This window comes from Adelges cooleyi, unplaced genomic scaffold (genome assembly GCF_023614345.1).
Source record: "Adelges cooleyi isolate 19-005CV unplaced genomic scaffold, UGA_ACOO_1.1 ACOO_flye_CR_arks_rails_tigmint_CR_PRNA_23, whole genome shotgun sequence".
Lineage (NCBI taxonomy): Eukaryota > Metazoa > Arthropoda > Insecta > Hemiptera > Adelgidae > Adelges > Adelges cooleyi.
The window spans coordinates 2,326,249-2,443,667 of record NW_026095893.1 but is presented as its reverse complement, the minus strand read 5'-3'; the positions used below and the strand labels follow the sequence as shown (position 1 = coordinate 2,443,667).

Below are 117,419 nucleotides of genomic sequence, written 5' to 3'. Positions count from 1 at the left end.
ATACTAGTTGACTAGGCACTTTATAGCAAGCAGAACGTACGTAATGGCAAACACCATAGCCAATGTCAGGTCAAGGGTACGCACGGCGGCGGCTTCGTGAAAGAGTGAAAAAGAGTTGGTTGCTGCCATGCGGATCTTTTCTCGTGCGGCCGACCCCCATTCGGCGGTTGTGGGAGAACAGAATATAAATTATAATAGATTTCTTCCTAATGGTAATAATGCGGTCAGGTGTTATTATTATTACATTTTACCTAAGTCGCCACGAGTGGTCGGCATCTACGAAATTCTTTTTTGACGATAATTATTTTGTCAGTACTCACTACACGATTGCATTCAACCAGAACGCTTAGGTGCATTCGCAGTCGGCCGCATACATTATATTGTATATTCGTTATTGTTCATTCAAAACGCTACGAGATATTGTAACTGTTGTTGTTTATAATTAAATATAGATTATAGTTGACAGTAGTCCAGTATATGGCCGTTTTAATAGTTGTCTGGTTTATTTTAGTCATTTTACGTTATTTAGGTATACATTTTTCAAAACGACTTTATAATGTAAGTAATTTGATGGTTTTAAGTGATAAAAGCACAAAAATAAAATATAGATAAGAACTTTGGATTTAATAGAATTTTATAACTACTGTTATTAATATTATAATAATTAATAATATTAATTTTTATAATTATTCAAAATAATAAATATAAATAGTATAAAATCAGTATGTTATGCAAGAGCTATGAGTCAATATTCAACACGGATAAACTAAGTACCGTTAGTTTAAAAATGTGACTAACCTCTTGACAATGTACCGGTTTACCATGGCGTAAAGAAAATGTTTGTTTTTTTAGAACGACGAATCATAGCAATTAGAGTCAAACCGAGAGAGAGTTATATCATGATTCATGTTTACAGTAACACTATATAATATCTATTATAATTATTAAATACTAAATAGTAATGATTTTAATGAATGCTTATGCCTGTCTTTTTTAATTGTTTTTTATTTTGTGTCTAAAAAGCCAACCTTATTATTAATTTTTAGTAAATTTTCCCTTCTAGAGCTTTTAAAAACTGAAAAATGATTATTCCAACTTTTGAAACTAAATTCAAATTTACATTGAAATAATATGCAAATATGTGCAATCAAATACTAATTCTTTTATACTTAATCCACCAGAAATTTTAAGGTCTAATATTATAAGCTATTGTGTAAAAGTGCAAATTTCAAATTTCTAAAAAACTAAAATCCAATTTTGATACTTTGTAAAAATATAGTATACGAGTATTTTGTATAGAAGAATAACGTGGAAAAAAATGTAATTTTAAAAATAACTTCAACGGAATAATTTGGGTTAAAATTGCTTTTTTTAGTTTGAAAATTTAGTTAAAAACACTAAAAATTTAATTTATAAAACTATTGTCTACATTAAGACTATTTATACCGCGAATTTGTAAATCTGTAATCTGTTAATTTAATTTCCCGTGCTAACTACAATAATTAATTTGTATTCATAATTGCACTTATAATTATTGTAAAATGGACGCATGCAATAATTGTAAATTCTAAAATTTGAAATACTTAATTTTTGAAACTGATTATCTTAAAATATGGCATAATTTAAACTAAAAAATCAATTGGAAAAAATGAATAAACAATCACTTGTATTAATTTTACTGGAATCGGCAATACTTACATAAAAATAAGATAATAATTTAAAAGTAATAATTCTTAAATCGAGATTATTTGGAACCAATAATTCTAGAATTGACTTTACTTGGAAACATATAAATCTAGAATTTATGTATTATATAGTTCAAGAGGTCCCGTGAGTGAGCTGTTGTAAGTTAATATTACCATTTAGTATTTACCATGGCCTATTTGTACAAATAACCACGATTGGAAGAAGCTTAAAAGTTATTCAATTTTATTAATTCCAGAAAAAACTTATTTTTTTTAATGTCGATCTAAATTAATTGATTTAAGATTTATCGTTCCAAAGTTTATTGATTCTAGATTAATAGTTTTAAAAAGATGTCGATTCTAGAAATATATTTACAAAATAATTTAGATTCCAAATTTATTGATTCAAGATTTATTGGCTCTAGATAATATATTATGGGTTCCATATAAATAATTTCCAAACAATATTAGTTAAAAGAATGTTTTGAAAAAAAAAATGATTATCTAAAATAATAATTGTTTTAATAATTTATTTAACAATTACTGTTTTTAAAGAATTTACGGCACTACTAAATTGTACTTTTTCGTAATATTAAATCGCATTACGATTTATGTTTTGATAATTACCTATATATTATTATGTATACTTTTGTTAGATATTTGTTTAACATTTTATTTATTACAATATAGTTTAAATGATTTTACTTTGGGGATAGGCTAGATAGTATAATATACATTCGTCAAATTAATAGATAATATTACAGTTTGTAGTATTAATTTATTAACTACCGTTCATATAACCTGTCTACGTTGAATGTCTGTAACTTGGTTAAAAATGTATAGCTTAGACCAATAGGCTATAAGTAAGTGCAAGAGGAAATAATTTCGATTTGTTACAGACTGCAGCCCTTTTTTCACGTTGCAGTCTCACAAAAATCGTTTACGAGCGGTCGTCCTTGGTACTATTATTATGGTCCTCCATTATGTCTCATCTGCCTTGGCCTTGGCTACCCTTCGGCATCTTGATTGATGATAGCCACTGGTCAATTTTTTCTTCTTCGGTTAGCGACTACCTGAAGCATAGTAGCATAGCATTGAGTAACAACCCTCGACAGTCGACATGTGCCATCATTTATGTTTAGTTGTCTGAACAAATTACTCAGCATTGAAAGTTGGTATAAGGTACGTTCACACTATAAGCTACAAAATATGGTCAGGATATAAAGTGGAAACAGTAAAGACAAGAAATATCATAAAGGATAGATTACATATACCATTATTAATTAAATTTCTCAAAATGTTATTAGTGTGTATAAACAACCACTGACAATTACAAAATAATATAGTAGTCATGTACCTAATTTAATTTAATCATTTTTAACGCATAAAATATCATTTATATCTAATGATTTTTTTTTTGTTTATATGTTATTTATAATATACAGTCAATTTAGAAATAACCTGAGCAAATAGACCAGGAATTAGACTATTTTCGGACCTAATTATGTTTTTATTAATTTCATTAAGTCATTTTCACTGTAATCAAACCTTATAATTAGTACATCATACCTTTTTTTAATTCATAATTTTATGAATTTAATTTTATAATTTTGTACATTTATTCATAGTTTTATACTATTCTCCATGTAGCCGTTGCAATACATGGACTGTTAACATGGTCGATTAGGTATATATATATTTTTTAATAAAATATGTACGTATATATAATCAAGAATTATAATTATATATTTTTTTTTACATTTTTAAATGGTGTGCAATTGTTTTAAGTATTGTAATTATTTATAATCAGAATTACATAATATTCTGTGTTGTACTTTTTGTAGTCTTAAATTGTGCATTTTCAATTGGTATTTGACTGTCTTACCAACCAGGTCGTAAATAAGTATTTACGTGTGCTAAATTTATAGTCTTAATTTTTAAATTTACTTGACCTATGTCACAAAACTTCTTGAAAAATAATTGAACCGATTTTAAACGTACTGTCTGCCCCAACCAGTAATAAAATTCAGTTAAGAGGACGATACCTACCCGTAATTTATCCATCCAAAAATGGTTTTGCGGGGGACAAGAATGTGAGGGCGGTATTTAGAGTAGCCGTATACAATTTTTACAATTGATAAAGAAGAACTTTATCTACGGGGTAGCGGTTTTAGTTTTTTTGATAGCTTAAGCACAATCAAAATATTCATTCGTAAGTATTAATTATTTTTTCCTTTTTTAATTTGCATTCAAAAAAATATAAAGTATAGATATCAAAAAAATTAAAACGCCACCCCATGGATAAAGTTCCTCCTTATAACAATTAAGTATCCTCATTACTGTATTAATAAGTATACATTGTAGTTCAAACTCTAATTTAAGATTTTTTGAAAAATTGCCTATACTTTACTCCTTAGAAATGGTCTGGGTAGGGTCCTCTTAAATATTTACAATTTCAAATGCAGAAAGCGTTTTACTCAGCCCAAAGTTGTTTTAGAGCAAAATCACCTATTATAAAATTGAAAGTAAACAAATATTGTTGACATAGCCTTTTTGGGGTACCAACACTAAATATTTATCTTACAATTTAGCATTTTGTCAACTTTTTAATACTTTATTAAACAGTTGTAACCTTTTAATAAAACTCATTTTGCAAAAAGGATATGTAATTTTCTTCAAAATATTGTGTACTTTCGATTTTATTTTAGGTGTTTTTTCTCTAAACCCATCATGGTACGAGTAAAACGCATTTCCGCTAGGAAATTAGGGATATATTGTTCTCTTATCAAGTAATTTATAGAGTAATATTGTTTTCGATAAAATGTACTTATGAACATGAAATAATTCAAACAAATAATTATTTGTTCACATTTAATTCATCACTTTTTTTTTGGCCTAATGATTTTCGACAAAACGGACCGCTTCCACTTGTATTCATATTATCACTAAATAAATAATTATGGTTGAATCAACAATATTTATGGTTAATATAGAGACAAAATAAATGTATAGTTGAAATAACTTCATTAAAAATTACAAATATATATTATGTTATTACATTGCTATAGTAGATATTTAATATATTACATTTTAATGGCTCCTAATTAGTAGACATAAATAAAACCCTAGTAAAATCATGAAAATATGAATAAGATTTATAATCTATACTGGAAAATGACTAAACCAACGCTAAATATGTCAAGTAAAATTAATTTAGATCACAGAAATTTACATCATACGAGAAAGTGCAATAGTATTAATATAAAATACGACGCAAATACATAACGCCTGAATAGAATATAGATAGTGGTACAAAATAAAACGAAGAAATGATTAACGTGTTATGACTCATACATAGGAACTTAAAAAATTAGGCAACTAAGCAACTGGGAGTAGTAATATATTGTCCGTCAGCTATATTTATAAAAAAAAGCAAATAAACAAAAAAACCGTGAGAAATAAACTTTTTAACTTATCTAGAAAGAATCAAGTCCTCATTACCAGAATGAGAATTGGACACACTCGATTGACGCACGACTTCTTAATGTCAAAGTCTGAATCCCCTATCTGCGAAGCATGTGGAGTTCGGCTAACGGTGAAACACATACTTACAGAGTGCACAAAATATCAGACTCGACGAACTGATAACGAAATATCGGAGGATCTGTCAGAAACGACCTCGGACCTCAACCCGGGGCCATCAACAGGCTTGCTAGTTTTATGACCCAGACCAAATTATGCAGTTGTCTATGAGGGTGTACTGTTTGTGCACAATGTAACCCAAATGTAATAATTTAATGTAACCCAATGGCCTTTGCCGCCGAGGGAAATAATAATAAAAAAAAAAAAAACTTCTTAGTTCTTATAAAATAGTTTAAATAGGTACCCGATACCTATTCCGTTACCCTTATAATGTCCAATACTTCGAAAGGATGACATTTTAAGTCTCTCGAGGCTCTCCACTCTTTACCCAAATGAAATAAGATATTAATTTGCTTTTTTTTGTCATCATTTTGTTTTTTAATATTATAATAATGGGGTAATCGAAAACTGAGGGAAATGTGCTTGAGGCCAAGTGAGTTTATATGTAAATTTGCAGGTGACAGTGACATTAAAATCAGTTTGGGGTCAAGTTCAAGGTTGGCAGCGGAATACTTTCATGTAGCAAATACAATTTAAAACGTGAAAACATTATAATGCATCCGCCGGCGGCTAAAGTACCGTTATTCGGTCATGACCACCTGTTGACGAATAAATAACAATTTGCTTTGTGAATATATAGGTAGTTATATAAAAAAATTCTCAAGCCCGGAACCACGAGTGTCTGCGTAATGACGTATTTACTTTCCTTGAGGTCATGAATCAATCACTTGTCTTTTACGCAGCGCAGCAGCTTATATCTAAGCAAAAATCCGTAGCCAAGTAACGGTTAACGGCTTTTAGTTCCGTTGTTGAACTATATATTTTTATCTTACTGGCATTGTATATTTTCATATTACAAGTGTATCAATGTTATTTTTTTTAAGAACTATGAGTGTGTTTACAAGTTCACAGCCTGTATGACGACACATACATTTTTATAAAACATGTTTTTTATTTCGCATTACAAAAGTTCTACAATAATATCATTGCGTGCAAATTGCTCACATAAGTTACATTTAACTTAGTGTTAGTTTCAATGAAAATAAATGATCAACTGCTAAAATATACTTAAAAAAATAAATACATTATACGTATTTTATTTGGCAATAAATAGCTCACTTCTTAGGACTATACAGGTTTCTGAAAACGTTATTATGATGGTCAAGCCGCGGCAGTCAAAAATGCTGTTTTATTTAAACTACTAATAAACTGGAAATAAATTATAGTTGGGTTTTCCATAATGCTTAAGTTATTACAGTGGTGGAATTTTTCATATTGCCAAATGGCCAACCTCAACAGACGTTAGTAATACTAAAAAACTGCTTAATACAAAAAAATGCCTAAAATCTAAATAGGTTATTCGAGGATATATCCCCTCCTTTGACGATTCTACAAAATAATATATATATATATATATATATATATATATAGACTTGGAATCTGCAACGCCGACTACACCCTACACTGCGTCCACTTGTTCTACGGTTAGACATGGAGTTCATAGAAGCTTTTATGATATTAGATCACTCTCAACTAGAATGACCAACTTTATTCAACTTCCAACAATTAGTGAAAGTGCACTTTCTGCATTTCTTTCCACTTACAAAACTACCCATCCCGTAGCCTATGCCCTATATCCCTTACCTTGTTACCTGTCACAACCACACTCTAGATACACTGTCGCGATGATCGATTTGCAAAAAGGCTCCCAGGAGATCCTTAACGTGCCTAATTCACGGATCTACGGCCATTACGAAATACAGACAGAAGTGTATCTGAAGGCAGATTACAGACCTCCTTACGCCTTGTGTTATAATATATAAAGGCATATCTAGTCGTTCTAGGAAAGTGTGTTGAAAAATACAACTAACGTATGCAATATTTTCTACTATTAGCGTACTACTATTTTCTGTTAATAGTGGAATCAAAAAGAGATAAATGTTTTGGGGCTTATAAGTCATTATTTATAATTTCGACATGAGAATTTGATTGGCTTATTTGCATACCCACTGACGCAAGTATATCTTTAGCTAAATTTCCGTATTCAAGTTAAAACTATTATTTTAAAGGGTAGTTTTAAAGATAACCTTTAAATACCAAATAGCAATATACATATTTTATTTTCCTATTGAAATCAGAATGAATAAATTAAAATAATAACTGGTCAATAACTAGTTTCGATTAAATAGTTATTAGCATATTCGGAATTCATAATACTGTTTCTCCATATCATCATATAAAAAAAGTGAAAACGCGAAAGAAAAAAATAAGTAGTAAAATATTGTAATTGATTGAGTTAAAACAACAAGACAAAAAAGTATAGTACAAATTCGAAAGAATTTAAGTATTAAATCTTATAGACATTTACAGCACTATTTAATATTATATAATATAATGTACATATAGTACACGTTGATACTTAGCCATTGAAAAAAATCATGTTGTTAAATTGGTACCTATAAGGATAAAAAATAAAGAAATGTACATTCTTTGGAATTCGAGGGTGTAAACGTGCCCTTAAACGCCATTAAAACTGGGCCACTAGACCGTGGCCTTGGTTTAACCCTTCAGGCATTGTTCACTACCAACAATCAACCATTAATGTTAAATATACAGTGAGATAATATATATTGTTCATTTTTCGAAGAATGTATGCAAAGAGGATACAAGCGAAACAGCCTTTTCAACAATCAAGGGGAAAACAGGTATGCTGAATGCCTTACCGGTTATACAATATCTTAACGAAAAACTCATTACAACAACGATGTGGTTAATTCTTATGTAATATTATACAAGTACAATAGGAAATTTTAAATTATCTCGCAAGCTTATCTTCGCATATACTTATGACAAAGTATAACAAAATGTAGCCTATAGGTATCCTCATTCCTCAACGTGATAAACAGATTCCATGCTTATTAAATGTCATAGTTTTATAGTTTCAAACGTAAAAAAGGTTGACCTACAATTATTGTATTTTGTGTGTGGGCTGTTAACATACAACAAAGGTCATAAATAATCCGTTACTTTTGTTTTTAAAATTGTCTATACTCCATTTCGTAGGTCACCAGTCACAAAATTATTGGAAAGAACATACTTTGTTTCTTATAAAAGTATTTCAAATACAAACGTCCACATTAGCCCCTTCTTATAACATGCGCTCAAACCGTTCACTCCTAAAAAAAAAAAAATAATAATAATAACAAAACAAAATTGTCTAGTCTATGTATTTACAAACTAAACTATATGGCCAACTTATTAAAAATAGAGCTTTCTGCAATCGATGAGTAATCGGATTGTATGGCTAAATCAAAGTGAAGGTCAATAAAATGAGACCAGTCGAGTTTACAAAATATTCTATGTGGATCATCTACAATGTTAATATAATTGAACACGGTTATATTATAACGCTTTTCAATTTTTAAAACCTCACATGTATTCGTACGGAGAAACAATTTTAAAAAAAAACCTCCATCCGGTTGAAGATTGATTTACCTCTAAGCAACATATTTTGTTAACCGTTATTTAAATAATAATAATTTGAAAAAATTAAAAACAATTTCGCGGGATCCGCCAGTTTATTATACATTTCAACGAAACTCACATTCTATGTTTTGTATACGCTTTTCGGTTGTGCAGTTTAAACTAACATAACAGAATACTTGTGTACAAAGGACTCATAATACACAGCTTGCACGGAAAATGTCAATACTTGAATTAATACTCATGCAACAGCCCAAGTCCCAAACACACGTTCACGCTCGACAGAATAATTTCTACGGTAATATTTTATCCTTCATGGCCGTTGTGCCGGTTGAACTTTTATTCTACCTGCTGACAGACGGACGTTAATACCGTCTCGTAGGCTTCGACCCGCAATGCGTGCCGATCGACACGCGATAAAAGCCTATGCACAATAAGAAAGTATAGTATCAACAGAGGAACGGTGAGAAAGTGTAGGCAAGGATTGCGCCTTGTTGCGTTCGATCACACACGTGCCGATCTGACGTCTGTATCTTTCGCACGGCGGAACGCAGTCGTATGTGGATTGTGGATAATGCCGAAATCACCTTTTACGCGACGTCCGTTCTTAGAATATTATGCAAGATGTCTAATAACTGTGCACGTCTGTTAAAAAAAAAAAAAAAAAAAAAAGTAGACCAATACGTCTATATATAGGAACGCGAGCACCGGAAATCGTACGCTTAGGCATACCTGATTTCCTCGCGATAGGTTCTACCTAGGTAGGAAAAAAAACTGCTCACACAGAGCAAAACGATCTGTCTCGAAGAACATGTTGACAAATAACGGTGTCTAAAACACAGAAATGTCAAATTACTATTTGTGTAATATTTGTGATATTATTATTATTTTATTCCCTCTCCGTTTCATATAATATAGCCGACGGTCGATGTGTGTGTGTGTGTGTGTGTGTGTGTGTGTGTGTAACACTATATACGCGGCGGTGGACGGGAGAGTCGAAGGGAATAAGAATACATGACGACGATAAATATAATATTGGAAAATGTAGAACGCGGTCTTGGGTTCGCAGAAGTGATGTCATCGCCGCGATTCGGCGGTGTCTCAGTGCCGTCCAGTCGACTTGAAGACGGTTTTAGATGTGCGCGATTTTCGTCTTAAGTATTTCAAAGGAAAACAAAAGCGACAACAACGAACGTGTTAACGAGGTATTTTACATTTGTCGCCGCCGCCGCGTTATTAATTAATTAATTAATATAAAAATATCGAGTTAAAAAAAAAAAAAAATTAAATAACTATTATTATAATCGGGTGTGTCTTGCGCTGGAAGATTTGCCTTGTTGGTGGTAAAGGTACTCGGTAATATCATATCGTATAATATATTATAGTAATAATTACTGTAAGAGCAGTGCGCGCGCGGTGCCGTAGTTGTTAATGTGTACGCCGTACGTGTTGTTATTGTTGTGGTTGTTGTTGGTGGGGCGGCTCCCGTAGGTGTCTGCTGGGCGTAGTCTCGCTCATATAGGACTGCCGGCGGTTAGAGGCCGACGCAGAGTGGCTATGGACACCGTCACCGGGGTAGCTGTAGCGTTTATGCTGTTGCTCCTGTTGCTGGTGGCGTACGGAAGACGCAGGACTCGTCCGGGCGGCGGAGGCGAAGTCGAAGACGCCGTCGATGGGACCGGGCACGACCGACTATTGGACGGGCCCGCGGTTTTTCCCGTCATCGGCTGTCTGCACGCCATGGACGGCCATCAGGACAGGCCGTTTCGTAGGCTGGCAGAGCTGGCGCGCCAGTATGGACCCGTGTACAGCATGCGCATGGGTGCTATGCCGTGCGTGGTGGTCAATGATTTCGAGTCCATCAAGGAAGTACTGATCACCAAGGGCGCTCAATTTGGCGGCCGGCCTGACTTCATGAGATACAACGTACTGTTTGGCGGCGATAGAAATAATTGTAAGTAACAATTTCATTAGTAGTCGGACATTATTATACTATATTAACGCCAATTTGTAAGCTACCATAACACTTCATGATAATAATAATAATTATCACATATGGACATTCTTATATCAATGTCTAAACGTAAGACGGCAATTTTTTAATTTATCGCTATTTATTTGAATTTTGGACGCCTAAATGTTTATATTCAATTAGATTTTTAAAGTGAAAACATTAAACACGCCAGATTGTGTAATGACTGGTATGAAAAACGTCAACTCATACCCCAACGTGACTAGTGGTATAAACAATAATATCAAGTATGGGAGTATTATATGTCTGGACTGACTGAGAATTCGATAAAGTGCGATTTTTAATACTGCATTACAAATATATATTATAAAGGGATCAATAGAACATAAGACATTAAGTTAGTTGGAAAACAATTGCAGTTTTGTGTTTTTTTTTAGCTTTAAAAAATGTTTGTATTTGTTATTTTACAATATTATATAATGTTTTCAATTATTAACCATTATTTATAAGCTAAAGATATCTGACATCTTTTGAAACTTAAAATAGGGGAGACTTAGGTAAGATGTGGACTAGTGGTAAGACGACACACTGGTACTTATTGACACTATTATTGCCTTAAGAATGTGCTTAATTCAACAACAAAACATACATTTTTAACTTTAGTATTCAAAGTCAATAGTGCTTATATATTTGCTATTATCTTATCTTACTTATAGTTCTCATTTTACTTAAGTATTATCTATAAAATGTGTTAACTTTTTATGAGTAGGATCGTAGGAAGATAAAAATAATACTACCCCTCTCGTTTAAACGTTAAATGCTAATAATATTAAAAATAATTTGTCATGCCTGGTAATCGATTAATCAACATTTAGTAAATTATTCTTAATTTATAAAGTTAATAAAATACGTACATAAAAATTTAAGTTTTAAAAGTCGATAAAGCTTTTAAAAATACTTAAGGAGGTATATTTTAGAAAATTATCTTATATTGAAAAATAACTAAAATGGACAAAAAAAAAATAACTGCGAAATTGTAATTATTTTCAAAGAAAATAAGTATCTTATGCTAAATTGTCCACCCAGTATTAAATACATGTAGTTTGGTATAAAATTATCTATGAAAGTTTATTGAAAGGTCAAAATATAATTTAAACAATTTTTTTACACTACCAGGTATTATAGAAATTATTACCTCCAAATTAGTGGAATTTTCGATTAATTAGACCCTATTATCATTTTTTCTTACTAAATCGAAAACCTACCTTCAGCTTTTAATTTCAGCTTTCAGTTAATTCTTTTAACTCCCAAAAATTAGTTTAAAGACCATTCTACTTTCTCCTCTAAAGAAGGAAGAATTGCACGAACTTTGAGTTTAATCCTAAAGTTTGATAAATAGTTACCAGTCTAAGAGCCAAACTTACTTTTTATCAAATAAGATAAGATTTATAAATAAGATGCAAACAATTTAGTACTTTTTGACAAAACAATAATTTATATAATTAAAGCAAACATTAAATTTTTTTGTTCTATAGACTATTTTGGTGCAGGCGGGTGGCAGAGTGAGATAAGGCGGCAGTGTATCAACGCACAGTCGCCGGTTCAAATCTCGGCCACTGACGGTTTGTTCCTCCGGGTGGGCAACTGTCTGGGGGAAAAAACGGCCACCTGCACCTCTCTCTGGGGCCAACTTGTTTGGTAGCCTTAGGTCGGCAGCCAGCTCTAAGCCCAAAAATACCAAATCTAAACCGTCTAAGCCCCGATTGGCGGGAATAATAGACGTTAAACGTAAGGAGAGAGAGAGAGAGACTATTTTATAGACGTCTATTATAAGAAATTATTACTCTATATTAGTCTTAGTATTACTCTAAACAATTAATATATTATACCAAATAAAATATATCATAGGAACCTATCAAATATAAGTTCTATAACTAGTAAATTTGAGAGCTTTGACCTTTGAATTAGCTCTATGGTCGTATCAAAGACAGTAGGTATTGAATGCCTTTAAACATAAAACCGTACACATATGAAAATTATAATTTTTATAGTTATACCGCGACTAGCTGGTAAATATCCTTAATAAAAATGATCAAATTTCAAATTAATTTCCAACTGTTTGTCCAATTAGAATGGCAGCGTCGAAAACACATCTATAATCAAAATAAATGTATGTGACATCATTTATGAATCTTTCTATATTATCTGAGAACAGATCAGCGTTTTCTTTTTACTACATTCAGGGTATTTTTTTTTTATATATATAAAATTGAATGTACAGTAGGAAACAATAAACAAAACGATCGACGAAAAATAGGCACGAAATCTATATATGACATTACTTCTATTGCTTATAAGCGAAAACAAATTATTATTAAATAGGTTATGGTCTACGGTAGCAATTTGTTCTTTTTAAGCAAATTTGTCAAAATAATGACATCAACAAAAGTCGAAAAAATATTTCATGAACTAATTAGTAATTATGGTAGTATGATTTATAAATCAATAAATAAATATTTTTTCGAAAATGATCTCTTGCATGTTAAAATAATACAATTATATATAGGTAATATTAATTTTACATTTTTTATTAAGTATTAAAATGGAAATTCAAGTATTTACTAATAAAATGCTATATTATATATATATACTAAAAATATGTTCAGATAAATGCGTTTTATTTACATCTCCAAATATCTTAATTGACTACTTAAAATAGGTATCGTTGCATGGTTCGCAATATAATTTATTATCAGATAAGTATTTTTTTATTTAAGGGGTTCTAGTATAGGCAAAAATGATACTCTAGTGTCATAGGAAAAGTAAGATTTAAAACCGTTTTATTCATAAAATGACATAATTAGTACAAATTAATTTGAACAATACTATAAAAAGTATTACAAAATTTAATTATCACTGTAGGTATAATTCATGGGTGCGTCAGTTAAAGAGGTTAAGTCAACTGTCATTATTTTATGTAAAATTAGCTGTAGTCTCCTTAATAGTTTATTCTAAAATCTGAAATAAAAATATGTATACTTACATTATGTATAATTTTTATTTAAATATATGCTGAGCATAATATTGCTATAGTTATGTTTAAATGTACAACACTTTTATTAATTATATGGATCTATAAATTAATAAACAAGTTTATTAACCTAAGCTCTTAAATTGAACTTAATATAGCGTAGTGATCATGACCTTGGACTTTGGTTACTATTCAAGGCTCGAAAACCAAACTGGATTGCTATATTTGATTATTAAACTATTATTTTGAAACAACAGTTGCGTCTGTTGATGTTTATGTATATTCACAAAAAATAATAACAGGTATAACAATTGGTAAGTTTGAAATTTGTATCATGATTAAGACCATTGTCATTTTCGTGAAGTATTCGACCCAACAGTAAACATATTATACACAGTAGAAACTGAAATGTGAATTTAAATAATAATAAATTATAGTGATCCAAACTTTAATTGTTCTCATTTTTTTGAACAGTTTTAAATATATTTGTCATTATGTTAAAGTATGTTTACCTACATTCGATTGTGAGTGCATACGTGATACTGAATGTAAATCATGTTTGTCAATTGTTACTTATCTTATTCTACCAAAAGTTTGAATTAAAAATCATTGTTATGGATAAAACAAATTTAAATTTAATTTTTATACTATACCACTAGGTACTACTACTTGCACTGACAAATTAATTTAATGTTTTTTCCCTAATGGATAATATTAACTAAACTACTAGAATCTAGTTAACATTGTTCTATCTAGTGTAGGCACACAAGTATCTGCACGAAAACATTGCAGCTGCATCGCCTTATAAATTTGGTTGAATAAATTGAATATACTGAATAATAATAATGAATATTTGGTTGATTTGACAATCAAACGTTTTATACTTAACCTCACCGAACATTAAGTTTATTTAAGTTTAATTCGCTGAATTTTCATTTAAAAGTATTATTTAATTAAGTCAACCAAAAATGTTGTAATCATTTTATTTTCAGTGTGTTACAGCCTACAGCCCACAAGTTTATGATTATCATCCCTACGATGTAATAAACTTATAATCCGTTCTAAAATTATAAAAAAAAAAACAATATAAATATCTATATCTTAAACCAGTCATAAACAATTTTGCTTTCGTCCACCATCTAGTAGTTACATTTTTAAAAACAAATAATAGTTTAGGAAGTTTAAAGTATATCATAACAAATACCTATTTACTATCTAATGTTTGTTGAATATTATGATATACTATATTGTTTTATCTACCTGAAACTATAACAGTTGACAATAGTTTAATAACAAACAATAGTTAATTGTAATATAGTTATTACACTGCCTTCTCTAAACTAAAAATATTTTGTAATACAGCGTAATAAGTTTTTTGTAACTTGTAAGAATGTATTCGTAATAATTAGTAAAATTAAGTGTAGGTATACAATATACATGGGAAGTAGATTGATATAGGTACCAGACATTAGCTGAAAGATCTTCTTAACTTTTCACTAAATTATCTTTTAATGATATAAATAAAAGTATAAATTAGCACTTAATTTAACGAGTTCAATTATGTTTCATTTGAAATCAAGCTATTTTGTATATTAATATATAATATAAAATCAAGTGAAATAATATTGTAAACGGTGGTTTTTGCTAAGTTGTACAAGATATGTATAAATATCGTGGAGTATCTACTTATATATTTCTAATCAAGCCCCTAAAATTGTAATTTACATAAAGTATTCACATTGCGTAGTACGTACGATTCTTATTTCTTTTTAAAAAGTTTTCGGACGGTATGTTTTTAAAAATTATTCTGTAAATTTACCTAATTGCTTAATAATAATACTGCTATCAAGATACATTTTAAAATACCACTCTTGTTTTCAATTACCTTTATTCTCCTTCACTTCGTCCATAACAAAGTAAAAATTAGCATACTTTGAATCATAACAATAAAATAGTAATTTATAGTCATAGGCGGAAATCCCAGTGCGATTCATAGCGTCCCCCGTTACACCTTAATAATTTGCTGTACAAATGATTTTTCTACTTGTACAATAATTGTTGATAAAGCTCTTTAAGGCCAAACATTTTACTATAGTGCTCATATGAAGTAACTTATAATTGCTAACTTAAAACATTTAAGATACATTTGAACGAAAAAAGGTTATAGTTATAATAAAAATGTTTTGTTTCCATATTTTTTGGGCCTACGTTCAAACGTATGAATTCATTTTAATGTAATAAATAATAATAAAAATGCTAATAAGAATAAGTTTAATATCGATCATTAAAATTTAAGTACAATATATTTGTTGACACGACAGAAGTTAACAGACACGTTGTTTTCATGTTTACAGCGTTGGCTTTGTGCGACTGGTCGTGGCTTCAAGAAACTAGGCGCAAAATCGCGCGAATGTATTGTTCGCCGAAAGTATGCTCGTCCAATTATCAACTGCTAGACTCTATAGCGTCTGAAGAATTAGACGTGCTTCTCGATTCATTGGCGCATGCTTGTCCCGAACAGGCGTACCAGTACCACACTGTGCAAATGAAACCATTGTTGTTGATGTCGTGCGCCAACATGTTCGTTCGTTTCATGTGCACTAAGCAGTTTGCGTACGAAGACCCCGAGTTCCGGGATATGGTACGGACATTTGACGAGATATTCTGGGATATAAACCAAGGTTATGCGGTGGATTTCATGCCGTGGTTACGGCCGTTTTATTCTAACCACATGAACAAATTGACAAGGTGGTCCACGTCGATAAGACAGTTCATAATGAAGTCTATCATATCGGAAAGGAACTCTTTTGTGGTGACCGGTGACGACGAATCGGACGAAGACAAAGAACCCCGTGATTTTACGGATGCCTTGTTGTTTAGCCTCCGAAAAGAGCCGGGTCTTAGTATGCAACACGTATTATTTGAACTGGAAGATTTCATTGGCGGTCATTCGGCTGTCGGCAATTTGGTCATGCTTGTGCTTTCCATGATCGCCACCAGGCCAGCCGTCATAGAATCCATCCGGGCGGAAGCCGAAGAGGTGACTGGTGGAAGTCGCGCAGTACGATTGTACGACAAACCGGATATGCCATACACCGAAGCGACCATGTTCGAAACGTTAAGAATGTTATCGTCTCCAATAGTTCCGCATGTGGCTACAGAGGACACATCAATTAAAGGTAAAACTAAACACAAATAGTTTATGATCGCCATGATACGAGTAAACGCTTATTCTCTAATTTTGTTTTACTTAATATAAATTATAGTATCGTGTTCATACAGACGTCAACATTGGTGTACAGTGTAAATATACACAGGGCTGTACTTATACCCACAAAAAAATGTTAAGCTTCTCCAAAATTTAGCAATTTAATTGAGCAGCCTCCAAACACAATTTTGTTAATATTATGGGAAGTGGGAACCCTTTTTTAATTTAGTTTATGCTTCTCGAAACATTTAGGCTATTAACTATTTGTACTTGACCAGATCACGTGCATTATTTTATTAAGACGTTTCATTTATTTAGATTTCAAAATTGCCAAAGGCACGTGCATCATCATTAACAACCACGAGCTGAACACCAGTGAATTGTACTGGGAAAATCCGAGTGTGTTCGATCCGAATCGATTCATCCAACGAAAGGCCGGTGCAAAACCGTCCGTACGGAAACCTGAACATTTCTTGCCGTTCAGCACGGGCAAGAGGACGTGCATAGGTCAGCAACTGGTCTCCGGATTCGGATTTGTTTTGCTGGCCGGCATAATCCAGAAGTACGACGTCAAAGGTACCGACCAACTGATACTGCCCGAGGCACGACTCGCTTTGCCTCCGGACACGTATCCTTTATTGCTGAGGCCGATTAAAAAGTCTCAGTAAAACCATAAACGCTGACATTGCCATTCAAAAGACTGTTTTTATGCATTTTCTTCTAAGGTATTCGACGGTTTTCACTTTTGTCTTAAACGTCATTTAATAGCTTAGTTCATAAGCGACATAGAATAATAATGCTATTATATTTGTAAAATAGTAGGCATATACGTTTAAGTCCCTACATTGTTATTGTGACTTGTATTTAAGTTTTTAAGATATTAATTATTATATGTATGTACATGTACTTTTATTATTCAAGAGATTGACCAACTATGACCAGCAAATTGCTTTAGTAACGTCATTACTTTTGATTGTTTGTAGTCATTTTTGTAAAAAGTCATCATAAGTTTCCAATCTTTTTTACAAGTATACATTCACTTTTTTTAATCTAGAATCAGATGACAGATTATATGGTCGAGTTTTTATGGTAATATTATCAATTTAAGAGTGAGATATATTTAATCTATTTATTGGGAAATTAACATGGCTCTATACTAGAAAATGTATAAAAGAAAAAAAGACAAATTTATTGAATTAGATAAATAGGCCGGGTCATGCTTAGCTCCTATCACTATGTACTGTCGAGATCGACGTACGAAATTTATCTTACAGTTCCTAAATAAATACACAAATTCATAGACTGAGTCTCTTAGGCTCTAAAATTGAGATTATTTATTGACTAAATACATTATATAATAGTGTACATTATACAAGCTGATCACGGCCAAGGCCAATTGATTTTTGTTACTCGCATTTAATTTACTATCTTAAAATAAAATGTAAATAAAATACGCCGTATTAACATTTTATAATATCAACCATTTTACGAATAGTCCCATCAATAACTATGTATATTTAAAATTTTAGCTATTGTTAGTGTAATTTTGCACCAGGTCATTCGTCTTAATCAAACTAAGGAGAATTGGATCAACGTGTTATTTTGCAACGTTTACACGAAATATGATTATTTTAGAATAATTATATACATATAAATAAATAATAATAAGTTCTAGGTTAGTAGATAAGACGATAGAGTAAATTATAAGTTTTCATAATTTCATATTAAAAAACGCTATGTTCTATGCTGCGATCATTTTCAAGTTAAGTAATTAAAATTAAGAACATAGCAGTTGCCACTTGTCAGTTAGCAAAATTATTTAGCCTAATGATAAATATTCGAGTATTATAGCTGTATATTCAGTTTTATGAAATTATGCAATGAGTGCATGACGTATGTTTAGTAAAATAATTATAAGATATTTTAATAGGTTTTTGCTTACTACAAAAATTAGTAAGAAATAATATTTGTATGTTTTTTTGTATAGTTAATTTTGTCTGGGTTTATATGTACCTAGTAGTACCATTAATTATAAATATTATTTATAATCAATGGTAGTACCTATTAAATGATCTACTTAGTGACATACTTAATGATCAGCCTACTTTAGAAGAGCTTGTATTATTAATAGTTAATACTATAAATAAATTCAAGATTCCTAAATTTTAAACATATTTCACAATAGTTGTCTAAATCTAAACGTCTCAGGTAAATGAAATTAAAACTGTAAATTCGTTACATACCTAGACATGTATACAGTCTACTAACAATATTTATTTTTAGTGTAAACAATTACACAACTTCACGTATATAACTATTTGTAATTTTAATAGTAATAATTTAATAAATAAATAATTTTTAAAAAATCTTTAAAAGAATAATTTAAGCTTAATTAAAACAATAAGACCATTCCGAGATTGAGATAGAATTAACACCTACTATACATTGCATTGTGAATAGTTAATTTTGTTATAACAGTTGTAGTTAATAGTATGAATTAATAAACATGTTTAACTTAATGTGTTTCTATAATTAAAAATAATTAGTAACTAGGTACCTACCTAATTGATTTGTACTTGACTACCTATTTTTTAATTTTATAATTTGACAAATAGCATTTAAGGTGAATTATTATTGTAAAGTGTTATTTATTTATTCTGTAAATAATATAATTTATATCTACTTGTATTAAATATAATTTGTAATTTTATAATAGTTTGTTTATTTATACTATTACGCATATTGACATTAATTGGTAATGATACTCATAACCGAAATAACCTATGTGAAACATTATTAATTTTTATCAAACAATCATTTAAAGTCTGTATTTTTTTTTAAGTCGGAGGCCGGGTTTAGTGGGGGCAACTCTTGAAACTTCAATGTAAATGTATACGTTTAATTCGTTTTTAAATTAATAATAATTTTCTGAAAATGTTGCTGGTTGATAACCAATTTTGAGTTAGTAATTTTAGTTATTAGAGTTAAAATTTTATGATAGAAGCTGGGAAGAAGAATGGAGTGTAGTATTATTATCTGCGCACATTACTCAACCGCACTTCACCTACCATCCTATATTTTAAACTCTAATTCTTAGAGTCACATTACCATTGAACAGTTATCTCCCCCCTTCTGACTGAAAACAAATTCAAAAACTTTAATCAACTTTGATAAAAATTAAAAATGTTTCACAACATGTCATTTTATCAAAATTTTAGTACATCATCAAAAAATCAGGTGTTACATGCAATTTTGAATACCCTGTATAGTATGTAGTGTCTATCGTGTAACATTAAAGCTGACAGATTTTTTAAACCTCAAAGCAATAACGTACATACAAAACAAGAAATTGATTTATTTTTATTTTTGAATCACCAATAAACTATTTTATCAGTTAAATAAATAAAATAATAAAAATAAGAATATTGTACATTAATTAATATCTTAACATTTAAATAATATTACTATCTATCCACTGGTGTATCACAGGAGGTAGTCTATAATAGTTATTGGATGCTAATCTCACTTTATCCAAACTTACAAAGCATTTATAGAGCCGATATTCCTTCAAAACATTTTTATTTTCAATAACTGCAACAGGCAGTATCAATTGAATTGTCTAGATAAAAAAATGGACAAAATACTTAATTGTGAGTTCTGAATTTGAATGTGGACAAAATAATATAAACTACTTACAGCTATTCTTTCAAAAGCTTTCATTACAACTTGTCGTTTTGTTAAAAGTAAAGTTGAATTTTGCAAGGCAAATTTACAATAGCGAGCATAAATCATCTCAAAATTAAATGGCTCTTTATCATAAATTTCTAAATGATGACAAATTGAAATAATCAAACAAAATTCTAGTACCGAGAGCCCTATTGAAATGAAGAATACATTAAATTATTTAATATTTAACACAAAATAAATACAATTTTACCTGTTAAATTTGTAAGAATAATATCTTTTTTAAATAAAGTGGTATAGCAATCAATCATATTTTTTACTGTTAATACTTTGTCTTCAGTTACATTGGATAGCGCCATAAACTGGAAAAAAATATAGTAAAAATAAATTTATTATAACGTTTTTTACTAAGTACGAATACTTAAAATAATTATTATGCATACAATTAAAGTATTCAGTTTCGTAATACTGTTGCTTAATTTCAATAAATCCTTGGTCATATTTTGGATTCTGCTATCAGTTAGCAATGCATCTATATTATTATTCCAATTATCACAAACATCTTGTTTCAACTTGTATTCTTTGTTTATTTTTAAATTCTTTATACTTTCTAAAAGCTTAGTATAATCAGTCGGAGGTTTAAGCATAATAAGGTTATGAGAAAATCGTGACTTCACACGTTTTTCTAATAATTCTGTGACATCAATATGTGATGTCAGACCAATAATACATAATGGATTCTAAAACAAAAGAAAATTTGTTTTATATATTTAATAAACAGATTAAATTTTTTATTATGTACAAAAAAGATGCTAAAGGATCTTATCTTACTATTAACTAAAAAAAAATATGAATTAGTATTTAAATGTACCCAGATTAAAGAGTAGTCTAAAAACAGTTTCTATATTTTACTCAGGGTATAATTAGTATTAAAGTATTGGTTTCCATGATTATTAACTAAGAAAAAAAAAAGCAATATATTCATTTTGTCCCTTTTAGTTTCAATGAAAAGCCAAGTAAGTATTAGTTTTACAGTGTTTTTTAATAAGCCATTTAAGTATTTGACTAAATAATCACTATTAAGATAACACTTTGATACCATTTAATAAATTATAATTATAACATGGATGTATATTCTCTTCAAAATTTGAAAATATGCTTGTTATATTCTCTAACAATATTAGTAAAATATGCACACAACCATTCTTTTAGGTTCTTGGTACTATGAATTGTGAGCATATCTTACTCCTATAGCTGTTCTGCATACCATAAAAATATGTTTTACATTAAAACCCAGCTCTTCCTAATAATTTATAAAATATTTAATTAAATTTAATAAATTACATGTTGTATAAGCAAAAACTAAAAACTATACATTAGATTAATAAAAAATATGGAGCTTTCTTCTATTGAATTACATTTATTTTCAGACTTTACTATCAAGTTGTAATCAATCTGGAATTTAAAACAACCGTACGCAATAATTATAAAATAAAAAACGCAGCAGTTTAAATGTCCATTAATGTGAATATTTTAAATTACATATTTATAATTAGTGAAATATGCAAAAATTTGCTTTTTTGTAAATATATTCTCATTAAAATATAGACAGAAATTTGTTTAATATTTCAACATAAATTGTATATTTTTTATTATAACTTATTTTTGAATACCCAGATTATAAATATATCATTAAATAATTGGATGTAGAAAAGTTAAGTATAAAGAAGATATCTAAGCTTCATAACTAAGAATAATGACATTTACAGTATGAGGAAATAAATTATATACAGGGTAGGACAGTGAAACGGGCAATTTTAAAATAACAAAAAAAAAAACCAAATCATTTTTTTTTTTTTAATACATTTATTCATACCATCTGAAAGTATATAAAAAAGCCTTTAAAAAGTGTTAATTTTGTATTTAATTTTCATGGACAATATCCGCAAGATGGCGTCCATTTCAAAGCAAACATTCGTCAAGGCGTCTTTTAAAACTGGACATGACATTTCGTAACATTTCCCGAGAGATTTGTGTCACCTCTTCTTGTATTCTTTGTTTGAGATCGTCAATTGTCCTCGGTGTTATTTGGTATACTTTATTCTTAATATACCCCCACAGAAAAAAATCACAAGCTGTCAAATCAGGCGATCGAGGCGGCCAAAGAATATCCCCATTTCGAGAAATTATACGGTTTGGAAACAATTCTCTCAGAATATTCATACTCACTTTAGCTGTATGACTCGTAGCTCCCTCCATCTTGTTGACATCTGTGAATACGGGCCTATGATCCCTAAAGATAAAGCACACCAAACCGTTACTTAAGAGGAATGTAGCTCTCTGAGAAGTTCACGAGGGTTTATGTCACTCCAGTACCTTAAGTTTTGTTTACTTACATATCTGGAGAGGTGAAAATGAGCCTCGTCACTCACCCATAAATTATGGACAATATCTTCATTTTCATTTATAGCAGCCAAAAAATGTTTTTGACTGCCATGACGAATGCTAGCTTCGAAATGGACGCCATCTTGCGGATATCGTCCATAAATATTAAATACAAAATTAACACTTTATAAATTCTTTTTTATATACTTTCAGATGGTATGAATCTCTCTCTTCTCTCTTACGTTTAACGTCCATTATTTCCACCAATCGGGGCTTAGACGGTTTAGATTTGGCATTTTTGGGCTTAGAGCTGACTGCCGACCTAACGCTACCAAACAAGTTGGCCCCAGAGAGAGGTGCAGGTGGCCGTTTTTCCCCCCAGACAGTTGCCCACTCGGAGGAACAAACCATCAGTGACCGAGATTCGAACCGACGACCGTGCGTTGATACACTGCAGCCTTATCTCACTCCGCCACGCGCCTGCGCATTTTCAGATGGTATGAATAAATTTGTTTAAAAATTCTTGTTGGTTTTTTTTCCAGTTTTTTTAAAATTGCCCGTTTCACTGCCTCACCCTGTATATAGGTTAAAGCCAGTGCTATCAATGAAGGATAAGGTTGATGAAATCATATGGAATAGGGATTTTAAGCATTAACAGTTATTGATTTCATATTTTTTTTATAAATTTCAGTTTTGAGTTCTTGAAAACAATTTACCTGTTGTGATTGAACAGCATCAAATAAATTATACAACAAAGTCTGGTTGGTGTGAGAGCAAAATAAGTGAAATTGATCTAAGACCATTATAATAGACTTTGAATCAGATCTGTCTCCTGCTCGGAAACTGTCCAGTAAAAAACTTATGTTATCTTAAACAAAAATGCATTTGTTGATTGCTTTAAAAGTGCATATAATAATCTCAATATATAGAGGGTAGCCAGCGTACTAAAATGTGTTAGTCTGAATTACTTCCAAAGTTATAAGCAAAAACTTTAACTTCAATTTTTTTTTATTATGCAGTTTTTGATATAGTCTTTTATTTATTATTAAAATTTAATGAACTCATACCAGCAAAAGATCCTTCAACATTAGCTCCATCTAAATTATCTATCTGTAGTTGTTGTATTATGCTTTTTAATGCTAAATTATCATCAGTATGAATTAGACCATCTAAATGAATCTCTGTATGAGACTCTGGTAACAATGTTTTTAAAACAGATCGAACTAACTAAAACAGTACAGAGTTGTTAATATAAATGATTAGTAAATAATTATAGTTTAAGTAATAAATATCATTATTACTTAAAACTATATTCTTATTACAAACAAATTTTAAATGTAGGTACCACAGATTTTCCACATCCTTTTGGTCCTAGAATAATAACAGAATCACTCTCTCCAAATTCTGTAGTTTTTTTTATAATTTGTAAAAGCTCTTGTTTTTCTTCATCAAATCCATTTAGTTTATTATTAAAAATTATATTTCTTTTTAATTCTGCTACAAAGTGAACCACATTTGTTCCCATTGTAATCTGAAATAAAAAATCATACTATAACACCAGGAAGTCTAATAAATAAACACCAACACCCTATATACAATTTTGATATTTATTTATAATTCATTTTTAGCTCCGATGTGTAGCTGAGAAGGTATTGTTTTTATAATGATGTGTTTTTATATCATGTGTTTGGACCAACAATATCTTTTAAGCCACTGAATTGATTTCTTCATGTAGCAAGTCAATAGATAAGAAATCATACCTAAAAAATACTTTAATGGGTCAAGAATTTAAAAAGTTTATCCCATCCCCTTCAAAATTAAGAAAAACACCCAACAAATTACATATTTTGCAACAGGACTTTTTTTTAAACTAGTTCCTAATTTCTATGGAATATTCTTTAGACATAGTAGTATAATACTATCGAAAACATTGATAAACCAAATAGTATCATAAGCTCTTTCTACTTAGCTTATAGAAGAGCCCTGTAATAGCTCAAAGACTACATAAAAAATGTACCATATTTTCTATAAACTTCAAAGTTAATTTAAAAAAAATGTTTTATTTTTTTGTGTTTTCTTATGTAAAAAAGTTGATAATTTTATATCATAAATAGTTTTTTGTATAACCAGAAAGAAAGAATAGCGGTTGCTGGTAAGTGTTAATACAATTGACAGTTACCAATCATGACACTGCAATTTAATCTTTCACCTACATGGAAAATCATGAGTGAAAATAATAATAATTGACAAATGACAATCTTGGTTGATCATGTATGGGTTGAATACTGTGCAATCCAAAAGTATTGGGAACAGGATTCTTACTTAATAGACAATTATGGTAGCCAACAACTGTTGTAAGAATTATAAATTAAATTCCAGTGAATATCTATTAAACTACCTTAAAGGGATTGAAGCGGTCAGTTTTTTTGACATTTTGGACCTAATAACCTGACACAATTACGCCTACTTGAGATAATTCAATTAAAATTCTGTAAAAATATTTCAGTTTATCGACCTCTTTTCTAGGTTATTGTAGGAATCAATTTTAGATATTTCAATTAAAATTTTGTTAAAATTCTTTTGAATTTGTAGTATTCCCGTTATTGACTTTTTAAGTAATTAAAACAGTTAATCAAAAATTGACTTCTACAATAACCTGGAAAAAAGGTGGATAAGCTCAAATATTTGTACAGAATTAAAATCTGATCATTATAATTATAAGTAGGTAGGCACAATTTTGTCAGACTTTTATGTCTACATTAGTTCCTTAAAGGAACAAAATAGCTTTTACTACTAGCTCTGATACTTGCCTACACGACAGGGGGGGGGGGGTGCTTAGAAGTATTTTGAAAAAATAAACAGCTGGACTATAGCTCTACCTAGTTACACATACGACATTAATTAATTAAAAGGACATCATTGTCATCTTAATGTTTTTATTGATATTTGTATTTCTACTATCTATGGATTCGCATCAAAGCGTTTTTTTTTAGATGAAGGTAATTTAAACACTTTCATCAGTTATAATAATCCCTGAAGACCTGTGACCTCCCTGATTCCAACAACAAAATATAACTACTATTAATAATCAAATATTATAATATACGAGTTGATGATCAAAAAATTCTCTTTTTTTTTGATACCTACTTGCCGTAAAGATAAAATAATTAAAACGTAATTAAACTACAAAATCTAAACTTTAAAAAATTGAGTTAAAAATTTATTAATGTACCTATGAATTTTTATTGCTCTTGAGAATAATTCAGAGTTCAATAATTAATAAAAAACAAAAGAATTTTAAGGAACACAACAGTTACCAACGGGACACCGTCATAACTCATACAACTAACAACACACTGCACAATGTCTTTAGACAAGAACGTCTACATTCCACAATAGTGAATACTGATTATATAGTAATTACTGAAATACTGATGATTGAATGAAGTTAAACAGACTTTAACTAAACAAATGAAAAAAAAAAAAACAATAATTCGCTTAAGTTATAGAATAGCAATAATATATTCTGTATTCATGACAATCGGTCTTTGGCGGTTATAAATTGATAACTCGATAGCTATCACTTATCAGCCATTTAAGAAATATTTGAGTTGGTGACACTGCATCGTATTTCCATATGGTACTACGCAAAATGGCGTTTCCCGATTCCCAATACATTTTTGGGATGTCTTCACTCTTCACCCCCTTCAGTTGTGTGTCCGCTAGTGTTGTGGTTTTTTGTTTTTGTGCTGTGTGCAGCATATTTTGTTGTCTGAAGGAAAAAAACTAAATCATGTTGAAAATTTCGTATTGAGAATTTTTATCAAGTGCCTGCTGGAACCAATAGAACATGGACGGTGATATTTCGAAAAGGTAGGTAATAATCTTTAATGAAAACGATTTGTGTCGACGTGTGTTATGCATGTAATTGTACATTTGGCCACAACCTTCACTCTCACTGCTGCGAAACAAACGAGTAAACGTTATCATATCTACGCTTGATCTAAATTAAACATTTGTTTTATAATTATATATTTTTTTTGTGAATTAATATTACTATATTACTTAAAGGTATGGTAGGTTTGTGCTAACCATAGTATTGATCTTATAAAAATACGAATATAATATAATATACTAAACACTGTTTCTGCGATATTGATGTTATCAGTGGTATGTTTATTCAATTGTATTTACATCACCCGTCCATAAAAACTGTCTATCTGTGTAAGTCACATATTTCGATGCACAATCTACAACATAATGTAGGTAATACAAAAATATTTAAGTGTTGCCATGTTATTTTAAAATCATTGTATTAATGAAATGATTTAATCAATCACCCATAATGTAGGTGTATGGTATCTATTAATTTTTTTTTATGTACCATATATTTCATAAAATATTCTTATATTATCCAATCCAAAAAATAACATACCGGTTTTGCGCATTACGAATAACGGCAGGCGGCCGCTGAAAGGCAAATTTCTCCTACTCTTGCCAAAATGTGGTGCCAATAGTACCCAACGGTCGCTGTCCAAGCTACAAATCTAACCGAAGCACGTCCCAGTGGGAGGTGCTAGGCGAGAGATGCGCGCCGTCGAACGTATACCGGTCGCCGCCCGGTAGTTCTCTTTTGGAATAAATAAATAGAATTGGAACAAATGTACTTTACCGGACACCCTTTTTTTTTTTAAATGTTTTCTTTGCCATATTATAGTGTTTTTAACGCTGATTACGAATCTGAAGTCAGAATATGGCGGACTCCGTTAGTTCGAAAGTTATAGCTAGTTGAAGTTTGCATATTTCCTCTATGTAACAATACAAGACAGTAGCAGCCGAGCCGTGCAGCGCCGTCAGGAGGCGGCAATAATTGATAAGGATGCAGGTCTCCAAGTGTTTTGGTACTCGGTCGCTTTGCTCTGCTAACTAAAAATATCCTAGGTTTGCAGGCTACAGTCTAGGAGGAGGTCACAGGTTTAAAGTAAAGTTGGTTTAAAACGGCTCTAGAAGCCATGTCATGTGTCCGGCATAAAAAAAAAAGTACCCCGAAGGTCGCGTACTTGTAAATAGGGTAAATATGCAAATTTCAACTAGCTATAACTTTTGAACTAACAAATGTTTTCACAAAATGTGTCTTCTTCTGGAAAGTTCTTGACCGGCAAATCTCCCTCCACTGTCAGTCGTTCCTAGACGTCAGCCAAACTCAAAAAACTCAAAATTTAAATTTAAAACAATATATTCGCCAAAAGGACAAAAACCGTATTAAGAGAATATATATAAACTCGGTAGCCTTAAGCATTCGCATGCACAGATTTTTCGATTGACCCCCAGCCCAATAACATATCCATGTAAAAATCTGTCGGGATACATACAATATATATTATGTTTTATATATACTTATAATGGTTGTATCAATTTTTAGGTTGAAATGAGTCTGATGGCTTTCCTATATTGGTAAATTCATAAATGGCAGACACTTGAAAAGTTCTTTTATTCTATCAGTTGGTCCAATATTGAGTAATATATATATATATATATATATATTATTTTACCTTCAATATTGTCTGCTCAAGTTTATTCAATGGCTGATCAGTTAAGAGAAACAAGTACCACAACTAGTGACCATGGAGATAACTGGCCAAATACAAAGCTTTCTACAGATAATGATGTACCTGATGACGTTTCAAATGGTCAGGAGACTCATAGTTTTGCGGATATCCTAAGTACAGCATTTACCGCTACTGGACCTGTTCCAAGTCCTCCTGCAGAAGTAGATTCAAGCATGCATCTAGGTAAGTTGAAATCTCTGTCATTTTAAAATTAATTTGATAAAATATTCAGTTCTTTTTTACTGTTTTATTTTATGAAATAATTAAATGTTCAATAATATAATAAAAATATAAAATTGTTCAACTGTAAATGATTTCAAAACATATATTTTAAGTACTATTTTTTTTTGTTCCTTGTAAATTATTAAACTATTTTAATTTATATTATACTCCCATTGATTTTTTACTCCCATTTTTACTTTTTTTTATAAAAAATGTTTGTGTGAATATTAGGTAATGATATGGACTATGATCCACTGTTTGCTGATGGAAGTGATTTAGAAACTGAAGATGCACCTCAAGAATTTTCTCCATTGAATTCTGATATTTGGCGATATGGAAATACGCTTATTGAGACTCCTTGGTCTGTGCCACGTACAGATGAAACATCCAGTCGAAATGTCAATCATTCTGCACCTACTGCTCCGACATCATCAGAAATAGGCCGCAAAAGGTAAATTTTGTGATGACAATAACTTTGTGTAGTTTGGGGTGTAAAAAGTTTTGAATAAAATTACGAAATAAGTCTACATAAACAACCATTTTTTTATTACTAAAACTTAAGTATTTGCCTGTTTTCTCTTATAAAAAATATATTTTTTAACTTAAAACATAAAAAAATATATTTTTTTAACTTGAAACATAAAAAAACAACATTTTTTTAACTTAAAACATAAAAAAACAACATTTTTTTTCATTTATTGTAATTTTGTATTACCATGAAGCTTTTATATAATGTATTAAGGTACACTATATTATCTAATAGTATAATTATTTACTTTGTGGTAATTTATCTATATATCTTTTTATTCAAAGTGACAATAACAATTTTTAAACAAAATTCTCTAAACATATTTAGAGTATAGCAAAACATAATGTTAAACATTACCTTTATGACTGCTTAAGTGTATAATTTGTTTGTTTAATGTGTTATAATTGTTAAAAGTATTTAATTACAATGTTTTTTTGAAATACCATAGTAACATACATAATTAAAATATCACTATTTATAAAAAAAAATAAACGTTTATTATACATTGTCGTCATGCAAAAACTGACTAAGTGTATTGTTATATTTTTCGTTATACTTTCGTCTTACAATAATGTAGTTCAAATAATGTATTTTATAATGTTATTTAACTTGGTCACTTCTTGCACATAGTCAGCGTTTGCATGATGAATATGTGCGTGTGTGTATATATATACACCTAAAATATTATAAAATGTATATATATTTATTAAATTTATGGTAGTATCAATATTATATACTAAAAAACTTTAGTCAATTGTTACTTAAACTTTAATACATGTTAATTTCATTAGATCTTTATTGTCTGGCGACAATAATTTACGAATGAAAACTGGAAAACCTGATACCAATCGTTCATTTAGTTATCCTCGTCACCAAATGGCTAATCGAATTTATAGGCCACAACGTTATAGTCAGGATCAGGTGCCTCCTACTACTTATACCTCTGCTGGTAACCATGAAAGATATAAATTTTCTAATAGACCTCTTCATACTACAACGGTTCCTAGTGATCATTTAGTAGCCAGTTCTTCTAATCAATCAAGAATGGTTAATCCACAAACATCAACTAGTAAGCACTTATTTTTATTTTGTTGTAAAATTAATACTCTTAACTGTATTTAATTGCTTAAAATTTGAATTATTACTGGTTTTTAAAATATCAAACGAAATATTTTAAATAACAATCAAAATTGCTCTTAGTGTAAATTTAATGAAATTATTATAATATACAACACTTTATATGAATATATTTAAAAGAGCCATTGTTTTTTTATTATTATTGTTGCTTTATTAGATGATGAATATACAGTTTTTGGTATGAATAATATGGCTGGGCCTCCGGGTCGTTATAATACTGATAATCGAAGTAGAACAGAATGGCCTAACGTGATGGATACTGAAGATGATGAAGATAGTGGTATAGAACTAGTAACAGTTAATAATTATCAATCCAGGAATATAAATCAGCTGGTAAGCTATTTTGATAACCATGTCAATTTTAGTAGAATGTTCTAAATAATAGTCTAAATTATTATAATAGTTGACACCGTCAATTGTCATGCAAAGGAAAACATTTCTCATATTTAGTTGATAGCTTAAATATTATCGTACTAAAATGTCCCAAAAATCTCTTGGTATATGTAACTCAAATTTAGTCAAAGTGTTATTTTTTCTTTTAATAGGTAACGTAATTTTAGAAGTATGGTACCTTTAGATTTGGTTTGTAAGTGTGTTGAATTTGTTTTCAACAATTTATCTTAAGTACTAGGGATATCACAGGACTTATGGGAAAATCTATAGATTAGCAAGTTCTGTACATTAATTGTATTTGCTGTTTTAAAATTATTTAGTAGTAGTTCTGCTATTGCATATTGCTATTGCTATTGAAATCCAGAAATGCAGGTATAATTATATAATACTCTACTTCATAATGATTTTGAAAATATGTTCTTGTACCCTGCAAATAAAGAAATAAAAATATTAATTGTAAAACCACTTCAATATTGTATGTACATTTAATTTGATAATACATATAATAGCTGTTAAAATATAACATTTTGCTAGCGGTTGTTTTAAATAATTTTATTTGATACCAGGAATAGGTGACATAAATTATAATCTATAACTCTGATTTGATTGCTTGAGATCAATTTAATTTTTGCTTAATATTTAATTTTTTTTAGTTTCATCATGCTTAACTTATCTTATGACAAAAATACTTTTATCTCATATAATAACTGAATACTGGTTTGATTAAATTGTTTATACTTAACTACATTTGTTTGAAGTAACTATTCAACTATATTGTTGTGTGTCCATCAAATAAAAGTAGGTATACTATTATTTATTTGTTAATTGTTTCATTCTAGCCAACTGTCCCACCTGTTGTTGATTTAACTCAAGAATCTGAAGAAGTTACAGATCCAATGCTTAACAATCCTGGCAGGACACCACAAGCAGACATACCGTTAGGCCCTGCCATGTTTAGTCGTTATCCAATAATGCAGCAACAACGACAGTATGTTGGTCATTCTGCAATGAGGCCTATGCCGGGTTACAACCAACAGTTTACTCCGAATCCGTCCCCCTTGTATCGTAATGATGTTATTTTCATGGACCAACCTCCTCAAGCTCCTTGTGTCCATACAGCTCATCCGCCACCAGGCACTCCTGGTTGGCCACCACCTTGTAGTCAGTGCCACAATACTTCGAGAGTTGTATTTGGAATGGGTAGTCACATACATCCAGCTCACCATCATCATCATCATCATCATGGGATGATGGCTGCACATCCAATGACTCCTTGTGTATCCAACGTGCCTTTGTATCACCAACGGTTGTGGTACAATCAACATAGAATTCAAGAAATGCAAAGAAGAAGAATGGACATGATTAATGGGTAAGATTAAAAACTAATAATTTAATAGACTATTTTATGTATAGATTAGATAACCTCATTTACAAGCAAATTTACTTTTAATCTTGGAAGAGCTTAAACATCAATGAGTTGTATCTAATTGTAGACCTGGATTTACAATGAACATCTGGAATAATAAAAACCCTAGTTATTTTTTCCGCTCCGAGGAAAAACTTAGAATCATGGATATGTTTTAGCAATACGGTTTTATGCATAGGTCCTTAGTACTTTTTCCTGATAAAATAACATTCTAGTGCGGTGTATTTGAGCAAGTTTGGCATTGTTTTTATTATATTATTCTTAAAAAAAAAATTTGTTCATAATAGGTTAAACTGTTCTGGTGGTATGCGTCTCATATAATTATTATTATCCGCTATAGCTGTTGAGCAATTTATAGAAAAAACTTTACATAGTAACCTGATATTTTGGAAGTGCGACGGCGGCGTTCATATCCATGTTGGATACATTGCTAAAACGCGCTCTGCTGACGTAATTAATCTACCAGGGACCCATATGTAAAGTTTGCTATACATTGTTCATGTGGTGGCGGCGGCAATGTACACGTATGTTTTATAGAGTAGCCTGGTACACATATTTATTATTCAATAAATAAATCTTTCTTTATGACGGTTTTTATGTCTGTGACGCGAAATCGTAACACAAATTTTCCACGCAAATTTTGGAATGACCCCCAGCCCAAAAACATATACATGTTATAATACAAACTTATATTGGGGATACTAATTTTAGAACTGGAGTTGCTAAATATTTTAAGATTAGCCTCTATAGTACCAAGGCTAATATTTTAATAATAATTTATGTACTTGCTTTCTCCAGTGGTTCTGTACGTTCATTGAGAACAATTCCACCAGTATCGTGTATGCAAGGATACCAGCAGCCACCTCAAGCAACACCAGTGCATCATGCGATTCATACCGTATTGCCTTCGCCTCAACAACCAAATGTGTTCAGCCGACCAGAAGTAATTACTTCGCGTCGAATCGGTCCTACTGCCGTTATTGTATGTTAAACATAGAAATTATTAAAAATTATGCTGTTACTGCTTAATAGCATCTTATAATAAAGACTGCCAGTTTTTCCCATACCTGTAATCATGGACTTAGTGGACTCTAAATTAGAAAAGTTAACTTATCTCCTATGTCGATATTTCCCATGAATCATTAAAAGATATCAGTTTGTTTATATGTTATAGTTCCGATGTTGATTGATACCCTAGTGTATAAAGACTTAAGCGTTTTACTATTATGACGTCTTTATTAAATGCAACATTCACATTGATGATCTTGCCATCTGAAATATGGCTAACATATTTTATATAACAATTGATTTTTTCGCTCCTAAATTTTCAATAACCATCTCTATATTTTTAACTTATGTTGCAAAAATGAAGATAGATTAATTGGCAATTTTCAAAATTTACCTATTGTATTTAATTTTTAGACCTTATCACCTCCAACTGATGGAATTGAACAAGTACCTCAATCGACATTGCAGACAGAAATTGTGGTGCAAAGTGGTTCTTCAAGGTTGTTAATAATTCATTTTAATAAATTCTTACACTTTTTTCCTTATTATTTATTTATTTTTAGCGATGGAGGACATCCTCATATTCATCATTATTACAATTTCCATCCTCCTGGACCACCTGGGCGTATGCATCATGTACGAATTAGTATTGGAGCACCATCGGGCACTATTGTTAATGTAAGTTTTTTTTAACTGACAAAATTGACTTAATAACTAAATTATAAATTTAAGTTAGCTTGACTGTCATTGTTTAAATGAAGATACTATGATGATAATGTAATGTTTTATATTACTATTAATTATAAATTATCAATTATTAATTATCATTATTAAGAATGGAGGAATATTTCATCATTCAACCAATCTGTGGATTGAAAAAAAAAACATAATTATACGCTTTTAATATAAAATTGCAAGTATTAAAAAAAAATTTTTTTTTTTTTTCCAGGCTACTCCGGGTCCAACAATACCATCTCAGCCTGGACCTGATATGCCTCAAATTGGACCACTTCCTCAGCTTGGTTCTTTGCCAATGTTAACTCGACATCTCTCATACCGGTTAGAAGATTATTTACGATTGATGGAACAACGTCGTTTACATATGATGAACCGTGGTGCTTCCAAAGACACAATAGAAAAGAATACTTTTCCTCATAAATATAAACGAGTAAGCCTTTTTTTTTAAGGTTGCTACTGTTCATTTTATTTTATAGCTTGAGTTCCTTACTTCTCTTATATCATTATTTTTTCAAAGTCAATTATAAAGTAAATAAATTATTAATCAATTTAATTTGTATGTTAATATTCTCTTACTTTGTTGTTTACTAACCTTTCTGTTAAATGATCAACTGCCTCATTATTGATTATTTATAAATTATAATAAAACAAATTAAGTCATATAAAAACAAATTTGAATAATGGCTGATCAAATATTTTTGAATATAGTCTATTTTTAAAAAAGTATAAAATAAATCAAGTTATACTCCAAATGAGCTTTAAGAAAAGGGAATATGTTTAACTCTTTCAGATCTAATTTATTTGAGTCCAGCGGCTTAAGATATACATTGGTCCAGACATAAAAAAATAAAATTTTAGAACCAAAATCTCCTAGGCTCTGTATCAAAGCTTAAAATTTAGAATCTACTTACAAATAAAAATAAAATAAAATTAGTTTAACTTTATTTTATAGGTTAAGAGATCTTCAGATGAAATGGAAGACAATACAGAAAAATGTACTATATGTCTTTCGGACTTTGAGGATACTGAAGATGTTAGGTAAAGTAAACAAAATTTGTATTTTTTTATCCTATTTTATTATATAATAATTTTCGATTTTATATTTCGTATCAAGACGTTTACCATGCATGCACTTGTTTCACATTGAGTGCATTGACCAATGGCTGTCATCAAATAAACGGTGTCCAATATGCCGCGTCGACATTGAAACCAAAGAAACAAAAGATGCAGCTGGATCACCTTTACCATCCGATTCCCCGTTTTTGGTACCTACCTGACATCATGATTGGGTGGTTTTACCACCCACTGATCGCCCAGTACCACCAACTGAATCATGTTCTGCGTTTTCCCAATAATAATTATGAAAATGAGAACGTTTAGCTGTCAGAGTACTTCACTGTTAAATATTATCCTTTAAGAAAAAAAAATGGTTTTTTACAACCAGATAAATTTGTTACCCTCGCCATACACTTTGGGGTTGTGCGTGATAAATTAAAAAAAAAATCATAACAGCATACGCGAGCTTTTCCATTCATAATGTGATAATAATTTTTTTTTTATTTTTTACTTTTATTTTATTCGTTTTAGCCATTTGCTGCATGTTTATGTTTTACAGGAACTTAACCTTTTTGTGTTTTTTTGTCCGTTGTGCAATATTCTCCTTGCCTACGTTAGTTAGCAAGAAATTTCATGTTTCCGAGTGCTGGAGATTTTAAATGTCTTTCAATTCAATAGTATTACAGATACCATCAAACAATACTCTACATTAATGCATATAAAATATATATATTTATTTCTTATTTTATCAATTCCATTAACATTATATTTGATTTCTGTAGGAGTTTCTTTTTAGTGACTTTTTTTAATGTAACTCAAAAGTAATTTTTTCAAAATTGACAATATTTAACTTTTATAATATAATATATATATATATATATATAAATATGTGTGTGTGTGTATATGTATATATACAGAGAGAGTACATTTAAGTAACAGATAATAAGCCTTTTTACATTGATGACTTATTGGAAAGTTTACTTTTAATTAATTTTTAGTTTGGTTGCTCATCACTAACTTGGATTTATTTGCATTGTACTCATCATATTTATATATATATGTACTAAAGTTTAGTATTAACTATTAATCATTGGGCCCTCCCCCTATTGTTACAACTACACGTATCAATATTAATAATGTGTAGAAAACATATCTGTTAGGCTTGTTTGTTTATTATTACTGTCTTTTTGATAACTATTTTTACTGTCAGAATAATTATGTTGTGGTCGTGAGTAGCTTATATATTGTTCGTAGTGATGTATATTTATATATAGTCAATATTACAATTTTTTTTTTCATAAATAAAAATAATCTTGTCACGTTAATCGAATTTACCCGATACCCCAAGTACCTGCTACAAACAAAATTTAATATATTTAAATGTATCAAGTTTGAACTAATTGTTTAATTAATATCTATAATTTACACTCAGAGATTTGTTATATCAACAAGACTTAAACGAGACTACAAAAAATATAAATTTGTAACAATAATGATTTTTTTAATAGTACTTTATTCAATACATGAGTTTGTGCTCAATATGTAAAGCAAAAACTTACATTTGCCTCGTCTTTATTCATTTTTTATCATATAACGTATTGAATTAGCCTCTTGCATCAAAATTATGTTTTAGTGATGCGCCCCTTATTTTGATCTCTTTAGTTTATAAGCACTCGAATAAAAAATTATTCAAATTTGTATACTTGCAGTGCAAAAACACTTTATTACCGGTTAACTACAATAAAGATCACACTCCCAACTAATTATACGTATTTTTGCTAAGTGTATTGTGATAATTGAAATGTTTTAAACTTAATATTTTTTTCTATATTATACTATGATTATTATCACCTTCTTCCAGTTTCCATATGTATGTTGCTTAATATTACTTTTTATACTAGATATTCTTATGAATTTTTATTTTATATATTAATAACTATATTGTTAAAAAATGTAAAAATAAAATTCAAATCGCATATAAATGTGTATTGTTTTTTACAAAAACTACCATGAATAATAGGTATTAATAGAACAAAACCATACAAAAGAAATGTATTAAAAAATAATTTTGTTTATTAAAAAAAACAACACTTACAGCCATACACCACCATTATAAATAGAATTGAATATAATAATTTTCACTATTGTGAAGTTCTGTAATGTTATGAATATATATTTTTGAATGACTAAATTACGAACAGTTTTTAAAATGATTTGTTCATGATCAAACACTTCTTACAATTGTTTTTCAATTACATTTTGAAATCGATCATTGGTGTTATTTAGTTATACATATAAATATATTTAAAAAAATGTTTTCTAAGTAATTATTTGGATTGGTCGTGGGCTGACAATATTGTGTTCTTACTTATGATTTTCATACTTTAAGGCTCTTGGTGCTTATATTTTGTTTAATCTTCATCTTCTCCAGATTCAGATTCTAAAACAATAAATTAAAATTGTTATACATTTATGTTACAAATAATGTTTGATTAAAATACAATAACTATATATACACACACACACACACATATATATATATATATATATATAAACCTCTTATTATCTATTAATATTATTCCCACAAAATCAATTAATTTTATCACAATGACTATTGTGAATTTTTAAATAAAGGATTTGTGAATAAAGGATTGAAATATTATGTGGATACACCTGAAAATCTTCTACATAATATTTTAGTATAACTCAATTCACTTAATCCATACATCTAAAATTAAATTATACCCTTTTTTATCAAAGGTGAAAAATTTGTTATAGGACTGTATTGAAACAAATTTAAAAGATCAACAAAATATAGTGGAAATTAGACAAATTATTTGAGTTCCGACGGCATATATTGATTTGCCTGTACTACATATTTTAAATTTTTTACAATTGGTAGTAATCAATTTAAAACAAATGGTTGTATGAACACTAGAGGGTGGAACTCAGACTAAATTGTGTGAGCACCGAAGGCAACTGTTCAAATATATCACTGTTCCTCTGTTAAGCATTTGATTCTTTACAAAATTAATAAAGACTTCACCAAGACAGAGAGTAAATGAATTGCTAGAATTTTACTGACTTTTAGGAAAATAATAAAAATTAAATTTGTATGAACACTAGAGGGTGGAACTCAGACTGTAATGTGTGAGCACCGAAGGCAACTGTTCAAATATATCACTGTTTCTCTGTAAAGCATTTGATTCTTTACAAAATTAATAAAGACATCACCAAGACAGAGAATAATTAAATAGTCTAGAATTTGACTTACTATTAATAAATTATACAATTATATTTGTATGAACACTAGAGGGTGGAACTCAGACTGAATTGTGTGAGCACCGAAGGCAACTGTTCAACTATATCACTGTTCCTCTATTAAGCATTAGATTCTTTACGAAAGAAATAAAGACATCACCAAGACAGAGGGTAAAGAAATAGTCTAGGATTTGATTACTATTAATATATTAAAAAAATTATATTTGTATGAACAATAGAGGGTGGAACTCAGACTGTAATGTGTGAGCACCGAAGGCAACTGTTCAAATATATCACTGTTTCTCTGTTAAGCATTTGATTCTTTACAAAATTAATAAAGACATCACCAAGACAGAGTGTAAAATACCATATAATAAAAAAAAACTTTACGTAAAAATTATAAATACCTTCTTCAGCATTCTGAAGCCACTCAATAAACTTCTTCATTTGCTCCAAAAATGTTGTTTTACCCTTCGAGTGTCCTTCCTTATACCATTTCAAAATTACTTCTTCAGTCAACACATCGGCTACAATAATTAACAGAATTAAAATTATATAAGTAAATATGTGGTCATAGCATAAAAATTAATAATTTACTCACTCTTATAGAAAAGTAAAATTATCTTTTGAAAGACTCTCATGAAATTCATATTTTCATAACAGTATTCTTGAACCTTGAGCATAAGAGCTAATTCAGAACGAGCTGTAGTTGAAAAGGCTGAAAATAATGGAGAATATTGTTTGAGATGTTTTAAAGCCTGGTCAGCTAGTAGTTCCTCCTTTTTATTCCACTCCACTTGTCTCATTACAACACTCCATACCTAGAGTATAGTGAAAAAACAATTTGTTTTTATTTGGTACATGGATATTCATCATAATATTTACTATACTTTACTTATCCATCATATTATTTTTACCCATACATACTAAATAGTACACCAACATTTTTAATAATGAAAAGGGAAGATGGCTTTTAAAAATCTTCTCTAGCACATTAAATAAAAAATTGATTATAGGATAAAACTTATTTTTATAAGATTTAAAACTTATTATATGTCTAGAAACATTCTTGGTCCACGAAACTAGAAATGTGATTGTCGTGCGCCTGGTGACATATTTGTCAGGGTTTCTATATCTAGTTTCACAGGTAAAATAATTTAAAAAACGTACGATTAATTTTAAGGATTTATTTCTTATATATTATTGGTGTTTATAATTAATAATTATGTTTTATTAATATTTCAGTTTTTTTATTTATTTATTATTATTTTTATAAGGGCCTTGATTTCTGGAGTCATTAGCCATAAATTTTACAATAATTCTTTATACCTGATTAAATAAGCTCTTGTATACATCATAGACAAAAAAGATTAAGTTTTGTCATAGTTATTATTTTGAAAAATTTTATTTTTTTTGATACATTGTGGGGTTGGTTTCCTAGTGCTTCTTGTAAGCTTATGAGCATTTTGAGTCAAATATTACAGTTTACCATACACATAATTTAATAATACTACAAAAAATACATATTATCACAATTATTTATATAATGTATGGAGAAAATGTATTTCAAACTATATGACATTTAGTTATTAGGTAGGCGAAAACCATTAAATATCTACTTCTAATTAATGATACAAAAATGTGTATGGTAATAAGCAATGTAACCTACGGGCTACGATGTACATGTAATAAAATAAATAAATTAAAATTCCACCCGTACGTATACGTATAAATAGAATGTTTACTGTTTTTTTTATAGTAGATCATATTATTATACACATTTATTATATCAAAAATGTGCGCTAACAGTAAAAAATAACAACAAATAAACAATAGATTTTAAACCCCTAGTGAAAATCTATCACCAAGCGCATGACGATCAAACTTCTAGCTAGCTTCGTGGACCGTACTGTAGTATTATTTTATGCAGACATAAAATCACTGCCACTTTTTAAAAATAGCTTAATAATAGATATTTGAAACAACTTAAAGATTTAAAATGAGTTTAAATTGTTAACATTGGATAATGGGTATACAATTGATCTGTGCCATATTAGATAATAATCTGTTAATAATTTTTTTTTTATAAATACCAAAACTATAATTTCATGTTCTGGAATGTCATGCTTTGAAGAAAGCTCTTTGATGTTTGCAATCATCTCTTTCATATGTTTGCCATCATTAAGATCATCGTGAAGTTGCACTTCTAAGTTACGTTTGGCCTCTTGACTTGCTTGAGCCAAATGCAACTTAACAACATCAGACAACCCTTTTTCTTCAAATTGTGCACGAAAATGTTCTTCAGTTCGTTTGTTTGGAGGTAGAAAATCCATCAACCGACCTTCAAGTCCACCTTTTTTCAATACGGTCAATAGGTGAGCTATACCAACTTCTTGTTTGTAAGTCACAAATAGTTCAATAAGGAACTCCAATGCCAACCCATCTTTAATTAAATGCTCCTATTAAAACGGAAATAATTAAATTTTAATAATATGCAATCAACTTCAAGTTTAATTATCCATAACACAGTATCACACTGAAATTACAAAAAAAGTAATATGTCAAACAAATTATTAAGCAACTTAAAAACAGAGCGATTCCCCATAAAAGTTACTTTAACATTGCCTTCCGTAAAAAAATTGTTTTTTTATTTAATTACTAAAACCAATTATTTAACACATTGACCGCCATATGGCCGCACTCTTGTTTTTTTTATAATTATGCTGATAAATCTAGTTGACCTTTAGGAAACATGTAAAGTATTATCTCTTTATAACGATAATGTTATCTCTTGACACATTGTCAATTGTCACTTTAAGGTACATAATATATTATAAATAGTTATTTTTTCCTTTATATTACGATAGAATTGTAACATTACTATGTAGTGCCATTAAATTTATTTCAGATTACAATAACATAAGATAAAAAGCTGCTCGCAGCTGGATGGCGTTCCAAAAGTAATTTATTGTGGTTGCAAATTCAGTACGGCACAGTCAATATCTTAAATAATTGAGTGTTTCAATATTTATTTATTTATAAATTAATACAATACTAAATATAGACAATCAAAAATATTATCTCTGTAGTTTAGGTCAATTGTATGTCAAACCCCAAAATTATACTATATTTATTCTAATTTTACTTTAAAATAAACTAATATTAGGTATTTTATTTGTATCACTTTAACAGTAATATTTACAAATTAAGTGATACAAGGTTTTGATTATATATATATACATTACATTTGTGAGCACTTGAAGAACAGTCGGTGGAATTGAACCATTTGAAATCCATAATGTTGTCATACGTGCTAATTTAACTCGTTCAATGTCACTAAAGCCTTTAATGAACAGCAAGATTTTTTTCATTTCCTCCTCAAACATTTTTTCTAGATATTTATATCGGCGCATGAGCTTGATAAACACCTGTTCATAGTTACGCATGGATACCATATCTTCAGGTGCTTCAAAAACACAGGCGTTAGTTTTCCACAGTTTGTCCCCATCTTGAGATATTGATCCTCCCGGTACTAAAAAATATAAATTATTACTAAATTAAACAAATTAATTCAATTTTTCTGTATACCTAAGAGGCCTCCAGCAATCAGTATGTCAAAGAGGACTTCCCCGTAGCGTCGATAATCGACTTTAGAACCGGCTTGATCAAGGAATTTCCAAATAGCTTCTAGGTCGGTGCCGGCACCATTGAGGCCCCCAAGGATGTAGTCCCGGAAGCCAAAAGGGTCGTACTTTTCTTTTTCATCTATGAATATATATTAAAAATGAAAGAACAAATCCATGAAAGCTCAATTTAACAATTAAATTGTACAAACCTCTTTTTCTGGTCTTGATGCGTTGACCTGACAGTACCGGTTTTTCTGTTTTTTGACTCATACAACAACTCGCTAAACAAATTATTGGTACATTTTTTTTACATTAATTGGTTAACTTAATATATAATATGTAATAAATTAATATGAAAATGTAATTAAACAAACTACAAACTAATAAATACATACTCAGTAGGAAAATTTATTTTTAATATTGAACACAAGAAAGTAATTTTAAAATAATGAACATTTATTTACGTTTTGTTTAGTTTAGTTCTTTAATTACTAAGGAAGTTTAGGTAGGTAATTTATAAATTTCCTTTGTCCAAAGACGTTAAAAAATAATCTATAAAAACAATACAATACCTATAAATAGTATTATGCATGTAAAATAAAGTCATACTATTCTATTATAATTTATCTTTGGTTACCTACATATTTTGTATACTACCAAGTATAATATGTAAATATTATCAGGGATAAATATGTTTAACCAATAACTGTAAGGTGTCACATTATCAGTGTGTGTAACGCTCACTGTCACCACTTGCGACACTCAGTCGAGAATTTGTCTAGTGAAAAGGAGTGATTTCCTCCTCTGCAGATGACAACCTTTTCCAAATAGTGAATTCGTCAATAAACCCTTGCGTGATGATCATTATAGCTTCAAGCCCAATTAATGAATATGATAAGTTAATCTAGGATAAAACTAATTGGAAATTAAATTGATTTATTACAATTACCCTTTGAAGGAAGCTGAGAACTTTAAGTAATGTAAATGCAGATTTTTATAATAAAAAATGTACTCTGATAATTAATTGTCATATAAAGACAGTACAGCTACCATAAAATAGTACCTAAGCAACAATATTTATTCTAAATTCAAATAATAAAACATCATTAATATCCAAAATCGTAATTTAAATCGTAACAAAAAATACTACTTCAAACATTTTAAAAATTGTTAGTTTTTAACACTTAAACAAATAAGCCATTAGTTACATAAATTTGTAACTACAATTACTACGCAAGTCCAAACAACAATTTTGTTGTGCTCTTGAAATCCAATTTTAGATAGGATTTAAGCCCAAAATTACCAAAGTAGTGCTAACAAAATTATTTATACCAATGTAAAAGAAACTTTTTAATAAATAGAATTTGGGACTAAACGCATTTAAAATCATCAAAATAATCACTTACAAAACATTAAAATAAGCAAAAAAGAGCAATCGCAAAAATGGTAACCCTACCCCATAATCATTTTTTTTTTTTTAAATACTATGCAGAGTATATTTTTTTTGACTACAAAAACCATTAACACCCAATTATGTTTAATTAAATGAAGTGTTTAATAATTAAAAATTGTTTGTCTATGATTATTTCTTATCATTGTTACACATATAATTAGCAATGTAATAAAAAATGTTTTCAAACACTTGTTGATTGTCGATTTATTTTCGCATAGGAAAATAGAAATTTATTATGGTTAAAGTGCTATTTTCCCCCTTTTTTGGTTCTTATTTAAGAAAAAAAATGACAACTACAGATTTTTGAGATAATTGTATGTGACAACAAAAAATACATCTTCATAAAACAAAAAAACTTCTGATCTTAACTTTTAGTTACTGAATACGTTATTAGGATTATCAGGCCGCTGTGGTCAAAAATGGTGTTTTTAAACCACCAATATACCTGGAATAAATTATAGTTGGGTTTTCCATAATGTATAAATTATTACAGTGGTGGTATTTTTTGTATTGCCAAATAACCAGCGATGACAGAAATGGTAAAAAATTTGTCATTTTGACTTCATAATTATAATAGAAAAACTGCTTAATACCAAAAATTGCTCTCCTGAAAACATTTAATTATTTGCTAACGTCTAGGTATACCTGACATCTAAATAGGTTATTCGTAAATACCTTTGACAATTTTACAGATTAACAATATATATATGATGAGTACAGGGTAAAAACCAGCAGTCACTTTTTAAAAATGGCAAATTTTTGTTACAAAATTTGTTTTGATACAATACGAATCGGTTCTTTACTTTCAAGCATGATTATAAACAAAAATATACAATATTTTTAAAAGTTTTAAGTATTTCTTTAACATTTTAAAACACATTTTAGCATTACTTAAACATGTTATCTTAGATTAGAAAAAAGTGACTGCTGGTTTTATACCTGTACCCTTCATATATTTAATATAATAAAATAAATTATTAATAACATACCGTTATTAATCATTTTTTTTTTTGTTACAACATTAATATTTTTTTAGTGAAAAGCCTGTTGATTCCTGTACAAATAATATATTATCAAGAGAGGAGGGGGCAGGATACATTATTAGTAATGAATTGGCAAATACCTATAGGTATATTTACAAAATATGAGGAGATTTTACCAAAGGACAGCACACAAGTTTTTACTCTAGCTTATTTAGTTTTAAACAACCGAGTTCATTGGATAGATTTGAATGGTACACTATATACGACTTCTTGTCTAACATAAGTTTAGAAATAAATTATTGTTCGCTTTAAACACCAAATGTTGAAGACCAAAAAATTCTGCTTTAAGATTAATATAAATACGTCTCGATATCGAACGTGAAAATCCAAAATCTGATTGGTCATCTGCATGGTCAACAGACCATGTGGATTTTTACAAACATTATTTTAACCCCGTAAAAATATTGCAACCGGCACGGGCTTATTTAAGCAAAGTAGTAACAAAAATCTAAAATCCAAATTATCTAATGAGTTAAGTAAAAACCAAAAATAAACGTGTCAAGGACATGATGTTTATAAGTGTTAGTTGAAACGTAAAAGCTGTGGTGGCCAAGGCATTTCCGCTCAACAAAACGACTGTCTTAGGTATCGACTAACTTATACTTAGTAGCGTCAATGTTAGACAACTCCATTACTATTGACGCTTAATTATGTTTCAAGTTATTTAAAAATTGCTTACTTACAGAAAAACCTGTTAACGACGCACAGATATTCAAATCACACACTATAAAAACTACGAAACGAAAAGAACGACCGGACTAATGATCGTGTAATTGTGTGCGTTGTTAGTACTTAGTTGTAACTTGTACAGTGTACTACTCTTTCTCGTTTTTGGTTGGCTACACATGACAAGTCATGGTCTCACGAGTTACGCTAGGTTGGCTACCATGTTATAACAATGAGGCCTATCATTTTTCTCATTAGTGAAATCCGCTTGAAAGAAATTGAATACTATTTTTATTTTTTTTAAATTAAATTTATATTATATTGAGTAACAACATTCATACCTATTAAGGAGAATTGGATCATCCACCTTGATACCTTTTAAATAACTATAATTTTGTTAAAATATTTTTCGTTATTTCAAACAAAATGGCCACAGTGTTACCACTTCTAACACTCGCGGTAAATTTGAAAATACAATTATTTTACTGTGAAGTTAAAGTAAATCGCTCGATTTTTATTTGTATACATTATAACTTATAAGTAGTATAATGTATAAACTATACTCTTAGTGTCGTTATAATAATTACAAATTCCCAACTAATATTTCGAAGATTTTCAGACTTTAGTTAGTTTTAATTATGAATCTATATTTTTTGTTAGATGACAGATGCTTATATTTTATTGTTACAAATTGTTAAAACTTAAAAATTAGAAATTATGTTGTCTACTATCACCATTAAAAATATATAAATTTGTCTAAATATTTTGAAAATAAAAATTGTGATATAAAAACTAAAATAAACAACTCGACAAATTAACAATTAAACAAGTATAACAAGAACTTAAAAATTATTTCTAATAACTATAATGTCTTACTTTTAAAAATGTATATTAAGTAAAAATATGGAAAAATAAGTTTATTAAACTACTAAAATAAACTAGCCTACTTAATTTAATAATAATCTAACTGTTAGAATATGTGTGTATCTATTATGACTTATAATATTGATAAATACGTAAAATAGTACATAAAAAGTACTACAATTTATGTACCTACCTACCTATTGTAATAAAATCTTACACAAAAATCAGTAGGTATAGTATAGTAATATAATTTATAACAGCATTGGATCACGAATCCAGTCTATTCACTTGTTATAAATTACAATAACTAAAATAAGAAAATACTAACAAATTTGTATAGGTACCCTAGGTTACTATTTTCCAAACACGTAATTAATAAAAAAAAACGATTAACTAAAGAAAGTATAAATTTAAATGATTGTGATTGCATAATAATTTATTTTGAAATTCATTCCAAAAGTATAAGCAGTTATCATACAATTTTGATGGTTTACAACTTACATTTATTTATTAAACCACGACTCACAAGACATTTAAACTTATGCCAGGCTGTACAAACAATTGATCAACATTTAATGGTTCAATAACATTGAATTTTGGACCTAATTGATAGAGCTTTTAAAAATCATTAAATATGTAACGATTCATTAAAAATGAACATGCAATCTAGTGTCAGTGTTTTTCCTGGACTGTCTCCAGAAACATAACAATTAAATTTATCGTGTCACATTGAGTGTTACTCCTAAATGTAATAAATCTAAAAAATTAGGTTATTTTTCCATCATGAGATACATAATATAAATATAATAGTTATATCATATCTTTCAAAATTTAATATTCTAATTTTATAAACTATTTAAATTTTCTATAAAAATCTATTAAAGATTTATAAGTCTATTATAAGTGATTTTACTCAAATTCATTTTTTATACTTAACAATTTTTCTATATTAAATAAGTATAATTATGTTTAATTTAATACATTTTTCTTAGGTTCATACAAAATATTTATTTACACATAAAAACATACATAAATATTTAATTATTTTTTTTATACATTTACAATAAATGAAATAACAAATTTATATTTTATTAACAAATAAACAATTTTAAAATTGTAAGAAAATTTCTGTTAAAAAAAAAAACAAATTATACATGTCAAAACAGCTGAATTAATCAATTTTAAAGGCTTTTTCGACAATAAAATAAAATGTACGACTCAGATGAACAAACCATTGACGAACTGATATCATAAACTCTTACATCATCAAATTTATACCACCTATATAGAACAAAAATTTAGAAAAAAAATGTATATTATATTAGCAGAAAAAACATTTAAAATATTTTTTTATTATCGTTAGTACTTGTTTATTGATGTTTTTAGACAGTATGCTGTGTAATGACCTCCATCTAATGATCCTGAATGGTTTGATACACCATATAAATAATACTTCCAATTACGATGTTCTGTACCATTGATAAAATCAGTCATATCCAAGTCAGTTTTGGGAAATTCTACATATGTATTTTTCTTATATCCACTACTTGAAAATCTAATAATAAACATTTTATGTATGTATACAATAATTATGTAAATAAAAAATTAATACCTTTTTAAATGTATTATTAAGTATGGTGGTAATCTCATAATATCTAATTTTTTTGTAGCATCTCTACTGCGTTTACATTTTGGACAATGCCAACCACTTATTGATTCGCCATTTAAATATAGTTTTAGGCAGTCCTAGAGAAAACAGAACAGTTTGCAAAGTTTTTAAAATAATTGAATTAAAAATAAAAAACATAAAAGTCTAAAAACAATATAATAAATTAGTAAGATACCAATAGTTATTAGCTATTACACATTACAAACACAACTATTGGGCTATTTTATTTTTTACTTAAAAACTGAATAACTTTAACAGTAGACTTTACAGCTTTATTTTTAGCTAATGCTTACTGAAAGTGTGCATTTGTTGCCTTCAGATGGTAAAGGTAAGCTGAGACTAGAAAACGGTTCAAAAGTTGTAGACTTTTCAGAACAAGTGTCACAAGATACTGATGATTTTTGCTGTCCATAGAAGAGGCTTTGGATTATTGAATTATTGATGTTAGTCCATTGTCCCCAATCTTCTTCACCAGTTTCTTTTGAAGCACCCAAAATTATTGTATTATTCTTTGGCTGAAATAAAATAATAATAATTAAATAAGTTGTTATACATTACTAGTTTTATAAAAATATATTACTTTTTATACTTAACCTTATTTAAATCATCATGAAGCCAGTCTAAAAGAATAGTTAAAAACTCATGTGAATCTTGTTGATCGTAATGTTTGAACATATCCTTGTACTGCCCGATTGTATTCTAGCGAAATAACAGTAGTGTTGTATTTACTTTTTAAACAAAATATAGAATATAAAAAGTGCACAATCAATTTTGTGATTAAAAACTTACCTTAAAAGTTTGACATTGAAAACTTCTACTAGATTGTGACCACAAATTTACAATAACATTTCTAAATTCTTTGGCTACAAAACCTTGTGTTCTACTTTTATGGTTGATAAATTTATCAAAATGATTAATAAAATATTTCGCTAGATCTTCGGTACTACTTAAGCATTGTAGTATAGAATTCATATAACAAGTGTTACCTAAATTTTGTAATCCTCTTAATCCATCTCCTCCCTGTTAAAAAAAATAGATTAAAAACAAGCTTGTGAGTTCATAAAAACGTTATAATAAGATTTTTAACTATAAAACTATTACACCAGATGGACAAATTAATTTGGTGGGGGGGTTTGGAATCCAACATAAAGGCAAAACAATTTTTTTTATAAAAGTATTAAAAAAATATATAGGTAAGGCTTATAATTTTTCATGTTTTTTTATTACTTTTCATATTAAATACATTTCTTTATCATGCCACAAACTAAAATTACAATAATAATATCAATAATAAGGACTGAATGGGAAAACTTCGCTTTAGGTTGGAGGATTGTGTTAGATGTAGGAGGGATAGAAACTGGAATACAATAGAGGGAAGCAGCCGAGGAATATATACTGGAGGGCTTAAAACCCCGTAACTCCTTAAAAAAAAAACAAAAAATATTTATAATACTTACTATAATTTTAGAGTTAGAAATAGTTTGTAATTCATCTAATGGTTTAGTAGATCGATCTACATGTGGAATTATACATGGATTATTTTCCTAGAAAAAATAATTATAAAGTTTAACTTTTAAATGTATATATTTTACTACTAATAATATTTTAAACAATTTACTAGGTTTTGGTAACCCAACTCATCTAACAATGATTCAGAATTGTCCATATTGTTATGATTGAGTGACAATTGTCTGTTCTCTAGTTGCTCAATGTTATACGGTATCTAAAAAATAATATTATTAACACTTAAAAACTTGTACAAAGATAATAGAACCTTTTTTTAAAATTGACTGTAATAAGGCCAAAAAGACGAAATGTCAATTTTTGTAGTTTTCAGAAGAGCCAAGAAAGGGATTTTTTTTTATTAATTTCAATATTTTAGGCACAATTTTTGTGTTAATCTTTATCTGCTTTTCATGTATATTTGCCGTTTTTTTTTTTTTTTTTTATCAATAATTTAAGTTGGGTGTTTTACTTAAAAGTTAAACAATATAATCTATTTAGTCATTTGTATAAGAATATTAAACACTTTTTGTAAAATAAAAAAATAGAAATAATAATAATAGAAATGGCACAATTATAGACAGGTAGAAGACAGGTTAAAGGGTAGCCATAAAGACAAATGCCTAGGGGTCATTTCAAGTTTTAATATTATACTTAATTTTTGATCTCATACACGTAAGCAACAATAAACAAGCAATGACATTAAAAACATGGTCTATTCCACATAATAAATATAAAGTTAAAAAATTGAATTAACTACCATTCTGATAAAGGATTTTAAAATACTTTGAAATTAGCTAAATTAATGGTGAATGTACACAGAATTGAAGATTAATTTTCATTAATAAATTACAGTTGAATTAGACAAACTACTAAACAATTAAACTTCAAGTCTCCCGATGATTCTATTAATAATCAAAGAAAAAATTCAAAGTTAACTTTTTTGTGCAATTTTAGATCAATTGAAAACTATCCACCACAGCGCAGGCATCTTACCGTGAATAATAGTACATTATTGTGCAATTTAAAATTGTATATCTTATGTGTATATGAACACGGAACTAAAAAAAATTAATAATTAGAAAAAAAAGAATAATTTTTCAAATATTTTAAAAATCGGAGCAAATGGTTTGACAACTACTGTCCCAAAAAATCTGTTTGGTGCGCGACGGTCACCCGCCAGTTTTTGTGGCATTCACTATAAAAGAATCGTTTTAAGAAATCTTAATGGCTACCAAAGCCAAAAGAAGTTTTTCAAAATTGAAAATTATTCAAATATAATATAGTCTTTGAATCTGGAAGAAGTAAATACTTAATATCAATTTTTTTACATGTATTGTTTATATTACAAATTTTTTAAAATTGTGTGTTAAACATATACTAGTGTACAAAAGTATTTATCGATACTAAATATCTAACCAATTAAAAACTATGTATCACTAAATAAAATTTACATAGAATTAGTTTTTGCTTTGTTTGTAATAACAAATTTTTAATAAAACAAAACAAAAATTGTATTTCTAAACATGTGAGTAGGTAGCAACACTTGTTTGCCTTAATGTATTACAATGCTTTAGTCAGGCCTAAATATAGAAACATTTTTTATCTCTTCTCATTACTTGAAAACAACCAAATAAAAATTGCATTATTGATGTATCAGAATATCATATCATTGCTCCTAAGAAGTATTATTTAAAATTAAAAAAATAATCATACTTTGTCCTTATTATCATCATCAACATCTAGTTCATCATCATTATTATTATTATTATTGTAATATAAAGATTTAATTTCTGGATTAGAAAATGTATGTTTATTTAGTGGCTGAAAAATAGTGTTTAAATATTAAATAAATAATAAAATTAAAAAACAAATAATTTCAACATACCTTGGTTGATCTGTCAAATGTGGGTGGCTCTATTAAGCCTTCACTCGGTTCATAAGGCTCAATAATTTCTTCACTATTATTACTGTCAATAAACTGCATTGTTAGATTTCTATTATCTTTTAATTTATTATCATCTGAATCATTAAGGTGAATCTGATTTAAATTACTTTGGACAATTTCCAATGATGGATAAGATACAATTGTACCTAGATGGAAATGATTAATAATATATAGTAAACATACCCTTATTTTTACAAAAAAGAAATTATTTACTTCCATCTTCTTGGTATGTAGAAAAAGATTCTTGTTTAGTATCTGAGTATTGCTCAGTGTTACTAGAATTGATTATTTCTTTTTCGGTAGTTTTCCAAGGACATAAATGACAAAAATCTTCAAAACCACCTTTAAGAAATTTTAGTTTTTTGCTATTGTCATGGGTTGGATCCCATTTAAGTAATGCAACCTTAAGATCCATCAATTTGGGGTCATCTTCAATGTCTTCAGTACCTTTATCAAGAATAACTATATAGTTGTAAAAATGTCTGTTTATCCATTTTGTTTTGTATTTATCCAGTAATTTGTTTTTCAAAGTATCAGCTGTTAAACTGAAAAATAAATTAACAATATTAGTAATGACTGATGTACACATTTTTGAAAATTAATATTTTATTGGCAAGATTAATAAACTTATTTGAGGCTCGTAGGTCTAAATCCCTTAACCCGCAAAATTAAAAATTACACCTAATTGCAATACAGTTTTTAATTTTAAATATTTTTCATGTCATTATAACCTCACTGACACAACTATTGTTGTTGCTTATAGATAGATACACACAATAACTTCTGAATAATATTAAACCAATTTATTTCAAAGAGGAATATGTAGCTTGGAAATGCTCCTTTTTAAAATCAATAAATGTAGAACTGAAAAGTATACTTTCATTGTAGAACAAGAATGAAAACCTAAGTTGTTGAAAAAAAAATTGTTATCAATAATAGTTTTATTTTTCCATAGTCATTGATATATGTACAGTTTTAAGGAAGTAATGACTTTACTGATACTAATGATTTTTGATAGCACTTTTTTAATTTGGGAATTATAACCTAAAATGTATTTTGTTGCTTTTCTATGAGGCAATAAACATTGGGCGGGAGGTCATTAGGGAGGTTTTACAAATTTTTGTTTTCTCACCATGGAACCACTTAAAGGTGGTTAAGTTGTACATAATTTGAAGACTACCCATTGAGATTAACCGGTGCTTCTTTACTGTTTAAGTTTTATCTTTTATGATACACTAACAACTAAAATTCTGCATGTTTATAGTGAAATGGTATAGAAATATAGTAGTATAGTACTTTCATGATATATACATTTTCATTATATAAACGTTAAAAAAAAGGTGTAATAATCAAAACATAGTCCAGCCACCATGTGCCACCATCTAAGTAAATAATATTTTACAAGTACAATGTATATCAGCAATCAGCAATAGGGATTGAGCAACCAACACCAGTTATGTTAGGGTTTTACTAGACTAAAACCATTTTTAAACTGATAAAATTGTATGTTTTTTTGTGGGGGAGGGAGGTATTTTTATTATACTCTCCTTCCGAACAACCACAAGCTATGCTAGAACATGTTGGAACCATAGGTTAGGTATAATTGTAAAAACATAAACCAGGAAATCATAACCAGCATGTTGTCCAAAATTAGATTTTATCTGTTTTATACCGAGGAAAAAAACAAGAAACAGGAAAGAAATAAGGATGGAGAGCTGATAACAACAAAGATGGAAATAGCGGAAAGATGGGCAGAATATTTTGAACAGTTGCTTAATGGAGAAGACCCTGAAGAAACCTTTGACTATACACAAGAACAACCCAATAATTGCGCAGATGTGAAATGCCTATGTTACAAGAAATTATGTCACAAATTAAGAGATTAAGAAATCATAAATCACCTGACAAAGATGGTATTCAAGGCGAAATTCTAAAATGTATTGATGAAACAATGATTGAGATGATTCATAAGCTATTTGAAAAAATATGGAGTACTGAAGAGATCCCTAGAGATTGCATTAATATGCCCTATACACAAAAAGTATGATAAAAAAGAATGTAACAACTATAGAGGTATTGCCTTAGTGAATGTGACTTATAAAATTCTATCGTATTGCATTCTAGATAGAATCAAGCCTTTGGCGGAAAATATTATAGGAGACTATCAAAGTGGTTTCAGAGGAAATAAATCCACAATAGACCAAATATTTATTATAAGACAACTATTTCAGAAAACTTGGGAATTTGATCAAGAACTGCATACACTCTTTGTAGATTTCAAAAAGGCGTATGATAGTATTAATAGGGAAAGTATTTACAACATTTTAGAACATTTCCGCATCCCACAAAAACTTATAGGACTAATTAAGGCCAGTTTAAAAAAGACCATAGTAAAAGTCAAAATTGGTAACGTACTATCGAGAGAGGTTCTGGTGAACACAGGCCTACGGCAAGGTGATGCACTATCCTCAATTATTTTTAATCTGATTCCTGATTCTGGAAAAAGTAGTTAGAATGGTGAACATATCACCAGATGTAGGGGCGAAACTGGATAGAACATCAATAAGTCTTTTAGCATATGCAGACGACATAGTGCTTCTAGGGAATAACATAAATACAGTGAAAAGTCTATGCGAAAGACTTATAACAGCGGAAAAAGAGTGGGCTTGCAAATTAATGAGAAGAAAACAGAATATATGGAAGTCAGAAGACGACAGGATGGAAGACAAGCAGAAGAGTTCTTAAAGGTAGGGTCTTACAGTTTCAAAAAAGTATCAAAATTAAAATATCTGGGTACAATGATCACCCAATCAAACAATATGGAGTATGAGATACTTAAAAGGATTCAAATGGGCAACAAGTGTTATTACGCCTTGGGAAACTTATTTTAGTCAAGAACACTCTCAAAGAAACTAAAAGTCCAGCTATACATCACGCTAATAAGATCTAAAGTACTGTATGGAGCGCAATGTTGGACTATAAGGAAAAGTGATAAGTCAAAACTGAGGGTTTTTGAAAGAAAAATATTAAGAAGGATTTATGGACCCTGTCTTGACCCGCAAACAGGGGAATGGCGTAAAAGACACAATGATGAGTTATGTGACCTGTACAACAGGCCGGATATAGTAAATGAGATAAAAAGAAAAAGATTGGAATGGGCAGGTTACAAAAAGAGGAAACCTGATGCTATGATAATCTTTATCATAACCATCTTGGTTCTACAAGAGAATCCAAGAGGGAAAAGACCCCTAGGAAAACCCCGAATGCGATGGGAGGCTTGTGTCAAAAAGGATGTAGCAGACTTCTACTCAAATAAAGATTGGCATATGTTGGCGCAAAATCGTGATGGATGGAGGCAGTTATGTTTGGATGTGTGATCTAAAAGGACGTAAAAAAAAAAAAAAAAATACCGAGTAAGTAAAATCTGATATAACTCAGTTGATACCCTAATTTTACTAAAATTAAGTTTTAATGGGTTGAACCGCCCACTGAAGGGATACTTTTGTTCACTGTTATCAGTTACATTAATCTTGTGTAAAACTTGTATGTTATTCACTATTCTACCATATAAAGTTAACTGTATTGTAGAGACTATAGAAAGATGTTATTAATAATTATTATGATTAGTATTTAAAAACGGATATGTTCTAAAATTTCAAACCCTTAACTAAGTGACATGCAGTACAGATTCTGAAGTTTTTAATTAAAATCATTTTTTGCATCGAGAAAAAATAAAAATATATATGTGATACCAGACATCACTATATAGTTAACAGTTAAAGAAACAAATTATATTTTTTTTAGGAGCTAGGATCTAAAGCAAGTTTATTTAAAAATAAAGAACAATTCCCTAATTTTAGAAATGAATGAGTCCTATTAAAAAAGAGCTCTCCCCTCAAATGATTTTGATTAATATACAGCTTTGCAATAATTTCCAAAAATGTTATTAGGACACTTGCTTATAAAACGATTCTACATACCCAGAACATAAAATGTCTTTTGGTACATTAATAACATCACACACATCACATTCAGTAATTTGAAACTGTTGAAACAGTTCGGGCGGTCTTGTATCCAATATTAAAATTAGCTTTTTATCAGTATTGTTCAATAAGTATAATAAATCTTTGTTACTAATAGTACTTTCAGATTTAATTTTTTCAATTGTTTTAATGTTTATTTCTTGTCCAATTTGTGATATTTTATCATTTTGTTCATCAGCAATTGCCTTCTCACTGTATCTATAATCATAACAAATATAGTTTATAATATGAAAAACTGACAGTTTACTATTTTGTTACTAGGTGTGAAAAGCATTATGTTTATTATGTGCCTATTTTTAAACTAAATAATTTGTGTTTTTTAATTAAACTATATGCCAATTGATTTGGTTTGTTACTGAATATTATTTAGTCACATTATTAACAATATCATTACACATATGATATTGCCTATAATAACTTACACAAACTTTTTGATTTATGGAAAACATTTTTTATTTTTAGCAAGTATATTTGTTTTCAAATTAGGAAAGATAAATTATCTTTCATGATATGATTGAAAGTTTTTCACACCGTAAAGCAATATTTTTAATTAAGCAATAGTTTTTACCGTTTTTCTAAACTAGATTTTACATGTTTCAATAGATTAACTGCCTTTTTTAAATTTGAACAATACATAAGATTGAAATACTTTGGATCGTTTTCATAGTCTTTATGATTTTTAATCAGTGTCATCAATTCACAGTACTTCATAAGATAAATATATACTCTTTCTTCATCGTTTATTTCATTATATTTCATTGCCTCCTCGAATAAAAGTTTAGCTTTATCAGATAACCTGTATCAATATGTAAGAAAAATTACAAACGTATTAATGAAGAAGTAGAATACATTTTTAAAATGATTTTATCATTACGAAGTTGTATTTAATTTTGTAAATTTTTTAGATATTTGGATCTTGTTTGTTAAATCTTCTATACTTGACGCAATACTCAAATCAACTTTGTTCCTCATGGCGAATTCCTACAAAATTGAATAATTTTAAATGAAAATAGAAACTAATTAATTTAGATTATTAAGTAGTTCGAAATATATTGGAGGATATTATTACTTACCTTTGATGAAATCAGCGTGTATGCAATTTTCGCCAAGTGTAAATAGCTAATACTAAAAAAAAAAGTAATATAATAAATAAATTTCTAGCGGATAAAACTAATCGTTAGCCACACAAGGAATCAGATTGTAAATATAAATATAAAACAAGTAAGTATTGACTTCCTATCTTAGAACTTGAAATGAAATAACAAACATTGTTGTTTACCATAGCGATGGTCGATAAGGAACTGGACAGTGGACGCCAAGGGCCAGAGTCAAGACGGAAAAATAATTTTTATTTTAACAAAATTCGTATTTGATATTTCGTAACCCTTCAGCAAGGTGTGGTGTGTCAGCAACGGAGAGTGACTGACAAGTGACAACAGGATTACTACAGTAGAGGTGCACTCTGTAGGTTAAAATGTCAACTGTGGACTAATGAGTAATGTATACACAACAAGAATCAAGGTATATAATCTAAACATTATACGACATACCAATACACATAGATTGGTATACAAAGATTGAAGACTAGAAGTCTAGTCTTATATAATGTTAAATACATGTAATCTATAACATACACTATATTAGGTTTTTTGGAATGAAAAGTGGACTGTGGAAAAAGGAAATTTCTGTTGTCATGTCAACCTCAAACAGCAGCTGCTGTTGTTGGACAAGACGTGTTATCAATGTAACCAAAGTGTAACGCACAGGGATGTGTAGTTTATGAGCTATAAAATAAATAAAATAATATATATATATATACATTAATCAAAAACCAAGATACTAATAAGTAATGTATGTATATTATATTATAATATTATAATTTAACTACTTATATTATTGGTTCGCGATATATATATATTTTTTATTTTTATAGTCTGCTACATAGACCTTTTGTCTACTCATAGACCGGCGCTTTTCGGTTATTGAGTTACTCATATACGGTACAACTAATATCATATACGGTTAATCTGATACGGTAATTTACTTTATATATTTTTTTTAATAATTTCAAATGTTTAATATTTGTTTGTAAATAAATAATTATTAATAATATTAAATAGACTGCGTTTATTTTATAAGTATAAATATTATAATTCAAATATTAAATTGTCAGTGCACAATATTTTTCAATATATTGAACAAACAGGTTTATGGTAGCACTGTTCCATAGACGGCCAGCATCACTGCGCTCTGTCGGATCGCGGCTATCTATGTATTTGGTATAGGATGGGCCGGTCTATGGTCTCCTATAATCCGAAAACTCTTTAAAGTGAGCTGTACGAGTCGAGTCAAGACTCAACTCAGGTCTCAGTTTAACCAACCAAATATTTAAACGAGCTGTGATCGTGTACACAGACTAAAATCACGATTATAGATGAATAATCGTGACAGGGCAGAACATTGTGAAGTATGTGGGGAACGTGGTTACTGATCGGTGGGAGAGTGCGGTTAGTGTTTGTCACTAATCGCCTTTTACCGATTCTGGCGCTATCTCATGATAAAATCATGTACTAAGCACGGACTATAATACAGGACTGGAAACGACACTCGTTTCAGTGGAACCAAAGTACAACGCTTGCTAGTACAAAGACGCTCTTAACGCCATGGACAGGTCAATCAGTAATTGCACACAAAAATACTAAACAAAACAAGTTTAATACAATATTCTATTTATTATTTAAAGTAACTAATTTTGCTAAATTTTTTCGAATTAATTTTGTTTAGGTTTTTATTTTGTATGTTTGTAAACTGTCTCATCCTTGTAGTAATATAATATTTAGGAATGAACATCAGTACTTCATTATTATGTTCATCACAAGGAAATGTAAGTACACTGGCGTTATTGTCTAACACATGATCAAATGTGTCTTGAAAGACACTAGCCTCCGTACAATGTTTTAAAAAAGAGTTTTCTATTGTAGTTATTAATTTATGAAAATGTTCATTTATAAATTGCCCCTGGATTTTAAATTGGTAAACGCAGCTTTGGATTTGCTTGAATAAGTCTTTCCTAAAAATATTAATTTACACTAAATCGCCAGGTAAAAAATGATTTTGACACACAAAATTTGCCACTGAACTTTTGCCATTCGCCTTTGAAATGGCTTGATTCAATGCTATGGAAATATTTTTTCCTTGGGGCATTTAAATAGAGTGCATTTTATTGTTTTGTTTAAAACACATATGAGTGCACGCTACATTTGCGAAAATGTATAAAAATATTTATTACTAATTTTTCTCATTTTTGTCGGCCCTATTCTCACCAATTCCGTATTAGGTTAGGTTAATCCACGGATCTTAATATTCTATTAAATTAATACCACTGATTATAATAGTTTATTTATAAACTATTGAAAACTTTTTATTTAAATTATGCGTCAATAGATTGCGCACAAGGCGCGATTGAACCGGGAAGCGTTGTACAATCGGGCCAAGGTTTATAAATTATAATCTATAAACCTTGCAATCGGGCCACACCCCGCACTCCGCCGGCCCGTCTGTATTATAGTCTGTGATTCATGGATATAAACAGTGATAACAGTTATAAACATGTGATAAGGACTAAGGTTCTATTTCCCACGAAGACAGCAGAAAATGGTATTTGGTAACTTCAATTAACTCTATTAGCGTGAACACGTCTTCGCAATCTAGTTTATTATATATTTATATCGGTAGCCTATGCCGATCTAGTCGACTCCGGAGGCGTCAGCACTCAGTTTTCTTAATTCTATTTTAAGTCCCTCTAATTATATTATACAAAACTAAACGGTAAAAGTTAAGATACTGATACTTTATAGTTCCATGGATATGCTATGAAAAAGAACCTAAAAACTTTTGAAGTCGTAAAGTCGGGTCCACAGTCCACACTACCCCGCAAAACGACGTTTGTCAATGACATGGATTTTTGTTTTCGTGAATGTGTACATTTTCCCGAACATTACATTAGTGTTTGATGTTTCCTATAAAGTATCAAACATTACGGCGTACATGTTCGCTAACGTTTAGCGCGGCTCTAAATGTCATATTACAATTTTCAATGGAATGCCAGATCAAAGAATTATAATTATATTTTTCAGTGTTATTTTTTTAACTCTTCATTAAAAAAATAGTATTTTTGCAATAATAACTCAAATAAATTTAACTTTTATAATAACATTAAAAAAAAAATTCATCAATTGAAGGGTCCAGAGCAAGAACCAGGTATTCTCCACAATTTATGAAAAAAATTTTTTTATGGGAAGATGTTCATGGAAAAATGGTTTACCTTTTCGTGCATCAAACAATAAAATCGGACAATTATCTACAAAGTTATTACAAAACCCATTTTTTTCCGCCAATGGTGGTAAATGGGACAATGGATTTTTTTTTGGCTGTCCTGAACAATTTCAAAATAAGGAGATACCTGGTTCCTTGGTAAGGGACCATTCAATTAGTAAACACTTAATATGGTTTAAAAAATAAAATGAATATCAATGTGTCGTTTCAACTGAGTTATGTCATAAGAGTAAAATAATGCAGTGAATAATTGTTTTATAATAGTTATTTAGCAATTTTTTCTTTCCTGTTATAACAATAGATTCTACAACTTTTACAATTTTAATAAATATTAATTTAGTTATTTTTTACGATTTTGAAGTGGAAGGGGGTAATTAACATTTTGGCCTACTAAAGTACCTTTCAGGTAAAAATTCTATCTATAAACTTGCTACATAAAGAAATCTGCTTTGTGGCTTAGAATATTATATTGTGGGTTTGGAAACAAAAAATAAAAACAAACCTTGTCGGCTCAGCATTGAAGCTAAAAATTATATTTAAATCTAAACCTTATACTTATGGAAGTATAATGTCTATGATGTAAACACTAAATACCATTTGGCAATTATATAAAAAAATTATACTTCAATACAAGTTAATAACCACATACTTTAGTTATATATAAATTACCACAGATAAGATTCATTTATTATCTAGGTATACGACAAACTACCTATAATACCTAACTTATAAGAAACTAAGTTTGTATTTAAAGAAAAATTTAAGTTTCATAAAATAATGACATTAAATACCTAGTTAAAGTTCTACTCTTCTAAATTGTATTAAACATTTTTTTCTACGGCCATTTCATTTTAATGCTTTACTGTGTTTCTATAATTATTTTTAAATGGTAGTTATTAATTTTTTTTTTTCAAATTTCAACAATGTATCATACATAATATATTGTTTGATCTTTAATAACCGGGTATTATATAGTAATGTTACAATGTATAAATGTTGTATTTTTCAAAAATAAAATTTGAAGAAAAAGCAATCTAGTATGTTAAAACGATATTTTCATGAAAATGGGTGGTCATGAGTGGCCACAATAACAATTTTTTCCCACACTGTAAATAATCTATGTTTGTGAAATCAGGTTCATTAATTAAACTGATATTCATCCAAATATTAAAAATTAATTTCTATTATACTATCAAACAGCAAGAATCTGAATAAAGTAGTAGGCAAAACTTCTAAAAATAAAAAAAAATTCAATAGGTAACATTGCTTAATATTGTTAGTTTTATATTAAAAGTTATAGTAACAAAGTTTAATGATTTTTTATTAAATTATCATTGTACTATTTTAACCAAGACATCTCCGAATCAAATCCTCTCTATTGACATTAAAATTATTTTCCAAAAAGTCCAAACAGCGTGTTTGTAAGTGTAGCATCCTCAGTTCAAAAGCTCCAGTTAAAATGTTCTAAAATGATCACCAAATAATTATTATTCTTGAAAGCAAAAAAAATTAATAAGTCATTAATTTACATTAACATTATCACGAGTTAAGTGTAATTCACCAGTGTACATGGAATTAACTATCTGTTCCAGTGTTTCAGCACTTATATTTCTTAAAAGCAATCTTCTTTCAATGCTACCACTCTCCGCCAATTCTAAAATTGCAGGACACGATGAAGCCATTACGATCAGATGACCCCATACTTGGTCACCATTATCATTAAACAACACAAAATCCACAAGCTCATTTCTCCTAAAATAATAATAAATATAATATTAATATTACACATTACAAAGTAAAACTTTGAAGGGTTAGCTGGACCATAATTCATATATCTTTATGAGAAGTGACTCCAACTTTTAACTAAGGAATATATAGTTTATTATACTGACCCTGCTATGAAGGTCTAATAAAATATTAGAGAATAATAACCTTAACCCAATATAAGCATTTCAGTTTTGGTTACTTGCCAAGAAGACCATTGAGGCTCCAATATTTTTTTTTCTATTTAGAATACCTTTTTAAGTCCTTATAAATTATGCCACCTATATATTGTCGTACAATCCTAAGTCCCCCAGAGTTATAAAGATGTATCAAATATATTGATAAAAATTAAAATACTGCTATCGTTTATTTTACTTACACCAACTCTTCAATTTGTATAATTTAAGAACATCAATTATAATTCTATATTTTATAATATTTATAAGTAAAAAAAAAAAATAGTAAATTTTTAAAATTAAACGAAGCGTAAGCAATGAAAAAGTATTAATCATACACAAAATAAAAACGTTTATAAACACAAGCTAGGTTTGGTACTGCATAGTGCATACTTGCGCATTTCGTTCATACGAATGGATCTTTGTATAAAAGCATCTTCTCTATTAAGTGAACTTCTGTTATTCATAGCGAAGGTAGGTTATTTGCAAAAAAACAACAATCATCAATAGATTATGAAAATTAATTTCATAAATATCTCTTAAAAGTCGTTGTTAGTACTTAGTGGCCACCTACCACCGTGATATTGTTACAATAACTAACACATTTGTTTTTATGGTTTGTGCACGTTTACGTTATAACTTATAACATACAACAAGTAAGGACGCCGAACTGCGCTATCAGTAAAAAAACCAACATATTTTGTTGCATCTCGCATCCGCCAGTTGCGCTACGGACACTCACGATTTTATCTACTTTCTATGCTAACGATAATAATCTATTCTGTGATACCTAATACTTTTACAATTTACACTAAAAACATGGACCAACCTTCGGGAGACGCACACAATTTTTATTTTTTATAGAAAAAAAAAAACAAGAAGGTATATTCAGATTGTTGAAATGTAAAAAATGTAACGACAAAATAAAATAAACCAGAATAGTATCGTACCAAAAACTGGAAATATAAAAAAACAAATTTAACGAAAAAATGTAATACAGAAATATAAGAAAAATAGAATTATATATTCAATCGGTCTTCTAAACTATTACATAGAGTATTGTCATCAATTATACAAACGTTTCCCGTTCAATTCCCTACACATAAAATGTTTAGAAATTATGACATTTTCGAACCTTAAAAACAGGGTTTCGAAATAACTGTGTACTCTAACTTATACTTTTTTTAAGGAACTTTTTGAAACTGTTAATGCAAGAACTTTTTTGTTCGACTTTTATTATAAAGTTCTTTTGAGAACTTTTATAATAAAAGTTCTTCCAAAAACTTTTTGTCTAGGACTTTTATTTAAAATTTCTTTTTTATAAAGTTCTCTACGGAACTCTTAAGTTTTTTATAAGAAAAGTTCTTATCATTGAAGTTGTTAATTAATCTATAATCATTATAAAATATTTAAAACAATATATTTTTATTCAGATAATGTTACGCTTACAGTATTTATTATTTACAATGAAATAATGTATCAACAATAATACAATATTTTGTCGAGACTGACGATGTTCTGCAAGAATAAAATTTAAAAAAAAGACGTCTTGATTATATAATTTAATTTAATTTTGTTATAAAAAAAAGCCAGTACAGTGGGGTGGGGGCATAGTGGGGACGGAGAGGTCACAGGTCTACAGATTTTATTATAACTGAAAGTGATAAAATCACTTTTAAATAAACGCTTCGATGCGAATCTGTGGATAGTATGTTCAAACCAATTATAGTTCCAATTGGGTACCCTTCAAAATTTTGTTCAAAACACGTCACTGGCGATACTGATCAGCTTGCATGTAAAAACTTTATGTGAGAACTTATACTTAAAATGTTCTAGTATGAACTGTGAATGTTCTATTATCATAACTCTTATGAAACAGTTTTGGCAAGGACTTGTATAACAAAACTTTTATCAAAAAGTTATTTTGATAAAAGTTCTTGTTGGACTTTTATCAAAAAGTTTTTTTAAAATTAAAGTTCTTATGAAACAGTTAAACTAGAACTCTTTGAAAAAGTTTAGTAACTGTTTCGTACCCTGCTTAAAAATATAAAAAAGTTTTGGAATTATGTAAACTCGTTAAAAAATTATGAAGGTGATGCAATGTATTATGTACCCATTAATAAATTGGTGAAATTTATACTCACTCTAGCGCACAAAAGTGCAGTGCTTGTGTGGAAAGAATTTTTAGTTCATTCAATTTGAACAAAACCAAATTTTGTTAGCGACTTTCCTTTTCAAAAACTATTGTATGGTGTATTGAGATCAAATAGTTTACTTAATGATACACGTTTCTGTTATAATTTTTATTTCCCAGATAAAATTATTTCAAAACATACGTCAGATATATTGTATGCATAATCTTTACTTACTTATGAATAATAAAACAGTACAAAGTTATGAAGATTAATATCCTATTGATATCAAATATGCTAACCTGTAATATTATGTATAATTTAGGTGAAATAAAAAAATATTGTAATTATTATAAATATGTGCTTCCTTGTTCCAAAGTACCTATGCATCTGACAGTCAATTTAGTGATAAATAATAACAATTATTTTAATGTTGATTTGATTGTTATGATTTGTTTAACTTGAGTTGCACTATTGTATTTGTTATTATAATTATGTACTAAAATTATTCCTTGTTCTTATCCTATGAATAATTTTGTGATAAATAATAACGTTTTTTTAATATTAAGTTTTTTTTTAGTTTGTTTAATTTGGAAGTTTTTTTATAAAAAGAGTACATATTTTAATTGTATTAATTTAATTATTTTTTGAACGGATGAAATGACCCATGTACATAAATACAAGGACATAAATGACAGTGTTACAAGTAAAAGAGTGTTACATAGTGAAAATGCATATATTTATATATATACAGGGTGATTATTTTACCATGGGCCATTCAATATCTCACTTGAGTTTAATTATTAATAATTCAATTTTTTTTTTCATAGTGTTTTTATATAATGTGATCTCAATTTTCCACAAATTATTATGTTTTTACCCCTCTCCCAAACTAGTTTTTTTGATAGCAACTTTCGAAACTTAAATGGTAACGCATTTTTGGATAACTATTTTTAAAGTTATAAGAGTTTAAATGTTAGGACGGGAAGGGAAGAACGGTTAGGAAGTGCGCGCAGATAAAAATAATACCACCCTGCACCTTTCCTCCTGCCCTAAATTTGAAACTTCAATAACTTCGAAAATACTAAATAGTTATTTAAAACTGGTTATCGACCAGTCAACATTTTAAGTAGAATATTCTTAATTTAAAAAGTTAAAAAAATATATACAGTACCATTTAAGTTTCAAAAGTTGCTATAAAAAAATGAAAAAACTAGTTTAGGAGGGGGGGGGGGGTAAAAACATAATAGTTTGTGGTAAATTGAGATTACATTATATAAAAACACTATGAAAATAAAAATACAATTTTTCAGCCGAGTCTGCAACCACGAAAGAGCATTTTCATGTAACTAAGGTGGCTAGTAAACATATTAAGTTTTTGGCTAATATTTTAATGTTTTCATAATATCTGACCTAAAACAATCCATGACTTCTTAAATTATTGAATTTATTTTTCAGTTCTAGTTTGAACGTTGTGAATACAACATATCTCTTATCTCTAATCTCTTATCAGATAACAGCGTAACGCTTCTTATGTACCCAACGCCTTTTTTCGGTAATGTGCCAGAGCAAAGACATAAAAATGCCTCCAACTCCATTCCCAACCATTTCGTTAAAAATAATTTGTATGCGAATTTTTTTTAAAGTTTTTTAATGATTTTTACAATAACATTAAAAACGAAAATAAACAATTTACGTCAATCGATACGTCAAGCAATTAATTCAAAATCTGTATCTGTTTTCAAAACTATCTATTATCGGATAACGCGATTCAGAATCAAGGGTCTGAATATTGTTCCTAAAAAGTTTCTATCCAATATTTGTTCCGGAACAAATTGACTTATTTGTTTCTATCGGACATCTGCTCCAGAATAAATGAATCTATTTGTTCCAAAGAAAATAAACTTTGTTTTCTGGGATAAACAAACCTAATTGTTCTGGAACAAATATCGAATGTATATACTTACGTAGATATTTTTGAGAGATCGAATAAGTTTTCTAAGGCTCACAGCTAGTTATGCATTTGTACAAGTCTGAATAATCTTAAATATCGAAAAAATTAACATTAAAGCAGTTAGCTGAAAAACATAACCTTTTTTATTTTAATAAACATAATAATATAACGTATATATTTTTGACATTGGTTACAAGAAAGTACTAAAAGTAAAAACTAAATGTAATAATATTATGAAATTTATAATTACATATTTATTGTACAAATTATTATATTTTAAATCTATCACACGAGACTAGGAATAGCGATTTTATGTTTAAATTAACAAAAATAAAAACGAACATAACATTACTTTAATAACTTGATTGAAGTTAAGTAATTATAATTATTTTTTTTTAACAAACTAACTTTTGATCATTCGGCATAGATGATTATTGAAAAAAATATTACAGTAGTTCATACAAAATTAAAAGTATGGCTAGATTAGTTTGTAATGAAAACAAATGATATTGTTCAATTTTTATTTATTTTTAATTATATTAGGTATTCAACAAGCCAAATTAATCTAAAATGTTGCATGATTTCTAATAAAAAATTAAAATTTCGAATAAAAGTTATTTTTAATTTTGCTAGAAATTGTATAAATATTTTATATTTATATTTAATGGTACATAATAAAATAAAATAAAAATACTAAATTCTTGTTATTACTATTAATGTGGCTTGTTTCATTTTTTTTTATATTTTACACATTTAAATCTGCCATAACTTTTCGGAAGTCAGCAAGTGTATTATAATCTGGATCGGCGTCTATATCTGCAAAATCTTGATTTGAATCTGATTTAACGAATGTTGGATTGTATCTACTCAGAGATAAGGGGCAAGGCAATAGCTCTGGCATAACAGAATGATGAGTAATCAGTGCGGTTAACGTAGTGAATTCTTTCGTAAATCCCTTAATTTTAAACCCTTTATTTGTCCTGATTATTAGGTAGTGTGCTATTCCCAAATGGTGAAATTCATGTGGTACCCTCAGAGACAATGCAAAACACCCTGGTTTGGTAGTGCTTTCTCGAACCATGAAAGCACCAACTGGTTCTTGACTTAAAACTTCTAATGTGATTTCTCTGTAAAAGAGGTGTATATATATTATATATAACATTTTAAATTTCGCATTATAATAGACCTGTTGGATACAACTGTTTTATTAAATTGTACCTTGGAATACCGGCTTGGAACCAAGGTGCTTTTTTGAGTTCACACTCTTCAGGTTTTTCTAGAAGACTGTCTGAACGTTCTGGTAGAGGCGGTGGCGTAGGAGTTTTATCTGTACCATTGGATATCATGTTGTGTTTAAGCTTAATGCTGTTAGGTAAAACAGGTGAAGTCATATTACATTGAGTGACCCTGTAATTATATTTGAATAAGAGTTAATAAATGAAAAACAAGTATGTAAAATGATATATTATTCATATTATACATTGCTGACCTGTTGTCTTTTAGTTTGTCTTGAGGAGATTCCGGTGTGCTGCAATCGTCGCTATTAGTAGACGGTGAACTAGATACAGAGGAACTGCACACTAATGGATACCAGTCTTCGTTAGAGCTATTGGTGTGTACAGATAAACCCATGGCTAGACGTTTTATTAAAGGTGGTTTGTCTAGCATACGTTTATAGGTATTAAGATCAGGACTATCGTCACTGCTAGTTGGTGTAGATAATTGACCGGGCGTAATGTCTAAGCCCTTTCCGTGATCAAAGGGGCGTACACCGGGTAGAGTTTTAGGAGGAATAGGTTTTGTTTTGTCGGCAAGTTTTTTCGATAATGGTGATCCGTTTTGAATTCTCTGTACATTTAATTTGTCAGGTGTTTTGATCTGGAAGAAAAAAAACACGAATATTTAATTAATAATTAAGCTACAAATATATTAGCTTTACCATAGTAATAAATAATAATTGCCACAAAAGTTGAAATAAATACCCTAAATTACTTATAAATTTCCAATTTTTTGTTTCACTTTGAATACGTCGCCATTTGAATGACTTAGGTATTTGTCATGTCATACACATTCAAATAAATAATTAAGAGGATGTCAGCGCAGCCCATTTTAAAGAGTAATGTATAGGCAATTTTTTCACAAATTCTTAACTTAAAGATTAAACTGTGCTGTGTAATTATTAATTCACTAATTAAGACTCTTTTTTGGTATTTCAATTATTTTTCGGACTATCACAGCATCCGCGACAGCGATTTAAAAACATTTTTCAATAAAAACTTAGTTTTTTACATCCAAAATTACTGATTGATTTTAGAGCAAAAAACAGCATTATTGAGGGCACCTTGAAGCCCTTTTTTTGTTATTTCAAATAGGACATTCATTAATTTATTTAAAAAAAGACACATTTTTTGTTAATTTTAAACCCTATAAATTCTAAAAAATTAGTTTTTCGAAAAAATGGCTTCGAGATGCCTTTCAAAATATTGTTTTCTTTAAATAATCTAAAATGTATTTTTGCATTAATATCAATTAAGAGCCATTAATTTTCAATTAAAGTAAACATGTTTTAGTACCGGTAAATCGCTGCGCTGACATCCTCTTAAGACATCATTTTTTCTTACCCAAGAAGAGTTATTCAGTTTTATATTGGGCGAGTTGGACAGTGATCTTCTTTCAAGCTCCAATTGGGCAGCATACGCCATTCTAAACGCATTTCCCACAATGGAGTTCAATCCCTCGGCCTGTAAACAAAATATTTTTATCAGGTATTGCTATTTTTAATTTCTTAAATTAACCAGAGGTAGTATAGATAGGTCTCAGTTTAATTAGTCTTAAATAGTTTTATTGTGTTTTATTATTATATTCGTATAATATATATTCAGTTTTAGTATATACATATCATCACTATAATTTTCTATAATTTTTAGTACGGTACGGAATAAACTAAAAATGAACATAATTTCTATTCTGACGTGGCTGGCAGACATTGTCTATTATCGAATATCAAACTAATATCGAATTGTATCATTCATTCATTGAATCTAGCTCATTCTTATGACATTTTTTTATATTCCGTTTATCATTAGAAAATTATTTTTACTGAGTACGTTTGTGTGTGTGGTCCACCATGTACAAGTTAAAGGGGCGTAAATTACTAGTCTACAGGCTTTAAATTATGAGAATACACTCAATGCAACAAAGGGCAAATGAAATCAAACATTTTCCGGTAGAGCGCACAAAATTAAAGAAATTGTGACAAGACCCCTCCGACTCATCGGCTTAATGTAACGAAGGAACAACAAAGTATAACAAAAAAGGATTACTGATAGACGGAGGGTTAAAACTTAAAACTGGTTTAGTCATGGAAAATATATATTTCACGGTTTTTGACTCTTTAGTTAAGTGTTGGAGTGACTATGTGAGAGAAGGAAGAAGGACTATACTACATGCTCGACAGAATTGTTTGAATTCTTAACTGCTAATTTTTATATGAAACTCATTTTGTAGACGTGTATTTGGTTGCTTATATTCTTCTTCTCAGTGCACTTCTTCTGTGCCAGCGATTTCGATATAAATGTGTTATGTGGTCTATCATTTATTCATTTGGTTGCTAAGTTAAGTTGAATATTGTTTAAGAGAAATGTATTATGTATGATATTATATTTATCTGGTATACAAACAAAATATATAGTTACAATAGGGACGCAATACAATTTATAGTTAATGCAACAATATATTTTTTTTTAGTGTACCTAAACGACAAGACTTTATATCTATGGTAGTATTTATAATAGAAATTGTAAAAATATACACAAAGTATAAGCTTCGGTCGGTGTACCTAATATTCGGCTTATAATTTTAATATTCCCCCAAAAGGATATAGGAGAAATTCGATCTGTATCATAGTACATGCCGAACAGTATGTGCTCATTTTATAGTTTTATTTTTATTTCTAAATATGATTTGACAAATGAGCAAATAGCTTGTGTATAATAGAAGCGGACAACCTCTATTACCGTAGAATACGGTAATCGAACCTCTAGTATTAAATTTGGCGCTTCATCTATGATATGATTGGCATATATTGGATTATACATGGTCGGTACAACTAAAATGCTTTATCTTGATTAATGTTTCAGCATTTTAATTTGGAAACATTTTTACAAAAGTTTGGGAAAATGCTTGTAAATATTTTTGGCATATTATATATTTATACGACTTGTGAGAGTTGGGTACGTGTATTTAAAACGAGACGGAACTTAGGTTATCATGGTCGGTAAATGAATGTGTGATGCGGAAAAACGCCAAGACGTAACCGTCCAGAAGCAGCGCCAATGTATTTGTTGAGTCGCGAAGATACTGTTTTGACGTTTCAACAGTTGACGAACACGCCAGGGAAACGACGAGTTCGGCATACGAACAAAAATCATCGGTTCCCACGGACGTTTCGCCCATGGTTCTTCGACTGTGGGGCGTTTGTAAACTTGATTTTTGTTAGCAAGAAACCGCACGGAGTCGTACGGAACGCTGCGTATATATTATTATTGTTATTATTTGCATAATATGTAACGTGGGAGACACAAAAATGCATCGGCGTCACGGACACGCACAAGATCGGACCTGAAGTCAAGCACCGATTGTGTGCGCTCGTATACGGATTTGTTCCTTGTGCCTCTCCCCCACGCCGACTCGAACCTCCGTAACGAGTAACGACCGCCGCCGACGCTCACATTTTTTCCACTTCATCTCGGTACCGGAATACCTCGCGGGGCCACCGTCGCCGCCGCCGCCGCCGCCATCGGTCGTCACCGACTGCATTCCACGAATATTTCTCCGGAGAACAGGCGGCACCGGTGACCGGCCGCCGAAGACGCGTGGACCGCCGGATGCACAACCACCGCGGCCGCTACCGGTACACGCACGCGGACCACGGTTTTTTCGTTATTGTACCGCCGGCACAGTCGTTCGTCAAAGTCACCCGGCCGTAACCCATTACCCGCCCTAACACGGTGTTTTTATTCCTATGCATATACTATGTTATTATTGTGTTTACCGTGCAACATAATATCATATAATTATTATCGGTATAATACAGCGGATCCTACAACACTCGGGTTGTTATAACTACTGTATCTAGACGATTTGGGACGCCGCCGCCACCTTCCGCATGTGATCGCATCAAGTGTGGCAAAGTGAGCCGCCGCCGCCGCCGCCGCCGCCGCCAACCATCTCTCGTCCAGTCCATCATTATCATCGCACAATAATTAATTTGTTATTAGTATTAGTGTTATCATTCTGTTGGCGCGTATTACCCGGTGGCCATCCTCTCCCACAGATCACTCCTCCCCCTCCTTTTCGGAATTTAAGAGAAGATTTTTAGGTTTTTCTTAATGACATAATGTAAGTCGAAACGCGTAACGTGTAACAATCGTACATTGACACGTCTAGTTTATTATGTCGACCAACGGCGTTTTACAATTTTACCTAATGCATCGGTCTTTACTTATTTTTGAGCAATGAAAAAAATAATCAAAATTTATTCAGGCCATTAAATCCGTTTAAGGCGACCGAACGTTCAAGTAGGTAACACTGAAAAACAAGTCATTCGACATTCCTAATCAAACATTATTTTATTTTCAATTCTGCCAAATCATATGAAATACAGTTACCCATTGCCCACTAAGAATCTGCAGCCGAGTTAAAATAGTTATATATGTATGTTACAGAATATTTTAATATTATACTATATTATTATACTTTTGCCAGGATCTTAAAGTAAAATATTTTTCGCCTTCTTTGAAAATGTAAAATAGTTAATATAGATCTATCATGCAACAAATATAAAGCATACTGTGATAATACAATTAATATTTCACAGCCAAAATTGTGTATAATTAACCAACGAGAATAAAATGGTAACTGAAAGTACAAAAAAAGTGATTTAATGATTAAATAAATCGAGAAAAAAAAAGGTATATATATATATATCTAACAGTGACGACAGCATGTAAAGAACAATAAGGAACTGACTTAAAAAGAGACTAATAATAGGTTATTAGTCTGATCGCAATAAGTTTGACGAATGACTGTTGATAGGACGTGATAGGTTGAGTATCATAAAACTTGTACTGAATTGCATTCGAATGGGGCTGGATGATCGTAGATAATAAGAAAAATTATTAATTCCATAAAGCCAAATAAAAAACTGTAAAATCTCATAATCCAATTTTTGAACAGTAAAACGAATTGAAATCACTTATTAACACACATGATTTGTTATAAAACAATATGATTCGTAGTATTAAGATTATTTGATTATTATTGTTAATAAACGTTTTGATCTCCGGGAATGGCGAATGAAGTGATTTTAACTTAAATATTTTTAATTATTTTGGGAGTATCGAATTTCAAATCAGATTTTTGAGTGGTTATAATCATTGATCGCACAGCTTGTTCAAAATGTAAGACATTTATTTAAATTGACTAAAAACTGGAAAATATTGTGGAATGTTGTTATAGAGTTAAATATGATAATTCACCATTAATAAAAATTATTATCATTACAAATATTTAAACTTGAAAATGTCGTATGTTAAAATGTAAATCATATTATTATTACTTATACAGAAAAATATACTTATTATGCATTACATTTTTTGCCTTATCTACCTTGGCTGTACAATAATACAATTTTTATTAATGTTCTATTAAGATAACATTTTTAAATGGAATAAAAGATTTACTTTTCCTGGATTCTATACAAATATTATTATTTCGCAATAGGTTAAAAGAGCTGGAAAAGAAGGAAGAGTTTATGATTTTTTGTAATCTTTAAAATTTTATTTTATTTTTGGTTTTTGTGACCGGATTGAAATTAATTACTAATTAATAAATATTTCACTTATTTAAGTTGTTTTATACCATGTTTTATATAAATATTTTATACAATTATTTTGTACGTATTGACTATGCTTTTAAATATGATTTCGTTTTTAGAATAAGAACAGACTTTAGTTATAATAATTAGAGTTTAGGTGTGCATATAAATTTATTTATATTCTTGTTATTCAAAAGTAATGTAGACACTACGTACTGAGTGATTGGTTAACTATGACCCAGTCAATATCTCATAATATCCGTATAGGGTTTTTAGAAAATGTACTAACACTTTAACGCACACAGTTATAACTATAACCAGGCACGTTTAATAAAAATACACATTTATACACTATAGTATGTCTCCGTTGTTAAAACCACTACATACATATAATCAACCCATTTTACAACTCTTTGCGTTGATTCTCGATAAGTAGGCATTTCGAAATGTCATAATGTCAAAACTCAGAGCTAACATTGTTACAATCCCGACAGTGTATCGTCGTTGCCACGAAAAACCTCCTATGTGCCAATTTTACGATTTTGAGGTTTTGGTATCCCTGGATACGGAAAAAAACAAGCTATCATATGATAAAATCTCCAACATGCTATCTCCATTGTAGAATATATAAAAATAAAAAAACCGCCTATGGGTTATCTACTATAAATCGTTTTACACGTTTTAGTGTCTCCTGAACAATTAGGTTTTAGCACATGGGAGTTTTTTTTTTGCGGCAACGACGGTATGTTGTTATCCGTCTAAGGTGGGTTTACACGCTTAGGTAAACTGTGCAAACAAATTTATGGTATTTTTATGTAGTCAGAATTTGGAAATGAACTGAGTAAATTATTTAGGTTTTTACCTAATTTTTTTTTTGTTCAGTTCCAATTCTAAATCCACGATATCCGTTTACACACTCTAAAAACTGGGGCGATTTCACAGTTTTTTAAGCCACCGACTAACCGACTGAACGTATTTAAAAGAAATTTGTTAAATTTGCAATTTTACGATTCTTATTTACACGCGCAGTTAATTTGTGCAAACCAACGTACGTACATTTGGTTTGCACAGTTTAACTGAACGTATACCCATCTTTACATTGAAAAAAAGATCTATAGATCAGTCAGAATTTTACCTTCGATGAGAAGATGAAACGATTTTATTTTACAATTAAGTATTTTTTTAAAAATTTCTTTTGTAAATTGTATGTAATTAATATAAATGTACCTAATATATAATGTGGCTATATTTTAATGGCTGTAGGTGAGTTGCGGCCCGAGGTGTTGCTTACGATGTCGGAGACCGGTGAGTTGCGGCCCGTACAACCTTTTTTATCTTGAAACTTTTATCGCCAATTTAGTTATACAGGACGATTTTTTTAAAGAGATCCACTCAATATCTTATAGCCTATAGGATTTAATTAATTTTTTAATTTTCATTTTCGCTTTGTTTTTATATTATGTGATCTCGTTACTTTTGAAGTTATTAGAGTGTCAAAGTTAGGACAGATGAATTTTTGTCAACTCAATAATATATAATATAACTAAAATGACAACGACGGAACCGCTCATCGGCAAATAACATGACGAAACTTGACCTTAACTTGACCAAAAAACACATTTTTGGGAGATAACTCAGCCAACCTCCCCGTGGTGTCTCCTGAGTAACGCTAATAGGCTAATATAAAGTGGTAATTATTATGTGGCCGCAACTCATACGTCCCTCTCATAAACCTGGGCCGCAACTCGTACTTGATTTAGGGATTGGGCCGCAACTCACCAACACCTATTTTAATTATTGGCAAAATATAAAATTACATATATATATAATTACATATTATATATTTACAAATTTGGAATATTGGACATACATTTTTTTTAACTTGCAGTTGTCCCCCTCTGTTGTAAAAAATGACAATGTCTAAAGTGATTGGATTTTGATAATACTTTAATTTATTCTTGGAGGAGGACTTCTTACAGGCCTATTAATTTTTAATATATTAATATAACTACAAAAAAAAAACAGAAATCTAATATTAAAAAAATAAAAAAATGTATATTAAAACTCTTTGCAAGACGGTTAGAAATCAAATTGTTGAAAAAGTTATCTTAATCCAAACTCTCTAAGAGGCGTTACTTTTCTCGCAGGCAGTTTTTAACCAAAAAAACGGGTGGCGTGTGAGTTTTTTAAATTATTACTATTATTTATTTTTAAATAAACATTATATATGGTTGTTAACATGGGTCGACCAAGGTACCGAGTACGATAGTATACCCTTAAATTAAAAAAAAACGCTCTTTTTTTACTTCGTTATGTGATCGTAGCTATGTAATATGGATCTTGTTTCTCGGTCAGTATTATAATAGGTGTGTATAAATTATTATTTTATAGTATATTATTATGCCGTCAATGAAATAAGCCACCGGTTTCTATAAATCACTATATCTACTCTTTTATACGTCTTTGGGTATGTAAGGTTTTCTTGTAGCACACGTGTACGGTGTACATAAGAAAACAAACTAGTATAAGGTCCTTTGAGTAAACTATTTGTTAACAAATATGAGCTTTCACGTCTGATTCAAATAATTTCTTTGCTGCATTATTCAGTAGTGTTTTTTAACTATTTAATTTTTTTAATTTGTTGGTTAACACATTTGATTTATTCCGTACAAAACGCGTGATTATGAAACTGTGTTTGAGGATGACAAACTATAGTGCATTTCAAAAGCCCAGACGTTTAATTCACACACAAGTTACACGGTATTGCACTCTAACGCTTCTTGCCAACCGACTGCTGTTTGGAATTTCATTAATATTCGGACTTGATGTCGAATATTGTTACTTTTTTATTTTCAGTGACCTTTGTTGACCTTTATTTTGAGTATACTTTAGTCTCTAGTATGGGTTATACACGACACCAATATTGATCAACCAGGGAAAAGGACGGACAAGTATTATCATTAATTTCAAATTTGACAGAATATTAAAGAAAATATAAAACTGATTTTCAAATACTCACTGTGGTTTCAAACTAGTCACTATTTCGATGAAATTAATTTGTTCACTTCGTGTACGCATACTTATATAAAACTATTCAAAACGGTATGTTATTCACTATCTCATTGCATTATTTTAAGTTAATTATTAACTATAAGTATGATTTTTTGTAATTTTGTTTTAAGGCATATTTACAATTTAATATTGACATATTAAATTGATTAAGCTAATTCTAATTTCTAATTACGTGAAATAATTTTGTAAGTTAGTATAAATTATATGTGACATCTGATTTAGTATCAGACTAGATATAATTATTTATTTACTTTTGGGGTCTTTGCGTGCTAATGGTGGTTGTAAAAACGATTCTAGTATTTATTTAACTAAAGAATAAAGCTCAACTACTTTTGACATTGCGGTCGGTTTCAAAAGATTATACAACATTGTTGCATTCCAAGGAAAAAGGTGATCTTATTTTAAAAGTGTTTTGAAAAATCTAGGGAAAAGATACATTAAACGAAAAAATAGAAGGGGAAAATAGTATTTAATATATTTTTATCGAAATAAAAATAAATAGGTTGATTTTCAAAGTGATATATATATATATATTTGCGGGCTTTCCAGGAAACAAAAAAAATTGTTTTATACTAATGTAGCTGGAGCTTCAAGTATTAACTGAAGTCTATAAATCAGAAATCGCACCTGAAAGGCATTTACTTAATTGGACCATAGGTTAAAAAAACTCAACCCTTCCCTTTAAAATCTAGAAAAACACCCAAATATTGTCATATTTTTTAACTTGCAATTACAGCGCACTTTAACTTTTTAAAAAGCCAAATCATTTTCGATTTGTATGGAATATTTTTTAAATAACCTAGGTAAGCTGTGTTCCGTCCCCAATACGCATTGTCCCTGCTATGCTCCGACCCCACTGTTCTACCAACTATAAAAACTGAAGCTATTTCCTAAAATTTATATTTTAATTTCATTACCATTGCGCTAGTTTATTGATACGAAAGAAAAAGTAGAACTACTGTACTCTAAGAACAAACAGACACTGATAAATACATAATACATGACTTTTAGCTTTCTCCGAGGGTTATTCAAAAAGCATACGTCAATGCAAACATATTCAGTATAAATAAACAAATTAATATTTTAATAATTATAAGTATGTTAAAAATCAGTTCGGTTAAGTTTGTACGAGTTTTTTTTTTTTTTTAAATGTATTTTACTATTGTATTACTTGGTACATCATATTTTATACAGAACTAGAAATGTGAAACGTGAGGTACATTTTTAATCGGCCGCAGGCCAAGCGGCTATGGAGGGGATTGGGTTACCTGTAACATTTGCACGCTGCCGCAACCAGAACAAGAGAATGACCAACATCCGGCTGTGGGTTTTTGGTGTTTGAGCTTTTGGTATCGTACACCTGTACATGCCGGAGAGCAATCTGTGGCGCCAACCATGTCACATTATTGTTTACCAGAGTATCAGCCAACTAGAGCACAGCGCCCTATCTCCTATCACTCACTAGACACTTGTTTCACGTGAACACTGCACTACACCACTACTGTATAGAACGGACGATACGTTGTAACTGCGGTGGTCAAACGGGGACCCGTGGGATTCACCGTGGTTGTCTTGCTGCCACCACTACCGCCGTCCACCAACCGGTTCCGGTGTACCTAAAGGTGCGTTCATACCACTCTAATCCGCTTATGTATCATAATAAGGTTTCTTTGGATCTTTCCGACTTAAATTTTCATTCGGAGCTCTACAGGATGATTAAAAAAGTTAATATCTAAGCTTAATAACCGTTCGTGAAATTATGATTAATGCATTTTATGGTACACCGCAGATCCGATGTAGAGAGTTATCTTGGTATGTCTTACTTTTAATTCATGTTCAGTCAAAAATAATTGGAATATTAGTAATTTCGCTCGTATGAAAAGTAGCATCGACTTGACAAGTTTATTACTTTTTTATACTGGCAGTTTATTATATTGGTTGCATCACTGCCTGTGTTATAGTTTATATATCTTACTGTAAATTAATTAAATTTATGGTTTTTTTTCCATCCACGAGCGTTAATGGTATTAATGGATTAAATAAAATATATGATAATACTATGAAATCAGAAATGATCTTTGCATTATTTAGTTATGCCTAATTCGTCTTGTTTTTCGCATTTTACATCTCATACGTTTGTGTTAGAAAATGTTTTATAAATAAACGAATAACTGTGACCAATCGGAAATATCTAAAAATTCATCTGTACAAGACCATGGTACTAGAAGTACATATTTATTCACCTACCTAGTTATAAATACATTTTCACTGCTTAAAATGTGACTAAAAATGACTGGGAGTATAGACACTTGAGGAGTTCTTGTGCACTTTACCGGATATTATTATTGTATATACACGTATACAATATCTTAGGTTAGGATAGAGTGGTAACCACACACGTGAAAAATACCGTGAACATAGTGTGTTTACACATACAACCGAAGGATGTGAAGTATGTGTTTATAAAATGTTGTATGAACCGCCGCTACATCTTAAATAGTTTCTGGGTTAAGAAAAAATAATTGAACAATAAAATCGTAATGCGGAACATATTTATGAGAGTCGTGAAGGTTTTCATGAATGGTTTTTGTCGGAGTACTAAAGTTTAACATCTTGACCGACATGAAAAACTAATATATTATTAATACGGAAAGAAAAAAAAATACAAATGTGTGGTAATATATGTTCAATGTTTAACCTATGTCCTATACTATAAGGGTATTAGGGTATTATTGGGAGTTGGGCGTAAACATCTTCGGTACCTAAGGTCGTACACATCATAAGAATGAAAACGAACAAAAGCTATTCTCTGTATAATACGTGATAAATGATACGCGGATTTTGTGGCCAAACGTTAACAGGTTCAAATGTTTTGTAAAAAAAAATGTTCCTAGTAGAAGTAGTTCACACTTACACTGAGTTACACCTCATTGATTTATTATTTAACGGTCGTGTGAACACTATAATATACACATGCTTTACGGTAACTTATCTAAACCGAAATCTTAAACTTAAAACTGATGGATTCCTTATAGTTTTAAAGTCATTTAAATAATTTAATAATAAATACACTCCGGATGTGTATTGGGTGAGAATATAAGTATTTAAAAGAGGAGAAAGAAGGGGAAGAAGCGGTGGGGAGAGAGAGAATAAGGGGAAAGGAAGGTAGGGACATTATTCATCAAATCTAAAACATTTATGAGTCAATGTTTTACGTGCGAAGAAAATTTGATTATTTTTGTAATGCATTTAACAAATCATCTTTGTAGAGCCTACATAATCAGGTGTAAGTAATAAAATAAGGTCTACCCCGTCTCGTGTTTTATCCTATTGAAGAAATTTGATACGATGTAGAGGCCAAACAACTACCGGTGTTCTATTTGCGACAATCTGAGGACTGCACAAGTAGACAATAAACATTTTACGAGACTGCTAGCTGCAAGCAGACAAAATAATAATATTTTTATACCACACTGATGGTATGGTTTTGGTTACCAACGCAAACACATATTTAGAACACATAGTAAAAAGACTGGTAACATATTATTTATAATTAATTAGGTACCTAAAGGAAAATCATTTTACCCATATAACATCAGCTACTATGATTGTTTTTTCTTGACTAGCTCATATGTTCGTGAAAAAAAATCGAACAAATTATGAATAAGTACTCGAACTTGTTATTACAATATTGTTATTGTACACTCTGCACTCACTAATGTTTTACATGCATTATAAAAAATATTTCTTGTGCAAAAAAGAACGTTTTTTTTTTTAAGAATGCAAAAACTTTTTTATTTTTGATCAGAATTAAAAAAATCGCTTATGATTGTGTTCGGGAGATCCTGTATGAGATTCACGTATGAAACACAGCATTGGGCATATGCACACCATTGCTCCCCCCTACTAGCCCTACAGGTAATTGATCTTAAAATTTGCGATGACGCGCTCACATTTGGCCGTCCAGTTCTCCCATTGCTCTTCGGATCTCATTGCGTGGGGACCAATGCTGGCTACCACGGTCTTGCGACCTAACCCCGAATAATCCCCGTGGTCTCACCCAACTCAAACAAGAAATCTAAAGAGTGATGGGAGAATTGGACGGCGAAATGTGTGAGCGCGTCATCGCAATTTTTATGGGCAGATCAATTGCCTGTAGGGCTAGTAAACTTCAGGATCTCCTGAACACAACCGTATGCGATTTTTTTAATTCTGATCAAAAATTAAAAAAGTTATTGCATTTTTTTTAAAAAAACGTTCTTTCTTGGACACGCTATGTCTTTGAAATTGAATTGAGAAAAACGTAAACAATGCAAGACTATAGAATTAGTTATAATTAATATGCGCCGGTGATATAAAATGCGCTGAACAACTAATGATCGGGTTAACCAGAGATAGAATAATAAAAACCCAGTAGCACTGTTCAGTTACATACAATAATACTCTTCTAAACTAGTAATTATCGAATGTTTTTTTTTGTTTTAAAGAAAATACGTTACCCTGCGGATAATACTACTTTACTGTGTAATTACATCCTACGCGAACCTTTAACCGGACAGAGATTTAGGTGCACTAGTTTATTGATCACTTGGAGTTTTCGAACGTGGACCGGTTTTCAAGTATGTTTTTACGTGGAAGTTATTTATGATAGTTCATTGAATATTTTATGGGTTCAAACTACGCCTTATAGCATAACCAAATGCCGATAATGTCGCCATCTTTTCCTTTTTTCTTTGTCTATTACCAAATCAAGATGATAATAACGCGACCGTCTTTCATTTCTATAGCATTGTAACTAGTAAAGAGTTGGATAAAACAAACTCAGACTTTTTGATTTTCAATTTTTGAAGAATTATTTCAAATATATTTTTTATTATTTAGCAAGGAATTCAAAAAGTATGAACATTTTAGGGGGGGGGGAATCTGTTTTTATGATAAACAACTTTAATGCTCTGTAATGAATGAACTCTATCGGATAAAGCTCTGAAACTCTTCACTGCAGTCTGCACTTCTACGTGCCAAGGTGATTTTAATAAGACCCTATATAACAAAACCCGTTCATGGGTTTCATAACAGAGAAAAATATATTAACTACCAAAAAGAGTTCTAATTACTGAACTAATAATTACACATTACAGTTTAACCTTTAAATTAAGATTTTGCAAACAAATTCCTATACCTAACTCCTTAATAAATAGGGGTATAACGGCCTCTTAAAACTAAGAAAAATATCTTTTCACTATTAGCATTATAGTTTTTTTCCTATTCACAGCTAGCTCTTTAAGTTATCAAGATAATTTTTTTTTATTTGAAAATTCCATACTTACTTTACTTCTTAAAAATCAAGAAATTTAAATGATTGTAATCGAATGGTATGTGACAATCGTACATCAACTGAATTCCTGAATAATGTGTGCATTTATGCAATTGAAAAATAAGAAATAAAAAAATAAATTACAATTATGTTGTATAAAACTAATAGTTGTTTTTTTAATCATTATTTAGGCGAAACGGTAACATAATTTAGATGATTAATACCTATTCATATTCCAAAAGAAGAAAACCGTCAAGATAATTTATTTATAGTTCCTAAGTAGGTAAACAATTATTTTACTTACAATGTTTGAGGAAAATGCGACATTGGCGAGTATTGATTTTAGATGTTGCTTTTAAATTTAGATTTAAAAACTATAAATTCTATACTAGTCAAAAAGCATTAGTAGTAAGTTTGTATCATGAAGCATTCTGAATTATTTAAACAGTGTTCAATAATTATGTTGGATTTCTCAGCACGATTTGGATGATTTCATGTTATATCATTTTTCAAACGCCAAATATAAATTTAGCGTAAAACAGCAATTAGCTGCCACAGTACTAACCCGTACTCGGAACTGAACAAGTATATTTCATGAAAACTGGTTTAACATTGTTCCTAGAAGAAAATAACGTATCACCATAACTGGTAATCATAAATTTCAATGACAGGGTTATTTTTCTAAAAAAATATGGTAGCTCGCTCGAACTGTCTCAATTGGTAATTATTTGAAGTAAGAGATAGATAATACAAGCTTGATTAATCATCAAATTTTGACATTTTTTTAATGTTAACAAAAACTGAAATTATAGTTAGGGGTGATTTTTATAATACATTATTAATGCAACCAGAATACAAAGTATACATATAATATTTCAAAAATATATAGAAAATGTTAAAAGTATTTATTGATCATAAAAAGTTTAAAACCTTTTCTACAAAAATGTTAATATATAATAATAATTTTCTTTTGGTGTGTACATCTTATGAAGTTTTTAATTAAAATGGAAAATAATTTGATATATCATGTTAAAATTTTATATTTACATTTTGCCCACTTGTTTACAATTACCGTATCTAAAATGTGAATAATTATACAAGTACAAATTCCATTAAAACAATTATTTCCGTCCTTTTTTAGGAGTAAACATTTTTCGTTCTTATTTTGTTTCTTTATTACTATTATACAACAATAAGAAATAGAGTCATAGATTCAACTTAACTTTGGGGGCGGTGGATAAATTTTATACTACCTGAAAATCGACATACTGACACTATTAAATGAAATTATATAACATTATATGTATTATTTTATGTAACATTATATCAATAATATTACCTCATTTGAAACCACATCGTTTAGAAAATCGAATGTATAGTACATAACAACTAACTAATTTCATTTTGTACTGAACATTTAGTGACTTCACTAAAGTCTAAATATTCTCCAAAATAACTAACAATATTCTAGCTGAATACACTGTATTTTTAATAATATATACGTATCTCATTAAAAGTTAAAACTATCTGATATAACGTATGTGAACGGTACTGTGTCACACGCCGTTTCTTAAATTTTTACTTGAAGTATTTTATAACTTATCAGCCTACTAGTTATTCGATTTTTATCTATTATTCTGTACAATAAACATTGGCATTGTGTTTTCTTTCAATAAGTGGATTTATAGCATTTCCTCCTAATCGACAAGTTTTATTAACGACCCTGCACGATAGTCGACCGTTCGTTTAGGACAATTTTGTTAAAACGGGTAAACTTTTCAATACTGTTAGGTCATTTCAGTGTACTTTATCCGATCTTTAGTAATTTCAATGTGTAAACTAATTGGTTCAGTGGTCATAAAGCTGTCATAGTAACAAAAACATAGTTTTAAAACTAATACTTCCTCAACTCCACATCCAAACTAAAATATGGGTTAATATTAAAAATGAAACATTATTTTATGTAAAAATGGAATAATTAATCATTTTTTAATTTTACAAATTAAGTATTATTGATTACTAAGTATTAACCGATTAGAATAAAATTCAAAGTTAAAGTCATGTAAATAAACCGCACAAAATCACTAAAAGTTAAAAAGTCTTAACCCGGCGCATAATGTCGGCAATTACGTTACATTGATGCGTATTATTTAAACTCACTGGATCTTACATGAATACGGCGATAAAGAGTCTACCACATGAGCCTAAATGAAACCCCGAGAACGAATCAAATACAAATTGAATTTAGGTTGTAACTTTCAGTTCCACGTTCCATTCGAATTTCTACCCACTTAAAGCTATTGTAATGTCACTATAGAACATTTATTTCCACTGACAACACTCTGTAAGATTACCAACTCATTGGTCAAGATACCTAAATGTTTGTTTTTAATGCCTCTGGTGACTATTGTTGCATTTTTACGACTATCGCGTGGGAGGTAGAAACTAATACTAAACAAATTATACCAACCTGTTCAGCCGTCTTTGTAACAAACAGATGACAGTATTGTTTATTGATGTGCCCGCCTGGTTGTCTGGCCAGGAAACAAAACTGTTTACAACCTGGATCGCACGTGGCGTATGACACCCTTTTGAGACCATGAGCCATTAATACTTCCTGAGGAACAGAATAAAAAAGTAATTAAGCTCATTATATTTAAAAATTGTATGAGCATTAAAAATATTTTTTGCAAAAGTATAACATATAAAGGGCTTTTTATCATTTTAAAAAGTGAGACCGAGAACGAGTAGTTGAAGGAAATTAACTAATTTCCTGTTGCTACTGAAATAGAAAATTGCCTTCTGAGTAGTCGAGTAATTGAATTTCAAAGTAGTGACATTTTCATTTCCTCAAACTATGGCAGCTTCCGATAAACAAACATACCTAGTAATGTATGTGTATACAGTATAATTAAATTCCAACAACACTTCGTTCTCTTTAGTAATAAATAGACAAAAAGTAAAAAAGTGTTTTGACATAAGCCTTAAAATATACGATATAATATGGAACTATATAATTTCTATAGTGTAGCCTAAATAATATTTATTATACCGTTGATAACAAATAAAATCTATGTAAACCGTTAAAATACCTTTACTCATAAATAGCAATATATAATATAATATAAAAGACATGAAAAAATCGAAATTTGGTTTTCCATGACTGTTTTGATATATATATATAAATATTGATGTATATACCCTTAGTGCACTCAACAATTAAATTAGAATACACAAAGTCGGTCTGTATGCGATTGAAATATTTCCTAAACAAAACTCTTTGCCTAATTCAAAAGTTTTTTCGACTTTTCGAGAATTTTAAATATTTTTGTTTTGTACATAAGTCAAAACACCAAGTCCGAACGAACGTTTCGAGCGACCCTCCGCGGATTTTTTTTGAAAATTACACTGCATGTGTATTACGATAAATAGAAAGTTTTAAAAAATTGTTCGATCAGTTGTTCGGCCATAGTCATAAAAAGTAGTTTAGTTTTTTACTTGACACTTCTTTTAAATCATATTTTTGGCCATCAAAAAAAACAAAATTATTTAAAATCGGTTTTATGTCAAATAACCACAGCTTAAGCTCAGGATCTTAAATTAAAAGCCTTTTATCCAAAAATTTAAACTATAATATTTAATTATCACAATGAATAATAAAAAAATTATAATATTAATTTCAAATATAGATATTTATTAGGTTACTTTTTCTAAACTAGAAACCATTTTCAAACTAATAGTATTGTTAAATACTTCCAATAAACTAAAATACTGAGTTTTAAAGACCGCGAAATTAAAATAAATTTGAATAATATTTATGTTTAATAGTGTGCTTAGTATAGATTTATACAATTTTTAAAAAATACCTTAATTTTATTGCCACTAAAATGCTTGGCCGTTATTAAGAAAATAATTTCTATCCACTTTTGAATTTTGGAACATAAATTTATGCCGCTGCATGATTGGGCACTCGGACCATAAGTGGATATGCGTGAAGGCTCCAAATAAATAACTGGCATACCTATACGGCTGGATGCATCATAGCCGGAAGGACATTTTAAGGAATGTTTCTCCGAGAATTTATAATGATAGCTCAATAGAAGCAGTTGGAAAAGAATTGTCATCCTTGCCCTTGTGGGGTTACATAGATACTTAACGGTTTTAATGGAGCAATGAACTGTATTATTGTTTTTATGTTCTGTGTACAATACTATTAAGAATATTAACCAACTTTTGGCTCTTTCTGTATTTTTTTATTTAGATAATTGTTTAATGTATAGTAATTAATTGATGTCTAAAATTTGAAGAAATTAAAACCCATACAAATTGAGTTGATATACTTAAAAATTACAACTCTGTTACCCACATTGTTTGACGTTCTCTTTTTATTTAACTTTTGTGTACTTAAGCCGAACTCAAATAATTATTTCCTATTAATTAGTAAAACAAGTGTGAATTAGTAATGAACATTAAATCAAGTCAAAAAGATCAATAATTTCTTTCCCCATATTAAATATAATGTACTAACAATCTGAAACAAATCTTGCCATGCCACATTGACATTTTATAAATGTAAAAATCTGCTATTTAACTTTTCATAAACTTAGCATTTTGATACACACGATTGTATATTTATAAGAAGAAGGAGTTTAGAAAAATAGCGATTCCTGAGTTATGTACATGCATTATTCATACGGCCGGATTGTCGTTGCCCTGAGCCTTTACTATTGCCGATTCCGCCGACGTTGGAAATGCGATTTATTTTCATGTGATGGTTTATAATATGACGTGGATGAGAATAAGCAAAAATATAATACATTTTTATACACTCAGGCGCTGAGGTGTAGACACAATAATAAAAGTAGAATAAAATATGCGTAGGCTTGTCTAAATTCTCGGGTACCTACTATTCGTTGCCGCGGTTCTGGCCTATGTGACGTAAGAACAAGAAAATAGTATAAGGAAGGAAGGGTATGTATATAAGGGTATCGTTTTTATGAAGTGGTGGCGTCGGTAGACTTTAACAGAAATTGCATGCTACACTGCTCTTCTACCATCATTCTATCAAGAGATTTACTATAGTACTATACATTTCTCTGACGTCATGCATGCATTAGGAAGAACTTACTAACTATGTAGTTAGTATATACAAAATGTTGAAATAAAACCAACAGCACGTTATATATGTATTTGTATAAATAAAAAATTAACCGTAAATTTGCCATACTAAGTACTATAGTACATACTAAGTACCTATATAATTATAATACACCTCCCGTCGTGTCTCCATTTAATATACATTTTAAATGCTTTTATTTGCAGACTTAAAATCAGTCTGTGTAGCTTCCAATCAAACTTCAGAACATTTTTAATTTAATATTTTGGAATATATTTCGTTGTTTGTTATTTTTAGTACAAAAAAATATTTAAATACAATTTTGATTGATACAAAAATGAATACTTATTGTTTTACGACTGATAAAAAAAGATTTACCAAAAGACGACTGTATCATTGGCGAAACTAGAGGAGTGCTAGAGAATTCAGACCCTTTAGAAAATTCTTAAGAGTAACATAATTTTTGAGTACTAATGTATGTAATATATAAGTTTATTTATTTATTATTTATCTTATTACCTAAGTAGTTTATTTCATCCTAAGCCATTCTTACATAAAAAAACACAAACATTTTAAATTTAAAGTTACACAATTAAATTGTATTGCGCGATACTATTTAAATAAATTGCCAACAATTATAAACGGGAAGTATAAATGTTTACATACGATTTTGAAGATAACATAATATCTAATCTAAATTTTAAAACATACATTTGTTGGCCAAATTATGTACATAATTTTATTATGTCAACTGAATGGAGTTAATGGAAACTTAGTGAGTCGTTACTGATTGAATTTAACATATCAGTGATGATGCTGGGAGGGGAGGTTATCTGTAAGTAAACAGTGCAGGCGAATAGGTAAGTGATGGTGAACCGTACTGAAAGAGTAGGGGCGTAGCGACGTCAGAAGCTATTTGATTGATGGTCGTATCGTTCTTCTTTGGCGGGTTGATTAATTAACGACAGTCATCCCTGATACTAGTATGTATTCCTGCGGTTGTACCAAAAAAACGCTATTTCCAGATAAATACACCTATCCGCCATCTTGTTCCTCCTTACACTTCATTCGAATTTTGATTCATGTTTAACTACATTATACATCTTAGCCGTCCATTAATCAACTAAACCTTCAGGTATTCCATCATCATTTGCTTGGATTTTCCAAGGAACTTGAATCTTTTTATCTTTTCTTTCGAGAAATTCCCAATGAAATTTAACTTGTTAATAGTTAATATTATTTATGAAATATATTTCACAATATTATTGAGTAAGTAAGTCTATTAATTGTAAGTTTTACCGTAATATCGAATACAATTTTTTTAAATTTTAATGACACAGTTTCCTATAGAATTTTACATAGTCATAGTTACAAGTAATAATAAAATTATAAAATATTTTAAAATAAACCGTACGAAAAAAATACACTTAAGGCTAAACGCGTATTTCGGTATCAATGCATCATTTAGATGATAAAACTATGTGGTTAAGGCTTTTTTTTTTAAATCGCACAGATTTTTCGAGTGACCCCTAGCCATGTTCATATTTTTAACGATAATTATATAACTAAAACAAATAATTAATTCCCAAGTAATTTATATTTATAAAACTTGTTCTCTAGAGCGTGAACGATGTTGTATTATATGATATAATACTTATTTAAATTATTAAATTTTGGATTTAAATTATTCAAATAATTAATTAGAGTACATAATCTTTCCACATTTGAAAGGAAAAAAATAAAAGTTGTTTAAGATATATAAAATAAATGCCTAAACATTTTTTTTTTAGAAAAAAACACAGTGAAATCTCAATAGCCTTAATAGGAAATCATATAAGTTAGACATAATACAAGATAGACTATGAATACTATAATATTACATAACTATTTGAAAGGCTTATGCATTTTTTTTTTATAAATTTGTAAGGATTTTAAATAACTTGCAATATCGAATTATTATCGTATATTAATAAAATCGTTATACATTTTTAAACAAAAATTAAATTATATATAATTTATAATATATAGTTAAATTTATAAAGGAAGAAACAATATTAATATGATGTCCGTCAGCAGTAAACGGTCCCTGAAAAGTAATTATAATTTTGCTATAGTTACATATCTATAATAATTTATATAGTCCCTCGAGCTCCTTTTGTTTGGAGTTTCAATCAAGTCTGAACATTTCACTCGCCTACTAGTCGTAGTATTTTAGATCTAATGAAATCGCTGTTAAACAATTAGCAAAAGGGAAAACGGATATAACAACATATATCATATGATCTGTACACTGTAAACAATGTACATAAAACGTTAGAACCGTTTACAAGGGACGACAAAAAATATTTAACGGAGCATCGGATTAACGTTGACAGTATACCGCGTCGCGGAAGGTAAATCTGGTGAAATAATAGTTTGGGTACAGTCAAGAGATGATAAATATACTAGGAAGATGCAATACAATTAAACGTGATAACCCTTTACTGAGTTTATATAACGACTTCCTTCTTCATTCAACGCAAATTCATGTATAACCGTCCATTCAACACATTATAAAGTATACAGAATACGTAAAACGGAATCAAAACAAATGATCTGAATAGAATGTTTTTACTACCAAGTATAAAGAATGTCGGATTACACCAACCACTATATTAAATCTTCCTAAAAACGAACCATGTTAATCTGACTATTTGCTAGTATTAACACATTAATAACTTGGATAGATGTTATATTGATGCGTAATTTTTAAATGCTTGCATATTTATTAAAATGTAATTCAATTAAATTAAAATCAAACTAAAGAACTTTTAATGTTCTATTACATTTAATGTCGTTTTATAAAAAGAATTGTATATTATTTTTTGAATACAAAGTTTAAGAAACTCTTCTTGAGTTACCTACACCTTTTAAATCGAGAACGATAATATTTATAATTATGATACCTCGATAGTAAAATAAGAGTTCTTTCCCTTGAATGATAGTTTGTCTATTCTCTGATAACATATCGATCATTAAAAAATTATACTTCTAGTTTATTTAAGTATTATATTTTCAATTTTTTTATTACGGACAAATACGTGTCTAATAAAGTATGATTCATGAATACAAATATTTATTTGAAAATAAATCAATAAGTGATACTTTGGCAGTTTTGAAAGTACTGCGTGGAAATCAAATTAGTGGCGGCACCACGAAAAGCTTAAGTTTTACACACTCACTTCCCAAGAATGTGTTAAGCGATAGCGGAAACTATTTTGTTAAAGTGATCCTCTGGCCGAAACGAGTAGTAAAAGTAGTGGTGGATGGGACGGGGAACTTGGCACGGACTATAGCTCAACTTCTCCCTCTTTTGTCTTTTTCTCGCTAACCCACATCTCTATAGTACGAGATTGAATTTATTGTGGTGGTGAAATCGAACAAATTGCAGTTTTCAACAGAATTATCCAATGCCAATCATCGTGCCGAGCCGTTGATAACACTTGTCGAATAAAGGGGAAATCATAAAAATCCCTCTGTTAAGGAAAAAACACGTTTTCCCCACGTATATTTACAAAAACCACACATGCCGTAATCGGGTAGAACCCGATTTTTGCGTACGATTTAACTTTTTGGGAACACGATTGCCTATGTTAGTTGTATAACAATGGAAATCTGTAAAACGTCACGATTGCGTATGAAACATAGCCACATTTTTAATCGTACAATTTTCAAAGGTACACGATAAGTTTTGTGAATTTAAAAAAAAATCAATTTTAAAGTTAAAAACTAAAAATGATCATTAAAATAATTTATAAACATTACTTAATAAATATAATTTAAATAATTAAAAATAACGTACGCAATCGTGTTATGAAAAAGTTACCGGCGATAAGCAGCGTACGTAATCGTATTCTACCCCCTCAGTCTAGGTGTAAAATATATCTAGGTACATTACACTAAATAGAAAATAATTTTTTATACATATTACTTAAGCTTCGATGAGAAAATATAAATTTCCTAAAACAATTTTTTTTGTGTCTGGACCTTCGATAATTTTTTATGTTATAACACCATTGGCCCGATTTCTTTATAATAAAATATGCACTTTAGACCAGAAATAGTGCAATTATGTAATTTATGATAGATAGTAACGTAGTTTTTCCTTCCTTATTTTTTGATTTTGAGATTTTCTTATAGTTTAGTTTTGTTTAATATAATACCAAAATTTACCAAAAAAATTAAAAATATAATTTTTTTTTTATTACATTACATATTTACTACTTGATAGTATTATATTACTATTCGCTTAAAGGTTATAGAAATTGTAATTTACCTTGCCATCTGAGCTGCATACTTTAATACCAGTTACAGTTATCAACAAACAAACTTCTTTTTCGATTGAAACCTGAGAACAAATCAACAAATTAATTTGCTTAACATTAATTGTCGGGTCGATAATTTTTTCTCAAAAACTTATTTAAATTAGAAATACATGTTTTTGAAATTAAAGTAAATATTATACTTTTTGTATTCACTATAATAAAATCCATGACATTATCTAAAAATTGAAATAGCGTTCAAGTTATAGAACATGTGTTTTTTTATTAAAAAAGCCGCCTTTGTACTTTATAAAAACATGCCTATTTTCAACAAAAGTATCTCTTTTTAAAGACTATTAGTTCAAAGATATTTTCGTTATAATCTTATTTAGGTAAAATGCATGAATGTATACTATAGATAATACAGAATTAAAAATACACATTTTATGATTATAATATGTAAATACATGGAATGCAAAAGTTATACAAGTAACAAAAATTGAAGTAAAGAAATAGCTTTGTACTGCTTATTTTTACAAATCGTAATACTGATACCCAGGTTACACTGATAACCAGATGTTTCAGCACCTGTGCTTTTTTTTACATGTACCTCGACTGTTAATGATTTAATTATACTAAAAATGTATTAAATTTTAAATAAAAATAAATTTAAACACTAAAACTGTACAATTCTTAAATATCTTGAGCGGATTAAAAGCAATCCGAATTTTGTACCAATTTCAATTCTACGAGTATAAAAAGATATACGAGTTCATGGACACTTTACTAGGTTATGTTGGGAACGAAGTTTTGAGCTTTCTAAGTTCTATGTATGGTTGCGTTTTAGTATTTTTCGAATTTAATTTAGTTTATTACAAAAGACTCAGAAATGGCTTTGGACTAGCCACGGTCTCACAATTTTGTCATAGCGAAAGCATTTTTTCCACTAAAATGGCTTTTATTCATGCAAAAAATTGTATACGTTAAAAATATTTGTACCCTGAAGTTTATACAAATTATTAAAAAAATAAATTGACAAACAAAAATGTATTAAAACTCCTTTTTATTTTAAATATTGCCGATATAAGTTTATAAATCGCCGGCTTTCAATATACAAATACCTGTGTACCTTCATTACCTGTTCAAACCCGTAAATTCTAAGGTAATTAATTTCAAAATAAAAAAAATATTAGTTCAGAATATTGATTTAATATTCTATTCGATTAAAATTGACAGAATTCATTGTGCGTGTATGTTTGTTTACAATTCAAATTTCGAAGTAGAAATATATATATCGTTTTTCATAAGACAAAGTTATTACAGCTGCGGTAAATGTTTCAGTTTTCAGGGCTCAAAAACAAAATATGAGCCCATTTCAAAACCAACCATGCTTGGGCGTTTTGGATTTAGCATTATCAAAATTGTGGTTGCAACATTTTAATCCCAAACTGTGTAGAAGAACCGTTTTAATTAATATTAACTACACTTCCCTTATTACATATAACTATGCAAATTAACTAAATAAACATTGTAGGGAACGTTAAAATCCGAATTATACTCATTGAGTCTTGTAAGACCAAGTTGGAAACGAGTAGAGATGGTACCTAAAAATAATTATCTTTGCCAACTAAATGTTTACCCTAAGCGAATTTATAAAATAATTATAACCGATATTATGGAATTGCTATAATAAAATATGTAAGTCCATTTATTTATTTTAAGACGTATTTGTTCACACCTGATATTTGAACCTAGTCGTTGGTTTTCAAAGTAAGACATTATCATTCATTTGTCAAATAGCTAAATGTGATAGTTGACTTTATCGAAAACCTTGTATTTATTGTTGTCATTTTCAAAAAGGAGATAATGTTAAGAATTATAATTAGTACACATTCACGGTTAGAACCTTAAGTAATATATAATTTTCAACGTCTCTTTAAATCTTATAAAGAACCTGTCAACAGTTTAAAAGTTTTCATGGGTTAAAAAACTTATCAAAAATAAAGATCATTACTGTTGAAGCGAGATAAACTTTTACTCCTATATCAAAGGCCAAAACTAAAACGCCTATCAAGCAATAAATCTACAATTACAGACAAAATGGACGTTTTAGTATATTATTATTTCACTTTGTTCTAGTCGATTATTAATAAAATAAAAATAAATGTACTTTATAATACAAGTGTATTTTTGTTTTTACATTATTACTAAAAGTTTTGATATGTATAGTACATTACAAAGTAATGTAACTTCAGTACTTAGGTAAAAAAAAACTTGTTGATAGGGTAAAAACCTCTGCTGATAACGGTTTGGTGGTAAATCTAGTTGGTCTTAACGGGAAACACACATTTTGAGAAGCACGCATAATGTTAATCGGGCGTACATAAAAAAGCCACCTCCGTTGCGTCATTGTACTTACTTATACGTGGTCGTTTTATTAAACGTTCGATTTTGTGCTTATGTCCTTTTCCTAAATTTAAAACGGTCCCTTAATGGCAGCGGTACAATTGGTCGGTGCAATGTGTGCTGGCTAAGTTTCTGTTCTGTGAGTTATGGTTCCGATACCACCCATCGAATAGTGTATGTATACTTGCAAAGTTCAATGGCCGATACGAAATGTTTGGATCGACAAGCGCACTAACTTTACTTATAGTATTCTTAATAAAATTTGTCCACTGTAATCATTGACTAAGCTACCGGATGAGTATTTTTTGTATTGCATTTTTTGCATAAACTAATTAGGTATAATACAATAGTTCTGAGGAAAACAAAATGGTATGTATTTACATTTAATGGTTCATACTTCATTGCAATTAATTATTGAAACAATCATGTTGTCATATATGATGGTATTTCAGTTTAAGTGATTTATACGTTTTTAATAATTCATTTATACGATCTACGCGACCAAGTAAAAGTATTGAAATAATTGTAATTAGAAATAACCTAATTTCACCCATTTCCATCGTGGGAATTATGCATACCGTCAATTCAATGCTTTTAAAAAATAGTATTTTTTTGTCTAGAACAATTTTTTTAGGGAGTAGGTTTCATTCATAGATATACACCACTTGTTTCATATAATGTTGCTTTAGTCTTTAATGGTATAAATAATAGCGTCATTTGAGTATGTCACCCAATTCTGTACTTCATAAAATAATTATCTATATGACTAATTTTTATTCAGTTATTTCTAACACATAATATTGTACCTACTACCTACGACAGGTTGAAGAATGGCCAATCGATCCCTGTTGAGACCATTAGAGCGTAGTAGTTTTCTTTATAAAAAAAACTCTGATATTTGCGACTTACTGCTAAGGCTTTTTAGACATCGGAATAAACAAAAACAGAAAAAAGTACAACCTTTTATTTTTTTCTCATTGATTCATTCTTTTTCCTCGCCGCGAACTGCGTCTCGGACAAAAAAAAAACCTTTCGAACAGACGGACAGCGTTTATCACAATAATGGAATGATAGAAGCTGCTTTTCTTCCATTATATCATAACTAAAATATAAAACCCCTTTATAAAGATGGTTATTTATTTTCTTTCTTTTATAAATTACTTATTTTAATTATGTTTTTGTATTCAATTTCACGTGAAATAAAATAATAATAATCGTTAAGAATTAACACTTTTTTCAAAGGTAATGTAAACAAATGTTTATTATAAAAATAAAACTTTTAATTTTATCTCTTCTTCTATAAACAAGTATTTACCAACTCAAAAAATAAAAAACATATATTTGAACCGCTTCGTTATTCCAGAAAAATAATGTAAAACAAATTTAATATAAAAAACTTAAATTAAATAAAAGTTATTTAAGCATTATTTAAATAAACTATAATCAGATGGCTATCTAGGTATTCTTATAAGATGTATTTTAATTTGATTATATTACGAGCATAAAATATACTTGTACATATCTAATAAAATGTTGCAAAGGTATAGAAAATTAATAAAATCAAAATTTAAGGCCAAACATATTCTTATGCTTAAACTTGATTACGTTTCATTTACAAAAGTCATTGAGCAAAAGATTTAAGTAACATAAAATAACATAATATCATAATAAATGGAACATTGCCAATTTTCGATTTTTAAGACAGTCGCTTATGAAGGTCAAAATGAAAAAAAAAAACTTAAAAGTCAAATAATATACCTACATTTGAAAGTTTTGTATTTTTCCGAAAAAACAACATTTTGAAAAAGCAAATGAAAACACTCACGTTCAGGTTTATAATGAATAAAACTCGGAAAAGGCTCGATACAAAATCCAGAATAATATTGAATGTATGAAGAAAAAAGTAACCCTGAGCTGTTGTGAAAATATGTAATCTAGACGTGGCTTAAGGCTATGTTATATTTTAAATAAAGAAAGATAACAAAAAGTCACGAAGTAGAGGCAACCAAGGATAAATACACCTTGAGGTTTTTTAAAATGCGGATGGCATATTATTTTTGAATCTCAAATGTACACAAGTCAATATAATATACCTTCTTATGTACAAGTTCTTCTCTATACATTGTGAAAAATTTGGTAATTCGCTGTCGCCGCGTCTTAAAAATGTCGAATAATAAATAAAGTATTATATTATAATTGTTACAGCTTCTGGTGGAAATTTAAAGAACAAAGTCATTAGCATTTTTAATCCAAAAGTGCATCTTGGTGTGACAAAGATTATGCGACGTAAGATTGTTGTTCGATTTGTTTGTTTATGATGAATGAATAAATGAATAATGTCGGCACGTTTTTAAAAAAATGTATTATATTATATATAAGTATATATAGTTCATAAATTCATAATTTTTGTTTGCTTTAACCAAAATATCCAATTATTAGATACATACAAATTCTTATCTTTTTCAAACCGATGTGTGTGATAATGGTACATAACATTTTGTTGAAAAATTTTTTGGCATATATCTATAGGGTGATCATCTTACCGCGAACTACTCAACATCTCACTGAACTTACTTAATAATAGATTTTTTTTTTCAAAAATGTTTTTATACAATGTGATCTCAGTTTCTCAAAATGTTTTTTGTTTTTACCCAACCTTAGTTTTTTTTATAGCATTTTTTGAAACTTAAATGTAACATACATACCATTAATTTTTTAAACTGAGAATAACGTACTGAAAATGCTGACTGGTCGACAACCAGTTTTGGATAACTATTTTTAAGCTATAAGAGTTTAAAAGTTAGGATGGGAGGTGAAGTGAAGGTGAGAAATGCGCGCAATGTGTAAAACAAAAAAAAAATAGTGAGAATTGAGATCACATTGCATAAAAACACTATTCTAGGTCAGATCATATTTATTGTCAGTTTTGAGGAAAAATTGGCCGGTGAGCCTAAAATTGCAAAAACGATTTTTTTTGGCAACATAAATGCGTCTTATCGACAAAGTTTACTTTCTACATAATAGATATTTTTTTAGTTTCAAATATGCATGATTTTAATTTGTATACCCTGTGAAATGTGCACCACTACTAACTTTCTCGGAAATGGTTTTTTTTTAAATATCATTTTTCTTTTAATTATCATTTTATTCAATGTATCATATTTTTTAACAAGAAGCTAGTGTATATTTAATGACACGAATTTTGATCATACTATAACATAGTACATTAATTCCCATATTGTTTTAACTTTTAATATTTAAAATGAATTGATTTTAACTAACATAACAAATATGTACGTGCTAACTGTCAATACTAAAAAGCATAATAAACATATTAAAAATAGCTGTTAAAGTACTTAAATTGTATATTTTTAATTTACGGACGTTACTATAAAATATATTGGTCTTAGTTTTGTAAGGATTCATATGCCTTTAGCCTGCGTATGTATGCCCCCTCCCATTTCAATTGACTTTTCCCTAATCAAACAATTTTTGGTAGTTAAATGTAAAAATTACCATGCTCTACGTTTTTTTTAAATAGGTAAGACTTATTTCAATATTAAGGTAACATGTAATTCTTTTTTTACATTGAAATTTTAATATAATTTAAAATGTGTGTTTTAAAAAGAGGATTAATGAGTAATTAAAAGTTAATTAATATTTTTTGTATAAGGAAAATCTAGAACTAGGGAGAGGGGGGAGAACAAAGTTGCCTATATTGTTCTCGTAACTTTACATAAATTGTTGGCTAATAATTTTTAATTTGTATCATTTGATATCATCATGTATAAAAACAAGAATTTACACTGCATTTGAACACATAATATAATAATGATCTAGATGTTGTTATATAAATAACTGTACAGTTAATAAATAAAAGAAAAAAGAAAAGAAAAAAAATGTAATACAAATTGTTTTTTTTTTCATTTTAATGTGCTTTTATAAATACAAATTGTTATTCATGTTATTTTTTTATCTTCAATGCATAGCTAAGAATTTGTTTTCTAAGATTTAAGTTGACTAATAAAAAATATAAATAAAGAAGACAAAAGTGAATATTTATTTACTAATACAGAGTGATTAATTTTTCGTAAGTCATGCTGTTATTCGGATAATAATTACAATTTGTTTTTTTAAACATGTTAGCTTGCGGAGGTGAGAAGGTATTGGATTTACAATGATGTGTGTTTTTTTGTGTCTGTAAACAAGATCATTTTTTTCCTCTAGACCGATTTTTTGCTTATGTTATTTCACAGTATTAGACAATATACAAATTTTTTTTAGAGAAAAACTACCAAATTGCAAATATTTTTGGAGAAAAATTGAATGTTAAATTTATCACTTTGTGGTAATAACTTATATAGATAATAATATAAGTGACATATAAATTACAAAAATTAACTTCAATGTCAGTTAATATTTATTTAAATTTTTGAAAAAAAAATAATACTTGTAAAATAGTTTAGTAATTAAAAAATAAAAATAAAATTAGTTTACTAACTTGTTAATATTTGTTTGCCAACGCTGCTTTTACGAAATATTATTTGCTTCTGTAACGAATACGCTGACAGGTCTGATGCCGGCAAGCTCGGTGAAAGCACTGGCAGACGGCAGTATTCCTTAGGCGCTCTATTAGGAAAATCACGAGGGCAACGTTTTCGAGATGGCGCACAACTTAAAAATGCCGTTTCTCTGGTGTACTTCCGCTGTGAGTACACCATTTTGACAAAATCCTAAACTTTATTTATAAGAAAATGAATTTTTTCATTTCTTCGATTTGTACTTTTAAACATAAGTTAAAAAAACATTCTTCAGTCTCCCAACAATTTTTAAAATATTTGTGATTAAGTTAACGTAAAGTTTATGTTTTAAATTGTTTGATGGTGAATATATTTGTTTGTAGAAAGTGACAGGAAATAAAGAAATCCATATAGTTTTGAATTATTAAACACCGGAATTTATCGGAGGAAAATTAAAATTTTCATTCCTAGCTTGTTATTTTTTAAGAACGATGGTGGTATACATTTACATATATTTGAAACATTACTTAATAACTTACATAACATTTAATAAACAGCTGTAAGATTCAGTATTTAAATGTACAATCAAACAATACTAAACAAATGTCAAAGTTATGATGCTACTTGTAGGTTCATTTACATATATATATATATATATATAATAAGAAAAAAGATCAATGTCAATTTTTTTTGAATTTGGTATCAAATTATTTGTATTGATATATTGTATCTTTTATGCGCTCGAACCAGGGAAAAAACAGATTAGTCGAGAGTAACGACCGCCGGAAGTTTAGGCATACAGGCAAAATGTATTACGTTTTGAAATTAAAAACACGATTTCCTCAGAATGTTAACATTGATATTTTCCCCCCCCCAGCCCTTCATACATATTCGACATTTGTGAATAAAAAAAATTGTATTTTTCTAACAATATGAATAATTACACAACTTCTTTTATAGCTGCATGTGTAACCTATTCGACTCTGCCCGGGTTAAATTACACAAATGCAACACATTGGTATTGCAAAACAATAATAGTATATCTTAAGCATCTAACTATGTTTTTAGCCAGACATTCATTTATAGTTCATTAATAGCCAATAATCAAACCTATCCATTATGGTTTGTAAATATCAATATTTTTTTGGTCTTTTTGAGTCGTGAAATTTATAATAGATGGTACATACTACATATACATATTAATTAATTTAACCAAAAGTTCGATGTAGATATTAGAATACTTATAAATTAGATACACTCAGTCACATTTTATTTTTTCGAAAAGAATGTGTAGTGATATATAGTATAGACTAATGCCATTTTGTGAGTACAGTTTTACAGAAATGTAGCAAGTATTAATCTATATTACTATATTATGCAATGAAATTCTGAGAAATTAATTAATAGAAGGAGGAGTTTATGATTAATAGAGAACTATATAAATAATTTTTTTTTAACAATGCATTAGTAAAAAACTATTATTTCTAATTATCAATTTTTTTTTTCAGAATGCTTGTTCCACGTGGTACATTTTATATTATTTAGGTTTATTTCAGTTTTGTGTTATTACCACAGGTACACATAATATAGGTCCTACTGTAAGAAACAACTCATCCGTAAGTATTATTTTATGATACTATTGCTCGAAAGATTAAACAAATGTTTAACGACTATTTAAATGTTTACTATTTCAATGTTTATAGTTCATTGAAGAAAAAAGTATTGATATTTTAGTTTCGTGTTTGAATTTATTGTAAGTGTAAGTGCGTACAATTACAACCAAAATATTTTGAAGCAAATTTTGTGGTAGGTATTAATATTTAAAACACTGAATTAAAACGACGCCTTAATAATTTATTTTACTTCTTTTATTATTAGAAACATAATACTAATATGCACGTGTGTGATAAAGTGAGATTTTACAATTTGGTACAGGAACATTTAAAGTTTATACTATCCTCTAGCGGCAAAAATTTAAATATTTTACTTTCAATTTGTTGAATAATATTAAGTACTGAACGTATAACAATAAACACAAGTGCACAATGCCACCTATAATATAAACTGACTAATCGGCTCGCAAATCTATATTCCATTAATTATGTCTCTACCACTAATGTTAATTTTTGCCATGCCGTTTCTGAGTAGACAATAATAATAATACCTTAACACATGAGTATGTTTACGAGTGTGTTGACTAATATAAAGATATATATTAATTATTTTTAGTATATCCCTTTCATCTGCATAATTCCTTGTTTTTGCCGCAACACACACAAGCTACAATGATACCATATATGTCTGAACCCTTCGTTAATGATACCAGGGTTTACACGTCCTGACTTCTATGTAGTGTATAAACGATACATCAAAAAACCCTTCACCCCGTCGTTTGCAGTTACCCAAAGTAATCAAAAAAAATCATACTGGCTAAAAGGCCTATTTATCACAACGCACGACGCTTTAAATCCCCTCTCACAGAGGTATTTTCACATAAACCCCGCACATCGATTTACTGCATGGATAAGAGTACACGTGCGTAAGGTACCTTTACATACTTAAAGATTTGCTGATGCGTTTATTGGACAACACGGAATAAACGTATAGTAGTTTTTATTATTATTACTATATAAATATATACATATATGTGTGTGTGTGTGTGTGTATGTACACACGAACTTAATATTTTAATTAGACCCTTATTAAATGTTAGATATTTCGGTATTTATATTATTTATACCGTCTAGACGGTTCAGAAGAGACACTTGAGTCCGATGAGAAATATAGCATGTCTAATAGCACCAAAAGTTTTAATCGAGTTCACTGTTGGGTGATTTAAACTTATTACTTTGTGTGTAAACAAGGCTGCAGCGGAGCATCCAGAAATATATATATATTTTTTTTTTGGAGGAAGGGGGTTTTAAAATGGTGAAACCTTAGCATTGTCATAGATATAATATATAAATGCATTTTTACATTTCAGATCCCGAATGTTAGATAGGTTATTGTAATTATTATTAGCAATCAAATGTAGGTTTATTAAAATATGAATATTGAACGTTCTAACATAATTTTCGAGTTACTATTAGAGACAGAATTGTATAGTATACTAAATACCACATATACTGCGCTGTATTCTAATGAGTTCCTTATTATATTTTGTAAAAATGTAAGCCATACACTTTTTTATGGCACCTCTGCTGAACTAAAAAAAGTTGCAAAGCTAATGTTGTGATGAACACTACGCTATGACGTTTAAATGTATTTAAAAAAAACCCTTATTTTAATTAAATAATTGATAGTTCTCTGTATAACTATTGTAAAAAAGCACATCATTATTAAACCTGCCTCTCTATGAGTCATGAAACTATAATTATGTCAGCAGAAAGTCTTAAGCGATTAAAAGGGTGAAGGAAAGTTCATGATTTTAATACGTGTAACGTTTTAAACACACACAAGTATTTAAATTATTATGTTAGTGTTATGTCTACCTGAAAATGTGCGCAAACAACTATATTTACCTGAAAATAGTGTTCTATTGTTCATACTTTTGTGCGCAAAGTGGAAGTAACAGTTATTAAACAAAATATTTAACACTTTTGTCAAGTAAGGTAATTACGTTAAAGTCAAATTAAGTTATTATGTTAAAACTTGTGTAATAAAATATATAAATAAATAAATATATTCTTGATATCGGTTAGGTTTTGATTCCATAAAAAAATAATAAGTTATTGCATCTATGTATTTTAAAATGGAGAGCATTCGATTTCCAATGCTAAAAAAGTAATTCAAATCAATTAATCTTTATTTGAGACAAGTGGAACTGTTTCTAATGAAAGTTCTTAAGAAATTATCATAGATTACCTTTCTTTTGTATTTTAGTGATACTAGCGTTTGCATTGAATTTTTTTTAGATTGCTCGAGACAGCCGACACCACGGCAGTGACATTAACAGAGATTTTCGACGAGGAGATGTTTACATATACCGGTTTTTATTTATTACATTTAAAAAGAAAGCAACTTAAGTTAAATCGAGAATAGGTTGTTATCATTTTTTTGGTCGAAAGTATGCTGGCCGAAAAGGCGTAGGTTTTTTTGGCGAATTTGTTTCCGCTCAATTTTTAAGGTTCCAATCATGTATCGATTTATAATGAAATCAGCATTTCGTATGTCAAATCTCGAATTAAACACATTTTACATTTTGTATATTTCTATTAATTTTTGTTTAAATATTCTTTTACAATCGATGGCTAAAAGAAAAAATTGAAACTAGCGCAAAACCGGTATGTTCTCTTTTGGGACGGATAATAGTATTTATTGGGAATGATTTATAGAATATTTGTGAAAATGAGTCAGTGTTTTTTTTAAGTTTTTACGCGAACGTTTATGTAAATAAATGTTGTTTTATAGCCGAAGCATAGAAGCTAACAAAACTAGGCCTTAGAAAATATATTGTTTTTAAAAACCTGGTGTAAATAATATATAATTGATAAACACGAAATGTAAAGAGGTGGTACCCTCAAGTAATTGATGATACGTGACTGCGGCTGTCGTAGAAGGCGTGTACGTTTGTGAGTATCTCTCTAGTTTTCCGGCGGTTCTCCGGAACGACCATTGGGTAATTTATGTCATCTTCGCTATACATGTGTTTTCTTTTTCCGACAAGCACTTATTTTCCTAAAATAATAGATTTCATGAGATGGTAACCAAACCTACGGACATAGGCAAACATATAAATATATTTATATAAATTATATTGCATTCATCATTGTTTGGACGAAGTGTTTAAGAATACTCAGATATTTTATGTTTTGAATAAACATTTGAATTTTTCATAACATTAACAAGGCATCACTCGAGGCACAATTTTAAGATTATTTATTGGTTATAAATTAGTTACCTAAATCCTCTATTTAAGGAATACAAATTTTTATTGTTTTTTAAACATTTTTAAAATACCTAATTTTGGTCATTACATCAAGAAAATATAGGAACCTATAAATGTTTTCAAAAATATTGTTAATAATAATATGATTTTGTAAGATAGTAATTTTATAATTATGTTTGTAAGAACAAAATGAGTTTTCCTATTGGGTCATATTATATTACATTAGACAAAGTATAAAGTTATCAAGCAATGCTCACAAAATGTAATTTTCAGTTTAAATGTAGTAAATTCGATGTGCTCATAGAATATGTACTTGAATTAAAATAAACCGGATGTATTTTTGGCGTTTACTGTCACCGGCTTTCCGTTTTCCGGACGAGAAATCATCTGGTGAAAAGCCGCCAATCGCCGTTCCCCTTTTAAGCGAACCTACCCAGATAGCAAATACTTCTGAAAGCCCCCTCTCTAAGAGGGGTAGCAATACATGCTACATACAGCCCTACATGGACGCTGCTAAAGCTGTTTCCGATGTATTAACATATGACTCGTTAGTTGTTGTAGAGACAACTATATAATACCTATAACATACCACAAAAGATGCTCATGTAATATGATTTTATCCAATGTGTCGCGAGTATTATGAATTAATGGGAAACATTGTGATGTGTAATTTAAGACAAAAAATGATAGAATTATTTAGGTTTATAAATTATGTTAGTATAAGAGATTATTTAAAAAAATTGTATTTTATATTTTAATAAGGATAAGTTATTGCTAAAATAATCCTAATAATCTATTAACATAAACATTACTTTATATAACTTATACCTAGTAGTTATTATTGTGGTTACTATGTACATTTTTATTAATAAAGTAAACAATAATTTTTAATATCTAAATTGTGTTTTATTAAATTGTATTACTTATAATAAAGAAATAGTTTTCATCATTTTACTATTTTTCAGTTTTAACTAGCATATTGTAATTTCATATTTTAAGTAAATATACTACTATAGTAAGAATTTGTATGGTACAAAAATTGAAATAATTAATTTACAAAGACTTAAAATTGCCTACGGTAAGACAAATCATGGATATAAATATTTATGCACAACAAATACATATTATTATACTTGTGTTCGAATTGGAAAATTTAAAGTAGAGGAACGTTTATACATAAGAGGACGCTACCCACCCTTTATTTATTCACGAAAAATGGTTTTGCGAGGGGCAAGAAGGGGAGGGTGGTATTTAGAGTAGCCGTATACAATTTTACAATGCATAGAGAAAAACTTTATCTACGGGGTAGCGTTTTTAGTTTTTTGATAACTTAGCAAAATCAAAATTATTCATTCGTAAATATTCATTATTTTCCCTTTTTTAATTTGTTTATAAAAAAATATTAAGTATAGATATCAAAAAAATTAAAACGCTACCCCATGGATAAAGTTCTTCCCTATACATTGTGAAAATTTGATAAATATACTGTTAATACTGGCCTTACATACTTGTCCCGCGTAAAGTAGTTTTGATGGGAAAACAATTGTAATCTATCCTATAGAAATGATTATGATAATCTGACAAAAAAAAATGTCAATCAACAAAGTATCCTCATAACTGTATTAATAAGGATACATTATAGTTTAAACTCTAATTTAAGATTTTTTCGAAAAATTGCCTATACTTTACTCCTTAGAAATGGTCTGGGTAGCGTCCTCTTAAAGGGATTGCATGCGGTCTGTTTTTAAGGAGTTTTGTATAGGCAATATTTAAGAAAAAAGTTGTTTTATTAAATTTCGATCATGGAAATTTATTTGTATAAGCGTCAAGGTATTATTTTTAATTTAAATCATTTTTTCTATGAGTAAAAGCCATTTTGGTTTATTTTAGACCAAAAAGCCAGACAAAATGTCGACTACATAAAATGGTCAAATGTCAATTCTGTAAAAAGAGATTCTAGTTCTTTGGCTACCTTCTTATGTTATGTAAGAAGTAGATTTTCATTTTAAAATTTCAGTTTCTTGTAATTAAATTAATTAAATTGCAATTTTTTCAATATTGAAACCTAATATTTTTACATTAAAAAAGCCAAAAATCAAAAATCTGCTTCCAACATAACCTAAATAAGTTGCTGAAGAACTCGTATAGCTTTACAAAATATAAATCGGACTATCCTAAGTAGTCGTAATTTTGTCTAGCCTTTTGTTCAGACCGCATGCAAAACACCATTTATAAAAATTAGTAGGGGTGCGCTACAACTTTTGAAAAATTGTTAGGGTAGGTACTTAGTCCTCCCACTCCCCCTCCCAAATTCGAGCACTGATTATTACGATAAATATCATTACAGATACTTTTTTTTACAGTTATTTTTAAAATAAAAGTTTCGGGAATTCATTTACTAAATTCTCTAATTCATAATTAATGCAAGGGAAAATGTATTATTATTTGATTAGTTCATTTAATTGACATTTAAATTTAGAAATATTTTATGTTTTTTTTTAGACGTTATCTAATTAATAGGTTAATGTCTACTTATAATAATAACAACTAAAATTTCGTTGTCTGTTAGTTTATGAATGTTACATGCGATTACACGATTACACGTATTTATTATTAATGAATTGTGTATATTTTAGCTGAATACAGTATTGTAATGCATGAGGTAACGTGACTGGACCATATAAATATTTTTTTTTATAATCATTAATTATTAGATAATATGTGTGATAAGTATAAAATGCTACAAATTATTTAATTTGAAATATAGTACGTACACAAACATGGCACAGTTATATGCGTGAGTGTCGAGTAGTGAATACGTTGTATAATAATAATTACAAGTATATTCTTTTCTTCTCATTATATTTCAGTTCAATATTTATTTATTATTTTGTATACATCGATATAATATTATAAATCTATTAATTTGTTCACATGAACAACTTAATAACATCTTTAAAAAATAAGTAAATATTTGACTTTTAAGATTTTTTTATTGAAGAAGTACAATTTTTATCAATTGATTGTAGTTGTTGTCTATAATTAGTAATTACGCTAGTAAAATATTAGTGATGTAATATTTTCAAGTAAGTCATTTTCAATTAGAATCGTTATTTAATTTCAGAGAGAGAAAATGAAAAACTCTAATTTATTAGAATACGAAGAGATACAATTTTTGGGATACATATTCAAAGTGGAAGGAATTGTCTTTTCCGTAGCAGCCACAGCTGTGTTCATGGCGCTCTTTTATGCTGGGTTGTACATTAGAGAAACGGCATAAGCATTTCTCTATAAATGTTTGAAAATCAATGGCGCGACGGGAAATTTTACTGTGATAATTTGAAATATGATTCTCCGTTAGTTGAAATAATATTACTTTTGTTTATTATTATTTTCATGGGACAGTGTATGTATGTATATGAAATGTCATATTGTGAACGATCAAATTTTTCAATGAAAACCTCACACCCTTACAGAGCTTTGCTTAATCTAAAAATGTTAAGTTAGATCGATTACTATAATTAGTTTGGAATGAGCAGACATACCAAATGATGGGTAATTATGCACAGTTAAGCTTGACGGAATTAAAATATAAATAAGGCACTTAAAATAAATAGCGTCAGTTAAGATTAAATACAATTTTTTTAAACAAAACTAACGTCTATTATGCTACGTAGTCACGTTAACATGGAGAACTAATCGGAAAAGCGTCTTTTAAATTCAAAATTGAATGAATAAATGAATTAAAATTAAGATTACCTTTAAAATGAATATGAAAAATAAATAATTTATGTAATTTTTTTTCTATAAGACATTACATACATCTAGCGCTTTCTAAAAAAAGAATGTTAACCGTATATAAGTAGTGCCGTATATAAGATATATTTCGGGGGGGGAATAATATAAGAATAGATTTAATTTATATTATAAATTAACTTTGATTAAATGAATTCGCACATGTGCCGTACCAACCACAAATTTCGGGGGGGGGGGGGGTTGAACCCCCAAAACCCTCCCCTGTATACGTCACTGTGTACAAGCATCATATTTGCGTATACATAATAATATAGTTAAACCTGAACATATATGTGTATTTTTATTTGCCTATTTGCTTTTTATTTAAAGCCTTTTTGGATAAAAAGTAATTTTATTGTTAATGTATGAGTATGTAATGTTTATGATTAATAAAATTGACAATTTAAAGGCAGAATAATAATTTCATATTGAACTAATAAAACATTTTTTTTTTAAGAAAACCCTTTTTTGATCATATTAAATTGTTTAACTAAAATTTATTTTATTATATAATATTTTATAGAGCATACTATATGTAATACATGATGTATACAACATTTTTTAAGGTTCAAAATAGAGTATTTTATTAATATAAGTATTAAAATGAAATATTATCAATTATCATTAATAATAAGCTGAAATAGCTTTGCGCATGACGTTATCGTAGAAGTCGTAATATGACGTACACGTAACCGGTAATATTATAAATTTTTAATTTTTATAAAACTGATTTTTAAAACATCTGAAAACATTTATTAATACAATAACACACAATAGTCTTAAAACACGGTTTAAAATGTAAGTTTATTAAACAAAGCATTTATATTTTTTATTCTTCTAAGTATATGTTTTTTTATAGTTTACGATTTATCCGCTTATCTAACAGATTTTTAATGTAAGAAAAAAATTAAATCTACATAAACTTTAAGGAATACAATAAAACACAATAAGCAGATGAATTGTTTAAATGTAATATCTGTTTTATAGTAATAGCAAAAAAAGGTCTTTTAAAGGCCTTACACTCCTAACTACAAGGGGTATAATCATATTTTATAAAATTTATAATTGGCCTCATACATATATTTTATACTTAATTATAATGTTTAATGGTTTTTATTCTTCGCAAAATATTGAGTCAGAAATATTTACAAGGAGGGTGCGAGCGGAAAAACAAGCTGTCAAGAACTTGATTTTTATATAATAGAGATATTATTGTGTTTGTACTATAAAAAGTTTTATCGCTCTCGTGTCCCTTTATCACTTCAAATTTTTATATAGAGGTCAGCAGACCACTCAAACGTATGTACACTCAAGTTTTATATTGTCATATTGCTCTTGCGATTTTAGTCGAGTGCCAATTAAAAGTTTTTGAATTTAATTATGCTCTTATTATTAATTCGTTAAAGTTTTTCTACTTATTGTGAAATTCTTACACGGGTAACAAACTGTATTGCTTTCTTTCCCTATTTACGACGAGTTTATATTTTCGAACAATACCTGGGGGTAGCACCAAAATTTTAATGTTTTTAACATTCTAAACATATTCTATACTTTATCTAAGCCAGAAATTTAATGTTTTACAAATTATCGTAAATATATTATAATATAATGACGCAAATTAATTTATCTTTTTAAATTAAAAATAAATAAATAAAGGACAAAGATCATATAATTTCATGATAATTTCCAACCTTCGATAAAATAGAATCATGAAGAATAAGAAGAAATCAAGAATAATTTGCGACAAATTTTGACTAATCATAAAATGCTTAGAAAAATGATTCTTAGTTTAAAATGTAGGACGGGAATGTGAGGACAGTTAGTATAACGCACAGATAAAATTGACACTTGTTTCAACCATTTCGCTTCCATCCTAAATTGTAAACTTTAAAGTTAAAATTATTAAAACTTCTAAAAAAAAATGTTTCCGAAAAGAAAAACTGAAAATTTGCTACTATTTTTCGAGGAAATGAGAAGTTGACTTAAAATTTATCACCAAGTAATAAATTTATATCGGATTGCATACTTGCATATAAACGTTCATCAAAGGATTAATGAATCAATCTATTTTTAGTGGTTCCTTAAACATAACTTAGTGGCTTGTGATTGGTACATTATATTATAATACATCATTCAATTTATTATTTTTGTATGCAACCCAGCGTTAGTGTATTAAACAATTTTTAAAGTGGGAAGACTCATAATTCATAAATAATAAAATAAAGATATGTTAGGTGGACATTTTCAAGCAACGCAAAACAAACAAATTGCACAATTTTTACTACTTATATATTTATATAAATTATTGAAACATTGTACCTACTATAATAGAAAAATAATCAATTATGGTAGGTTACTTAAACTGAGTTATTAGACATAAAATTCCTTTAAAAAAATATACAATGTACAATTTGTCTTTATTATTTAGTATAAATTAGTATGTATTACATATTACGCCAATTCGTATGAATCCGTATCAATATAGGTACTCTATAAACATTTTAAATTGTATAAGCATTATTTTTAACAAAATATAAGAAAACTGTATAATTTGAGAAAATATGATTTTCTCTCCTGTATGATTTATCTTGTTTTGAATATTTACTCACTGTAAGTTTTAATACTTAAAATTACATTTCAAATAATAAAATCCAACACCATAGTTTCGAATGAAGAAGGTAAATTCATAAGAAGGAATACACAGTGGTAACCTAAAAATAATGTTTGGCATTAAACTCAAGACTATAAAAATAAAGTTAATTCCAAAAACATTCCAATAAATAATTACCTGTAGTATCTGAATATATTTTAATATAGGTAGTGGTGCTACTGATGCGAATCATTGGTTCATTAAATTATTTTGTATTATACGTCTATTTAAATGTGATGTGGTTATAATATCTACATATACGGTGTACTTACCTTAGTAAAGAGTTAAATGAAGGGACATCCCTGTTTATTGAGGATATCGGTTTAGGTTACGTTCAGTAAAATGTTAATTTAATGCAAAACGTATTGTTTTTATATCTGTAATGTTATTATATATATATATATATATATCATTATCATGTAGCTTAACGGGCCATGGAGGCCCAACGCTGCCATCATGAGATGGTTTCTTGACGAATGTTATTAACAAAAATAAATTCGCTCAGATGCTGACATCATAAATAATATTATACTTATTCAGTTTGAAAACAGAGTTTTAACACTAAAATCACCTAAACTCTATCAAACACACTTGCCATAATGTCTAACCATGATTTTACCCTTAAAAAAGTCGATTTTCAGAATTTCTATTTCACGGTTTTAATATTGATACCGAAAACATGTATATTATGTACAGAGCAAGTATTAGTATAATAACTAGGGCAGAGGACTTAAAGCTCTAAAAAAACACTAAATATGCAAGCACTTATGCACTTAAAAACCCTAAAATATGCAATACTTTAAACAATTTTTTAGCGATTTAATTAAACAAATTAATTACTTTAATTAAAACATTTAAAATAAGAAAAACAATTAATGACTAAATTAAACTATATGTATATGCTATACTGTGAGTCCACGACCAATAAAATAATAAAAACTTCGGCTTAATGAAACTTTTACTATTTATTGACTTAATTATACTGTAATTAATGTATGATTTATTAAAGATAGGCATATTGAATAATTGATTTTTTTATTTTAATAATTTGATATTCATTCTTCTGACCCTAAAAATAAATTTCCAATATTTTAGACATTTTTTACTGCTTATTGTTTTGATAAATAATTTTTAAAGAAAATGTTCGAAAAAATCCCCCTAAAAAGCATATATAACTTAAAAATGCCTCAAAAAGCAAAAAAGACCTAAATATGCAAAAATATGCAACATAAAATTACAGATTTGGCTTTGTCATAACCTAAAACAAATTTGGCTTTTTATACGGCTGCGTAAGACAAATATGCAAATGCTAGAAGTCCTCTGCCCTAATAATAACTTATAGTACTACAGAACATATAAAGGTATGTTATATTATGTTAATTCGCATACGAATAAATTCCAAACGGGAACCATATTATTAATGTCATAAAAACACATAATTATTAAAACAAAACAAAGTAATAAAAAAATACCTTTCTGTGTTTGGCCATTAGGTTCCTGACAAATTCGACTCGTGCCATCTGATCGTGACAGTTAACCGCAACAGATCCCGTGTACTGTAAAAAAAAAAAAACATAATTTGTTTTATTACTATACACTCACTTAAGTCGATTCGTGCGCGTTAACTATTTTGGTATGCATCCGAAGAGCATTCCGAGATATAAATATTATAATGTATGCGCTTGTTTGCTTTAGTATATTTAAACGCCTATTAAGTATTTACACAACGGTCGTATAATGGTCCGTTAAAAATATAAAATACCCACCACAGCTTTTATACACGATATAAATTGTATGTCTTTTTTAAAATTATTTTGAACATTACAGTTGTATATGTTACTACAAACAGTAAGATAATTCAAGTAAAGTATACATATATACATATATACTGTACCTATATTTCAAATAAATATATTATATCATTGTAGATCAAACTCCATTAAAACGTAATTGGACAGACACTACTTAGCGCCGTTACTTTTTATTTTTAGGGAAATCTAACCTGCACCGTATCACTTTTGTGTGGTAAATCGAATAAAGTGTAAAATAATAATATCTATAATCAAGACAGCCTCAATATTACAAGACGTGAACTCTTGGCGCCAATGATAGTAATTGTAAGAACAAAGAATTGTTTGGCCTGGATTTGAACTTCAGCGTGATTTAGTAGAATATTATAAATCTAAAATAAAAAGTAGTTATAACATGAAAACTTAATTTAGTTAAATAGGTAGGAAAATGTGTATAAGTTATAATGTAAAGGTAATAAGTCCAAATTGGTACATTTTCAGGAGAACAAAAAGCGTTTAGTTAATTCAAATTTTTTTTTAAAAAAAAGCTTAACGGGCCTTTAAGGCCCAACGCTGCCTATCATGAGATGATGGTTTCTATAAAAAATATCTCCATTATTATAATAATCAAAATAAGATCAATTGTCTTGTTTACAAGCATAGTAGGTAATAACTGACTGTTCGGTTAAAAGGTAATTTAAAATTAAGAAATATCAAATTTAGTATTGCCAGCAGCTTAACAATTAAAGCGAAATAAGACGTTAATCCAAAAGTTTTCGTGATTACCTACGTTAACAAGATATTGTATTTATTTTAGAAACTTGGTGGATTTAATTACATGCGAAACGACCGTACAATAGCAATAGCATTAGCTAGACATACTCAATAGCACGTGGCTGTAACTATATACCTACTCATAAACTATTTGCACTGAAAAACTTAGCATACATATTTTTAGTCATAGTTTTTTTTTTGTTTATTAATAAATGATGTCAAGCGTATAATTTTAAGGTTAAAAAAAAAACTTTAGCCCCTTATAAAGTCTATGTATACGCATATCTAAGTCTAAAATAAAATTTTATACATCGGTTCATAAATCATAATAGAAAATAATACAAATTATTGTGCCTCCGTGTTTATGACTGGAAAATTAGCACACGTTGTGAGAATCAAATATTTGTAAACGCTGATTTTTTAATTCGTGGAAAACGCCATTGCCGAGTATTCGCTTTTTAGTGTTATGACTGCACACTTGCACCGGACGCGTTTCTTCTTATCTAAGTATCCGTAGCCGACTCTTTTTTTTTTTTTTTATACATATAAATACAAATATTTTGCGCATAATAAAAATTAATACATACTGCGTTACAGTATTGCAACTTAAATTTTATATGAGGCGCAGTGGTATGTAGGCGTTCTTTGAAATTACTTATTCAACCTTCCCGTGTAAACCGAAAAGACGCTGAATAAGTACAAAAGTGTCCATATTAAGATCAATGAATGATTTAATTTAACCAAATCAATTTTTTTAAACCAATGTATAAGTAAAATATAGCTGATTCTTTCATAAGTTCAGGTGCTTTGTAAAGATCTAGCTAGAGATCCAAGGAAAGCCACTGGTTCTATTATAATCTCCCAAAATATACGTCCTTTGTTAAAAACAAATCAATGTTCTTAAGTTGCCATAAAATGTCTACGGTCAACAAAAATAAAAATAAATTGTTATGATATTTTTTAAGTTTTAATTTTATCTTAGCTGATTGGGAAGCGTTCATACTTTACACATTAGTAAAATAAGTAAGTACAAGTTGCAATAATCTATCAAAAGAAAATGTTCAATAATGAAAACGATATTGAAACTTTAAAGTTATCATATAGAATCTATATAGATCTATCTATAGATAATACAAATATGCTTGAAAAAAATATGATAAACTATAGCTGTTATAAATTATACTTAACTAAAACAAAGCAATTCGCAATATTATCAGGGGAATCCAAAAATCCGGATTTTCACAGATAAACGCTACTTAAAAATTATATAAATACTAAATATTATAACACTATAAAGCTGTGTACCTATTGTCCTATTACCTAGTATGGTTCGATGAGAAGTTTAAAAAAAACGCTCAACTTTGACCACAAATTGCTTAGGATTAAGATTTTCGGATTTAAAAATATCCAAAATCAATATACCTTTTCAGTTTTTGGTATTGGTTTTTACTTGTAGGAGCATACTACTTGCTTCCAAAATTATTATCAGAGGGTGAGTTGCGTCCCGCCCCACTCGCGGTGCATACTATATATCTTTATTTTGGGACGTAAGTAGTATACAGCCTTTATTTTTACATTTTTATCAAGACCCCTACTTGAACACATATTTATATATTGCATATGTATACATTATACAGTGTTTATTATATTTTCAAATTGCTAAAAAAGCGTTTTTTGGGAAAATCCGGATTTTCTAATTTCCATCACTATTAAGAACTCTAGATGACACTAGACTAAATTAAATGTTTATTATGTACATATTAAAAGTCCTGAACCCATATTTCTGTTTAGTTTTTTTGGAGTTGGGTTTTTTTTAAAAAATTATAGTGTCTATTTAAACGAGCACGAGTACGGTATAAATATAGTATACAGGTATCACTCGTTATATTATTCATCATTAGATACTAGTGTAATTGTATATATTTATTATTATATCAGATAGAGTAGTAATGGATTATTTTGGACGTATAACATTATTACTATATAAATAGAAATGCTCGACGACGCTCCGTATTCCGTTGTCATATTGCAAACATATTTTGTCCGTACAACTAATTATTGATGACTACATAATTATAAACTTAATTTAATCTATTTTGTGGTACTATTATAGTGAGCGGCAACTGCTGTAAGGACTTTAAATATTTTTTACGGTTTTGCATAGTTTTGACACCCGTTTGTTTAATAATATCGTACAGCGCAAACTCAATAGATGAGTTCTCTTCTCTTTACCGCTAAATATGTGTTCTGGTACATTAATAAAATAAAAATAAAAATCGTTCGAAAAGTTATCGTACGCAAGCGGTGTATTATTTTTATCAGGTACTTTCCAGTGTACAGCGGAGACTCGTAATAGTCGGTTATCAAACAGTTCCGAATGACTGATAAACAAGATGAATAAAAAACAACTAAAATTCAAAAGGGAAAGAGTTTCTACATAGATGTGCAGGACGGTTGGCACAACAAATCATTCGTAGATGGTTCGTCAATTATGTAAAACACTAAAATGCATTAATAACCAGTAGGCTATAATAATTACATTATTAAATCACGCAAGAGCCGGATTTTACATCGAAAAATGGGTACCTGTATACCGCCTTAACTCCCGATCGAAAAGCGTCGGCCATCAATGCATTATAAGATTAATTTAAAACCCTTATTACATTATGTATAAGTACCAACACAAATACAAATCTAAAACCTAATTTAATATACGCGACAAGAGCTATTATAGCCAAATCGCTTTAATATTAAGCTAAAAAAAACTTTTTATAGCCTTTTGGTAACAATTGGTAATCGGTCGTTTTACCGGTATTATCCACAGACCAAAGAAAACCAACCATTTCTATTTAAATGCTACTCCGATCTCGCACTAGTTTGATCACGGGATATAATATAAACGATAAGACAAGAATGATAACAAGATACCTCTGTACAGCTGATGTTCTTTTCAAATCATTGATAACATGATAATATGTAGGTGGTCATGTTTTCAGGATAAGCAATTTGTGTAAAAGTAAAACAATTTGAACCATTTCCAAAAGATCTTAAAAATTACCTACATTCAATTGTCTTCTTAGAGGTTATAACGATAAACAGTTAATGGTATACGTATAACATACACCTACAACATTAAACGCCTATCAAAATACGTTATTACCTACTAAATTGTTAAGTTAAGACAGAAGACTTTTTGCTGGGCTATAGAAAACTTTATTAGTTCCATAACCCGTTTTTGAAGCAACGTCACTGGAACAGATACAAATGAATTCTGTGCAACCCGTCATTAAGTAAAACTAACATAGTTTTACGTTCAGTGTCCTACCTAGTACATTGGAAGTTGGCATTGGCGGGTTTTGAATGTTGTAAATAAAACTATAAGCATGTGATTTCTTAAGTGAGTCCAACAAACAACTCACCAGTCACCACTCAACTAAACCGCCTACGGGTATTTCATGGTCCACCCACCCAAAAATTTCAAATTCAAAAAAGGGAAGACCTCGACCGCGAGGTAACCGACGGCAGCCGCCCGTGTTGTGTTACGTTGCCGGTTAAGGTACTGTCTGTTTGGACAACGCGACGTACCGCGTATCGCACTGACCTGTACGGGATGAAGAGTGTCTACATCCGTGATGTTGGCCGGAGTCTGTCGAGGCGACGGCGACGGTCGCTTGTGCCGGTAACGGTGGTGCAGATGTCGGTGGTAGCGGGCGTCGTCGGTCGCGACGGCTGTAGCGGTGGCGGTGGCTGCGGCGGCCGGGTCCAACGACATTTGCGACTGTCCGAGATGACCGGGGCGGTCACCGTTGCCGCTCGCTCGCTCGCGCCCGAGGTCAACAACCGGTTTAACGCGACCGAATAAATTAACAACAACAATTATAATAATAATACGACGTGTGCAATGTTTGACGCGCACTCGAAAACACCCCCGGTCGGACAAAACACACGCGACCGGACCATTATAATACACATCCAACTGGCGCGCGCACAACACAACAGAAAGGCAATAGAAACCGGAATCGCGCGAGGTGGCGTGAATTATCTACGTGCACGCGCACCGCGCCTCGAGACGTTACTGGCTGAAGGCTGCAACGGCGGCGCACGCGTCACGGGACGCCTTCGGGTTAAGTCGCAACGGCCACCACCGTTGAGAGAACCGGTCGTCTACGGCCACTGCAAACTTCTGCGTTATGTTGAACGGCCAGTGTCGCCCGTTACCTATATTACGCTTGCTACCTACCATCTCCCCTTTAGCTTCAAGTTTCGTTCCAAAGAGAAGACAATGGAAAAATACGGTACCCCGTTGCTTGTATTTATTTATCCGGGGTTATAAAAATGTCTAGTCGCAGCCGGTTTTTCGTATAAACATTCAAAAACCGGACGACAATAAATATTATCCACCAATTGTGTACAAATGTGTACGTTATTATGACCTACTTAAATTTGGTATTATTATATTTAAATATTAAACGTTTAGAGAATTGCGGAAACGGTGATTTTGCGTCTCTCTCCGCCACCACCACCACCACCACCACACACGGAACATGAAAATTTAAGCATACAAAACATTGGCTACTAAAGTGGTCACGTTTCAATTCTGCAAAAAGATACGCGACTGTTGTGCCATGTGTACTAGGTTTAATTGGAAATCTATAATGTTCAATTTTTGTTTTTAACAATATTGAAAAATAAAGGACAGATTTGTTTCGTATCGAAACGAATATTATAACAACAAAATGGCCATTTTTAAAAAGTGACGCCTGTTGATTTCCCTGTACCCTTCATATATTTATTATCAAATCCCAGTAGTTTTTTATTTGAGCATCTAACGCTTTTAAAGTTGCATTTTTTTAATTGTACGACTTTCCGATAAACACAGTATCTGACTAAGGGGTTCCGGTTTCCTCTTCTAGATCAGCATGCGGCCCAAAATGTATTATAAACAATTGATGCACATGCAAATAATGAAGAAAAAACATGCCGTTGTCCTTTTGTTGACTGATATGTAATGGCCGATATTATGCTAAACATTTGTTTTATTTTAATCAAAATAAAAAACTTGTCCCGCAAAATTTGACGTTCAATATAATTACACCCCCTCAAAGGCTAAAAATTGTTTGATAGAAATGTCTTAAAATCGTTACAGTGTCATTTTAAATTACAACATTTTTAAACGACTTAATCGACCGAGATACAAAATAAAATAAAATTGTATTGTTTAACTTTAAAATCGAATTATAGCAATATTTTGTAAAATATTCAGTGGTTTCAATTTTTTTTTGGAAAAAATAAGGGTCTAAATGAAACTATTGCAACTGTAACTCCTTTTATTGGACTAATTTAACTCCTCTATCAATTAATTTTCTTTGGCCCGTTCCCAAATCATTTTACAAGCTTAATTTTGTCAAAGTGCTTTTTTCAGCTATTGTTTAACACGCAACGGGTCAGTTACTTGACAATTTTAAAGTCTATCTTCGAAGCATATGATACGAATATTCTATAAATAGTATTAATATGTGGTTTGCTTTATCGTATTACCAATAATTATAAGATCGTTATTATGTAGTGTGTAGCAGTAACTCTACTAATAACTAGTACTTAGATATGAATTATCAATCTAAAATTATGTGTCCGACCGTTTATAATAAATCTCTATTTTACATGTTTAAACAGAAGCCTAATCCAAAATTATAATACAGTAAAACGTTTTTAAATAACAACCGTTTAAGGCATATAGACGGTTCTAAATTAACACTGAAAATTAACGACTGTTGACACTTCACTAATGATTTCTACTTAAATAATAATGATTTTACTGTAGACGGATCCATTGAAAACACAAAGACGTGCCGACTAAAATATCATCACTGGGTATAGTAGGTACTTACAGAATAATAATAATGTGGCTTGAGTTTTGTTCATATATTCTCAAATGTAATACTCAGTACATAATACTTGGCATTAGCATACATATACACATACTATAAAACAAACAAAAGTTGAATTGAAGTATACTCTTTCGCTTTTAATTAAATATCACTTACTTATTATTCACTTGCTCTATTTGTTGTTCATTCGGTTGTTTTAGTTAGTTTGCAATTTACAAACGATTTGACGATTTACAAAATTGACGAGTGATCGCGTTCATACAAGTAAATCTTTTAAATCACTGTCATAGTTATAATACTTCCCGAAAAAGATTCGGTAGAGCTGTACTCTTTGTATTGTCTTTTATTAGATGTTATGATTTATGTACTAGAATATTTCAGAT

At 29.4% G+C, this 117,419-nt stretch overlaps 7 protein-coding genes across 17 annotated transcripts; 2 read left to right on the top strand and 5 right to left on the bottom strand.

The window, feature by feature from the left end:
- Nucleotides 1-9,606: 9,606 nt before the first annotated feature.
- LOC126835215 (cytochrome P450 307a1-like) lies at nt 9,607-19,660 on the top strand. Its single transcript, XM_050567632.1, has 4 exons — nt 9,607-10,015; nt 10,302-10,764; nt 16,168-16,992; nt 17,340-19,660. The coding sequence occupies exons 1-4, from the start codon at nt 9,947-9,949 to the stop codon at nt 17,687-17,689; spliced, it is 1,707 nt and encodes a 568-aa protein (XP_050423589.1). The 5' UTR covers nt 9,607-9,946; the 3' UTR covers nt 17,690-19,660.
- Nucleotides 19,661-20,356: 696 nt separating this feature from the next.
- On the bottom strand, nt 20,357-26,589 carry LOC126835216 (origin recognition complex subunit 4). 2 transcript variants are annotated; one of them, XM_050567633.1, is made up of 8 exons: nt 26,323-26,589; nt 24,436-24,621; nt 24,158-24,317; nt 23,807-23,958; nt 21,149-21,445; nt 20,959-21,067; nt 20,718-20,896; nt 20,357-20,640 (listed from the first exon to the last, which is right to left on the bottom strand). In XM_050567633.1, the coding sequence occupies exons 2-8, from the start codon at nt 24,613-24,615 to the stop codon at nt 20,473-20,475; spliced, it is 1,245 nt and encodes a 414-aa protein (XP_050423590.1). In that variant the 5' UTR covers nt 24,616-24,621; nt 26,323-26,589; the 3' UTR covers nt 20,357-20,472. The 2 variants fall into 2 exon arrangements, with proteins under 2 accessions (XP_050423590.1, XP_050423591.1); XM_050567634.1 differs by having other exon boundaries at nt 26,238-26,325.
- A 184-nt stretch (nt 26,590-26,773) lies between these two features.
- On the top strand, nt 26,774-35,886 carry LOC126835738 (uncharacterized). The gene is made up of 12 exons (XM_050568521.1): nt 26,774-26,963; nt 28,513-28,882; nt 29,153-29,372; nt 30,242-30,519; nt 30,745-30,920; nt 31,820-32,349; nt 33,205-33,388; nt 33,829-33,914; nt 33,978-34,092; nt 34,364-34,582; nt 35,105-35,190; nt 35,267-35,886. The coding sequence occupies exons 2-12, from the start codon at nt 28,672-28,674 to the stop codon at nt 35,427-35,429; spliced, it is 2,268 nt and encodes a 755-aa protein (XP_050424478.1). The 5' UTR covers nt 26,774-26,963; nt 28,513-28,671; the 3' UTR covers nt 35,430-35,886.
- A 1,373-nt stretch (nt 35,887-37,259) lies between these two features.
- Nucleotides 37,260-45,416, bottom strand: LOC126835268 (protein krasavietz). 2 transcript variants are annotated; one of them, XM_050567742.1, is made up of 8 exons: nt 45,275-45,416; nt 42,305-42,376; nt 42,058-42,234; nt 41,715-42,001; nt 40,563-40,928; nt 39,071-39,290; nt 38,877-38,996; nt 37,260-37,648 (listed from the first exon to the last, which is right to left on the bottom strand). In XM_050567742.1, the coding sequence occupies exons 2-8, from the start codon at nt 42,363-42,365 to the stop codon at nt 37,620-37,622; spliced, it is 1,260 nt and encodes a 419-aa protein (XP_050423699.1). In that variant the 5' UTR covers nt 42,366-42,376; nt 45,275-45,416; the 3' UTR covers nt 37,260-37,619. The 2 variants fall into 2 exon arrangements, with proteins under 2 accessions (XP_050423699.1, XP_050423700.1); XM_050567743.1 differs by having other exon boundaries at nt 45,271-45,400.
- A 1,725-nt stretch (nt 45,417-47,141) lies between these two features.
- On the bottom strand, nt 47,142-56,914 carry LOC126835742 (ubiquitin carboxyl-terminal hydrolase 2-like). 3 transcript variants are annotated; one of them, XM_050568526.1, is made up of 16 exons: nt 56,564-56,635; nt 56,358-56,409; nt 56,159-56,265; nt 55,853-56,080; nt 55,222-55,482; nt 51,455-51,786; nt 51,182-51,387; nt 51,010-51,117; nt 49,409-49,513; nt 49,248-49,334; nt 48,580-48,810; nt 48,385-48,489; nt 48,084-48,305; nt 47,734-47,867; nt 47,488-47,676; nt 47,142-47,402 (listed from the first exon to the last, which is right to left on the bottom strand). In XM_050568526.1, the coding sequence occupies exons 3-16, from the start codon at nt 56,254-56,256 to the stop codon at nt 47,303-47,305; spliced, it is 2,406 nt and encodes an 801-aa protein (XP_050424483.1). In that variant the 5' UTR covers nt 56,257-56,265; nt 56,358-56,409; nt 56,564-56,635; the 3' UTR covers nt 47,142-47,302. The 3 variants fall into 3 exon arrangements, with proteins under 3 accessions (XP_050424483.1, XP_050424482.1, XP_050424484.1); XM_050568525.1 differs by lacking the exon at nt 51,010-51,117 and having other exon boundaries at nt 56,564-56,914; XM_050568527.1 differs by lacking the exons at nt 55,222-55,482; nt 55,853-56,080; nt 56,159-56,265; nt 56,358-56,409; nt 56,564-56,635 and adding an exon at nt 52,374-54,135 and having other exon boundaries at nt 47,228-47,402.
- Nucleotides 56,915-60,877: 3,963 nt separating this feature from the next.
- LOC126835641 (kelch-like protein 41a) lies at nt 60,878-62,235 on the bottom strand. Of its 2 annotated transcripts, none has more exons than XM_050568366.1 (3): nt 61,923-62,235; nt 61,149-61,371; nt 60,878-61,083 (listed from the first exon to the last, which is right to left on the bottom strand). In XM_050568366.1, exons 1-3 carry the CDS (start codon nt 62,024-62,026, stop codon nt 60,964-60,966), a joined length of 447 nt encoding a protein of 148 aa, XP_050424323.1. In that variant the 5' UTR covers nt 62,027-62,235; the 3' UTR covers nt 60,878-60,963. The 2 variants fall into 2 exon arrangements, with proteins under 2 accessions (XP_050424323.1, XP_050424324.1); XM_050568367.1 differs by having other exon boundaries at nt 61,953-62,232.
- A 3,817-nt stretch (nt 62,236-66,052) lies between these two features.
- LOC126835800 (EGFR adapter protein-like) lies at nt 66,053-115,263 on the bottom strand. 6 transcript variants are annotated; one of them, XM_050568621.1, is made up of 8 exons: nt 114,750-115,262; nt 110,057-110,140; nt 90,340-90,411; nt 83,379-83,525; nt 68,219-68,386; nt 67,135-67,523; nt 66,864-67,052; nt 66,053-66,772 (listed from the first exon to the last, which is right to left on the bottom strand). In XM_050568621.1, exons 1-8 carry the CDS (start codon nt 114,918-114,920, stop codon nt 66,391-66,393), a joined length of 1,602 nt encoding a protein of 533 aa, XP_050424578.1. In that variant the 5' UTR covers nt 114,921-115,262; the 3' UTR covers nt 66,053-66,390. The 6 variants fall into 6 exon arrangements, with proteins under 6 accessions (XP_050424578.1, XP_050424580.1, XP_050424581.1 ...); XM_050568624.1 differs by lacking the exon at nt 114,750-115,262 and adding an exon at nt 114,568-114,586 and having other exon boundaries at nt 66,057-66,772; XM_050568622.1 differs by having other exon boundaries at nt 66,059-66,772; nt 68,267-68,386; nt 114,750-115,256.
- Nucleotides 115,264-117,419: the final 2,156 nt, after the last annotated feature.

What these genes read in the sequence shown, in the direction of transcription:
- LOC126835738 (XM_050568521.1), top strand. Translation starts at nt 28,672, where the DNA reads ATGGCTGATCAGTTAAGAGAAACAAGTACCACAACTAGTGACCATGGA. An exon ending in TAATCCACAAACATCAACTA is followed by an intron (nt 30,520 to 30,744) that starts GTAAGCACTTAT and finishes TTGCTTTATTAG; the next exon opens with ATGATGAATATACAGTTTTT. An exon ending in TTCCTCATAAATATAAACGA is followed by an intron (nt 34,583 to 35,104) that starts GTAAGCCTTTTT and finishes TTTATTTTATAG; the next exon opens with GTTAAGAGATCTTCAGATGA.
- LOC126835216 (XM_050567633.1), bottom strand. Translation starts at nt 24,615, where the DNA reads ATGGGAACAAATGTGGTTCACTTTGTAGCAGAATTAAAAAGAAATATA. An exon ending in TGTTGAAGGATCTTTTGCTG is followed by an intron (nt 23,959 to 24,157) that starts GTATGAGTTCAT and finishes TTTTTGTTTAAG; the next exon opens with ATAACATAAGTTTTTTACTG. An exon ending in ATGCTGTTCAATCACAACAG is followed by an intron (nt 21,446 to 23,806) that starts GTAAATTGTTTT and finishes CTTTTGTTTTAG; the next exon opens with AATCCATTATGTATTATTGG.
- LOC126835800 (XM_050568621.1), bottom strand. Translation starts at nt 114,920, where the DNA reads ATGTCGTTGGACCCGGCCGCCGCAGCCACCGCCACCGCTACAGCCGTC. An exon ending in GTCAGCGCAGCGATTTACCG is followed by an intron (nt 67,524 to 68,218) that starts GTACTAAAACAT and finishes TTTTTCTTCCAG; the next exon opens with ATCAAAACACCTGACAAATT. An exon ending in TTCCAAGCCGGTATTCCAAG is followed by an intron (nt 66,773 to 66,863) that starts GTACAATTTAAT and finishes CCTCTTTTACAG; the next exon opens with AGAAATCACATTAGAAGTTT.
- LOC126835641 (XM_050568366.1), bottom strand. Translation starts at nt 62,026, where the DNA reads ATGAATAACAGAAGTTCACTTAATAGAGAAGATGCTTTTATACAAAGA. An exon ending in TGCAGTACCAAACCTAGCTT is followed by an intron (nt 61,372 to 61,922) that starts GTGTTTATAAAC and finishes TTATTATTTTAG; the next exon opens with GAGAAATGAGCTTGTGGATT. An exon ending in TAACTCGTGATAATGTTAAT is followed by an intron (nt 61,084 to 61,148) that starts GTAAATTAATGA and finishes TGATCATTTTAG; the next exon opens with AACATTTTAACTGGAGCTTT.
- LOC126835215 (XM_050567632.1), top strand. Translation starts at nt 9,947, where the DNA reads ATGTGCGCGATTTTCGTCTTAAGTATTTCAAAGGAAAACAAAAGCGAC. An exon ending in TGGCGGCGATAGAAATAATT is followed by an intron (nt 10,765 to 16,167) that starts GTAAGTAACAAT and finishes TCATGTTTACAG; the next exon opens with CGTTGGCTTTGTGCGACTGG. An exon ending in AGAGGACACATCAATTAAAG is followed by an intron (nt 16,993 to 17,339) that starts GTAAAACTAAAC and finishes TCATTTATTTAG; the next exon opens with ATTTCAAAATTGCCAAAGGC.
- LOC126835742 (XM_050568526.1), bottom strand. Translation starts at nt 56,256, where the DNA reads ATGAGGAACAAAGTTGATTTGAGTATTGCGTCAAGTATAGAAGATTTA. An exon ending in TACATACCAAGAAGATGGAA is followed by an intron (nt 51,388 to 51,454) that starts GTAAATAATTTC and finishes ATTTCCATCTAG; the next exon opens with GTACAATTGTATCTTATCCA. An exon ending in GCAACAAATGCACACTTTCA is followed by an intron (nt 47,868 to 48,083) that starts GTAAGCATTAGC and finishes TGTTTTCTCTAG; the next exon opens with GACTGCCTAAAACTATATTT.
- LOC126835268 (XM_050567742.1), bottom strand. Translation starts at nt 42,365, where the DNA reads ATGAGTCAAAAAACAGAAAAACCGGTACTGTCAGGTCAACGCATCAAG. An exon ending in CATCAAGACCAGAAAAAGAG is followed by an intron (nt 42,235 to 42,304) that starts GTTTGTACAATT and finishes ATATATTCATAG; the next exon opens with ATGAAAAAGAAAAGTACGAC. An exon ending in AATTTTACTTTTCTATAAGA is followed by an intron (nt 38,997 to 39,070) that starts GTGAGTAAATTA and finishes TAATTATTGTAG; the next exon opens with CCGATGTGTTGACTGAAGAA.